This window comes from Euprymna scolopes, chromosome 40 (genome assembly GCF_053919585.1).
Source record: "Euprymna scolopes isolate OS-2025 chromosome 40, ASM5391958v1, whole genome shotgun sequence".
Lineage (NCBI taxonomy): Eukaryota > Metazoa > Mollusca > Cephalopoda > Sepiida > Sepiolidae > Euprymna > Euprymna scolopes.
In genome coordinates this window covers 44,919,895-45,042,394 of record NC_136521.1, presented here as the reverse complement: position 1 = coordinate 45,042,394, position 122,500 = coordinate 44,919,895, and the positions used below count along the sequence as shown (strand labels likewise).

At 34.9% G+C, this 122,500-nt stretch overlaps 3 protein-coding genes and 1 pseudogene across 10 annotated transcripts in view; 2 read left to right on the top strand and 2 right to left on the bottom strand.

Annotated features, from left to right (window-relative positions):
- Positions 1-5,508, top strand: part of LOC145265518 (solute carrier family 35 member D3-like) — a 70,704-nt gene extending 65,196 nt beyond the window's left edge. For all 4 annotated transcript variants that reach the window (XM_080121431.1, XM_080121429.1, XM_080121432.1 and 1 more), the window contains exon 4: positions 4,630-5,508. In XM_080121431.1, the coding sequence (XP_079977557.1) occupies positions 4,630-5,219 (590 nt within the window). In that variant the 3' untranslated portion in view covers positions 5,220-5,508. The remainder of the gene's footprint in view (positions 1-4,629) is intronic.
- A 35,180-nt stretch (positions 5,509-40,688) lies between these two features.
- On the bottom strand, positions 40,689-112,692 carry LOC145265516 (sodium/hydrogen exchanger 9B2-like). 2 transcript variants are annotated; one of them, XM_080121428.1, is made up of 11 exons: positions 112,591-112,692; positions 94,171-94,651; positions 91,723-91,810; positions 90,771-90,953; positions 77,861-78,036; positions 74,628-74,734; positions 70,403-70,567; positions 61,770-61,878; positions 60,336-60,472; positions 53,190-53,264; positions 40,689-46,072 (listed from the first exon to the last, which is right to left on the bottom strand). In XM_080121428.1, exons 2-11 carry the CDS (start codon positions 94,571-94,573, stop codon positions 45,884-45,886), a joined length of 1,632 nt encoding a protein of 543 aa, XP_079977554.1. In that variant the 5' UTR covers positions 94,574-94,651; positions 112,591-112,692; the 3' UTR covers positions 40,689-45,883. The 2 variants fall into 2 exon arrangements, with proteins under 2 accessions (XP_079977554.1, XP_079977553.1); XM_080121427.1 differs by lacking the exon at positions 112,591-112,692 and adding an exon at positions 111,340-111,606.
- Positions 56,849-56,982, top strand: LOC145265827 (U2 spliceosomal RNA; annotated as a pseudogene).
- Positions 112,693-118,741: 6,049 nt separating the features above from the next.
- The window catches only part of LOC145265515 (sodium/hydrogen exchanger 9B2-like), a 79,748-nt gene continuing 75,989 nt past the window's right edge, over positions 118,742-122,500 (bottom strand). For all 4 annotated transcript variants that reach the window (XM_080121426.1, XM_080121425.1, XM_080121423.1 and 1 more), the window contains one exon: positions 118,742-118,953. In XM_080121426.1, coding sequence (XP_079977552.1) covers positions 118,768-118,953 — 186 coding nt within the window. In that variant the 3' untranslated portion in view covers positions 118,742-118,767. The remainder of the gene's footprint in view (positions 118,954-122,500) is intronic.

Below are 122,500 nucleotides of genomic sequence, written 5' to 3'. Positions count from 1 at the left end.
ACACACACACACACTCTCTCTCGCGCATGGAATTTTACACACACACACTCTCTCTCGCGCGTGAAACTTTACACACACACACACTCTCTCTCGCGTGGAATTTTACACACACACACACACTCTCTCTCTCTCGCGCGTGGAATTTTACACACACACACACACACACACTCTCTCTCTCGTGCGTGGAATTTTACACACACACACACTCTCTCTCGCGCGTGGAATTTTACACACACACACACACACTCTCTCTCGCGCGTGGAATTTTACACACACACACTCTCTCTCGCGCGTGGAATTTTACACACACACACTGTCTCTCGCGCGTGGAATTTTACACACACACACACACACTCTCGCGCGCGCGCAATTTTACACACACACACACTCGCGCGCGCGCGCAATTTTACTGTCTCGCGCGCACAGTTTTACTCTCACGTGCACGCGCACGTAATTTTACTATCTCTCTCTTGCGCCCCGCAATTTTACTCTCTCTCTCGCGCATAATTTTTCTCTCTCTCTCTCTCGCTCGCGCACGTAATTTTTCTCTCTCGCGTGCAATTTTACTCTCTCTCTCTATTTTACTCTCTCCTTCCCTCTTTCTCTCACAATTTTACTCTCTCTCTCCCTCTTTCTGTTTTTCCCAGGTTGTTAAAACTTTGTTTTAAATAGCATCTGTGTTGGTCTGTTATGTTTTGTGCTTTTTTTTGCTTTACTCCCATATATTTAGTTTATTGGACATCATATCAATGCGATAACACTTTGCTCCCATATATTTAGTTTATTGGACATCATATCAATACGATAACACTTTATTCCCATATATTTAGTTTATTGGACATCATATCAATGCGATAACTCTTTACTCCCATATATTTAGTTTATTAGACATCATATCAATGTGATAACACTTTGCTCCCATATATTAAGTTTATTGGATATCATATCAATACGATAACACTTTACTCCCATATATTTAGTTTATTGGACATCATATCAATGTGATAACACTTTGCTCCCATATATTTAGTTTATTGGACATCATATCAATACGATAACACTTTACTCCCATATATTTAGTTTATTGGACATCATATCAATGCGATAACTCTTTACTCCCATATATTTAGTTTATTAGACATCATATCAATGTGATAACACTTTGCTCCCATATATTTAGTTTATTGGATATCATATCAATACGATAACACTTTACTCCCATATATTTAGTTTATTGGACATCATATCAATGCGATAACTCTTTGCTCCCATATATTTAGTTTATTAGACATCATATCAATGTGATAACACTTTGCTCCCATATATTTAGTTTATTGAACATCATATCAATACGATAACACTTTACTCCCATATATTTAGTTTATTGGACATCATATCAATGCGATAACTCTTTGCTCCCATATATTTAGTTTATGAGACATCATATCAATGTGATAACACTTTGCTCCCATATATTTAGTTTATTGGATATCATATCAATACGATAACACTTTACTCCCATATATTTAGTTTATTGGACATCATATCAATGTGATAACACTTTGCTCCCATATATTTAGTTTATTGGACATCATATCAATGCGATAACACTTTACTCCCATATATTTAGTTTATTGGACATTATATCAATGCGATAACACTTTACTCCCATATATTTAGTTTATTGGACATCATATCAATAGATAACACTTTGCTTCCATATATTTAGTTTATTGGACATCATATCAATACGATAACACTTTGCTTCCATATATTTAGTTTATTGGACATCATATCAATGCGATAACACTTTACTCCCATATATTTAGTTTATTGGATATCATATCAATGCGATAACACTTTGCTCCCATATATTTAGTTTATTGGACTTCATATTAATGCGATAACACTTTACTCCCATATATTTAGTTTATTGGACATCATTTCAATGCGATAACACTTTGCTCCCATGTATTTAGTTTATTGGACATCATATCAATGTGATAACACTTTGCTCCCATGTATTTAGTTTATTGGACATCATATCAATGTGATAACACTTTGCTCCCATATATTTAGTTTATTGGACATCATATCAATGCGATAACACTGTATTTCCATGTATTTAGTTTATTGGACATCATATCAATGCGATAACACTTTACTCCCATATATTTAGTTTATTGGATATCATATCAATGCGATAACACTTTACTCCCATATATTTAGTTTATTGGACATCATATCAATGCGATAACACTTTGCTCCCATGTATTTAGTTTATTGGACATCATATCAATACGATAACACTTTGCTCCCATGTATTTAGTTTATTGGACATCATATCAATACGATAACACTTTACTCCCATATATTTAGTTTATTGGACATCATATCAATACGATAATACTTTACTCCCATATATTTAGTTTATTGGATATCATGTCAATGCGATAACACTTTGCTTCCATATATTTAGTTTATTGGACATCATATCAATACGATAATACTTTACTTCCATATATTTAGTTTATTGGACATCATATCAATGCGATAACATTTTACTCCCATATATTTAGTTTATTGGATATCATATCAATGCGATAGCACTTTGCTCCCATATATTTAGTTTATTGGACATCATATTAATGCGATAACACTTTACTCCCATATATTTAGTTTATTGGACATCATATCAATGTGATAACACTTTGCTCCCATGTATTTAGTTTATTAGACATCATATCAATGGGATAACACTTTGCTCCCAGCCTAAAGGCCAAGTCAATTGTCTTTGTGTAACGTTGCAGTTACAAACAAAGGAAAGAAAGAAATAAAAATCCAGGTCAGCATTTTTTTTTTTTTCTTTTATAAAAAAAAGATTTTATTACAATTACTTTCCCGTCTCGACACCACCTAAGTCTCTTGCCATTGTCCATCTTGCCCAGTGTACACTTTTCTTTTTTTTCCAACCACAAGTTGGCTACAGCCGGTATATTCGACTTCACATTTTCTTTGACGCCGACTTTTTTTCTCTCAAGCACCTAGTGACCTTTTTCTCTTTTTCTTTTCATGCCAACTCGCCCACACTTCCTAATTTGCATATGTGCGTTTTTCTGCTGCTGCTGCTGCTGTTAATCTCCTCGCAGGCCAGCGATTCTTCACTGTTGCTAATATTTTCCCACACGTTGATACGCACTGTTACATTTGTTTGATTTGTGTATGTGTGTGTGTGTGTGTGTTGCCTCTATCCGGACAGGGTAAAGTTGTGACACAACCAAAGTCGTCTCAATTTCAGATTTTGTTTTTCCCCTCTTTTTCTCTCTCTCTCTCTGTTTTATTTTCTGTTTCTCTCAGTTTGTTAAAATTTATATTTTAAATAGCATCTTTGTTGACCTATATATATATATATATATATATATATATAAAATGAACTAATTTTTTCCCCTCTGATTTTGACCTTAATAGGATTGAAAATCAAGACATGTCATGCAAATGTAATATGCACAAACTGCAGCACATTATCTGAGGTGTGTTATAGGCCTATTACCTCTACACTTTTTCGATAATCGTGGATTCCTATATTTTTTCTGGTGAGAGTTCACAGGCAAAATCGGTTAGATTCAATGGAAGTTGTAAAATCTTTTCTCTCTATTAAATTCCTCCTACCCCCGCTACCACTTTTCAGATCCGTTCACAATGGACAGAGCGAATTAAAGGTTTATTGAATGGACTGGATGAAATGCACCATTGAATTTAAGGGAATCGAAGGTTTATTTATGCCTTTTTTTTTTTTTTTTTTTTTTTGCTTTTTGCTGTGTTTTTTGTTTTCGTTTTTCAGAACGCGTCCATTTTTTTCCCTGATTTATGCTTTCTGTTTTTCCGATTTCTTTTTTAATGAAGTTTTACGTTTGTTCGCTGTTTTATTTTTATTTTTATTTTTTTTTTTGTTATTTTTGTTTTGGTTTTGCCGATTTTTTTACAGAAGTTTAACATCGTTTTTATTTTTATTTTGATATTAAAACAGGGTTATTTCTTCGCTTATTCTTTACTTTACCCCCCACCCCCACACCTCCAAACAACCGGGCAACACTGGGTATCCCCGCTAGTGTTAAATAGTGTGTTAAATAAAAATCCAGGTCGTTCTTTTTACAAAAGTTTTTATTACCATTACTTTCCCATCTCGGCACCACTTAAGTTTCTCGCCATCGTCCATCTCGTCTGGTGTACACTTTTCTTTTTTTTTTTCGACCGCATGCTGGCCACATTTACTTTGTCGACTGTCTTTCTCTCCTGAGCACGTGGTGTCCTTTTTCTTGTCATGTTAACTCACGCACACTACCTAATTAGCATATGTGAATTTTTCGGCTGCTACTACTAACCTCTTTGCAATTCAGCAATTCTTTGCTGCTGCTGCTTTCCCACGCTCTCATATGCACTATATTACATTTGTTTGATTTTTTTTTTTTTTTTTTCTTTTTTTTTTTTGCGTGTTGCCTCTATCTGGACAGGGTAAAGTTGTGACACAACCAAAGTCGTCTCAATTTCAGATTTTGTTGTTGACTATTTTTATTCTTGATACTGTTAAAAATATGATCCCTGATTTTGTTTTTCTGTTTTCATCCGCAGGTTACGGGGATTTACGATTTAGTCTGCTTGGCTACCTGTGTGGCGGTTTAAGTAACATCACGCAAGCCCTTTATCTGCTGCTCGTCCAACGATACACAGAAGGAACAATAAATACATTCCGGACGTTACAGCTGAACTGTGTTAATTCTTTCCCGCTATTACTCGTGGCAGCCATTGTTACCGGAGAGTCGAAGCAAGCTGCAGCTTTTCCGCACTTCACACAAAAATCATTCCTTTTTATCTTCTTGACAGTCGTCCTTTGTGGCATCCTCCTCAACTATTCGCTGTTTTTGTGCACGAGTCTCACGTCTGCACTGACGACGTGTGTCGTGGGCGGCGTCAAGGCTCTCGTACAGACCATCATAGGAATTTTCAGTTTTGAAGGGGTCAGTTCGAACTGGTCAACGGAGGTGGGGATCACGTTAAATTTGATAGGAACAATTCTCTATGTCATCACGAAGTATATAGAAAAGCGGAAAGATAGTATTCGCGGACATCTCAAAAAAGTTGCTAGTTTGACATCGGTTGAGGACTTACAGACTATTGCAGAGGAGAGCGATAAGTCTACACAAATATCGTGTCGGCAATGATGCTTCCGTTGATTAAGATATTTAACATATTTAAGATGAATGCAATAGCTTTGCATTTTTAAAATTATTTTCACACCTTTTGTAAAACATTAGGTTTATTTCCCCCATTTTTTTTTTTTTTTTTTTTTTTTTTTTGTGACATTCTTCGATATTAATCAAACCGAGATGCCACAGAAAATATTTCAACATTCACACAGACACGCACGCACACGTCTATAGAGTGTCAGGATGTGCTGAAAAAAATCAATAAAGTGCTCGATCGCAAATGTGAGAGCTAAAATACAAATTATTTAAAATCGATTTGTTTTCATTTTGTGAGTAGCTGATGATTTGAATGGACTTTTAACAGCCTTTTAAATGGTAAAAGGTCAATCCACGTTGATGAAACCCTGGTAATTCGCTGAAATATGTAATGTAGTTTTAAATAATCTGTGTGTGTGTGTATATATGGTGGACCAAAAGTCACTGACCCATTTTAATTTTGAATAACTTTTTTATTTCAAGTTATATGCATGAAATTATAGTATCATAAAATAAAGGCGATAAACTTTATTTTACCTTAGTAAGATTGAGAAACTTGTATCGTAAAATGTGAAAAATAACTGCAAATGCCTTCCATTTTCTGCTTCACAAATTTGAGCTCTTTTAATTTCCTCTGCCATAACCTTTTCCAAAGTTTCTGGCCTTATTTCTCTTATTTCTCTACTGATGTTTTCCTTTAGTTCTATTAAATATTGGGGCTTGTTGACAAAAACCTTTTCCTTTAGATATTCCTACAATACGTGCATCTCCCACATTGAAATTTCTGCAATAGCCTGTTTGGGTTTGAATTATTCAGCTTTGATTTTGTTAGTAAAATTGTACAATTTTTGCACATTGGATGATACTGAATTTTTCCATAATTAATTTTCAGGATCCCTGAAAAAAAAAAAAAAAATTTAAGAAATTAAAAATACTTAGAAATAAGTTATTTAAAATTACAATGTGTCAGTGACTTTTGGCCCACACTTTGTGTGTGTGTGTATGTATATATATATATATATATATATATATATATATATATATACAGTTGGCCTCAAAATTATGCATACCCTCGTTGATTTTTGACATAATTCATTGTTGTGATGAAATGAAAGCATTTTGTTAAGTTTGTTTATGATTTATGTGCAACCAACAGGTGAAAGAATAACAGCAATAGGCAAATTAAAAAATATTCAGTTTCAGGGGTATTTTATTCACAGATCTTTAAAAAAAGTCATGTCCAAAATTATTCATACCCTAGGTTTACAGTGTCCATTTTCTTTCTTCAATAGTCAATAGCATAGCCTTTGTTCTTTATGACTGCTTCTAGTCGGTTCTTATAGGTGTCCACAAGCTTACTACACGTTTCCTGTGGGATTTTGGCCCATTCTTCCATTGCAAAAGACTCAAGCTGGGTCAGGTTAGTTGGTTTCCTGGCCATCACTCGGGTCTTTAAGTCCCACCATAAGTTCTCTATGGGATTGAGGTCAGGACTCTGACTAGGCCACTCCAGGACGCTGATATCATTATCCTTGAACCATTTCTGGACTACTTTAGCAGTATGCTTTGGGTCATTGTCTTGCTGGAACTTCCAGTTGTCGCCAAGTTTGAGCTTCTCTGCAGATTCCTTCAGGTTTTCATCAAGGATCTGGATGTAGTTCTCCTTTCTCATGATTCCCTGGATCCTGACGAGGTTCCCTGTACCGTGGGAAGAGAAGCATCCCCATAGCATGATGTTTCCACCACCGTGCTTGACGGTTGGCACTGTGTTCTTTGGATTGTATGCTTCTCCTGTCTTCCTCCATACGTATGCAGTATCTCTGTGGCCGAACAACTCCAACCTCGTCTCATCAGACCACAGGATGGTTGACCAGAAGCTGGAATCTTGCTGTATATGGCCTTTAGCAAAGGCCAGGCGAGCCTTCACATGATTCTTTTTGAGCAGCGGTGTCTTTCGAGGCCTGCATCCATGGAGACCCCCTCTGTGCAAAACTCTCTCGATAGTGGACCTTGAAACCATCGTCCCTGCCTGATGAAGTTCTTTTTGTAGGACCTTGGTTGTGGTTTGGGGATCTTTGTGTAAAAGTGAGAAATTACTGTAAGAAAAAAAATGTAGGGAAAAATTCAAGATGGCGCCCGACTCTCTCTTTAACACGGTAAGATATCCTCAACACGGCACAAGAAGCAACAGCCACACGATTCCCCAGCCAACTCAATCGTCACTCCCCACGTCTTTCCCCTCACCCGCTTTTATCGTCGTTCTAGGTCGGCTAAATTTGCATATTCCGAGAATTCGTGTGACTTTGCGAGACATCATACTTTACAAAAGACGGCGGTCGCCATCTTGGTCCCTCTTTTCTATTTTTGGTCGGTAACGCTGAGCTGGTCTCGAGGTAAGTCTTTTTCCCCTCATCCGTCTCTCCCACGTACCCACACAACACGCAAACACGCGGGCGCTTCTCTCCTGGATGCACGTTACACTTTGCTGACCTCTCGGCAGATCTTCCTTGCAAGTTTGGTTGAAACCTTACGCTTCCTGCCACGCCCACTGAGGTTTTTAACAGTGTTGAACCGCTTATACTTATTAATTATACTCTGGATGGTTGCCACAGGAACATTGTACTGCTTAGCAATAGCCTTGTAACCCTTTCTCTCACCGTGGGCTTGCACAATACGTTGACGTACGTCTTCGCTAAGTTCTTTTTTCTTCCCCATGATGATCAGAACCTGTGGACAAAGAAACTTTTTCAAACTATTTATATTGACATCGAAAAAGGTATTCATTCAATTGAAACATCTTGAAATAACTACAAGACAAAGATTACAAGAGGTAGCACATTATTAGGAAGTAAAAAGAATGGGGTTGATCATAAAAGTACATTTTTGTTTAGGTACTGGCAGGGGTATGATTGATCTGAACATGTGCAAAACATAACTTTGGTCCCTATCTATTATTATGAAAATAAGGTTTAGCCAACTCACATGTAGATTTATGTGCAATAACAAGTAGACAAAAGATACAAAGGAAGTACCATCATAATACCTTTCAGAAATGAATAATCAAAATCAAGAAATTTTTTTTGTATGGGGTATGAATAATTTTGAGGACAACTGTATATATATATATATACACATGAGCAAAAAAAAAAAATGGGCCAAGAGTGAAAGAAGGAAGAAATTGATTTTTCAATATTTTTCCATGAATTTTTGCTAATTTTAACTGAAAATTTCTATTTTGCAGATCATTATTATTACAGCATATATAATAAGTGGAAAAGTTAATCCTAAAAATGGTAAGACCGCATCTTGGCGAAGATATAAAAAACCAAATTGCAGGATTAAGGCAACCCAAAATGACTTACAAGCTATTTTTTTATATTTTAGAAAAGAAAATGTGAAAACATCTTTTTCTGCAGTGAAGCGAATTGGTCAAAGGTTTGAAGTCGAACGTTTGGTAAAAGGGAAATCTGGATCTGGTCGCCCAGAGCAACCATTTTGAAAGACGACCACAGGCTTAAATTAACTGTTTTGAAGGATCGAAAGAAAACTTATGTTGACCATAGTAAAGAATTCAAAACAGGGTCTGGAAATTCTCTTTCTATATATACAATATCTAGACGAATGAAAGAAATGGGATTTTCTTCTAAAAGGTGTGCAAAGAAGCCATTTTTATCTAAGAACATCAATGATAGAAAGAGATTTTTCTCATGTTATGGCAAGAAAGATACAGACTGGTACAGGAATGTTTTCTGGTCAGATGAATCAAGATTTTGACTTGTTAGTGAAGCTCCCGAACAGTGCAATCGAAGAACTGGAGAAAGATTTTTGTCAAGTTGCATAAAAACGACAGTTAAACACAGGAATGGAAGGATAATGGTATGGGGAACTTTTACTGCAGCAGGAGTTGGGGAACTTATTAGATGTGAAAAGTCAATCAATGCAAAGGAATACGTTCGAATATTAGAAACAGGACTGTTACTAAGTATTCAGAAGTTGGGAAAATCCCAGAACATTATTTTTCAACATGATAATGCCCCTGCACACACTGCTAAAGTCACAGAAAAATGGTTTTCTGATAATTAATGTGATATTTTGGCCAGGTCAAAGCCCCAATTTAAACCTAATCGAGATTATTTGGTTCATAATATCTTGTTCATTGGCCAGAAGAACTTTTTTGAACAATGACAAATTGTGGGAAGCTGTGCAAAGCAAATGGAATAGCATCTCCTCTTCACAGTGTTCCACTTTGGTTGAGACCATGTCTAAAAGGATTGATTTTTTTAAAGAAATCAAAATGGAATGCGATTCCATCCTAAGCATTTATTAAAGTAAATGTCTTTTTCTGTGTTATTAGTCTCGTTTAAGTTTCCTTGTTCAATTGTTCTTTGTTCAATAAAATGTATAAAATTTGTTTGGCCCATTTTTTTTTTTTGCTCACGAGTGTGTGTGTATATATATATATAGGCAGCATTTTTTCTCTTAAGCATATTTCATTAAATACAGTAGACATTTTTTGTCTATTCTGTGTTTGATCCTTTTTCCAACTTCTGAATAACTGTCTTTATTTCTGGCAGAAACTGGCTGATGTAATTGCCATATTTGTCATAAGTCTGAGTACTTTCCAATCCTTCTAGATTCATTATCAGGGATATTCTGAAGTGTTTGTAAAGTTATTAAAATAATTAACTAATGAAATAAATATACACATAATTACAAAATTAGTCCTCGCACGAAAGAGCAGGACTCAAATGTTTTAAATAATAATAGAATAACAATAATAACAAAGATTTTCGCTGGCGAGGACTACTATTGACCATAACCAGTTATACAATCCTTTTGAAATTTTCATCTCTATTTTTCTCGTTATGTACTGAATATTTGTTAATGAAACCTATATGAAATATGTTCCTTATTAAATTTTAAAGATTTTCTATTCTGAAAGAAGTTTAAAAAAAATTTAATCTAAAAAAGTTATTTTAAAGTTTTTGTTAAAAAAAAATTCAGTTTTTCTCATTATTCAGACCTGTATTACAAAGAGGGGGTTGCAAAAAATGAGTTGTGGTGTGAGGAGAAATACAAACTGAAATAAAGAGGAGAGTTTTAAAATATAATCTTAAAAAGATAAGATACAAGTTAGAAAAGCATTTCATCCAAGGCATGAAAATTGTTAAACAAAATGTTTTTACTATAACTTTAAAAATAAAGTTACAAGATTCAATTTGAAATTTATTTATCTTCAAAGTGCACTTTTATAAATTTTACAAAGTAAGGTATAAAAATTTAATTTAAATTGAATCAAAAAATTACCATGGATTTATTTTATGTAATGTACATTTTGGTGCACTTTAAAAACATTATCTTTCATCTAGCAATTAATGATATAGATATAAAATTTTCAATTATTTTTTTTTTTTTAAGTGCAACAGAATGTACATTATATAAAATAAATCCAAGGTAATTTTTTGATTCAATTTAAATTAAATTTTTATACATTACTTTTTAAAATTTATAAAAGTGCACTTTGAAGATAAATAAATTTCAAATTGAATCTTGTACCTTCACTTTTAGTCGCGTGCAAGCAACTCTATGTTAATCCGCCAGTCGGTCTGTCTGTAACACTTTTGTGCTTGGCCTTTTTGGTTAAGATCAAAGGTCTGTTAATAGATGCTGTTATTAGCTTTTTAAGCTTCTTTTGGCCAAGAACATGCTGTACTTATTGTGATATAAAGTGGGGGATCACTTTTCTGTATTAATTTAATGTAAAATGATCACCCACTTTACAACCAGTCAGTCTCAAACCTCTTCAAGTCATTCTCCAGATCATTCAAGTTGTTTTTGAAGGATTCCAGTTATTTTTTAAGCATTCAAGTCATTCTTAAGGTCATTCAATTCATCCTTAAGTTCATTAAAGTCATTCTAAGTCATTTACTTTTTATTTATTTAAGTCATTTCAGCCCATTTTTCTGTCAGTTTAGTTTATTTTTAAGAATTTCATGTCAATCCTACATTCACGCATTCATTCATTACACGAGAGCACGCGACTAATGGCTATCGGCCTTGTTCAAGCCTATAGTAAAAACATTTTGTTTAACAATTTTCATGCCTTGGATGAAATGCTTTTCTAACTTGTATATAAATTGTTCAAAGCCAGATGGATTGGAAAGTACTTGGACTTATGACAAATATGGTGATTACATTAGCCAATTTCTGCCAGAAGTGAAAAACGTTATTCAGAAGTTGGAAAAAGGATCAAAAGCAGAGTTAACAGACAAAAGACGTCTATTTTATTTAATGAAATATATATATATATTGATTTAAAGGTTATGAGGGTTTTTTGAAGCATGAAAAACGATGTTACTTTTTGTATTTAATATTTTTATTGTTATTTTTCATATTTCAAGCGGACCTCCGCTCTTGGTCACAAAAAAGTTTCGAAAAGAAAAAGAAAGCCATTGAAAAAACTGGAAATTTGTAGTGTGGACAGCGTTTATTCCTAGCAATCATGTTCGAAAAAGTTTGCATGGATTATTTTAGCCGTTTGTGGAAGAAGATTGTATTTTTTATTTATTTTTTTATTTTTAAATTTTTTAAAATGTTGCAACGTAATAGCGTTTGATTCAAACGGCAAAAATGAGACACAATTGATTTCAATATCTATATTGGAATTGAAAGGAGATTGTTAAACGGTAACAATAATGTAATTAATAGTTATGACAGTAAAGTATTAATACCAAAAGTAACATCGTTTTTCATGCTTCAAAAACCCTCATAACCTTTAAATCACTATCTTCGAAGCATATGTGGACTTTTAACATTTTATATATATATATATATATATATATATATATATATATACATGTTATCATAATATATATGATAATTAAGCTACACTGAATCTTCCATGTTTCATCCCTGTAGGTATTCTTCAGGTTAAAATGCATGAAATTCATGTTACAGGTGTTTTTTATATGTTTACTTTAGTTTAGCTAACCTATAAGATTCATTATTGTTCCTGTCCACTGGTTAATGTTTCCATTAGCCAATGGCGGGGCTTATCTCAGACAAAAGTGTGACTAACTCTTACTGCCTCCTCCTTTGTTTTATTTTGAAGAGGTGTGACTCCCCCCACCTTTTTTGTGGATGTGTCAGATTAATTGGTGACCTTGTTTTTAACACATGTATGCTAATGATAGAAACATTAACCAGTGGACAGAAATAAGAATGAATATGATTTTTTTTTTGTTGGTGAAAACTAAACACCACATGTATGTATAAAAACACCTGGAAACATGAATTCCATGTATTTTAGCCTGGTGAGTTCATAAGGGAATGAAACATGTAAGATTCTGCGTAGCTTAATTGCCATATATTTTATTAACTTACTACCTAGCTCTATTTGCGTTGTGTTAAATACTGAAAATTGATACATAAAATGTATTTTCTTAACATCTTATACATAAAATAATATGTATTTTATGAAAATTATGGAAATGATATTCCAACGTGATGGAGAAATAAAAAAAAATGAAAAATAAAAAAAATAAAAATTATTTATCTGTTAATCAATGTTTCATAATTATTTCAAGACTTCCTCAGTAGGATTGATTTGAAGAAATAAAATTCAATATTTGAAAATATATTGTGTTTGTAACATCTTCAGGCCAATTTTTTAAATGTTTTAATTTTATATTGGAATTTTTTTAATTGTAATTTTTTCTTTAAACGAAATAAATTAAATATAAAGATCAAAGTGTAGTATCTGTTCCAGCAGATACTGCAAGCAAAGACCGTATGTGGGGGCAACCCCACATATAAGACCTTGGTCAATGAAGGGGCAACCCTTCATACCAATTGTCACTATCCAGCTCCCCTACTCCCCAGGGAGTTGGTCCCCATTTCCCCTCCACTCCTCACTTTAAAAATCGGCCTTGTGCCTAATTTGCTCAGTGGGGGAGCAAATAAATACCTCAAAGTGTAGTATCTGTTCTTCAGATGCTGCACTTCAATTTTTTGTTCTCTGTCAGTGGAGGAGAAATCCTTCACGACTGAGACCATTTTTATTTTTGTTTCTTTTCTCCGCATTAAAAAACGACCCTGGTGTCTAACTCTGTCCCGTGGGGAGGCATTGTAAATAGGAACATAAATGAATGTTTTTGTTCTTTTTTCCAACAAAAAAAAAAAATTTAATTAATTGGAATTTATTATTGAGATGAGTATTACTTATTTATTTATTGCGGACTATTATCCTCATCTTTTTAGTTGTTTCATGACGTTTCGGCCAACTATTCCTCTGGCCTTCGTCAGGTGGTAACCGTGACGGGATAGGAACTCCGAGTCTCCTAACTGCATTCTCAGCAATTACTGCCTTCCATATTTGTTGTCATCTTATCACATTTTGGCTAACTAAGCCTCTGGCCGGCTTTGGGTAGGATTGAAACTGCTATCTTCAGACAATACTCACCACACCTTCAGAGCCCGTGGCGAAGTGGATAGAAACATTGAATCTCTATGGTTCCAGGTGAGCATTGTCTGAAGATAACGGTTTCAATCCTGTCAAAAGCTGGCCAGAGGCTTACTTGGCCAAAACGTGGTGAGACAAAAAACAACTATGAAAGGCAGTGATTACTGTGAATGCATATAGGGAGTTCCTATCCCGTTATGGTTACCACCTGACGAAGGCCAGATGAGTAGTTGGCCGAAACGTCTTGAAACAACGACTAAAAGATGAGGATAATTGTACGCAATAAATAAATATAAAAAAAAAATTATAGCCGTTAGCATTCAAAGTACGTATAGCGTTTATGGCATGAAATGAGTGAAATTTCTTTTTTTATTTACTTATTTGAAAAAAAAATTTACGACATTGCCATTAGAATTTAAAGTATATGATGCTGTAGTCGTTAATTTTTGGAATGAATATAATTATTAGAATTTAAAGCATATGACGCTGTAGTCGTTAATTTTTGGAATGAATATAATTATTAGAATTTAAAGCATATGACGCTGTAGTCATTAATTTTTGGAATGAATATAATTATTAGAATTTAAAGCATATGACGCTGTAGTCATTAATTTTTGGAATGAATATAATTATTAGAATTTAAAGCATATGACGCTGTAGTCATTAATTTTTGGAATGAATATAATTATTAGAATTTAAAGCATATGACGCTGTAGTCATTAATTTTTGGAATGAATATAATTATTAGAATTTAAAGCATATGACGCTGTAGTCATTAATTTTTGGAATGAATATAATTATTAGAATTTAAAGCATATGACGCTGTAGTCATTAATTTTTGGAATGAATATAATTATTAGAATTTAAAGCATATGACGCTGTAGTCATTAATTTTTGGAATGAATATAATTATTAGAATTTAAAGCATATGACGCTGTAGTCATTAATTTTTGGAATGAATATAATTATTAGAATTTAAAGCATATGACGCTGTAGTCATTAATTTTTGGAATGAATATAATTATTAGAATTTAAAGCATATGACGCTGTAGTCATTAATTTTTGGAATGAATATAATTATTAGAATTTAAAGCATATGACGCTGTAGTCATTAATTTTTGGAATGAATATAATTATTAGAATTTAAAATGTTGGATGAGGGTATAACAATAAATTTGTCACCTTAAAGAAAAGCTTTATTTTAAAACTTTTTTTTGAAACAAATCAATTCAGGTAACTTGATTATGTAGTAGAGCTGACATCCATTCAATGTAATTGCCTTCAGCCTCAATCATCTCGCTCGTTGAACATTGTGTCACTTTCAGACATGATAGAAGGCTCCTATCGCTTTTAGGATTTGTACACAACTGGCCAACTAGTAGATGGTCTGTAACAGAAAAAGAAAACTGGTTTTTATCAAACGGAAATGGAATCATGTCTTTTATAAGGCAGCAATTTTTATTGTTTCAACCTGTATATGAAATGAGTGTTTCTTTGTTTTTGATTAATTTTTTTTGTTTTATTCTTGATATTATTTTCTGTGATGAAATTAAATTAGCCTGTTTTTAAATTGTAAGTTTTTTTTTTCTTTTACTGATAAACTGAGAAGTTGTAAAAGCCGTTCCGTTGATTCAAGAAGTCTTCAGAAGTTTATTTAGGATGAATTTAATGAATTGAGCTTGTTTAAAGCATTCTTATAATTTTAAAGAAAAACGTAGAAGTTAATATTTATATATATATATGTGGTGTGTCTATGGCATGAAAGAAATTTTTTTTTTTTTAAATAAAACACAGATTAGAATTCACAATGTGTTTCTTGTTTTTTTTTTTTAATTTCATAAACGCACTACATATTTTGAAATCTAACGTCTGTTATATTTAAAAATAAACAAAAACTTTCTTTTCACATCTTAGACTTACCACATATTTTTAAGTATGGATTTCTATTTTCTTCAAATCGATCATCTTGAGAAAGTCTTAAAATAAAGAAAAAACTGTTGAATATATAAACAATTGTCTTTTTTTTTCATCTTCCATATATATATATATATATATATATATGTACTAGCATGAGTGCCCGGGTGTTTGGAGGTGTATGCTGAGCAAAAAAAAAAAACGGTCAATTTTTTTTAATTTGACCCCTATTATGACCCCCTTAACATTTATTGTTTTGGGCTCAAGTCAAGTTATTAAGTTAGATCCATGTCCAAGGAACCTATATCTAAAATTTCAAGTGTATAGACCCCAAATTGTCGGAGGAGTTTGGTAGAGTTCTCAAAGGTCAAATCGTTGAACTTTGACCCCTTAACAGCGAAATTTCTGGCCGAAACCCATCACATTGGATTTTCCCAAATCTCAGTAACCTGTATATCAAATTTCGAGTCTGTAGACTAAAAATTGACAGAGTTATTGTGTAGGGAAATGTATGCACACAGACAGACACGTTCACTTATATATATATACTAGCAGGGCTACCCGGCGTTGCTCGGGACCGTATAAACAATGAAAAAACAAAAGCAGATATTGAACATAGGTTTTATTCTTAGGGGAGAGGAATCTTTCATCTCAAGTTTTAGTGTTACAAATAAACATTTGTCTTTTATATATATAGATAATGACAGGTTTTTTGGGGGCCCCCCTCGAAGATAACTGATCAGTTGACCAACTTCTAGTGGTCCGTTTGACGTGAAATTTCGATATTTGTCATCCGGGTGATGGGGCTTCGATATGATACCAAATTTGTCAAGTTTGGTTCCGTCTTTCAAAAGTTTTAGCATTACAAACAAACATACATACACACAGACGTTTGGCTTTTATATATATAGATGAGAGAGACTAGCCTGAGTGTCCGGCATTGCCCGGGTGTTTGTAGGTGTGTGTTGGGCAAAAAAAAAAAAAAGTTGTAGTAGGTAGGCAGACTCAAACCTGTAACGCGAAGGCGGAAAAGAAATTGGAGGTGCGTGTAAAGGTGTTGATTGAGCAAAAAAAAAAAAAAGATAGGAGTAAAACAGGCTCAAATCCGTAACACGCCAGAGGAAAAGGAGGTGAAAAAAGGCAAACAGTTTTATCAATGCGCCCACCGCGATCGTGACGTCAACGGCAGTCAAAATAACATCTTTTATGCAACATCGCTGACGTGAGGTTTGCATGACTTGCAAAAATGTAAGTGAAAAAATCGACCCCTTCTTGTAGAAAAGTGCCCAGTTGAGGGTGAAGGAATTAATGTTTTTAGCCAATTTTTCGATATTTGTCCAAAGGGTCGAGCTTCAAAACGATACCAATCTTGTGAAAATCCATTGCCTCTGTCGAAAGTTTTAGGCAAGCATACAAACATACATACACACGTACATTTAAACAGACAGGTGAGATTTACATAATAGATAATATTCTGAATTTTTGTTTAAAACACTATTTTTATTTATAATATTTCTCTCTCTCTCTATCTATCTATCTATATATATACACACGGCCTTCTTATATATATATATATATATATATATATATATATATATATATATATATATAATGTGTGTGTGTATATTCTTTTCTTATATATTTTTATACGAAAAAAAAACAAAGATAAAAATGATAGATGAAATAAATAAAACAATATAAACATATAGTATATCAAAAACAATATGATATAAAAAAATATAGTAAACTAGCAGGGATCCCGATGTTGCCCAGGATTGAATGATGATCAACGAATATTTCACACTCCTATATTTTTATTGTCATCGAAATCTGTGAAATTACGCCGGGAGGAAGCTTCACATGCCTCCATGCAGTAACTTAATCGAAAATATATGTTAGTCTACATTGCACTCTAGAGAACCTACTGTTTTTTTTTTTGTTTTTTTTTTTTTAAATTATTCTATATAAAATTCTTTCCCATTAATGAAAGAAAAAAAAAACAGAAATTCATGTGTGGAGTTTGAACCTACAAATCACGTTATACAAAAACAAAAAAAAACAAAAAAGAAACACATAAATTTTCAAGTAGCAGATGCACCAGCCCAGATGTGACAACAAAACTCCATATATGGGCGAATAGTGACCTTGTAGAGGTACAGGATACTTTCAGGCGTAAGTAACTTTCTAGCATGGTAGAGAGAGCCCACCTTTCTCGCAGCGGCCCTGGCAATGCTCTCAATGTATCTGTTCCAACTCATGTTCCCTGTGAACGTTAAGCCGATGAGTTTGAAAGAAATACTTTCAGGTAATGTGTCTTTAGCTATAGCTATTGGTGGTTGAGAAGGTTTCTTGTAATTATTGAAGGAAACAAGCTTAGTCTTGGCAGTATTGAAAGTGACCATCCATTTTTGTCCCCATTCCACTACAGATTGGAGGTCTTCCTCTAGTGTTTCTGCCATTTCCTTAGATATGTGTTCATTTGTTTTCCCCTTGTGCCTGTTATAGAACATGGTGTCATAAGTATATATACCCATCCCAGAGACAATTTTATCGGTGATCATTTATGAATATCAGGAATAATAAAGGTCCAAGGATAGACCCCTGAGGTACACTTGCATTTATATCATATTGTTTAGATATATTGTTTAGATATATTGTTTAGATGTACGACCGATGAGAACAACCTTAGATATATCTAGGGATACCACTCTATACCTTCCCCTGCTTTGCCCAGTGTATGGTATAGGCCTAGGTTTTATTTTGCCACATACACTAACAAACTCATAAAAAAATTACACCACAAATAATATGTGGCAGGAGGCATTATCCTGCATGAAAATAGTTTTTTCACACTCAGAATTTCGAAGTATTGGGATGACATGATTTCTCAACAAGTTCTTGTATATTGTTCCATTAACTCTGGTATTTAAACGAATCAGGTCAGTCGTTCCTTCCCAAGAAATCATTCCAAACACTATTACGTTAACCCCACCAAACTTCACCATTTTCTTTCTTCCTTTTTTGTTAAATCTTTCGCCAGCAAACCTCCTTATAAATTTCTTCCTGTCAGATCCATATACATTAAACTTACTTTCATCAGAAATACATTTTGCCACTGATCATTTGTCCACAACACATGATCTTGAGCAAAGCTTAATCTGAATTTCTTCTTGTTTATCAACGGTTTCTTAGCTGGTGATCTCGCAGACCAATTTTGTCTTGTGGGGCTCAGAAGAAAGATCTGAGTTTCATGCTTGGAAGGGTACTTGGAGAGGGTGTTGCACAAAGTTTGTTTACAAGATGAGAAACTAAAAACACATTTATCTTTTAGTTGTAATGACGGCGACGAAGACATTTCTACAAATATATTTAACTAGCAGTTCTGCCCGGCTTTGCTCGGGCCCTATGTACTGTTCATAAGGTTATGTGCATATGTATATATTAAAAAGTGTGAATATGTAAAGTAATGCCTTTTTGTATAATAGTCTTCCTTAACTACCATAGAGAAAAGACAGACAGACATTTTCACTTTTATAGATATATAAATAGATAGATAGATTGTATGCAATATATAGTAATGATTTAAAAAGTATAAAAAAAAAAGACTCATAACGTGGAAGGCCGATGCACATGACAGCGTGACGTCATTATCAGATCCACTTGTAGAGATATGATCTAGGCTATCAGCAGCAGTTTCGTCTAGTTTTCAGTTTGCTGTCTGACATGGTGTATTTTTACGTTGTTACAAATTGCCGGGGAAATTATCCAAAAGGCCCCAAAGTACATATATTTTCTTATTCTAAACTTTCTCAAGTTGGATACGTGCCATTAGAAGGGAAAATTTTATTCCAACCAAATATAGTAAAGTAAGTGATGTTATTTGTTAATAATTAAACGTGTATTGAATTAGAACTGTATTCAAGTACTTTCATAACGTTTGATAACATTGTTAATATAAATTAAGGTACTTTCATAACGTTTGATAACATTGTTAATATAAATTAAAGAAACAATACTATTTATTGCTAATATAGCAAATACTATTTATTGCTAATACAGGAAACATGAGTTGGAACAATTACATTGAAAACATTGCCACAGCCGCTGCGAAGAAGGTAGGCTCTCTTTACCGTGCTAGAAAACTACTGACACCTGAAAGTATCCTGTACCTCTATAAGGCCACCATTCGCCCATGTATGGAGTATTGCTGTCACATTTGGGCTGGTCCATCTGCTGCTAGTCTCTCACTCCTAGACAAGGTTCAAAAGAGAGTCGCCAATCTGATAGGCCCTGAACTGGCATCTAAGCTTCAGCCTCTGTCCCATCGACGAAACGTTGCATACTTCTACAAGTATTTTAATGGTGAATGCTCTGACGAACTGCAAACAATTGTGCCCCCACGATGTAAATACCCCCGACAAACCCGACAAGCAGCTAAGTCCCATCCCTTCACAGTAGAGATCCCTAGATGCCTTTTACTCCAGTCATTTCTTTCCCAGAACTGCTAGACTCTGGAATTCCATTCCAGGTCCCTGCTTCCCCAACTGTACTGACATGCAGAAGTTCAAGTGTAACGTGAACCGATATCTTGCTGCCCAAATCCCTACATAGTGCCCCAGTAGTTGCTGCCCCTGATAGTAGCCCCCTACACCAAAGTGGCAATGTGCCTTGTTTGGGGTGAAAATGTAATAAAAAAAATATATTATGTTGATATTTTTAACTGTTTATTTTCTTTTAAGGCTAAAAAGTCTATCAGAAAGGTTGAAAATTTAATTTAATTTTGTTTTAGTTTTTAAAATTATAAACAAATAATTTTTACATGAGAATAATTGTCAAAATGTTTTTTTAATAATAAATAAAACCTTTCATTGAGTATTTCCAAATATTTTAAAGTTCTATATTTTTTTTTAAAGTCGGTTTGAAAATTATTCACCTCGTGGCTATTAATGGAATTAGCCGTGACTGAGCGTTATACATTAAAATTGATTGTTTCTTTTTAGAATTATAAACAAATAATTTTTACATGAGAATATTTGTCAAAAATTTTTTTTTTTAATTTATTTACTTGCCTCCCTACGAGGGCACAGTTAGACACAAGGTCAGTTTTTAATGTGGGAAAATTTAGCTCCCCAAAAAGGGGCACTCTGGATAGGAACAAAAGTAAAATAAAAATTGTCTCGGTCATGAAGGATTTCTTCTCCACTGACCGAGGACAGAACAAATGAAGTGTAGCATCAGAACAGATACTACACTGTGATTATTATTGTAAATGTTTGTTTACTATCTTTTCTTAGATTTTAGTAATAGTTTACATTATGGTATGAATGTTTTCTTTAATTATGTTTTTAGGTATGTGAACATCATTTTCAGCCTGAGGATGTAATAAAGAAGTCAAGATTCGATGATAAAACGTTGTGAAATAAATTAGTCCGAATAATCTCTAAAGTTCCAAAAAATAACATTCAACCCATGTGATTTTTCTCTAAATTAAATTAAAAAAATATTTCTGCACTAGTAACTTTTGTTTGTTTGTATTTAAATTATTTGTTTTATTTCAATTTTTTGTATTTTATTGTTTGTTTGCATTCTTAAAATTATTTATCGATGGTTTTCACTTTTAAAATTACTCATCGTTGGTGTTTAATATGTTTTTTAATTCTTTATTTTCTAACTTCATAATTCAGTTTTATCAGTATTAAATTGTATATTGCTTTAAAATTACTTAATTTTACATTTATGATATTTATATTTTATATTGAATAAAGTTCAGTTTCAGTATTAATCGAACTGTGTTCTTTTTTCTTTTTAAAAATGTTTTATTGCTCTTTTTCAAATGCCCCTCATTTAGTACTGACAGTCTGACAAATCTTACCTACATTGCCTGCAATGCATTTTTCAGTTACCAGGCCTTCTTCTTACTCCAGGTGGCCGTGCTCATATGCCACCACCGAGAATCAAAACCAAAACGTTCAGCTCACAATTTATTTTGCTTTTGCTGTCAATGACTGGGCTATGAAAACATTTTTACTGCAAGGCTAAAAATTAAAACATGAACTAATAGCTACTACGTTATGCATTCGTAATGCTGGCGTTCAACCATCACCTGGCAAATTTCATTTTTTTTTAATTTTCACACTTTTGCACCGATTTTCTTCCGGGCTAAAACCTAAGTATAAATTTTTGCATGGATTCAAATACCTTATATATGAAGTTTCCTGCCTGTAGACCAAAAACTCTAGAAGGTGTTTGGTAGGCAAAATTTGTTAAACAAAAATATATACGTATACATAAATATATATGGAAACAATTTTGTGTTTACTATAAACTTTTTACGCAAATATTATGCAAGTATAAATCATGTAGAATATCTACATATATATAATTACACGTAATAGTTAACTAAAGATGATTATCCCATTAAAAAAACTGAAGCAACTAATAGGGAATTAATTAAAATGAATGTTTAAAAGAATATGCAAATTAGCTAGATCTTTTGCTAGTGAATGCAATTCCACAACCCATATATAAGAAAATTGTCTTTTCTGTTTAAATAAATAGAAAAGAGGGTTTTTAATATGAATATCAATACACACAAAAGAAAAACGAATTTATAGGAGTATAGAAGATAGATAGATATAGATAGAGGAATATAGATGATCTTTTTATTCTACCAGCCCGTTGATTGATGAATCAGGAATTTTACGATTACAAATTGGTATCTTCCCCTCTTCACTTCAAGAGGGTTTCAATTAACTCGAATCGACCCTCTTTGAGTCTCTTCTAACTCTTCTCTGACTCTGACTGTCTCTCCAACTTCGAATGCTGTCTCAATATATTGGGGATTCTCTTTCTTTATGACATCAAAGGCGTGCTTCGACATGTGAAATTCATTCACGTGGATTTCACCTATGTATGTCCAAACACGCTTTTGGCAAATAAAGAAATTCCTAAATGAATTGTTTCATTTATAACCTATTTATTGAATCATTATTTCTAAACTGCACTGTTCATATCTAACTTTGGCATAAATAATATTTAGTTATCTTCAAGAACACTGACAGTCGTTCTACATTCCTAAGATTTCAATATGTATTCTTTTTAAACTTTTCTTACTGGGTTCAATTCTAACCGTTTCCAAATATCCTTTTCCAACTTATTTAGTTTGCTCTTTTAATTACTGGGGTCTGTCCCTTTTCATGTAACACCTGTAAGGGTTATAAAAAAGGAGGTGGATAGAGAAATATTCTGGGTTTATTTTTCCTCAGGAAAACCTTTGAGTTATTTTTGGGCAATAAACAAAAATATTGATCTGATAACGAAAAGAGAGCTTTGTTGGATTAACATCCCCGAGAATTTGTGAAATAAATATTGGCTGACATTTTGAAAAAAAAAAGATAATGATGCTTTATTCAGGCACGTTAAGCATTTTCCAATGTGTGTGATTTTGTCATGGCAGTAGGAGACGATTTGGCTATCTTTCAACCCCTGAGTGTGTTCGTCGACCCCGGCTCACAAGACCATAGATACAACTCAACAGAGCCATAGCATACACACGAGCAGGGAAATGTGCACTAACCCTGTCCCGGTGGCTACACTCTTAACTGTCTAGTGGTGGACCCCTCAAAATGTAACCAGATGCTTACTGGTTATTTGAAATTACCGCTCTGATATTCTAGGCATGCAAACCGCGCACGACTCTAAGTCTGTGTGGCAACATTTATATTTTCAACTGGCGATTCGTCGTCAAATGCTGCAGTTCAGTTCATCCTTGCTAGGTGCTCTGGTGAATGGCTGGCATGCTGCTTTCCTCAGCTACAATGTGGCATTGGGTTCAGGATAGATCTAAAATCAACTGGATTACTCTAAAACCAATGTGCAATCTATATATCTTTAAAAGTGAAAATTTTTTAAATTTCCCTACTAAACTACTCTGTCAATTTTCCTACTAAACTACTCTGTCAATTTTCAGTCTACAGACTCGAGATTTGACATAAGGGGTATTGAGATTTAGGAAAATCTTTTTAATCGATTTTCATCCAAAAGTTTATCTGTCAAGGAGTCAAAGTTCAACGATTTCCCCTTTGAATACTCTACCAAACTCCTCCGCCAATTTTTGGTCTAAACACTTGAAATTTTAGATGTAGGTTACTTGGACATGGATCAAACTTTTTAATTTGATTTGAGCCCAAAGCAATAAATGTTAAGGAGTCAAAATTGAGGTCAAAGTTTTTAAAAAATTTATCTCTGCGGTCTCTACCAAATTACTCAGCAAATATTTGGTCTAAACATTTGAAATTTTACATAAAGTATTCAGACATAAGGCAGGTTTTTTAATCTGTTTTTGGCTGAAAATGTGGCTTCCAAGAAGTCAAATTTCAAAAGATTTGACCTTTGCAGTCTCTAGCAAACTATTCAGCCAATTCTGGGTCTAAACATTTGAAATTTTACATAAAGAGTATTCAGACATGCAGCAAGCTTTTTAATCAGTTTTGGGCGAAAATTTGGCTGCCAAGAACCTAACGTTGAAAGAGTTGACCTTTGCAAACTCTACCAAACTCCTCCACCAATTTTAGATCAAAACACTTGAAATTTTAGATGTAGGTTACCTGGACATGAGTCAAACTTTTTAATATATATATATATATACATATGCACATAAAGTTATGAACAGTACATAGAGCACGCGCAAAGCCGAGCTAAACTGCTTGTAAATAATAACTCTGGAGATCATTTCTTATGAACAAAAATAATTATTGCATAAAATCATTGTGGTAAACTTTGTATAAGGAGGAGTTTGGTAGAGTCTGCAAAGGTCAATTGAATGAAAGTCATCTCCAGGATGACAAGAATGTTAGCAGTGCATGTCAGTCATTTGAACCATGTAAGTTGTTCTAAATAATGTGTTTTTTCCTATGTTTTTTTCAGGAATTTATTTGATGTGACAAAGATATTATCTTGTTAGTTGCAAACGAAACAATATTGTAATAATTTTCCTTTGGAAATGTAATAAACTACCAACTACTAAGGAGAATTGATTTTGAATGTTTTAAAGCTATTATATTGCACTATAGAAGAAGAATGGAACACGTACATCAAATCTGTTGCCAAGGACGCTGGGAAAATGGTAGGATCCTTCTACCGCTCCAGAAGATATCTCACTAATGATGCAATTCTTTATCTATATAAAAGCCAAGTACGTCCAAAGATGGAATACTGCTGCCACATCTGGGCGGGAGCTGCTAAAAACAGCCTATCCTGCCTTGACAGAGTACAAAATAGACTTTGTGGCTTAGTAAGGGATACCCTTTTCTCTACCCTGCAACCTCTTTCCCACAGAAGAGATGTAGCGAGCCTGTCGTTGTTCTATCGTTATTTCCATGGCAAGTGCTCGTCTGACCTCCAATCTCTGGTCCCCCCCCTCGCCAATCTTTTTCAAAAAACACCCGACTAGCTGAAACCACTGTCAATAATTTTCCCCACTCCTTATCTGTGCCTAAATCAAAACGTAGATTCCATAAACAAAGCTTCTTTCTTAGAACTGCATGCCTGTGGAACTCTGTTCCGCTTGCCTGTTTCCCTCCTGACTTCAACCTGGATGTCTTCAAGTCCAACACAAACAAATTCCTGATGAACCGCCCCCTTAAGTAATGACACCTTATCAATTTTCCAATACTATTGCTACACTATCACTTTGATTACTGTACACACAATAACCCTTATCCCCAAGTGGCCATTGGGTCTTGATAAGTGGTGAACTCCATGTAAAAAAAAAAAGAAGGGCTCCTTCAGTCTTTAACAGACTATGGATACCCACGAAGGGGTGCCTGCACGTGAAAGTTTTGTGGCAGGAAGTGCGCTATCTCCAACAACACCTCTCCTGAGCCGACATTGTTAAATACCAGTGACAAGTGAAGTGTCTGTACAGGACGACTGGAAACAATGGGGAAAGGAGTGGTTGGTTACTTTTAATGCATCTAAAACCAAGCTTCTCTCTTTACATCATCAACATTCTGATCCACATCCGGCATCAATTGAAATGAATGGCTCTCGTCTTCAGGAGGCCTCAAGTTTTGATAAGCTCACTGGAAAAATAGTGGGATCTTTCTATCGATCCAGTAGATATCTAATGCAATTCTCTATCTATATAAGAGCCAGGTATGTCCAAGGATGGAATACTGTTGCCACATCTGGGCAGGAGCTACTAGAAAGGACTTGTCTTGTCTTGATAGAGTTCAAAATAGACTTCGTAGCCTGCAACCTCTATCTCACAGAAGAGATGTTGTGAGTTTGTCTTTGATGTATCGTTATTTTCATGGAAAGTGTTCGACTGAGCTTCAGTCTATGGCCCCCTCTCCTTGCCAAACTTTCACAAGAAACACTCGTCTAGCTGAAAATACTATCAATAATTCCCCCCACTCTTTATCTGTGCCTAAACCTAAATGTAGATTCCATGAACAAAGCTTCTTTCTTAGAACTGCACGCCTGTGGAATTGTCTTCTGTTTTCCTGCTTTCCGGCTGACTGCAATATGGTTGCCTTTAAGTCTAATGTAAACAAGTTCTTGATGAGTCGTTCCATATAAGTTAACAAATTTACCGAATTGATTACTATATTGTCCAATTTCTGCTGTACACTCTTTAACCCTTATCCTCGAGTGGCCTCAGCCTTGATAATGTGGTGATGCCTGTGTAAAAAAAAAAAAAAAAAAAAAAAAAAAAAGAAAAAAAACAAATGCCGAGATAAGCGGAAAGCACATACAGCACCTAAAATTCCCAAATAGTCACCCATCTGGTACTAAGCAGGCTCAACGTTGCTTAACTTCAGTGATTTGACGAGAACCGGTGTGTCAACGTGATTATGTTGTATATATATTGCAATATATATGCTTTGTAAAGACATCTATTGAGCTTCATCAATTCTATATATACGTGGAATGTTGTCGAATTGGAAAAAAAAAAAAAAAAATTTAATGCAAAAATATTTTTATATATATAAAAAAATGGTAAAACTTGCGGAGAACGCTCTGTTTTACGGTTGTTTTAAAAATGGAAGAGAAATTTAAATTCCGTTCCGTTTTAATAATTTTTGTTTAATTGTGCATGCGCTGCAAAAAATCGAAAATAATCAAAAGAATAACATTCAACAATCGTACTTTTTATATATTAAAAAAAAAAAAAAAATTTAACAAAAACGAAATAATTAAAAAAAAAAAATCAACTTGGTATACCTATTTGGTATTTTTATTTTAATTTTTTACACAAGTGCGACTTACCGTTCACATTGGAAATGTCGCCTTTTAAAGGTTTTTGGGTATGCTTACAATGAATAAACGCTCCTCCCCCAACCTCCCCATATTAAGAATGACTTTCGGAATTTGGCACTTTGAACATATTGTTATTTGTACACGAGTTATCTCCCCTTGACTGGGATTACTCCCACCATCACCATTGCCTGCAACCTCCCACCACACAATCATGTGGTTATATCGTAGTAGCAAAAAAAAAAAAAAACTACTACTTTTTAGTGTTAATAAAGCTTCTGCTCCGTTCACACGTCTCTCTTCTCTCCATGTTATCGCTAACCATTTATTAATACAGGCCACTTACAGCACATATGACCATTCTGTGCAATAGTCTATATTCAATGAGAAACATTCAACTTATATCTTTTTGTTCCCAAAATTTTACTATTGCATAAAAATCCTTGGGTTTGTATTACTGTAGATTCGAAAAAGTTGTCAAAAAACAAATATATAACAAATAAATGTTATCAAAGGCAAGATGTTACTTTTCTACCAAACTGGATATATTTTTGTGTTTTTATTCAATGTAACATGTTCATTCAGCTCGAAAAACATGCAGTGTTTACCGATGTACTGGAAAATTAAAAATGGCGCCCGACTCTCTCTTTAACACGGTAAGTTTGGGAAAAGGTGTTATAAATAATAAACTAGACAAAATACTATTAAAAAACCACCGAATATATGTAAACTTATGTCACGGTAACATATATTGAGCGAATTTCTAACAGTATTTTGTCTAGTTTCTTATTTATAATACCTTTTCCCGAACTTACCGTGTTAAAGAGTGAGTTGAGCGCCATTTTGAATTTTCCAATACATCGGTAAACACTGTATGCTTTTCGAGCTGAATAAACATGTTATATTAAATAAAAACACGAAAATTATATCCAGTTTGGTAGAAAAGTAACTTATCTTGCCTTTGATAACATTTATTTGTTATATATTTGTTTTTTTGACAACTTTTTCGAATCTGTGTGTACAGTAATACAAACCCAAATCCTTATATTTGCAACTTGTACACATATCGATGGTCGTGCTATCCATTTTTTTTTTAAACTAAGTTTTTATTATTTTATCAATTACTAGCATGGGTGCCCGGCGTTGCCCGGGTGTTTGGAGGTGTATGCTGAGCAAAAAAAAGGGGTAATTTTTTAAACTTTGACCCCTATTATGACCCCTGAAAATTTATTTTTTTGGCCTCAAGATAAGTTACTTTTCTACCAAACTGGATATATTTTTCGTATTTTTATTCAATGTAACATGTTTATTCAGCTCGAAAACCATACAGTGTTTACCGATGTATTGGAAAATTCAAGATGGCGTCTTAGTCCCTCTTGAACACGGTAAGTTTGGGAAAAGGTGTTATAAATAAAAAACTGAATAAAATACTGTTAAAAACTCGCTCAATATGTTACCGTGACATAGGTTGACATATATTCGGCGGGTTTTTAATAGTATTTTTCTAGTTTTTTATTTATAACATCTTTTCCCAAACTTACCGTGTTAAAGAGGGAGTGAGGCGCCATCTTGAATTTTCCAATACATCGGTAAACACCGTATGGTTTTCGAGCTGAATAAACATGTTACATTGAATAAAAACACGAAAAATATATCCAGTTTGGTAGAAAAGTAACTTATCTTGCCTTTGATAACATGTATTTGTTATATATTTGGTTTTTGACAACTTTTTCGAATTTATGTGTACAGTAATACAAACCCGTTTTTCGAGCTGAATAAATATGCTACATTGAATAAAAACACGAAAAATATATCCAGTTTGGTGGAAAAGTAACTTATCTTGCCTTTGATAACATTTATTTGGGTAATCTCCAAAAATACCGTTAGGGCTTACAACATGGCCGCCAGAAGAGTCAACAAAAAACTGCGAATAAAATATATAAAACTCGTAATTTCTGTTTTTAAAGTGGGTTGTCAATTTTCTTTATGAAATATACTTCCAAAATAAACTATTACAGTCGTTTAAAACATAATAGAAGTATTATTTTTTATTTTTTAAAAACAATGTTTACAAAATGTCTACGAACGTGCGTAGACATTTTGTAAACATTGTTTGGTTGCCATAACAACGTGACGGTAGTGAACGTGTGTGTGTGCGTGTGTGCTTGCTAGTACTACTATTAAGTTTGTCGGAGCGTTTGATTTCGTGTAGTTTAGTTTCGTATTTTTTTAATTTGTGAATAACAAGTTATTAAAAAATTAAACCCTTCCAAGATGGACAATAAATAAAGCCATAATATTTTATGGTAAAGGTAAGAGCGTAGAAACCATTGTTTTTTAGGAGATGTGATTATTGGATTAACCAATCAGAAATCGTCTGTGGCACACACATCTCTGTTTTTATAGATATACTAGCATGGGTGCCCGGCGTTGCCCGGGTGTTTGGAGGTGTATGCTGAGCAAAAAAAAGGGGGTAATTTTTTAAACTTTGACCCCTATTATGACCCCTGAAAATTTATTGTTTTGGGCTCAAATCAAGTTATTAAGTTAGATTCATGTCCACGGAAGCTATATCTAAAATTTAAAGTGTGTAGACCCAAAATTGTCGGAGAAGTTTGGTAGAGTTCTCAAAGCTCAAATCGTTGAACTTTGACCCCTTAATCGCCAAATTTCTGGCTAAAAACCGATCACATAGATTTTTCCAAATCTCAGTACCCTGTATATCAAATTTCGAGTCTGTAGACTAAAAATTGACAGAGTTATTTCGTAGGGAAATGTACACAGACACACACACACACACACACACACTTTAACTTTTATAGATATATAGATTTAAAATTTGAGTCTGACAGAATGACAAAATTATATTGCAAACCGATATATTAAACAAACGAACTTCAAAGAGACAAATGAACACATAAGTAAAAACAATTTGTATTAGAAAACATTTATTATTCCACGTCTTTTTTTTACAGACCTGACGACTGAGGTTCGCTCTTAATAAAAATTGTTTTTTATAGTCTTAATTTTGACTTCCTTTTTCATAAAAAACTAAAAAAAAAAATCAAGAAAGAAAAGAAATTTAATTTTATTTTTTCATTAATTTCTTTCTGTGCAAAGCAATTCTTTCAAACTTACTCTGTTTCCAAAATGTTTTTATTTTATTCCCCTCCCCCTTCATTCATTTTCCTCCGCATCCTGGCAAGATTACTGTACACATAGATTCGAAAAAATAGTCAAAAACAAATATATAAATAAATGTTATCAAAGGCAAGATAAGTTACTTTTCTACCTAACTGGATATCTTTTTTGTGTTTTTATTCAATGTAATATATTTATTCAGCTCGAAAAACATACAGTGTTTACCGATGTGTTGGAAAATTCAAGATGGCGTCTCACACCCTCTTTAACACCGTAAGTTTGGGAAAAGGTGTTATAAATAAAAAACTATACAAAATACTATTAAAAACCCGCCGAATATATGTCAACCTATGTCACGGTAACATATATTGAGCGAGTTTTTAACAGTATTTAAACAGGGCACATCGTAAAAACTGACCCATTAATTTTCCTGAAGTAAAAACTATATAGTTTTTAAACTTTTAAAACTGTACATTATAAAAAGAAAACTGTTCGAGTGATTTTTTTTTTTTTTTTTTTACATGGGTGTCACCACTTATCAAGGCCCAGAGGCCACTCAAGGATAAGGGTTAATAGGTATACATTTAGTCATTGTGATTTTAGCATAGTAAACAGTGGGAATTTTGTAACTTGGATTACTTGAAAAAGAAAACTGTTCGAATGATTGAAAATGAAAACAAAATAACAATGTAAATATATTGATAAGAAAAAAACAAAAACAAACGAAGTTTCCGTTTCAGGAACCCGAGTTTAATTTTATGTCGTAATCATTCAACTCGTTAGCGGTTTTATTCAGCGATTAGGGATAACCATACGACATATCTAATTACCAAAGCGATTTATTTTTTATTTTTTTTTTTTTATTAAAACTAAACCTGTTTAGTTTTAATGAACCAATTTTTTTAAAGCCAACACTTTAGTTATTTTGAGAGCGTGCAACTGCACCCGAAAGGTTGATTAGGAAACTCCAAATCCTTTTATGACTCGGAAAAAAAAGGGCTTTTTATCGGCTTAAATGATAAACTAATGTTAAATATTAGTATTTGCCATCGATTCTGAAATAAAATGAAATCCTGACATTGTGATCATTTTTGCAGGTGTTATGTGCCAAATATTGAAATAAGAATGTTTAAATTCAATTATTGTAATTTAAGTCTTTAATTTTAAAGTCGATTTTATTTATAAAATATCTTTTTAGAAATCAATCTCAAAAACAATCTGAACAATAAATCTCTTTTGTTATGGCTAAGTTTTTGTCAAGGGTAGAAATTATAATAGACAAGTATTCATCCATGATGACATTTTACCGATTTCCTGGTTTACAGGTATTCTTGCTAAATTTCTTCGAAAGAATTGACATAAACAATACTTCAACTAAATACGTATATTTCATGCAATAATGACTTTTATTTCTTCTGACTTTTCCTAAACTAAACATAAAACATCGGTTAGGGTTAGTTTAACATTCTGTAAAAGTACCTTCCGTTTTTTTTTTTTGTTTGTTTTTTTTTGTACTTCTGCAGAGAAGGTAAAAAACCGATAAAAACTGGATATATTTTTCGTGTTTTTATTCAATTTAACATGTTTATTCAGATCGAAAAGAATACAGTGTTTACCGATGTGTTGGAAAATTCAAGATGGCGTCTCACACATTCTTTAACACCGTAAGTTTGGGAAAAGGTGTTATAAATAAAAAACTATACAAAATACTATTAAAAACCCGCCGAATATATGTCAACCTATGTCACGGTAACATATATTGAGCGAGTTTTTAACAGTATTTTAACCGGTTTTTTATTTATTACACCTTTTTCCAAACTTACCGTGTTAAAGAGAGAATCGGCCGCCATCTTGAATTTTCCAATACATCGGTAAACACTGTATGCTTTTCGAGCTGAATAAACATGTTAAATTGAATAAAAACACGAAAAATTTGCCTTTGATAACATTTATTTGTTATATATTTGTTTTTTGGCAACTTATTCGAATCTAATTTAAGACCACGAGTGAAATGAGAAAAAGAAGTCAGCGGGTTTGGTTGCCATAACAACGTGACGGTAGTGAACGTGTGTGTGTGCGTGTGTGCGCGTATTTCGTGTAGTTTAGTTTCGCATAATAGTTTCGTATTTTTTTAATTTGTAAATAACAAGTTATTAAAAAATCAAACCCTTCCAAGATGGACAATAAATAAAGCCATAATATTTTATGGTAAAGGTAAGAGCGTAGAAACGATTGTTTTTTAGGAGATGTGATTATTGGATTAACCAATCAGAAATCGTCTGTGGCACACACATCTCTGTTTTTATAGATATACTAGCAATCGGTGCCCGGCGTTGCCCAGGTGTTTTGAGGTTAATGCTGAGAAAAAAAAAAAACGGTCAATTTTTTAAAACTTTGACCCCTATTATGACCTCTTAACATTTATTGTTTAGGGATCAAGTAAAGTTAATAAGTTAGATCCATGTCCAAGGAATCTATATCTAAAATATCAAGTGTTTACTGTTTAGACCCAGAATTGTAGGAGGAGTTTGGTAGAGTTCTCAAAGGTGAAATCGTTGAATATTGACCACTTAATCGCCAAATTTCTGTCGAAAACTTATCACATCGATTTTCCCAAATCGCGAATTTGGCCCTTTTTTAAAGCAGTTTGGCCTTCAAAATTTCTGTTTGGCCTTTTTCTTCACCGATGTAATCTGGAGACGCAACGGGAATTTTCGGCAAAAAAATGTTGTTACTATGCACATCTATGTAATGAAATACAATTTGTGGCAAAATTTCAGGAAAAACTAATGGATGGTTATCTCGCAATAGTCCGGACAATTCGCTAAATTATCTCGTCAAAACCATAAATCTCGAATTTTTGTGCATTTTTTTTTGGGGGGGGGGGGCTAATTTGGCATAATAGTGTCCATTTAATAGTATTATCTTGTAAAAATAAAAAAATAAGGAAAATTACCAAAAAAAACAAACAAGAACAACAAAAGTGTGCCGTATTTTTAAAAGTTTTATTGCGTTGTTTTTATTTGCTTTTTTTATTTCATCGGTGAAGAAAATGGCCAAACAGAAATTTTGAAGGCCAAACTGCTTTAAAAAAAGGACAAATTCGCGAAATTTGGCCTTCAAAATTTCTGTTTGGCCATTTTCTTCACCGATGAAATAAAAAAAGCAAATAAAAATAACGCATTAAAACTTTTAAAAATACGGCACACTTTTGTTGTTCTTGTTTGTTTTTTTGGTAATTTTCCTTATTTTTTTATTTTTTCAAGATAATACTATTAAATGGACACTATTATGCTAAATTAGCCCCCCTCCCCCAAAAAAAATGCACAAAAAAACGAGTGAACGCGCGTATTTTTTTTTTTTAGTTTAGTTTCATAATGGCGGCCGTGGTGTCGGAGGTTCGATTGTTAGATTGTAAGTTAGTTTCGTATTTTTTTAAGTTGTAAATCGCAAGTTAGAAAAAAATTAAACCCTTCCAAGATGGACAATAAATAAAGCCATAATATTTTATGGTAAAATTAAGAGCCTACGAACCATAGTTTTTTAGGAGATGTGATTATTGGATTAACCAATCAGAAATCGTCTGTGGCACACACATCTCTGTTTTTATAGATATATAGAAGATATAGATAGATATAGATATAGAAGACTAGCAATCGGTGCCCGGCGTTGCCCAGGTGTTTTGAAGTGTATGCTGAGGAAAAAAAAAACGGTCAATTTTTTTAAACTTTGACCCCTTTTATGACCTATTAACATTTATTGTTTAGGGATCAAGTAAAGTTAATAAGTTAAATCCATGTCCAAGGAATCTATATATAAAATATCACGTGTTCAGACCTTAAATTTTAGGAGGAGTTTGGTAGAGTTCTCAAAGGTCTAATTGTTGAACATTGACCACTTAATCGCCAAATTTCTGTCGAAAACCTATCACATCGATGTTCCCAAATCTCAGTACCCTGTATATCAAATTTCGAATCTGTAGGCTTAAAATTGACAGAGTTTTAGCGTAGGGAAATGAACACAAACGCACAGACACACACAGACACTATCACTTATACATATATATATAAACATAAACATCATATATATATAAGGATAATAGTACGCCATATTATATAACAAAAGACCATTATTTACTGAAGTGTAAGGAAAACCCGGGGGAACTTTACCCAAAAATAAATCTATATTTTTTTGTGTGTATTGATAGTCTGGTACTTATACAGTTTAGTGACGACATTAATAAATGGAAATATTGAAAAAAAAATTTTATTGTACGTAACTGTTATAGACTGAAGTTCTCCGAAAAAAAATTTCACTTCATTTGATCAAGTATTTTTTTTTTTTTTACATCGAAAAAAATGATTTATCACGGCAACGTCAACGTGGCCATTTTGGAAATGTTATTGCAGGCCCAGGAATTCCCCAAGGGCAGGTAACTGCCGTACATAGCAGAATACCTCCATTTTAGGCCAATCTAGCCCTTTATTCCCGACCAGAATGAGATTTTTAATTTTTTTTGCGAAGACAGATGCCATTTTTGGGGTTTTTTTTTTTTATTTTTTTTATTTTTAATTTGTAACAGAAGTAAATAAACGAAGTTTCGAAGTTATCCATGCGTGTCCAACTGAGCATCTTTTGAAAATATTCTCGTATAAAAATTCTTCAATTCTTTGCATTCTTCAATTTCTTTGCATATTCAATAGTATTCTTATTTAAAAAAAAAAAAAAACGCAAAAAAATTGCAGATTTAAAAAAAAAAGAAAAAAAACGTAAAAAAATTGCAGATATGTTGTGCGCACTGCGCATCTCAATATGGCGAGAAAAAAAAGGCTAGATTGCGAAATTTGGCCTAAAATTTTTTTTCAATATTTCCATTTTTTAATGTCGTCACTAAACTGTATAAGTATGGATAGTCTTATCAACACCCCTTTTTTCTATTTATTTAAAAAGAAAATACAACTTTATACAAATTCCCTATTAGTTTTTTTTTTTCGGTTCTAACGATGATCATCTTTATTTAACTATTACGTGTAATTATATTCATACAGATATTCTATATGATTTATATTTGCGTAATATTTGCGTAGAAATGAAGAAAATCAAATTTACTGTGTATTTATCGTGTTGCCATAACAACGTGACGTAGCCAAGGACGGTAGTGGACGTGAGTGTGTGTGCGTGTGTTTTAATGCTGTATTGTTTCGTATCTTATCAACTTCTTCGAATCTATGTGTACAGTAATACAAACCCGTTTTTCGAGCTGAATAAATGTGTTACATTGAATAAAAACACGAAAAATATATCCAGTTTGGTAGAAAAGTAACTTATCTTGCCTTTGATAACATTTATTTGTTATATATTTGTTTTTTGACAACTTTTTCGAATCTATGTGTACAGTAATACAAACCCGAAATGAAAAGAACACGAGCGAACGCGCGTGTTACATAAAAATAAATATTTTTAAATTTTATCTTTATAGCTTTAAAAAAAAGTATAAAAATTTTATCAGACGGCATAATTTATTTTTAAATATTGAAAAATTTCAGGAAAATTAATTTTTGCTAGATTTTCAAAACATTGTTTTCGTGTTGTTTACGTGTCTGCGGCTAGCAGAATGGCGGCCGTGGATGTCGTAGGTTGGATTGTAAGATTGTGTAAGATTCGTATTTTTTTAATTTGTAAATAAACAAGTTAGAAAAAAATTAAACCCTTCCAAGATGGACAATAAATAAAGCCATAATATTTTATGGTAAAATTAAGAGCCTACGAACCATAGTTTTTTAGGAGATGTGATTATTGGATTAACCAATCAGAAATCGTCTGTGGCACACACATCTCTGTTTTTATAGATATATAGAAGATATAGATAGATAGATATAGATATAGAAGATAGATAGATAGATAGATAGATAGACTAGCAATCGGTGCCCGGCGTTGCCCAGGTGTTTTGAAGTGTATGCTGAGGAAAAAAAACGGTCAATTTTTTAAAACTTTGACCCCTATTATGACCTCTTAACATTTATTGTTCAGGGATCAAGTAAAGTTAATAAGTTAGATCCATGTCCAAGGAATCTATATATAAAATATCACGTGTTCAGACCTTAAATTGTAGGAGAAGTTTGGTAGAGTTCTCAAAGGTCTAATTGTTGAATATTGAGCACTTAATCGCCAAATTTCTGTCGAAAACCTATCACATTGATTTTCCCAAATCTCAGTACCCTGTATATCAAATTTCGAATCTGTAGGCTTAAAATTGACAGAGTTTTAGCGTAGAGAAATGCACACAGACGCACAGACACACACAGACACACACAGACACTATCACTTATACATATATATAAACATAAACATCATATATATATATAACAAAAGACCATTATTTACTGAAGTGAAAGGAAAACCCGGGGAACTTTACTCAAAAATAAATCTATATATTTTTGTGTGTAATGATAGTCTGGTACTTATGCAGTTTAGTGACGACATTAAGAAATGGAAATATTGAAAAAAAAATTTTATTGTACGTAACTGTTATAGACTGAAGTTCTCCGAAAAAAAATTTCACTTCATTTGATCAAGTAGTTTTTTTTTACAGCGAAAAACAATGATTTATCACGGCTACGTCAACGTGGCGATTTTGGAAATGTTATTGCAGACCCAGGAATTCCCCAAGGGCAGGTAACTGCCGTACATAGCAGAATACCTCCATTTTAGGCCAATCTAGCCCTTTTTTCCCCCACCAGAATGAGATTTTTTTTTTTTTTTTTTTTTGCGAAGACAGATGCCATTTTTGGGGTGTTTTTTTTTTTTTTAAGTTGTAACAGAAGTAAATAAACGAAGAGGATGGTAATTAATTTTTTGCGCCTTTTTTCCAAAAACGTATGGAGGCCTATAAGCAACATTATCTTCAGATACATAAGTGTCAACAGACGCTATTAAAATTAATTTTCTTGGCTGTGTAGTTCATTAATAAAATCTATTTGCTTTACAAAAGGTAAGTCTTATATTGTTATTATCCATTTTTTTTTATTGTAAATTTTATTTATTCATTGTAGCGCCAATGCTCTTCCATAGAAATTGACCTAGACTATAGTAAACACAGGAATTGATGACGTTGCTGTTAATGTGTACAATGATGACGTTTTACACAACGGTTTGGAGATACCTAATGTACTGTATTTTGTGACTAATTTTTAATGCTGTATCCCGGGGTTCTACTGTACATAATTTGTGAATTTTTTAAAAATAACTTTTTTGTATACCTGTTTGAATTTTTTATTTTTTTTATAAAAAAAAAAAAAAAAAATAAAATAACTGACTGAATTTGTGAGAAATTGAAACCTTTATTACCTGCCCTCTTAACTCTCCAATTCAAATCGGTAGAGTATCTCTAGATTTTACAAATGTCTTTTTTTATGAATAATTATTTTTCTACCTTTTCGTTTTTTGTAATTTTTGGATATGTTACTATTTGCGCCATGACAATTTCATAGGTACCATTTTTTTTTTTTTACTTGAAATTCAATGTTTTGTTTTTCATTATTATAGAAGCACCAAATTTTTTTTGTAACTTAACTTAAAATAAAATATTAGCATTTTAGGTTTTCAGCACATTTTTTTTATCTTCCTTTTTGAAGAGTTCCATTCTGGAAAGACAATCGAGAAAAAAAGCAAATCGCACAATTTTCTTATTTCAATTCAAACTTGAAAGCTGCTGAAACGGCTTGCGATATCAACGCAACGTTTGACCCAGAAACCACTACTGAATGCACAGCACAATGGTGGTTTAAGAAATTTTATGGCAGAGACGAGAGTCTTGAAGACGATGAGCATAGTGGTTGCCCATTGGATGTTGACAATGATCAATTAAAAACCTTAGTCGAAGCCAATCCACGCACAACTGTTTGAAAACTTGCTTTTGAATTAGACGAAATGTATATGACAATTTCCTACCACTTGAGAGAAATTGGAAAGACAAAAACTTGATAAATGGGTGCCTCACAAATTGAACGACAACCAAAAAAAACGCCATTATGAAGTGTCATTTTCCCTTCTTTTATGCAACAAGAATGACCCGTTTCTCAACCAAAGCTTTCATAGAATTTGATTGCCCAACATGTATATTTTCCTGACTTATCTCCCTTGGATTTTCACTCATTTTAAGCTGCATATGCCCCAAAGGTACTTGTACAGTTTAGTCAAGACATTAAAAAAAATGAAAATATCGAAAAAAAAGTTTAAATTGTGTGTATCCGTTACGGAACGAAGTTCTCCGAAAAAAAAATTTCACTTAATTTCATCAAGTAGTTTTTTTTTTAACAGTGGAAAAACAATTTGTTATGATACCGAGCAAAATGTTTGATTTTTAGGAAGAAAAGCTAGTATCAAAGATGGGGAGGGGTGTCAGCGCTTTAACTGGAGTTATCTCCCTTTGGCATTTCTAAAATTCAAACAAAATTTTTTTTAAATCCAAGATGGCTGCCTTCAACGCGCTCTCATGAAAACGTGTTTTTTCGCTGTAAAAAAAAAAAACAAACAAACAAAAAAAAACTACTTGATGAAATTAAGTGAAATTTTTTTCGGAAAACTTCATTCCATAACGGATACATACAAATTAATTTTTTTGATATTTTCATTTTTTAATGTCTTGACTAAACTGTACAAGTAACGACCAAAGTCCCTCAGATTAAAATTTTGTGGATTATAAAACCATTTAGATGGCTTTAAGTTAGCATCATAAGCAGAGCTTGAACAGGAGTTGAATTCATATTTCATATGAAACCTCAAGAATTTTACAAGCGAAGCATTGATGATCTTGTTAACAGATGGGATCAAGTGATAGTGATGAAAGATTGTTATTGTTATGAATAAAGAGTTTTAGAAACATTTCTTTTTCAAGATTAAATTTTAAATCGGCAAAAACTTTTGCACTGACCTGATAGGTGGTTTCGTCTGCTGACTATCGATTCACAATTTGATCAGGACGGAAAAAAAAAAACACAAAACGAATCTTTGATCATAAAAATTTATTTCACATTAAATAATTATTATTTTCTTTCATTTTTATTATTATCAGTTATTTTTAGGATTAAGCCTCCCCTTATTTGGCCATAAAAATAAATTTGCATACATAGTCATTCGTACAAGCCAGACACGCATATGTTTACTTTTATTATATATAGATTACTTTTTTCCGAGCCCTCCACCTGGGCAACACCGGTAAAATACAGCTAGGACATTTTATATATATGATATGGAATAAAAATTGACCAAAGTGCTCAATAACCGGGGTAAGAGTTTTACATCTATTAAATAAGGCATTTATACTACAGATGTTGTCATACCAATGGTTTCCTTGTCCCAAATTGCAACTTTGGTGGACTTAAAGAATCTTGCCCTGCCTCCTCTCTAATTTTTTTTTAAATTTTGATCTGGTTTTCAATTTTTACAGTGAATTATTATGGAATGGACACTAGTCTACCAGATTATAAAAAAAAAATTTAAAAAAAAAAAAAAAAAAAATTTAAATATTTGTAGGAGTGTTCAGTTTCTAATGCAACGTTCTAGTAAATCGATCACCCATTTTAGAACCACTCAACGTTTTTAGGCCAAATTTCGTGAATTTAACCTTTTAAGCAATTTAGTCTATTTTTCAGATTATTTTAAAAAGTGAAATTAAAAAAAAAAAAAAAAAAAAAAAAAAAAAAAGGCTAAACTACTTAGAGGTTAAATTCGCAAAATTTGGCTTAAAAACATCAAGTGGTTATATAATGGGTGCTCAATTTACTAGAACGTTGCATTAGAAACTGAGCACCCCACCTACTAATATTTAAATATTGACTTTAAAAAATTTTTTTTTTTGATAATCTGATAGACTAGTGTACATTCAATAATAATTTGCTGAAAAAATTGAAATAAAAGACAAATTTAAAAAAATGGGGGGAGGGAAAGTTTCTTCAGGTCCGTCACAATTTTTTAATATTTATTCAATTTACATTTGAATTATTGTTTTCTTACCACGTAATTCTCCAAACAATTCTCTAACTATTTTGTACATACAGACCTGATGATGAAATTAATCAGAGTATTTTTTTTGGGGGACTTTTAAGGTAAATTTTAAAGTAAATATTACAAATTTCAAGATGTTGAAAAATTTGCCACTAGTGCTTCTACACTATCAGAACGGAATTTCGGAAATCGTAAAACTGAATTTCACATGAAAACAATGGTATCTACGTATTCCTCGTATTTTTCAGATGATTATATCAAACAATTAAGAAAATAAAAAAAGTAGAAAATTATATATTAAAGAAAACAGAATTTGAAGAAAACGATTGTATTTGCTTATGTAAGACACAGGAGAGTTCAACAAGGTAATTTTCCGTTTTGATTTATTTTATAAAAACAAGATAGCGGCAATTTTTCATCTGCTAACACAATTAAAGTTTGTTCTTTTTTTAAATAATTCAGTAATATTCAGGTAATTTTGATTGCATAATTTGGAAGCTAACGTAATTTATTAGAATTGACAAAAAAAATTCAGTAGAAATCATTGTTTTTTTTTATCTGAAAACTCCATTTATCAACTACAAAATTTCGTTCTGATAGTGTAGAAGCGCCTTGCCATTGGTATGACAATTCAAAATATATATAAATAAATACATATCAAAATTGGATGTTTTCCTTATTTATAGTTTTATTTTATACATAAATAATTTAATGATAAAAAATATAAAATAAAAAGCTACTTTCAAACAGCAAAAAAAAAAAAGAAAAAAAATTGAGCCAAAATATTAAAATAATTTGAATAAAACTTGAAAGAAAAAACAAAAAACAAAAACAAAATAAAACAAACAACAAAAAAAATGAACTGCTGGTCAATTGGAAGCATTTCTTTGTTTTGTCTTCATAAATATTTGAAGAAATTTTTTTATTTTGGTTATCATCAAGGATTGAACCTGCAAACTGAACTTTTAAAATTTATTGCTTTGAATTGATTTGTTTTATAAAAAAATGTCTGTTCCGTTTAAATGCGAAAAAGTTTTGCTATTTCTAGACTCTGATTCAAGAGATGGGCCCCACTACCCAAACAACACTGCTTCCTTTGCAACAGAAAGGGAACAAATCCCAATGCCTCCCAAATATACATATTAGAGAATGTCAAGGTTGCTGAGGTAAATTTTTGTTTCTTCCAAATATGTGTTAAAGCACCTGGAGACACTGGAATTAAAATGACACTATGGTGTCATAGATTTTGCCCCCCTTACTATTTTCCCTTTTTAAGTATGTTACCTATGGCGATACATTTTCGATTAACAATTTAGTCAGGAGAGCAGAAACTGGATCTTGGCTTTATTTTCAGCAGCCTCGTAACTCTCACTTCCCTTATTTTATCCTTTAGTCCTCACATTCCATGAACGATGTTTCTTACAAACGGGGAAAGAATTGCCTTATTCTAGGTTGGGATCTATCCATCTAACACTTATTGGTGACTAGTTTTTTTTTTTTTTTTTAAAACTTTGAAATAGCATTGTTTTTTAAAGCTCCTTACATCAAGTTGCTTCATGCTTTGTCTGGAGCAATTTCCATGAAAAAAAAAACATAAATAAATAAATGGAACGGTGACCCTTTTTCTTCTTCTTCATCTAAAGCAGTAGTTCCCAACAATTTTTTTTTTTATCATCTGCACCCTTCAAGAAATTTTCCACCAACATTGCACCCGCTAAAACTTGGGTCCTAAAGTTTAGGATTTTCTGAACTTGTGGTTAAACACATAGATTAAATTATTAAACACATAGATTAAATTATTAAACACATAGATTAAATTATTAAACACATAGATTAAATTATTAAACACATAGTTCGATTAAATCCATTCAGCCATGTATTTGATGGCCTCTTAATAACAAGGCTTAAACCCAAAATGAAAGCAAGAAGCTATTACATACTATTTGGATTCATCGGACTACTGTTCTCATCCTGAGTGTCATTTTCACGTTTCGTTTGATGTAACAACCTCTGACATTCATAAACGTAAAAAGTACATTGAAAAAAAAAAAAAAAAAAAAAAATCAAAAGAGCAGCATTATAACCAATGCCCTATAATTTTCCTTAAACTATTCTTGCACTCCCTGTAATACTGTCTCGCACTCCAGGTTGGGAACCGTTCATCTAAAGCAAGATGGGTCAGATTAATATAGACGCTATACCAAAATGGCTACCTTCAATCTCTGACATGCAATAAAAGATGCTGATATTCTTCATATGAAGAGAGTAGAATGTGGATATTTAGTTTACTTTCGCATCCCTTATTTTGTCCTTTAGACCTCACATTCCATGAGCAGTGTTTCTGACAAACGAGGTAAAATTTAGAGCTGCTGTTTTCTGGATCAAAATTCATCTAACACCGATATAATTACAGAAGATTCCTTTTTTTTTTTTTTTTTTTTTTTTTTACACAGTGGTCACCACTTATCAAGGCCCGGAAGCCACTCAGGGATAAGGGTTATTGCAAATACATTACGTTAGTGTGGAGATTTGATGTAGTGTTTACTTAAGGGGGCGGTTCAAATTATGATTAAAATAAAGAAATAATTAAAATTTATTGAAATTTGTAATTAAATTTGTGATAACTTTTGGAAAATGTGTACTTACTTTACTCATCTGACCTGCATAAAATTTGTCGAAATTTTTGAAATGGAGACAGAATGGTAATTGTATTTAATTTAATATGCTTTAAAGAATGATTACTGCCTAATTACATTTATATATATATATATATATATGTGTGTGTGTGTGTGTGTGTGCTTGTTCAGAACTTCCTATTTTTTTTATCTATATATATATATATATATATATATATATATATATACATTGAACTATAGTATAGCCCCCCCCCCCCCGATTACCATAAAACCTCATGTAATATATACATATCTTTTCGCAAACATAAAAATAAAACTATAGATTTTAGTTTCACTGGAAGTTTAAAATCAATAAAAATTCAGTATTAAGAAATGCTAGTACTAATGATTTAGAAATTAAGTTTAGAAAAAAAAATAAAAAAATAAAAGAATCGTTTTTGACATCGGAAAAATAGACAATTTTTTTTTTTTCTGATTTGGAGACTCCAGAAATTTCTGATTTTTCCGATTCTGATTAATCATTCTAAGATTAGTGGAAACTAACAATTTAAGGGGGAGAGTTCAAAAAAAAAAAAAAAAAAAAAAAAAAAATGAAGCATAGTTCATTGTGGAGAGGAGATTCAGAAAACTTGTCAAGACATAAAAATAATAAACATATATCGCCTTAATTGGAGAATCTAAACATTGGACGGTCAGGTAAAGTGGAGTTACTTCCTTTAAACCAGAGTTACCACCCGAAGCTTGTATAAGCATTTTTTTTTTTTTTTTTAAACAATCATACCATGACACCATAAAAGTTCCATACCATTTTTTAAACTGTCTAATTTTTGACATGGGTACTCCAATAATCATCAAAATCTCCGCATTTCAATAACAAGCAATAATCCTCATATTCAGTTTTTTCTTAACATGTTGGCATGTATTGGACAACTTTTAGAAATTGATTTTTTAAATTAGTCCTGGTGCTATCAGATTAGGCTGTCTGAAGATATTGGTGTCCTGACCTAAAATGCGCCTAAATTGATGTTTTTTGTTTTTCTATTCTTTTTTGAAAAGCTTATGTTTTGCAAAATCAAAAACAAAAGCCCATCTTTTCCCTTTCCAAAACAACCAAACCAAACACAATGAATAAATATCTGAAGAAATAAACAACTTCAAATATAAAATTTTCCCAAATTTCTGGCTTTGACATTAAATAACCTGAAAAGGGTTGATATGCCGTAAAATGAAGCAACCAAACCAAACCATCATTGTTCAATATTTCTTAATAAGATATCCCACCCCTTATGTCTCAGTGTTTGCCAGGGAACTTTCTTTTTTTTTTTTTTTTACATGGGGGTCACCACTTATTAAGGCCCGAAGGCCACTCAGGGATAAGGGTTATTGCGTGTACAGTAATCAATGAGATAGTATTATAGTAATCATTAGTATTGGGGGTTTTGATAGAGTGTCTTACTTAAGGGGGCGGTTTGTCAGGAGTTTGTTTATGTTGGACTTGAAGATGTCCAAATTGTAGTCAGGTGGGAAACAGGCAAGCGGCAGAGAGTTCCATTGGCGTGCAGTTCTAAGAAAGAAGCTTTTTTTTTTTTAATCTCAATTTGTTGAACCTAATGGAATAAGAGTTGCATAACAATTTTTTTTCAGTAAATGCTCAAATGGACGCATTTGGACACAGTCTGCCAAATATTTTCTCTTATTAATTTTAATTAATAAAATTTATTTTACTTGTTTAATGGTGTCAGCTTTGTTATTCTCGTATGTGTTCATTGTTCAACTGGTGCTACCAGATATTTTTTTATATTAATTTATGTGATTAAATGAAATAGTAATATATATTTAAAAAACAATTTTTTTTACATGGAAGTCACCACTTATCAAGGCCCGGAAGCCACTCGGGGATAAGGGTTATTGCGTGTACAATAATCAATGAGATAGTATCATAGTAATCGTTAGTATTGGAGATTTGATAAACTGTCTTACTTAAGGGGGTGGTTCATCAGGAATTTGTCTTTGTTGGACTTGAAGGCATTAAAGTTGTAGTCAGGTAAACAAGTAAACGGAGGAGAGTTCCACAGCCGTGCACTTTTAAGAAAGAGGCTTTGTTCATGGAATCTACGTTTTGGTTTTGGCACAGATAAAGAGTGGGAAAAAATTTTTGACAGTGGTTTCAGCTAGATGGGTGTTTATCATGAAAGATTGGCGAGGGGGTACCAGAGATTGGAGCTCAGACGAGCACTTGCAATGGAAGTAACGAGATATATATATATATATATAAGGGGAAAATTTCTAACTATTATTAATTTCCTTGGTTTTTCTTATTTTATTTCCACATAAGGATTGATTTCTCATGTAATTTAAAATGTACTGAGATGAGGGTAAAGGATTTGCATATAAATATTAACGGACAGATAAATCGTATCTGGGAATCTAGTTATCTGTGTATCCCTCCTTTTTGTCATGATGAAGGAGCTAGAGATTTTCAATGATCCCTAGAACTATGCTGGCGGAAGCGAAAGCTCCTGGCAGGGCCACATTTGCCAGAAAGATCGACGGATAGAAACCAGACAAAGAGTGATCCCTGGTCCTCCAAGTTGTGGGTTGAGTATAGGGCTAACGACCCTTTCTTGTAGAACAAGTATGTTATGGAAACGGCAACAAAGAGAAGCCCTACTTCAGCGCGCGCGTGTGTGTGCGCATGCAGGGAGGGGGGCTTCTAAGTCAAGTGAAACTCGTATGAATGCTGATGGCCAAAACTGAACGGTGGAAAGGAAGAGGAAAGCTATGCAGCATTCTTGGGGTTCACTGGCTAGGCTGGCTCAGGATAGGCAGAAGTGGAGGGAATTTGTTGTTGCCCAACACACTGCTGGGTGTACTGGTTGATGATAATCTGTGTATCAAAGCCGAAAACTCTCATTCAGTGTTTCAACAACTGCCCCAGTCTACGATATCTCCTCCATTTTAACGAGGACTGAATAGATAAAGTGTAATATCAGAACAGATACTGCACTTTCCTCCTAGCCAAAAAAACTTGTCTACTATGCTATAACATTTAAACGAAATAAAAACTCCTTATCCAGAAATCGGAGGAGTTTACATAAATTATTGGAGTACTCACATCAAAAATGGACCTATTTTTATGCGCTTTTCTTTTCATGGTTTCATTGCAAAGTTATACAAAATATTTAAGTTCAATTTACAGGAAATTGTTTTGTTTTGTTTTTTAACGATCACATAGATGTGTTTATAGATTCTGTTGCTGTTTCAATTTCTTCTGCTGGAGGTTCGCACTGGGATATTTTCTCGTGGGTGGGAGAGTTGGGATCAGTTCTGTTTAATAATTTGGGACCTGTAAGCATCACGAGGGCTGCGCCTATTGGTGCTGTTATCAAAATAACCAACACTGCAACTTCAAGAATCTGAAAGAAATAATTAAAAGAAATTCAAAATTTAAAACAAATGATATTATTGATTATTCATATCATTTGGATTCTTCAGAGTACTGCTTTTATCTTGGGTGTTTTTTTTTTTTTTTTTTTTTTTTTTTTACAACATTTTGGCTGATCTAATCACTAATCTTCTCCGGGAGTATCTTGTCAAACTCGAGAATCTTTCTGTTGAACTCAAGAATCTTATTGTCGAATTTAGGAATATGTAAGGGATAAGAGCATGCTGCCCTTGCAGATTAAATAAAAGTTTTCGTTTAAAATTCCAAGCAGATTCCTGAATTCGACACAATAAACAGAAATGCTGTGGAAAAAAAAAAAAAAAAAAAAAAAAAAAAAACCCACTCAAGATGAGAATAGTCCAAAGAATCCAAATAACTAATAACCATTTCCAAAATTAAAAAACATAAAATATATGTACATGTATTGTATAACTATGCCAGCAACCCCTGAACATCCACCATGTCTTGACAGAGTTCAAAACCCGACTTCGTAGCCTAGTAGAGGTTGCCCTTTTCTCTTCCCTGCAACCTCTTTCCCACAGAACAGACATTGCTAGCCTAACTCTTGCTCGATCGTTATTTTCATGGCAAGTGCATGTCTGAGCTCCAATCTACCCCCTCCCAAACTTTCACAAAAAACACTCATCTAGCTGAAACCACTATCAATAATTTTCCCCACTCTTTATCTAAACCTTAATGTGGATTCCATGAACAAATCTTTCTTAGAACTACACAAACTGTTCTGTTCGCCTGCTTTCCAGCTGACTACAATATGGTCGTCTTCAAGTCTAATGTAAACTAATTCTTGATGAATCATCCTCTTAACTAATCAAATTTCCACTACTTACGATTACTATGATATTGTCACATTCACTACCGCACACTTATTAACCATTATTCTCGGGTGGCCTCCAAGCCTCGATAAGAGGTGACTCCCTTGTCAAAAAAATTCTTTATTTTCCTATTCAGGCTGCGTCAATTATAATATTGGTGGTTGCCGAGTATGAAGAAGGTTTTCAATTTGTACGGATTAAACAACAAATACAAACCGAGGCATTCTATACAAAAGATTTGTTGGACATAGGTGTGTGTGTATGTGTGTGATACCATGTAGTCCCCCGTTTGGTAACATCACCATCAACCCCAAAGCTGTTTCTATGATCTTCTTTGTCTTCTCTTCTTGCCATGTCATTGTCTCTCACATTGGTGACTGCTGAGTGGGCGCGCACAGGCTCACAAGTATACAAAAGAATAAAACAATTCAAAAGAAAACAGACTCCGACACTTTCTGTAAATATTAGTTGCACTTTGAGTGTGTGTGTGTGACACTATCAACCCTCTAAACGCTAACATCCACATCTTAGTTTTCTGTCAAAGTTATGTTTGTCACTATTCATCAATTCGTCTCATCTTTGCCTCCAATCTGATGTTGTATTGTTGAATGTATATATAATAATATAATTTTCTAGTTTGCACTTGATAAACAACTTCCTATCCATTGTCTTTCCACCAACCCTATTTCCTATACCTTTGTTCACCTGATAAACTTATTTTCTTCCATTTTTTGCTTATACCTTTTTTCTCCTTCCTCTCCCACTTCCAAATGTCGATAGTATCATGTGTGTGCCATTGAGGCTTTGTTGCTAATGTCTATATTTATAATTAAAAAAAAAAAAAAAAAAAAAAAAAAAAAAAAAAAGGATTCTTGTCAGTGTTCATACAACATTCTACACTCCGACCTGTTCAATTCGGTTCCAAGAACTCAACTGCCCTGCCCTTTTTGACTTTAAAATTTTTTATAGCGTCTTTTTGAGGGCAAAGACTCATTAATATACACATCAATGAATGCATATCAAACTAGATTCACTCCTGATCCTTAAAGATCATCTCATAGCCCCGTGCCAAGATCAGCAATCACATCAACTTCAAACACTGCTAGACATTACTAGCTTCTCAAACAGACAAAAAAAAAAAAAAAAAAAAAAAAGTCAGTCGAATCGTAGTTCTCCATTATATGATGACGATAAAAAAAATGTCTGACTCTAACCACATTTCAATCTTTCATTTCTTGAGTACATTTAAAATGTGCTGAGATAAGAGTAAAGATATGCATATAAATATTAACGTATCTCTCCTTCTCGGATTACCACCTTGTTGCGGTGAATTTTCAAAGTTTGACATGAATTATTTTAATCTTTATTTCTCAACGCTTTCAACTTTCAAAGTTCAGCGTAAATCGCTTAATACTTCCATTTCTCGACGGTTTCAATTTTCAAAATTCGATGCAAATCATTTAATCTTTCCCTATTTCGATGCTTTCAATTTTCATAAATCCCAGTTTTGTATCCGTCACATCGACTTTATATTTCATGCTGAAATAGCTTGTAATTTAAAAAAAAAAAAAAGAATTCTTGTTAGCGTTCGTATGATATTCCACACACCGACCTGTTCAATTCATTTTCAAAAACGTGACTGCACTGCCCTCTTAACTTTAAGTCTTTTTATATTGTCTTCTTGGGGGCAGAAGCCTCATTGATATGCAAATCAATGCGTCTCATTATTAGGTTGGTGCAAAAATGTTGGTTTTTGACGTTCAACTATATATATATATATATATATATATATATACACACTTCAGAATAAAATTATCGAACAAATCAGCTGGTATGGAAACCTGTGATTATAAGATTTACAAGATATTACTGGCAGTAATATTCTATAAGTATTATCCCACCTAAATAAGAATTGTTCGATATACAAGATAGAGCAAATAAATCAAATTTTAGTCATTCAATGAATTTAAAAATTACTCAAAATACAGCTTGGATCATTTTACCACAAAGACATTCACTTCGGATTTTACCATGCAATTTGGATGTTAACTTTTATATCCTTTTCTTTAACTTCCCTTACTCTATTATTTTTAATCACTCAATCAATTTTTAATTGTGATTTTCCATGTCTCACTAACTTTAGCAAATAAGGTGTAAACCATTATAACTATTTGCTAATATTTTCTCCTCTGAAGAGATGCTAGACATCGAAATCCTATAGGATAAGGAATTAAAATATTTCTAATGTATTCTTTGTCTTACATAGAATAATAAAAATCTTTTGATCTGAAACTCAAACATTTCACATCATAAATTTTTAAATTTATTGAATGACTAAAGTTTGATCATATATATATATATATATATATATATATATATAAACAAAATTATTTTTGAACCAACCTAATACAATATCCGAGTTAAATTTCTCATCTATCACATTCAGGGTCTCAGTTAAGACTAACTTTGTTATACGAGCCTTCTCGTCCAGGTTCTGTCTTCTGACTTTATTTTTATTTTTTTTTTAAATCATGTCAATTGAATAAAATTTTTAAAATATATAATAAACGTAAAAAAGAAAAATAATTCAGAAAGTCACATTTTAAGGTGAATTCCTACAGACATATCTTGTCTAGCCTTTTATTATATAAATGTACAACCCCAAAATTATGAAGGAATTCTAATATGTAGAAACCTTCAATTCAATCTATTTGGCAAAAAATAGAACGATGTTATGTTAGTGAAAGAGTAGTAAAAATTTACTAAGAAGAGGACCCGGTAGGAACACATATCTAAAGAAATGGCAGAAACACTAGAGGATGACCTCCAATCTGTAGTAGAATGGGGACAAAAATGGATGGTCACGTTCAATGCCGCCAAGACTAAACTGGTTTCATTCAATAATTACAAGAAACCTTCTCTACCACCTATAGCAATAGCCAACGACTATCTGAGAGTACATCTTTCAAACTCCTTGGCCTAACGTTCACAGGAAACATGAGTTGGAACAATTACATTGAAGGCATTGCCAGGGCCGCTGCAAGGAAGGTGGGCTCTCTCTACCGTGCTAGAAAACTACTAACACCCGAAAGTATCCTGTACCTCTACAAGACCACCATTCGCCCATGTATGGAGTATTGCTGTCATATTTGGGCTTGTGCATCTGCTACTAGTCTCTCGCTCCTTGATAAGGTTCAAAAGAGAGTCGCAAATCTGATAAGCCCTGAACTGGCATCTAAGCTTCAGCCTCTGTCCCATCGACGAAACGTTGCATCCCTCTGCTTGTTCTACAAGTATTTTAAATGGTGAATGCTCTGATGAACTGCAAGCACTTGTGCCCCCACGACGTGAACACCCTCGACAAACCCGACAGGCTGCTAAATCACACCCCCACACTGTAGAGATCCCTAGATGTAAAAGATATTTCTACTCCAGTAGTTTCTTCCCCAGAACCGCTAGACTTTGGAATTCCATTCCAGGTCCCTGCTTCCCCAACTGTACTGACGTGCAGAAGTTCAAGTGCAACGTGAACCGACATCTTGCTGCCCAAATCCCTACATAGTAGCCCAGTAGTTGTTGCCCCTGATCGTAGCCCCCTACACCAAAGTCGCAATGTGCCTTGTTTGGGGTAAAAATGTAATTAAAAAAAAAAAAAGTCGAGCACCTTTAAATTGTTGCATTGTTGCAGCATTTATCACTTCACTAAAATATATACGGCATAATCACATTGACACACCGGTTCTTGTTAGATCACTGAAGTTAAGCATCGTTGAGCTAGGACAGTACTAAAATGGGTGACCATTTGGCAATTCCAGTTCTAGGTGTTGTATGTGTTCCCCATTTATCTTGTTTCCAGTTGTCCTGGACTTCTTGCCACTGGACTCCAGCAGTGCCGATTCAGGAGAGGTGTGGGTCAGGTTGGTTGGTTTATTCAACTTTTGTTGGGTCATTTAATGCTGAAGATCGTTTTGATTTGTTTTATTTATTTTTTCAAAGTGTTATTTTTATTTATTTATTTTTTTAAATCATGTTAATTGAATAAAATTTGTTAAAAATTATAATAAACTAAAAAAAAAAAAAAAAAAAAAAAAGAAAGAAAGAAATTTAAAAAGTCACACCTTTTATTATATAGATGTACAACTTTAAAAATTATTAAGAAATTCTAATATATGGAACACATTCAACTCAATCTATTTGGCAAAAAATAAAACGATGTTATGTTAGGGAAAAAGTGGTGAAAATTTACAGAGAAGAGGACACAGTATTCGAGCACCTGTTTCAAATTTACCTTAAATTGTTGCGCTGTTTATTTGATGAAATATAAAACAATTGTGCTTTTTTTTTTATAGTCTTTTACTTTGCACACGACTTGGCATTTGCATTCTGTTACTCTTGCAGTCTTTAAATCAAATGCCAACAAATATTTGTCATAAACCATTCTCAGAATTTTGTTTATTCTGTTCATCATTTTTGTTTCTTCCATCATGATGAGGATGATGGTGGCTAAGTGGATAATAACATGGACTGAGAACCAACACTGGACCTTGTGTCTAACCTCTTGAAGAGGAGATAAACAAAATAATATTCTTCATTAGCGGGACCTGTGGAAATTCCACAGGGAACTCCTTCATATGTAATATATTGATGTTGGCATTCTGTAGATGTTCAGTGTAAATGGAGACGCTCTGATATTATTGTAGCTTTTTTTGTTAAAACTGCAAAAGTATTTATCTAAGCCAGCAGGGACGCCCGGCAAAGCATGCTTAAATATGGTATTTTGATTCTTGCAGATTTCGTATATATTATTATAGAGTTAACGTTCTGTTGATTTTTATATATTATAAAGTTGCGATTTCAAAAATAAAATAAAAAGATATCCATATGACTTTGGTGCATCAGCTTGAATCAAAACCGAAACCTAAACTTATGAAAAAAGTTTATATATATATATATATATATATATATATATATATAACTTGAGTTTCTTCAGCTATAATTGAAACTGAAACCAAAACTTATGAAGAATTCTTGATAAAATTATATAAAAAAAATAGATTACTGAAGTGCCATCAGCTATAATCGAAACTGAAATCAAAAAAATTCTTGGTAAAATTATTTATGACAAGAAATGGAAGTATATAACAATTAAACCACAGTTCCTATTTACAATGCCTCTCCACAGGACAGAGTTAGACACCAGGGTCGTTTTTTAACGTGGAGAAAAGGAACAAAAATTTTAAATTATCTCAGTCGTGAAGGACTTCTCCTCCACTGAGAGAGAACAAGAAATTGAAGTGCAGCATCTGAAGAACAGATACTACACTGTGATCTCGGCCCAAACCCCGGCCTAGTAGCAACAATTAAACCATAGCGTAGCACACAAAATAAATAACACACACGCTATCCTATTAATATATAGATAATATTAAACAAGACTATAATACTGATAAAATTTGTTATCATGCTAACAGAAATAATATTAAACAAGACTATAACACTAATAAAATTTTTTATACTAATAGACATAATATTAAAAACATTAATAAAATTTGTTATCATGCTAACAGACATAATATTAAACAAGACTATAATACTAATAAAATTTGGTCTGCTAATAGACATAATATTAAAAACATTAATAAAATTTGTTATCATGTTAATAGACATATTAAACAAGACTATAACACTAATAAAATTTGTTATGCTAATAGACATAATATTAAACAAGACTATAACACTAATAAAATTTGTTATCATGCTAACAGACATAATATTAAACAAGACTATAACACTAATAAAATTTGTTATCATGCTAATAGACATAATATTAAACAAGACTATAATACTAATAAAATTTGTTATCATGCTAATAGACATAATATTAAACAAGACTATAACACTAATAAAATTTGTTATCATGCTAATAGACAAGACTATAATACTAATAACATTTGTTATGATGCTAATAGACATAATATTAAACATGACTATAACATTAATAAAATTTATTATGCTAATAAACATAATATTAAACAAGATTATAATACTAATAAAATTTGTTATCATGCTAATAGACATAATATTAAACAAGACTATAATACTAATGTTATCCTATTACTATATAGATGATAATAAATGAATTATTTGTAAAAATTGTAAAAATCCAAAGAAACTGGAAAATGTGCTCAACAAGAGATGAAAAAAAGGAAAACTAGAGACATCAGATATGGAAAAAAAAACCCATTAAAGACTTACAATTTGTCCGTATTTTTCCATAACTGGTTTGTTTTTATCCCGTGCAGCTGACAAAGCCACAGATCCGATGGCAGCCTAGGAGAGAAAAAGAAATAACATTTAAAAACAAGTTTATTGCTAAAATATTCTGCTTGTGCCTTCCTTAATTAGTCTGTACGTTACACTTTCAGTAATTAGATATTTGAAAACGAGGCTGCATCAAGTAAAGAGCACTTGTAACATAGTGCACATGAATGCGTGGGAAAATAGCAGCAGCAAAGGATAGCTGACTTATGAAGAGATTAGCAGCAGCAGCAGTAGTTGAAAAACCGCACATATGCAAATTAGGAAGTGTGCGTGGGAAGAGAAAGGAAAAGAAAAAAAAAACACAAAGAGAAAAATGTGCCACATGCTCGGGGCAGGAGCAAAGTGTGCATCGAAGTAAATGGAGGCGTTGAGGAAGAGACTGGACCGGCTGAGACTAGCGTGCGGTTGGAGGAAGGAGAAACATGAACCAGGTAAAATAAACATGTGCCAACATTAAACTTTTTTAAAGTGGTGTTGAAAATAATGATAATAAATGCTTTTGTTAAAAAAAAAAAAAAAAAAAAAAAAAAGAGAAAAATACTGACCCGGATTTTTATTTGTTCTGTTTGTTTTTTTTCCTGCAACGTTACACGCTCTAATATTCTCATAGTATCGTCGTTGTCCGTTTTACATGTTAGCATGCGTTTCATATAAATAATTATTTAAAGGTGTTATTATCAGGTTGACAAAAAAGTTCTTGTGGTTTTTAACTTTTTTAAATTCAGATGAACATATCTCGGTTCAAACATAAATTTATTGATCAAAATAAGCACCATCAGAATTAACACAATTTTGCCAACGCAAAGCAAGTGTATTTATGCCAGTAACCTAAAGATCTTGTGTTCTGATGGCAAAGAAATCGCTTAAGGCGTTCTTGATATCGCTTAGGTTTTTGAAGCATTTCTCACACAGAAAGTTGTCAAGATGCTTGAAAAAGTGATAGTCAGTAGGTGAAAGGACTGAAGAGTATGGTGGATGATGCAGAGTTTTGTAGCCCAATTTGTTCAACTTCTGCAGGGTTGGTTTAGCAATGTACGATCGGACATTGTCATTGAGGAGAATCAAATCTTTTCTATTAACTAATGGTTTTGCCTGCATTCAAAAGAACTAATGGATGAGACCGGTCGCAGACCACCAAACACTCAGCATCACCATCTTTTGGTGCAACTCTGGCTTTCAGAAGTGCTATGGAGCTTCATTGGCGTTTAATCACCGAGTTGAGCGTCGCTGGTTGCCGTAAAGAACTCACTTTTCATCGCAAGTCACAATCTGGTCGAGAAACAGGTCGTTCTTGTTGCGTAAAAGAAGGGAAGATGATACTTCATAACGACGTTTCTTTTGGTTGTTGTTCAATTTGTAAGGCACCCATTTATCACGTTTTTTGTCTTCTGAATCTTTCTCAAGTAGTTGGAAATCTGCTGCGTCAATTAAGTAGTCATATATGTTACATCTAATTTAGAAGCAAGTTCTTAAACAGTTGTGCATAGATTGGCTTCGACTAAGGTTCTTAACTGATTGTTGTCAACATCCGCTGCTGACCACTATACTCAACTTCAAGACTCTCATTGCTACCATGAAATTTCTTAAATCACCATTATATTGCGTGTTCATTAATGCTTCCTGGGCCAAACGCTTTGTTCATATCGTGAGCTGTTTCAACAGCTTTTTGGCCTAGCTTGAATTGAAATAAGAAAATTGTGTGAATTTGCTTTATTTTCATCTTGTATTGAACATTCTAAAAAGACGTAATTGTTTTAAAACAATTGTAATTTAAACAATTAGATAGAGCGAAAAAAACGCTCTTTAAAATGATATATAAAGTAAACGTATTATAATGTAAACTGATTTTAAAGTACATCATTTGAAATCAAAATTAAAAATTTCGCAAGAACTTTCTTTTGAACCTAATACAATAGTGCGTTAATGGCAAGGGAGATTACTCTGTGTAACTTAGGATTTGCATAAGTAGATTAAATAGTGAAACTGGTTTACTTTCGTTGCATTTTTTTTTTTTTAATTATTTCAAAACTTTATAGATGATTATTTGGATTATTCAGACTACTTTTCTCAGGTTCTCACAACGTTTCAGCTGATGTAACTTCCAACTTGTAACTCAAGTGGGTCTTGTCAAACTCAGGAATCTATATGAAATTTCAAACTGACCTCCCCCACTTTAATTTATTTTTAAATTCATAGGGGAGGTGAGGGGTTACTTGTTCTTGTTCAAAGAACACAATTACAAATTACTTAAGACTGACCAAATGAGAGCAAGCTACTCATGTGGATTAAAGAAAACGTCCCGTACAAACTTCTATACAGATTCCAGAGTTTGACAAGATGTGTCGTAAAAAAGATTGGGAGTTACTCTGACCAAAGCATTGTAAGAATAACATCCAAGATGAAAACAGATAAAAATTATATTACGCTTATCGCTCCGTTAGGTGCGCCAGAAATTTCGTGAAAAATAGTGAATAATTCCACTCCGTCTTTCCAAGCTTATAACTCCTCGAAAAATGTCATTCAAGCCCTAATTGTTTTTTCAATTAAAGGAGCAAGGACCAAGGTTTCATTAAAAAAAAAAATAAATAAAATAAAAAATAAACAACATGGTTTTTTTTTTTTTAAAAGGTTTTAAACTTTGGACTTTACAGGTAAATTTCTAAAAAACACTACTTTGAATATATTATTTATTGACCTTTTCTCTTCAATTTGTGATATATAACACTTTGGTGAGTAAATTATTTACTTTTTAATAGACATTTCAAAATGGGAGGCGTGAATTATTCGACCCCCTGTCTTTCCAAGCCCTCAAAGCCCTACTCGAAAAAGGTAACTCAAGCCCTAATTTTTTTTTAATTAAAGGAGCAAGGACCAAGGTTTCATTAAAAAAACAAAAAAAAAAAAACAAAAACAAAAGAAAAAACAAAAAACGTGGTTTAAAAAGAAAAAGTTTTAAACTTCGAACTTTACAGGTAAATTTCTAAAAAACACAACTTTTTTTTGTTTTAAATTTGAATATATTATTTATTGACCTTTTCTCTCCAATTTGTGATATATAAAACTTTGGTGAGTAAATTAATTATTTACTTTTTAATAGACACTTGAAAATGGGCGGGGCGGGGGCGTGAATAAAAAAAAACAAAAAAAAACGTTTGTCTAAAATATTATATTCGGTTTATTGGAAAGAGCATAAAATTTCACATTGACCCTGAAAATATCGTAAAAATAGAATCAATAGAAAAATTTTGATAGATTTTTAAAGTTTAAAAATTGAAAAATATTGAGTTCGTAAAATTCATTACTGTTTCTTAAAAATAAAAAAAAATATTTCTATTACTTTTAAAACAACTTTAATAGTTTATTTTGGAAGTATAATCCATAAAAAAAATAAACAACCCACTTTTAAAAGAGAAATTACGAGTTTTTTTATATTTTATTCGCAGTTTCGTGTTAGGGGTGTCATCAAAAATTCCTACAAAAATTCTGATACACCTATCGCTCTGTCTGTTATCATGCTGTGCATCCCTAAAAAAAGAAAGTGGAATATAATATAAAAAATTGGTGTCGCTGTTGAGGCAAAGCTAATAAAAATGATTTTTCTTGGCCTTTTGGCTAAGATCAAAGTGTAGTATCTGTTCTCCAGGTGCTACATTTTAATTTCTTCTCTCTCAGTGGAAGAGAAATCCTTTAGGACTAAGACAATTTTTCTCCACGTTAAAAAACGACTCTGGTGTCTAAATCTGTCTCATGTGGAGACATTGTGAATAGGTATTATGTTTAATGTAACAAAGTTTTAATTTTAAAAAAGTAACTGGAAAAAGTTATTTCTGATTTAATTACAAAATGCCCTGGAAATGTCACTTCTGATTAATTATAAAATGTCCTGGAAAATATCCGTTCTGAACAAATTTTTTGTTTACTTGCCTCCTCACAAGGGCGGAATTGGCCATGAGGTCGGTTAAAAATTTAGGGGGAAACCAGCTCCCCAAAAGGGGCACTCTCGTTCCTTATGAATACAGTATGAAATCAAGGGAAATAATTTATTTTATTTGACATCAAGGGCAGATAATCCAGTTCTTCACTATTGTGGCAAAATTGGAAAATTGAAACTCAAGCGAAACCAATGGTATTTACTGAATTGGCATGTCACAGTAATGAACATATCCAAAAATTACGAAAAATGATAAGGTAGAAAATTAATTATTAATGAAAAAAGTTTCCAAAGACAATTGGTAAAAATTTAAAAACAGTTCTAATCGTATAAAAAGGGAGATTAATCTTTTCTGAAAACTGAAAATCTTCGACCAATTTAGCAAAACTTAATTTTCACTATTTTTTTTTTTTTTCTTAATTGCATTTTCACCCGTAACAAGGCACAGTGCCACTTTCATGTAGGGAGCTGCTTACTGGGACATAACCTGCAGGGATACTATGTGGGGAGTTGAGCAGCAAGATGCTTGTTTACTTTACACTTGAATTTTTGCATGTCAGTACAGTCAGAGAAGCAGGCACCCAGAAGGGAATGACTTCCCAAATCTAGAAGTCCCGGGGAAGAAACTATTAGAGTAAAAGGCTTTGTGGCATTTGGGAATTTGTAGGGATGGAATTTTGCTGCTTGTCGAGTTTGCAGGAGTATTTACGTTGAGGGAGTAAAAGGGTTTTTAGTTCGGAGTACCTCCCTTTAAAATACTTGTAAAACAAGCAGAGAGATGCAACATTTTATCGATGGTTGAAGTCTAGCTTACAGTGCGTGACCTATTAGGTTGGTGACTCCCTTTTGAACCTGGACTAGGAGTAAGAGACTAGTAGCAGATAAATACGACGACAATACTCCATACAAATGGTGGCTTTGTAACAGTACAGGATACTTTTAGGCAGAAGTAACTTTCTAGCACGATAGAGAGAGCCCACCTAATTGTCTTTGAAAACTGTTTTTATTAAGAATTAATTTTCTATCGCTTTTCAAAATTTTGGGATAATTTCACTACTGTGACCTGACAATTCAGTAGATAACATTGGTTTCACTTAAAATTCAAGATTTCATTTTTCGAATTTCTCTACAATAAGAACCGATAATTCAAACAAAAAGAAAAAGCGAAAATTGCGGTCACTTGATATAACAGTAACAATAAACAACCGTTGCGAATAAAGACATTTTGGTACTTCTCCAGAATTCCCTTCATATTTAAAAATATCTGTATGATGTACCTATCTGTGATAGAAAGAAAAACATTGTACCGGGTGGGGCAGAGCAACTTGCTTATTTGGAATATCAATTAAAACATAAGTAATGCGGGTATACAGAAACATTCATTTGGAATGCACCCCTTTCATTTCAAAGAACCTACTGTTGATTTTTATATATAGGTTGGTTGGTTGTTTTTGTTTTACGGCATATCAACCCTTTTCGGGTTATTTAATGCCGAATCCAAAGATTTTGAAGAAAATTTTTTGAATAGAATATATTTGTTGTTTTCAAGTCTGTTTCTATTTAACCTATAGTTGGAACCCTAACAGGTACTACCACTCCGGGTCAGAGTGGACCTGGGAGCAATGGTAATTAAAGGGTGGCTCCACACTCCCCAAAGCCCGCAAGCTGGGGCCTCACCACTTGATATAGTTTAAGGTCATATCCAGGACCCCCATTGAGGGACTTTTACCCTCTGCCGGAGGGCAGTCGGTGTATTCTAATGCCCCACCGACAGGGCCTTTTATATGTAGGGTCTTTCTGCTTGTGTGGTAATGAAACTTCTCAAATGCACTTGTGATGTCAGGCTTTATGTGTTTGACTGCCAGGAACACAACCACAGGGGTGAATATTGAAATGTCTACAGAATGCATGTTGCATTGTGATAATTGAGCGAACCCTTGAAGAGAGAAAAAAAAAAAATGCCTCAACAGCGAAAGCACGTTCCAACTTTCATCTACTTTATGATGCTCACTGGGGTTCCTTAACAATAAACAAAAAAATAAATAATCCACATTAAGAACCAAACTTTAAGCCTCGCCCTCTCAAATAAGTCCATTGCTACCATCCGTGGAGCAATCATCGCCTTAGGGCACCAAATTTAAATAAACAAGTTGCTCTGCCCCAGCCGGTCTTCCAAAAAATCACATAAATTGATCAAGTAGTTTTATTTTAATAAAGAAAATAATTTTAAGCGATTAATAGACATTACAACAAAAATCTCCAGAGTTTGAATTATGCTGAGTTATCTTCCTTGTTTTTGGAGACAGCTTTTAAAATGGTAATTGCTTAGCCATTAGATCTGATTTTCTTATGTATTAGTTTATGATTTTTGGAATATATTTTCTTTCCATCCTGGGTACGTGTATCATACAGATTTTTCTTTATTTTTAATATAGAGAAAATTCTGGACAAACACGGACAATTTTGATATTCAGTGTTAAATCTTTTTTTTTTTTTTCAAGTAAAAAATAATAAATAAAAATCATAAGTTTTACAATTTTGGCAAGACAATTGGATAATTTGTATATGACATGGCGCAAAAATTAATAAGCAGCAATTCAAACTTTAGGAACAAGGAATTTAAAAGAAATGGAAAATTAAAAGAAAAAAAGAATTAAAAATAAATAAGAAAAAAGGAGTCATAAAAGCAATTAAAAGGAAATAAAAAATAAAAAAGGAAATTTAAAAAAAGGAAATTAAAAAAAAAGGAAATTAAAAAAAAAGGAAATTAAAAAAAAGGAAATTAAAAAAAATTAAAAAAAGGAAATTAAAAAAAAAAGGAAATTAAAAAAAAAGGAAATTAAAAAAAAGGAAATTAAAAAAAAGGAAATTAAAAAAAAGGAAATTAAAAAAAAGGAAATTAAAAAAAGGAAATTAAAAAAAAGGAAATTAAAAAAAGGAAATTAAAAAAAAGGAAATTAAAAAAAAGGAAATAATAAAAAAGGAAATAAAAAAAAAAGGAAATAATAAAAAAGGAAATAAAAAAAAAAGGAAATAAAAAAAAAAGGAAATTTAAAATAAAAGGAAATAAAAGGGAAATAAAAAAGGAAATGAAAAAAATTTAATAAACAGAATGAGGGTGTGTATGTGTGTAGGGGGGGATTACTAACCTGCACAGTTGCTTTTGGTAACCAAGCAAGGCCAACAAAAAATTTCTCTTTGAGATTCAAATTAGTTCCAAAAACTGTAAAAAACGCCACCAACGTCCTAAAAGACAGACCAACAACGAGAGTTGCAATTCCATAACCTGAAGAGAAAAGGGAAGGATAAAAAAAATAAGATTCAATCAATTCGATTTTGAAAAAAAATGAAATGGATAAAAAGTTAGAACCCAACTTAGACAAGAAATTATTGAACAAGTTAAAAGCAATGATTAGAGGTAGATTTAAATAACAGAAATTAAAAAAATATCAGGAGAGGTTTAAAGGGAAGAGTACAGGGAAGGAAGGAAGGAAGGAAGAGTATAGGGAAGGAAGGAGGGAGGGAAGAGTATAGGGAAGGAAGGAGGGAGGGAAGAGTATAGGGAAGGAAGGAGGGAGGGAAGAGTACAGGGAAGGAAGGAGGGAGGGAAGAGTACAGGGAAGGAAGGAGGGAGGGAAGAGTACAGGGAAGGAAGGAAGGAGGGAAGAGTACAGGGAAGGAAGGAAGGAGGGAAGAGTACAGGGAAGGAAGGAAGGAGGGAAGAGTACAGGGAAGGAAGGAAGGAGGGAAGAGTACAGGGAAGGAAGGAAGGAGGGAAGAGTACAGGGAAGGAAGGAAGGAGGGAAGAGTATAGGGAAGGAAGGAAGGAGGGAAGAGTATAGGGAAGGAAGGAAGGAGGGAAGAGTACAGGGAAGGAAGGAAGGAGGGAAGAGTATAGGGAAGGAAGGAAGGAGGGAAGAGTATAGGGAAGGAAGGAGGGAGGGAAGAGTATAGGGAAGGAAGGAGGGAGGGAAGAGTATAGGGAAGGAAGGAAGGAGGGAAGAGTATAGGGAAGGAAGGAAGGAGGGAAGAGTATAGGGAAGGAAGGAGGGAGGGAAGAGTATAAGGAAGGAAGGAAGAGTATAGGGAAGGAAGGAGGGAGGGAAGAGTACAGGGAAGGAAGGAAGGAGGGAAGAGTACAGGGAAGGAAGGAAGGAGGGAAGAGTACAGGGAAGGAAGGAAGGAGGGAAGAGTATAGGGAAGGAAGGAAGGAGGGAAGAGTATAGGGAAGGAAGGAGGGAGGGAAGAGTACAGGGAAGGAAGGAAGAGAGAGGGAAGAGTACAGGGAAGGAAGGAAGGAAGAGAGAGGGAAGAGTACAGGGAAGGAAGGAAGGAAGGAAGGAAGGAGGGAAGAGAGAGGGAAGAGTACAAGGTGAATAAGAGATAAGTGGAAGGAAAGTAAAATGGCATGTCAAGAAAGAAGGTGGGGAGTACAGAGGAAGTAAGAGGAGGTGACAAGTAAGATAGAGGCAGCAAATGAAGGGGAGATAATAAATGGGAGGCATGGAGTAAAGGGGAGGTATAAAATAAAGGGGAGGCATAGAGTAAAAGGGGAGGCATAGATAATGTGAACGTAAACAAACCTATAGTTTTGCCGTTGAGTTTATCGACATCCACTTCAGTCCCAATCAGACCAAAGAGAAGTGGTTGAAAGATGAGCCACAAAACGGCTGTTGCGTTATTTATCGTCTCCTGAATGCAAAAGAAAAGACACAAAAATTCATGAAACAATTTAAAATTAAAAGAGTTATGCGTTTCTTTTGACCAATCTGCAGCTTTTTTTTTTATATTTTAATTTCCTGGAAACCTATTTAAAAAAAACTATCACAATCTGAATCGCTGATTAATTATCGGGTTGTTCAGAAAAATTGTGCTAAATATTAATACTGTGACGCGGCATAATCACATTGCCACACCGGTTCCCATCAGATCACCAAAGTTAAGCAACGTTGAGCCTGATCAGTATTAAATGGGTGACAATTTGAGAATTCTAGGTTCTGTGCTCTTCTCTTATCTTGGCATTGTTTCCAGTCAGTCTTGGGCCTCTTCTTGCCACTGGATCCAAGCAGTGCCGAATCAAGAGAGGTGTGATAAGGAATTGCACAACCCTTGCCTCACAATTACATGCACAGCTACCCTTACATGAGGTAGCCATTGTCTCTTGAGACTGAGCGGAGGCATCGGTAGCCAAATATCAAGTATTACTAAATGCTCAGGAATAGTGGATTTTGATACGTTAAACTTTTATGGTAGTTCTTGTATTAATCAATAAGGGTAATCTCAGTTAATGTCTCGATTTGATCATCATCTGTAGATGATGGTCTACCTGAATGTTTTTCATCAATAAGGTTAAAACTAAACTTTGCGAAGTATTTCGGTACAATTCTGTCCGCTAAATCATCTTCACCATACACACTGCCATATATTATTTTTTTGTTTGCGAGGCATTTTTGCTTTTATGGCAAAAAAAAAAAAAAAAAAAAAAAAAAAAAAAGCATCAAGTATCTAAAATAGGTCTTAGAATCTCCCATTTTCAAAACGGCTCCAAAATTCACACAAGTTAAATAATTGGATGGATGTTTTTGTCAGTATTTTAATTTTTTTTTTTTCAGAGTTTTGACAAGTTCTCAGGACTCCAAAAGAAAGAGGACATCATGGCATCATATTTGTTTTCTTTATAACTGAAGTGCTCAGCACTACTTGTGTTTCACATTTGAACCATTTTGATACAATTCTGTCCGCTAAAGCATCTTTACTGTACACGGCACATATATTTTTTGTTGTTTGCAAGAAATTTTTGCCTGTATGGAAATAAAAAAAACATTGAGTGCCTAAAATAGGTTTTCCATTTTTTTAACAGCTCCAAAATCAATATGTTAAATAATTCTTAACTCTAGTAATTGTCATTCCCCAGTTCAATACAAAACACCTGATGAAAGCCGGAGGGCAAAATGGCCAAAACGTTGTGACGATAACAACCAAGATGAGGATTGGTTGGTTGGTTGTTTTTGTTTTACGGCATATCAACCCTTTTCGGGTTATTTAATGCCGAATCCAAAGATTTTGAAGAAAATTTTTTTTAATAGAATATATTTGTTGTTTTCACATCTGTTTCTATTTAACCTATAGTTGGAACCCTAACAGGTACTACCACTCCGGGTCAGAGTGGACCTGGGAGCAATGGTAATTAAAGGATGGCTCCACACTCCCCAAAGCCCACAAGCTGGGGCCTCACCACTGGATATAGTTTAAGGTCATGTCCAGGACCCTCATTGAGGGATTTTTACCCTCTGCAGGGGGGCAGTCGGCGTATTCTAATGCCCCAACGACAGGGCCCCAAGATGAGGAAGTCAGTCCGACAATCTCAATTCTTAACTCTCTCAAGAGAAAGCCTGGAGTATTCTTTTACTAGAAATTTAAGCCTAGTTTGTTTATAATAAGGTTATTCCAATCTATATGGTATAATCATGTTTGGCACACCGGTTCCCGTTAGATCACCAAAGTTAAGCAACAATGAGCCTAGCCAATATCAGATGGGTGACCATTCAAGACTTTCAGGTGCTGTATGTATTTTCAGCTTATCTCGGCATTGTTTACAGTCGTTCTGGACTTCTCCTTGCCACTGGACTCAAGCAGTGCTGATTCAGGAGAGGTGAGGTTGGGATTGCGCAACTCTTGCCACATAATTACACGTTCAACTGCCCCTACAAGGGGTATCCTTTGTCTTTCAAGACTGAACAGAAGCATTGAATTCAAATCTATTTAGTGTTTGGTTTCTTTATTAATTTTGACTACGAATAAAATAGTTACGGAAACGAGAGTGATAGATACTAAAAATAACATTGTGAGGAGTGATGCCAAACAACATACGAGATAGGAGCGATATGGGGACCGAGCGATGCCGAGTGACCTTGCTAGTTGACACGAATTCAGAGGAATTCGCACGGCTGACTTATAACGATGATGATGGTTTGATGTTGTTTTAAACAGAAATGTCTATGGAATTTTGTCAGAAAGAGAAAAAACAAATAATTGTTTTTATCTCATTGTCGTTATATATCTTAACAATGAAAACCGGGGTGACTAATCACCCCTAATTTGATAAGTAGAAACACCTCGGTGCAAATGGGGGTTAAAAATTGGGTAGAGATAAGTTCGAGAGGAGGAGTAGAAATTTATAGGATAAAAAAAGAGAGGGAGAGGAAAAGAAAAAGAAAGAATAACTACAAAAAGGTGGCGGGAGGAATTATTGATTTGATAAAAACGAGACACTTGGCTAATCGGCATCTTCTTTTTGCTCTGGCAGCTGATCCCTTCCCGTGGACTGACGGTAGATGAAGAACGGAGAACTTGGTAAAGGAAAGAAAACTGCCAGGCCCCTAAGTTGCATGACTAGGTCAGTGTGTAACTATTATTTGTAAAGTCGAAGACAATAATCAATTCTATGTTAAGAAAAACCAATTAAGTTTTGACTTTCTTTTCTTTAATTGGAAACGCTGTTGTGAATGCAATATACTTCTCCGATAGCCCAGGTGACGTTTGGAAGCTGATTTGAAAGCGAAACCGGGGAGCGACTGACGAGTGATGTCAAACAACATACAAGACAGAAACGATAGAGACTTTGTGAGAAATAGCTTACAAATGAATTAATTGCAAATGACAATTAGAACATTTAAAATAGAAGTTTTATTCAAACATAACTTGATTCTAAAACAGAAGAGTGTCATTTCTGTGATGAATATAAAAAATGAAAAGATTATTTTAATTTACGTCTTCTGTAACGTTGTTGTTTGAGCAGAACCCCAGTGCCTCCTGGGTATGGTTGGCCCTGAAAGATTCAGTCCCCAAGCCAAGCTAATTGCCATAATAGCTACGAATTCTGATTACATAAGCAATATGTCAACTAGTATATATCATGACTGGTATATGCGTGTTTGACTGGATAATAAATGACACAATATCCATGCGAAAATGACAAATAATAACTGTTTGATTAAAGATATTTCCGGGCAGGAGAGGGTGGGTGTTGATTCACTTTGAGATTTTGATTGAAAGAATTATTTCTAAATTTGCCTTGGCACAAAAAGGGGAATATCATTTCGATTGTTGATAAAAAGAAAATGTCAACTCAAGAGATTTGAACATTTGACTCAGTTATGAGATCATATTTGACCTTGGAAAGCTGTTGGATCAGATGAGTAGGTATTGCCAATCAATCAATCCATTACTGCATGAGTCTATGTGGCACTCATTGGTTGGCCAATCGGGGAGGGGGGGGGGAGAGGAGGAGAGATCACACTCTTGCTTGACCACATTCTCAGGATAAATAGCAGTGCAAAGCTGTTTTTTTGGCAGTAAGTTAGCAGAGAGAGAGAGAGAGTTTGTTAGTCAATCTCCAATTAGCAGTTCCAGACTTCCTGCCAGTGTCCCGTAGCAGTTCCATCAGAATTCTGTCAAAGTTCGGCAGACTGAGAGTTCATCTGTGGGATCAGTTAAGAAATTGGCAGAAGCAGATTCAATTCCGCAAAAGATATTCAGTGTTTTGTGAATTAGTGACAGAGAGAAAAACTGAACGAAGGAAAGGCGTATGAACTTGAAATGACAAGTCATTCTCCCAACAGTGGGGGGGGGGGGGAAGAGAAAAGAAAATTTAGTTAGAGAAAAAAAATGAACTGTTTATTAACAGAAAAAAATAGAAATGCTTAAACTTTGTTGACGATAACGTTGGTACACACAATTTTTTTTTTTTTTTCCTTTGTTGACTATTTTTTTTTTTACTCTTATTTTTTCTTCGCTTGACTTATACACTGATCTGAATAATGGACATTGTTTTTAAATACATAAATTAAAAATTCAAACTACAGCTTATGTCCTTCATTACGATTGTGAAGGTGGCTGGTGTTATTTGCGTCTGATTGATGAAATATCAACCCGTTGAGTGAACCTATTGCATTTTCATGGTGAGGAGGTTCAGCAATCACTAGAACTTTTCTTTCTTTTCTTTTCACTTGTAATGTTGCGCAGCTGGCTATCCACTTGAGATCACAGCCCCGTCACTCGGAGTGGCAAACGAGGACTTGTCAGGCTGGTCATCCACAGCGTCGCATTATAGATTTCAATTGTGTAAATCATTTAGAGTTAAAAACGGTTTTGTTGTTTTTTTTTTCTTCTACAAAGACAGTCACTGTTCGCTTAATCAGCAGCAGCCCATCTTTTTTTTTTGTCTTCTTCAACAAAACTACACATGAACAAGGTGACTATTTCAATGCCAACACAATCATCTATCTGTACAAAAGTCAAATACACCCTAAGATGGAGTACTGCTGCCACATCTAGGGAGGAGCTCCTAAGAGTATCCTTTCCTGCCTTGACAGGGTACAAAACTGTCTACGGAATTTAGTGGTCGAGGGCCATTTCGCTTCCCTATTTCTCTTTGAGCTTTAGGTTACTCTCCCTTCTTATCATTCCAGCTATCAAAGAAACCCGATTGTTTATTTGCCTAAAGAGTAAATATCCAATCGGCTTTTATTAAGCTCTTTTTTTTTTTTTTTTTTTTACAAGGAAGTCATCACCAATTATCAAGGACCGGAGGCCACTCTGGAATAAGGGTTATTGCGTGTACAGTAATCAATGGGATAATATTGTAGCTTGTGTCATCTGTGAATTCTGGTCAATCACTTTTCAATAACTGACATGTTATTAACAGAATGACACATGATCCTTTCAAAATCAGTCTCTTCATTTCTTCTGCTTAAAGCATTCAACAGTAGTCGATGTATCCTAACATGTAGGGTTTCTCAGATTTTCCTCTGCTGTATGTCAACTTTACTGGAAAAAAAAAAAAACGTTGAGAATGTGTCTCTGTTCAATCATTATTCTTATGGCATGTGCTCGACCGAGCTCCAATCTACGGTCCCTCCCTGTAAAACTGATTGCAACAACTTCCCTCCCACCCTATCGGTGTGTAAAACTAAACAAAAATTCCATGAGCAGAGTTTTTTTCCCCCAAAACTGTCCATCTACAAAACAATACTGTGTCTGCTTCAAGACTGACTATATACAGGGTGGCACACTTAAAAGTAGCCCGATCTTTCTAATCTTTCTCTTCGTGACAAACTGACACCACAAGACAAAATGAATTCTTTTTCCAACAAGATGACGCTACATGCCACACATCTTACAGATCACTGACACGAGTTCATGACATGTTTACGGAAGAGAGAACAATAAGCAAAGGGTTATGGCCACCACGTTCCCCAGACTTGTCATCATGTGATTTTTATCTTTTAAAACAGAATGTTTATGCAAATAATCCTCACAATCTAGACCAACTAAAGGAGAACATTACCAATGCTATCTGAAGAATCGCCAGAAGATCTACAGGCAGTATTTGCAACTGTTGTTAAACGTGTCTAGAAATGCATAGATGTCGACAGGGGGCACTTCCAGCATCTTTTATAACATTACAGATAATTTAAACAATAAAAGAATGTTCCTCCTCTCGACTACATTTTTGGACTACTTTTAAGTAGGCCATCCTGTATAACATGGTCATGTTGAATAGTATTCTGAGCAATGCTGGAATTATTGCTGGGTGCACACACGCATATGGAGCTGGGTACACACACGCAAATATTGTTGACAAGTCTTCAAACCAAGAAACGTCATCAAAAATCATAACAATTGGAAGAAATGTACAGAAGCTTTGAAATCAACATTCTTCAACTGACAAGTTTTGAAAACAGTCATATTGAAACTTGGCCTTGGACGAATTTAATAAGGGCCAGTGGAATGTGGCATGGAAAAAATGAAATTCCTATTTGAAGTTTATTGTAAATAAAAACAAATGCCAGCCAAGAAGTCAGTCAGAGAGATTGACAGACACAGAGCCGATCGACTAGTCATTTTGTCGTCCCCCCCCCTCACTCCATAGCATATTTGTGGAAGTATTATTGCAAGAATAAAATTGTCACTTTTTTATATACCCAAAATTGACAGATACGCCTGAAGAAGGTCGAAGGTTAGATCAATTGAAACGTGAAAGTCACACTCAAGATGAGAACAGTAGTCCGATGAATCCAAATAATACGAATAACTAATCCTCATCTCAAAAATTCAGAAATGTCACAAACAAAAAAGGCATTAACTCTTTGCATAAGCAGCAGCAGCAGCAGCAGCTTCTGTTTTCAACAACAAAATCGCACACGAACAAGTTGACATCTAAAAACCAAAAGACATCTGTCAAGCAAAATATCTGTCTTTTATTCTACCACCTCAGATTCCCAATTGATTTGCGCAATTGCTGTTGTCTTGTGTCTAAAGAATTCAATGTTTGCATGCCATTGTTTCCTTACAGCAGGCACATGCTAACCGTGGCCACTTATCTTTATGTCTCTCTACACAGTTACCCCAAAAAGTCTTAGGGAAACAAATATTCATCATTTTGCAAATTTATATAATTATAAAACTTAAATGACCTTGTAACCAGTGTTGTAACCTAACATCCAGTTTACGACTTCCGGTTGCGCATGCGTACATAAACATAAATACATAACAGGCGAAACAAATAAACACAAATCGCTACTTTTGCAGAATTTGACCTGCACACTGAAATATTAACGTTATTATTTAGAAATTATTATTTAACATGGGAAGGGTGGGGATGTTTTATAACTATACTGTTGCAATTTTCTTACAAATAAATCAACTTTGACCCGTTGACAACCATAAGAATTTACAACGGCGATTTCTCCACTGCCTTCCTTTTAATTTTTTTAATTTATTCTCCATTTTTTAATACACCTTTCTTTACATTTATACATTTTCTTCTACACTACCAACATAAATAAATAACACCGAAAATATGTTCTTTTTAAATTGCGTTACAAATAATCAACGTGACAATAAAACGTATGTGCATTACAAATAAATAATCAATGTAGCAATAAAACATTGTTTTACTGTGTACGTTTTCAGCATCCCAATTTTATTTTTGCGTTTAAATTATCCAAAGAAACAACTGTTAATACTTTCTGCTTTTTTTTTTTTTTACATCGTTCATTTCCGTATTACGTTTAAGTTATTTGAACACAATTTTCTTACAAATAAATCTACTTTAACCCGTTGACAACCATAAGAGCATTTTACAACAGCGATTTACCCACCACCTTCCTTTTTTTATTAATTTATTCTCCATTTTTAATACACCTTTCTTACAAAACATTCATACATTTTCTTCTACACTACCAACATAAATAAATAACCACGATAATGTTTTTTTAAAATTGCGTTACAAATAATCAACGCGACAATAAAATGTATTGTTTTACTGTGTATGTTTTCAGCATCCCAATTGTTTTTTTTTTCGCGTTTAAATTAAAAGATATATCAAAATTTGAATTTAACTTTAAATATTATGCTATCTGTTCAGTGCACATTTACCTATAAGTATGGCAAACCACTTACAATTCAATGGCTCCAAGTTTTTTTTTTTTTTTCAAAAATAAACAATTATAAACAGAACGACTCATAGAAATCTATATTCTTTTTTCATTTTAATATACTTTCATAGAAATGTTTGTTATGTCACAAGTGTCAGGCTCATACATTAATTCCATAGCTAATATAACATACTGACCCAATGGGTCATGGATAGTCTAGTAACAAAGTAAAACTTTTGGTGTTCCAATATTTTCAAAGAATTTACAAAATGTGGTGCAAATTTACTGTAATGTATTGGAAAAAATGCATTTCAGAGAAAAACATTATCACATACTTATGTGTCATACCGAAATTAGTATAAATTCCAAAAATTATGAAAAATAGTCCAGTAGAAAAATAATTATAAGTAAAAACAAAATTTTTTGAAGTGGCGATTTTCACTGTAAATTTACTCTTTAGAAAATCAAAAACAGGGGGAGATAACTGCATGCGCAGAATCTGATGATGCTATCTTTCAGGTCGGCCATCTTGCTACTTCTCTATATGCTGCACACATATCAGCTTTAGCACATCTTCTACTGGACCATTTTTCCTTATTTTTGGAATTTGTACTAATTTTGACAGGACATATAATTATGTAATAATGTTTTCCCCTGAAATGATTGTATCAGGCGACACACTATAGTAAAATTGCACCCAAAATGTATATGCAATGTTTGAAAAATTTTGCTTGAAAAAAAAAAAAAAAAAAAAAAAAAAAAAAAAAAAAACATACAAGACTTTCGATCTCATTCTTTTTCCTCCATCCTACAGCAGCTACAAATGCTACAGTCAGACACAGAAGAGGTCCAGTGCCTGGAAGCTCCAACCGGGGACAGCCAAGGACTCCAATTAATCCGACAGCAAATAAAATGAAACCTTGAAGAAAGATTCGGTTCTTCTGCAAGAGAAACAGAATTTGTGTAGAACAGACAATTTTGAAGGGTTGAATGGAGATTTCTATTAACAAAAACGAAAATTATATATATATATTTACCAGTGGTGAAAAAACTGGACTAGAGTGTTCAATGTGTAGCCAGAGCAGTATATAAGAAATTTATTAATGTGAGTCCAGAACGAGTTTACATATTGTTTCAACTAGAGGAAGATCCTCAAAGAGAGGAAATATCCAACTAGCATTGTCAGAATTCATAGAGTATCTATGAATTCTGACGATGCTAGTTGGATATTTCCTCTCTTTGAGGATCTTCCTCTAGTTGAAACAATATGTAAACTCATTCTGGACTCACAGTAATAAATTCACATCTTATAAAATGCTGGAAGGTGATATTTATATAAGACAATCCTAGCCAAATAAAATTGCTCAAAATACTAGTTAGAGCAAATAAAATTAGAGTTTATTTGTTCAAATTTCATTTAAGAAGAATCACTTTTCAAAATAAAAATTTATTGTTTAAACTAAAGAATACAATGTTTAAATTAAAATCTTTAATCCATGGATTTCACATCAAAGGAAAAAATTCTAGCAAAATACTAATACTAGTAATTTTGAAGGACTATTAGTATTTTGCTACAATCTTTTCCTCTGAGATTTACTTACATTATAAATCCATGGATTAAGGAAATTAATTTAATATTGTATTCTTCGGTTCAAACAATAAATTTTTATTTTGGAAAGTGATTCTTTTTAAATTAAATTTGAATATATACTCTCTAATTATATATGTTTCAAATATAATTATCCACGGACACATGTTTCGTTGTATACGACTCAAAGTGGCTGAATTGTAGACGATGAAACATGTGTCAGTGGATAATTATATTTTAAACAGCATATATGCCACTTCCTATTTGGGGTTACCAAATTAGTAAAAGGGAAAATTATTCCCAACTTGCATTTAGGTAAAAATGCACTTTTGTATAAATAATTGAATTCATTCAAAACGTATCACAAAATAAAAATGAACACACAAACACACACACACATATATATATTATATATATATATATATATATATATATTAATATATATTATATACACTAGCATTTCAGCCTGTCATTGTCCGGGTATTTGGATGTGTATATTGAGCAAAAAAAAAAAAAAAAAGTGTAGTAGGAAGACAGAAAGGAGGAAAAGAATGGGAAAAAAAGTGACATCTTTGCTGTTATGACCACTGCCAAACCGGAAGTGACGTAGGTTTAAACTAAGGCTAGGAGAGGATGACTTTCAAAAATATTGGCGAAAAAAAGTGCCCCTCCCCTGTAGAAAAGTGCCCAGTTAAAGGTGAAGATATTAATGTTTTTAACCAATATTTTGATATTTGGCGTCTGAAAAGGCAAACTTCAAAACGATACTGATCTTGGTAAAATCCATCATCTCTATCAAAATTTTTAGGCAGACATGCAAACATACATACATTTATATATTGGTAACTAAAAATTTTTGACCCAAACCGATTAAAAAGCTTGCCCTATCTCTAAATACCCTTTATGTCAAATTTCAAATGTTTAGACCAGAAATTGTCTGAGTAATTTGGTAGAAACTGCAGAGGTCTAATTTTTAAAAACTTTGACCTCTATTATGACCCCTTAACGTTTATCGCTTTGGGCTCAAATCAAGTTATTAAGTTAAATCCATGTCCAAGGAACCTATATCTAAAATTTCAAGTGTTTAGACCCAGAATTGGTGGAGGAGTTTGGTAGAGTTCTCAAAGGTCAAATCGTTGAACTTTGACACCTTAACAGCCAAATTTCTGGCTGAAAACCGATCACAAAGATTTTCCCAAATCTCAATATCCTGTATATCAAATTTCGAGTCTGTAGACTGAAAATTGACAGAGTTATTGCATAGGGAAATGTAGACACACAGACACGTTCACTTTTATAGATATATAGATATATATATAACTGCGGAATACGATTGTTATCTTGAAAAAAATTATATAACTTTATTCTTGTTACATTTCTGATTTTTTGAGATGAGGATTAGTTATTCATACTATTTGGAATCTTTGGACGACTGTTCTCATATTAAATGTAATTTGCACAACGTTTCGGTCGATGTAACCTCCAACCATCTTCAGGTGTATCTTGTCCAACTTGGGAACCTAGACAGAATCCATTATTTACTTCATGGGATTAGCATGCTCTCATGACTGAGATAGAGATCCCAAGTAATTTGCAATAGTATTTTTTGGTCGCCCATATCTGAAGAAGATCAAAGGTTACATTGACTGAAACGATGCACAAATGACAGTCTAGTTTAGAACAGTAATCCGAAGATTCCAACTAATACAAACATTTTTGTTGTAAAATCAATTTTTATTGGTGAAGTCTTGTCAGCCATTTTCAGCCTTGGAAAGTGGACCTTGGGTTTACTTTTAACAACCTCATACTTCTGTTCCCTTAGTCTTCACATTCTACGAATGATGTTTCTGACAAAAGATGAATAATTGTTGTTCTCTGGAATTAGAATCTATGTATAAAACAGAGTTTTTGACCTTAAAATAACTGTGAGTCAAATGGTTTCATGTCTTATCTGGAACGATTTCCATATATATATATACTTCAGAATAGTTTTTATTTAACAATCAGTTGTTATGGAAACGTGAGATTGTAGGTTTACAAAATATTACTGGCAGTAATATTCTATAAGTTATCCCATCTAAACAAGAATTGCTCGATATGCAAGATAGAGCAAATAAATTAAATTGTAATTCAATGAATTTCAAAAACTCTCATTGAAATGAAATGAAGTGGTTGAGTTTCATATCAAAGAATTTTTATTATTCTAAGCAAGACAAAGACTGCTTTAGAAAGTTAATCTCCTTAACCTATACGGTTTTGATGTCTACCATCTCATCAGAGGAGAGAAAATATCAGCAAATACTTATAAAGGTATGCACCCTATTTGCTAAAGTTAGTGAGACATGGAAAGTCAAAGTCAAAATATATCACAATAAATACCAATCTTCAACATCCTAAACTATTAGTAGGGAATATAAATTTATTTTATTTTATTGTACAGAAAACAATTAAATTGCAGTAGATTTGTTAGAGGTTAAAATTAAGATTGATGTGTAACACCGGAAAAAACAAGATATTGAAACCTTTTTCCTGGGAGGGTTTAGAACGGAAATTAAACGTGAAATCCAACCAAATTACTTCAAGTTGAGAAACAAATAACAAAAATAAAAAATAATAATAATAAATTAAATTAAATTAATAAAGATCTCATTAATTCAGAAGCATGTCCGGTTTCAAGATAGTTCAAGGTTAACAATTTTCACCATAATTTAAAGAAGAAATATGAAAATAGCGGCCCCCCAAATTTCATAAACACCGGAAGAGGATTTATCAAAACACAAGGAGACAGATCACAGTGCGGAATACCGTTAATATCAGGAGGAAAACATGTTCGGATACATATTAATCTTGTATTTATTTCAATAAATCTGACAAGATGACAACCTCGAACATTTTTGAACAATATAAAGTTTAAAATTGTTTAATTGATGTCAAAACAATTGTAACATTCGAAAAAATACAAATATAATGAAATCTTTTTCCTTGTTTTGGTTTTTGCAAATACATATGAATGTTCGATTACAGAAATGTTTAATCATGTTGCTTAATATTTGAGTCAATTTACATTATTGATATATGTATATTTCCACCATCTAATAGATTTTAATATATTAAACCTTTGGGGAAAATTTTCTAACAATATATATATATATATATATATACACACACACACATCTAAAAAACAAAATTTTTAATCTTAAACAAAATTTTAAGTCTTAAAATACAAAATTTAAATCTAAAAAATGACAGATAAAAAATGCTAGATTATGAAACTTTAATTTATTAATTAGATTGTCTTTTTATTAACTATTTGAATAACACTCAAAATCAGATCAGTAGTCCGAAAAATACTAATAATTCAAATCAGCAATCCTTATCTAAAAAATTCTGAAACGTAATATAAAAATACTTACTTGCTTGGATGCAGGTATGTACCACAGTACAACCCCTAAAATAGCCCCAAGTGCCACACCCAACAATGCCTCCAAGGGTCCTTTGCAGATGGACCAAGCAATATTACCTGTGGAAACGGAAAAAATTTTGAAATATCAAACGACAGTGAAAGAAATCAGCAAAAAAGTGTTTGCATTGGAAATTGAATTAAAAAATGGAAAGAATAAAAATAGAAAAAAGAAAACTAGTAAAAGCAGAAGAGAAAAAACAGAAAAAAGAAAAATAAAGAGAAAAAAACAAAAGAAATAAAGAGAAAAAACAGAAAAAAGAGAAACAGAAAAAAGAAATAACGGAAAGAGAAAACAGAAGAGAAAAATAAAAAGTAAAAAAAAAACAAAGTAAAAAAAAAAAACAGAAGAAAGTTAAAAAAAAAAAGAAAATTAAAAAACAGAAGTAAAAACGAAAGAAAAATACAGAAAAGAAAAAAACAGAAAAAAGACAAAAAAAAGAAAAAAAAGAAAAAAAAGAAAAAAGACAAAAAAAAGAAAAAAGACAAAAAAAAGAAAAAAAGACAAAAAAAAGAAAAAAAGACAAAAAAACAGAAAAAAAGACAAAAAAAAAACAGAAAAAAAGACAAAAAAAAAACAGAAAAAAAGACAAAAAACAGAAAAAAAGACAAAAAACAGAAAAAAAGACAAAAAACAGAAAAAAAGACAAAAAACAGAAAAAAAGACAAAAAACAGAAAAAAAGACAAAACAAAAAAGGATGTAAAAAACAAAAAAGGATGTAAAAAACAAAAAAGGATGTAAAAAAACAGAAAAGAAAGTAAGAACTAAAAAGAAAGTGAACAAACAGAAAAGGGAAGAAAAACAGAAAAGGGAAGAAAAACAGAAAAGGGAAGAAAAACAGAAAAGGGAAGGGAAACAGAAAAGGGAAGGGAAACAGAAAAGGGAAGGGAAAGAGAAAAGGGAAGGGAAAGAGAAAAGGGAAGGGAAACAGAAAAGGGAAGGGAAACAGAAAAGGGAAGGGAAACAGAAAAGGGAAGGGAAACAGAAAAAGGAAGGGAAACAGAAAAAGGAAGGGAAACAGAAAAAGGAAGGGAAACAGAAAAAGGAAGGGAAACAGAAAAAGGAAGGGAAACAGAAAAAGGAAGGGAAACAACAAAAATCCAGAAAAAAAGAGGGAGGAAAAACTAGAAAAAGCAGTGAAAACACAGAAAAAGGGGAACAGAAAAGAGTTGGGAAAACAGAAAAAATGATCAAAAAGAAAAAAAATCGTTAGATATGTGATTTAAAAATCCAGCCAAAATCATCTTAAATTATACCAGTGGACAAATAGCAAAATGAATATAGACGTTGATAAAGGCTTATTGTCCCATATTGTTGACAAGAATCACATGTGGCATGTTTAAAACCACCTGGACGATGATTCAAATCAAATCACAGAGTTCATCATAGACAGGAGAATGTACTTTCAATGTAACTATACATATTTTATGGTTCACAGGTTTATTTTATTCATATTTTGTGCATCTCACAGTGCACTTCTTACAAAATGATGATCAGTGGTTGTAATGTTAGACCCCTACATTCCCCAAAAGCTCCTCTGCTTAGTTTGTGGAAAGGGAGTTGGGAGTAACTGAATTTTTGTAATACTTGATAGCATTGAGTATACAAGACCAAATGAAAAATTGTTTAACTTACAAAAATAATAGTTTTTAAAAATTAAAAAAGGGGCAAGCAAAAATAAAAATAAGACTCCCAGACAACATCGTCGGGTTAGTACAGTTTGTATTAAAATAAGATTAAAAACGTTTTATCACAGTCAAAAATTAAATATATGTTTTGGAATTTTTTTAGATGAGGATCAATAATTTGTATTATTCGGACTACTGTTCTCATCTTGGACGTTATTCTCACATTTTGGCTAATATAACCTCTGAACTTCTCCAGATTATCTTGCTGCATGCTACAATGATCTAACAAATAAAAACTTAACACCAATTAAACAAACTTGCTAGTCACTAAATTCACCTTGCCTTTGCTTAAATGAAAAACTATTCATCACAAAATTTAAAGATAGGGATAAACTCTTAAACAAAAAACAAGAAACCTCAATAAATTGTAGGCATTACAAATCGCATCTGCTCTCTCACTTGCTAATTACTCCCCCATAATCCCAATTAAATTCGACTCCAACACGACCCACATGCAATATCCAACAGATAAAGACCTACACATCGAAATCTCAAGTTCAACATTCACTAAATCCAAAACCACACCCTTCCTGGTAAAAACCATACACACACAAAAAAATGGAATTTGCAGAGAATTTTAAACGGAACCTTTTATTTGTCTTCTATTTTCCTGCTTTCCAACTGGCAGCAAATTTCCACTAATAACGATTACTGACATTTTCCCATTGACTACTCTACACTCATTAACCCTTATCCTTGAGTGACCTCCAGGCTTTGATAAGTGATAACTCCTTTGTAAAAAAAAAAAAAGAAAAAAAAAAAAAAAAAAAAAAGCTACCCCTGTTGATTAAATAAAAGGTTCCATTCAAAATTCTGACAGATTCCAGAATTCAACAAGATACACCTAAAGAAGGTTGACTGAAACATTACGAGAAATAAGCAGCAAAATGAAAACAGTAGTCTGAATAATCCAAATATGAACATTTACCTCAAAGGTTTTTTTTTTTTTTTTTTTTTTTTTTTTTCCAATTTTCACCCCAAACAAGGCATAGTGCCACTTTGAAGCAGGGGGCTACTATCAGGGACTTAATTAGCAGGGTCATTATGAAGGGAGATGAGTAGAAAGATGTTTGTTAACATTACACTTGAACTTCTGCATATCAGTACAGTTGGGAAAGCAGAATCCCGGAAGGGAGTTCCAAAGACCCGCAGTTCTGGGGAAGAAACTATTGGAGTAAAAGGCTTTCTTGCACCTAGGGATCTCTACTGTAAAGGGATGAGACTTAGTAGCTTGTCGGGTTTGTCGGGGTAGTTACGTCGGGGAGGTGTTTCAGTTCGTCAGAGCATTCACCATTAAAGTATTTGTAGAACAGGCAGAGAGATGCAACATCTCATCGATGGTGCAGAGACTTCAGCCTAGATGACAGTTCAGGACCTATCAGGTTGGCGACTCTCTATTCTTATAAATTAAAATATTTACATCTAAAACATTGACAAATTAAAAGAAAAAAAGATTAGTCCTATAAAATGAAACCAAAAAATTTGAATCGCCTCACCTTCTGCAAAAGCGATTCCAAGAACAACACCAAATCCTGTAATTGCAAGAACATCATCAATGCTGGCTGCTGCTATGACCAAAGTTGGAATGCCCTTATCAACACCATAACCAGATTCCTTGAGTTGTAAAAGACACGGCACAACAACGGCTGGAGAGACAGCAGCAATCACAAACCTAACGCGGAGCAAAATTAAAACAGAAAGTAAACTAAAGAAAAATGGGTGCAACTTTACTGTAGTGTGTCGTCCAATCCAATTGTGTATTTATGAACACAGCATTTCAGGGAAAAACATTACGTGTCATGTCGAAATTTGTATAAATTCCAAAATTTATGAAACATTGTCTAGTAGAAGACGTTTTAGAACTAATTTATGAAAAAAAAAAAAAACGTATTATCGAGCATAAACAAGATACCTGACTTGAAAGCAGTTATCTTTCCCTGATTTCAAAGTGAAATTGCAACTTTGAAAAATTCTGTTTTTACTTATATTTTTTTACTTAACCATTTTTCGTAACTATTGGAATTTATTCTAATTTAAGCATAATACGTAAGTACATAAGTGTTTTTCTCTGAAATGCATTTTTTCGAAGACACACTATAGTTGTAACGGGAACGATGTCCCGGGCCTGCGTCGTCTAGTGGTGGACCCCTCCAGCGTGACCAGACTCGCACTGGTCACTGGAAACCATACCTCCGCTGCTCAAGGCACGTTAAACGTGCATGACCCCAAGTCCGTGTGGCAACATTGTTCTCTTCGGCCGTCACTCTGGTTTTGTGTATGTGTCTTCGTCGTCTGGCGTCAGGGCATACCTGAAATAAACTGCATCTTCACTTATGCCGGCAATCGAAAAACAAAGAAAAAACTCTGAGGTCATTTTCGTTTAAACCAAATAAAATAATTATTTGCAATCATTCTACATTTGTTTAAAGTCGTGTTTTCGTTATCCGCACTTCGTGATGCAGGTTGTATACTTGAGATATCAGGTTAATTCTCTAGCTAAGAACAAGATCTTTTCAAGTTAGTCCTTATTGAGATTTCTGCCCCTGCCTCTCACCCCAGGCGGGGCGAGAGCCGATGTGTACGCTTCGCTCGCTAGCCAAAGACTGCCAAAACCCTTCTATATCTTTTTCGAGTAGGCGATCGTTGTTTATATCAAAAGCATCTTCCTTCCTTTTCTCCATTATCTTCTATTCCCCCCCTCTTTCTTCTCTTGTGAATTTCTTTTTCTATCCCTCTATTTTCTTATTCTTTTCCTTTTCTCTATTGTTTTGTGAACATATCTGTCAAACTAGCTTGGTGGTCTCTGAGTTAAAACACCGTGGGTCCCCGACTCCGAGCAGACATTTTGGAACCCAATTCTCGAGACTGTCCGAATCAATTACGTTAGTTAAAACTCATTCTCACCAGATCCAACTAGAAAAATAATCTCCTTTTTTTCCGCCATTAAAACAGATATCATGTCTCCCGAACATCTCATAAACGCCCGTCTTAATCTTTGACACAGTATCAGCACGCCCCCCCCCTCCCCGGCCATAAGCATTCTTATCTTCACCTAGCTGAACGGGACACCCGGCATCGTCCGGTGTCCCGTCACATAGTTAATTTACACCAAGAAATCTGTATCTGTGACAAAACTAAAATATCAATATCATATTCCTCAAAAATCACAAATTGATCAAGTAGTTTTATTTGGTGATCTTTTAAACCAACTCATTTCAGGTGAAAACACTATGTAAATTCCGAAAAATAATCCAGTAGAAAGATAATTACAATACAAGTAGAATTTATCAAATGATTGTTTTATCGTATGTTTTAATGTAGAAGAGTTGTATGAGAAACAAGGGAGATAACCGTTGAATTAAATTAAGAGTCCCTATTTACAATGCCTCCCCACGGGACAGAGTTAGACACCAGGGTCGTTTTTTTAACATGGAGAAAAGGAACAAAAATAAAAATTGTCTCAGTCGTGAAGGATTTCTCCTCCACTAACAGAGAACAAGAAATTGAAGTGCAGCATCTGAAGAACAGATACTACACTTTGAGGTATTTATTTGCTCCCTCACTGAACAAATTAGGCACAAGGCCGATTTTTAAAGTGAGGAGTAAAGGGGAAATGGGGACCAACTCCCCGGGGAATAGGGGAGCTGGATAGTGACAATTGGTATGAAGGGTTGCCCCTACATTGACCAAGGTCTTATATGTGAGGTCGCCCCCACATATGGTCTTTGCTTGAAGTATGTATTTATTTGCTTCCCCACTGAGCAAATTAGACACAAGGCCATTTTTTAATGTGGAGAGAGAAGGAAGGGGGAGGGAAAAGGGGACCAGCTCCCGATGGGTGGGAAATGGGAGCTGGATAGTGACAATTGGTATGAAGGGTTGCCCTTACATTGACCAAGGTCTGATATGTGAAGTTACCCCCACATATGGTCTTTGCTTGCAGTATCTGTCGGAACAGATGGTATTTATTTGCTCCCCCACTGAGCAAATTAGGCACAAGGCCGATTTTTAATGTGAGGCGTGAAGGGAGGGGGAAGGGAAAAAGGGGACCAGCTCCCGAGAGGTGGGAAATGGGAGCTGGTTAAAGGTCAGGCATGTGGGGTTGCCCCCACATCTGGTCTTTGCTAGTCATAGCTAGTCATAGCTTGCAGTATCTGTCGGAACAGATACTACACTTTGATCTTGTTTATATATTTTATTGAGAAAGAAAAAATTGAACATAAAAAAACGTACAAAAAATTCAATTCAACAAAATTAGGCACAAGGCCCTACAAGAAATTGGGAGGGGGAGGGTACAGGGTCTTTTTGACTATGTAACAGATGAGACTTTGAAGTCTTACTCTTGACTGGCAACATTTACCAAAATACCTCAATCACTCTGTGGATCCTAATCTAACTAATAACCCCAGCGTTCAATGTAAAATTTAACTATGTACAATTTGTATATTCATTTCTGTATGTTGTGTGTGCATTTTTTTTTTTTTTTTTTTTTGTGTGTGTGTGTATGTGTGAGAAAATAAAGTTCGATTTCATTAGAAAGAGTTCTTGAATTAATTGGCATAAAATGTTCGTGGAGTGGGAAAAAACTAATGAAAATGTTCATTTCAAAAATAAGGAAAAAACTACTAATGTGTTGTTAGTAAGACCCCCCTGTACTATTCTATGTGGCTAGACCCCCCACTGTTTTCCGGGGAACCGAAAACAAGCAGAGCATCCCTAATGGGGTTTGGGGAAGTCGCCTTAATGGAGGTGGGAGAAAATAAAGCAACGGATGGAGGGGGTAGGAAGGTGACCTCTGAGTAGGGGGATGACCGGGAGCATCAGAAAATAAAGATGAGGAGCAGGGGGGGTTGGGCAGACTCAGAGGTTCTCTAATACCAAAAAATAAAATCAGGAACAGGATCTCATTTGTACCACCAGTCAAGAGTTACTTTACTGAACTTATAATGCTAACCTAGGCGGGATGGGTTCCGTAGGACCCAGCACCGCCCATGCCATGCCTAAGGAGGGAACACGTATTGAAACTTGGCTCCTCGACGGATGCACAAACTAGTGCTGTGCACCCACCTCTTGTCAAATTCCACTCTAGGCAACCTCTTCCAATCGCATCTGATCTTTACTTTAAGCAAATGTTTAAAGTAAACGATCAGATCCCGATCAGGAACAGATGTCCCTTCGTGGACCAACTTGAGGCGCGCGATCCAAATGGTCATGCGCGCTACTGCTAGGATCGCCAGGAAAACCAAACTTTCCTCCCTGGGGAACGGCGGCTCCATGTTGTACACAAAAGTTCCTACGTCGAGATCGAGCAGACACTCGGCATCGATGCGAGCTGTTACCCCCTCGACGTACCTTAATAGGGGCTGTATCCGGCTGCAACTAAAAAATGCGTGCTCGATTGTTTCGGGCTCGCGTTCGTCACAGCACGGACAGAAGCGGCTGGTATGTTCTTTATACCGGAAAAGTACGTCGAAGAGGGGCAGCGCATTTCGGACCAGTCGCCAAGTCAGGGAGAATTCCGAGTTATTCAGAATCTCCCGTCCCGGCGCCCAACGCCATTGAGAACGGACAACCTCCATCGACCATCCCATCCGCCTACAAAGTGGATCCTTCGCGGTCCCCTCCACTAAATCCCGATACAGTTTCTTCCTTGGCTGATCGAGGACATTGGTCCCCGGCAAAGCTCTAAGAGCGGTTCGGCATTCGGAGAAGAACTTGGACTCCCCTTTCGGTCTACGACGACCTTCTACCGAAGGGTTGGGTTTGAGATTGGGAAACGAGTTCTCAACCACAGGGACCCAAGGAGCGTCTCCTTCAAGCGAACGACCCAGGAAAGCCAATCTCTCGGCGTTTCTATGACACAAGAGACTGGGCTGACCCAGGCCTCCCTCGCTCGGATTTTGAACACAGACCTCTCTGCAGACATAATGCTTACCCTCGTTCCACAAAAGTGAATCGAGGCGCCCTTGTAAGCGGGTTAGTCGTTCTGCAGGGAGAGGAAGTACAGACAAACGGTAAAGGATGAGCGGAAAGACGTATGTAGCACACGCCTCCGCCCGACCCTTCAAGGACAATTTCCTTCCAATCCAAGTCTTTACTGACGATTTGACCTTAGACTGTACTTCCGACCAATTCTTTTCCAGCTGAAGTCCCGGTCCAAACCAGACACCGAGAATGCGGACCGGTCCATCGGTCCAGCTGAAAATACCTGGAAGCGAGTTTACCCCGGTCCAGGCCCCCAACCGCAGGCCAACAGACTTGCTACGGTTGAAGATGGCCCCTGTTACTTCTTCGTATCGAGCGAGCGCCTCGACCACCGCTTGAACGTCCGTGAGGCAAGACACGAACACGGTGACGTCATCGGCGAACGCGGAAACCCTGGCTCGTGTGCCTCCAGGGAGAGCTATTCCGCGCAGGACTGGTGTAGCCGCCTCGTCCCTTAACTTGCGAAGGAGGGGTTCCAACGCCAGGACATACAACAGAGGCGACAGCGGACAACCCTGTCGCACCGACCGAGAGACAGCGAATGACTCCGACAGCTTACCGTTGATCTGCACCGCTACCGTCGGCCTGTCATACAGAACAAAGATCCACTTGCGGAAGTCCGGATTAAATCCGGCGGCCTCTAGCACAGATCCTAGGAACCGATGGTCGACCCTATCGAATGCCTTGGACTGATCCAAACTGATCAGCGCGGCTTCGGCGTCGTCTTCTGTCCCCTCTATGATCGAGCGTATCAAGTGCAAATTGTCTTGAATCGATCTCCCCTTCACAGCATAAGTCTGGTCCGGTTCGATCAAGTCAGTGATGACAACCTGCAAGCGATTCGCAAGAATCTTTGCCAAAATCTTTAACTCTGTGTTTAGCAGAGTCAAGGGCCTAAAATCATCAAAGTTTTCCCTCCCACCATGCCGTTGACCTTTCCTCAGCAATGTGATCACACCCTTGGTCACCTGTCCAGGGATGGAACCCTGGGCAAACCAATGGTTGAACATATCCTTCAGAATAGGGACCAACATGGGCGACAGCCTCAAGTAAAACTCGTAGGGTAAACCATCAAGCCCCGGGGATTTGTTATAGCCGACCTGCTTCAACGCAGTAATGACCTCATGTTCAGTAATAAGACCATCACAGCTAGCCGCCCGAGCCGCCGTGAGGCGGGGCGAGTCAGCCAAATAGCTGCCAAACTCATCAACCCTGAGTCCGGGTAGTTGGGTGAAGCGCACCGATAGATGCTCCCGAAACCCCTCGCAGATCTCCCGAGTCGATACTAAGGGGTGTCCTTCCAGGTTATGTACTTTACGAATGTACCCATCCGAACCGCGCCTTAAAGCAGCCTTACGCTCAACAGCGTCAACATTCACAGCCTCGTTAGAAACTTTGTTTAACCTAGCCCTAACTACTTGACCTTCATACCGCTCGCTAGCCAAGCGGTTGAGATCTTGTTTAGCTAGTGCCAACTCTAGGGGGTCCCCCCCCTCCACCGCCCGGGTCAGCTTATCCTCTAAACGCTTCTTTGCCTTAGCCTTATCTATCGCGAGGCGTTGGCTATACTGGACAGAGAAGCGCCTAATTTTGGCCTTGAGACTAACCCACCACTTACTCCCTGTAACCGCCCCCACTAAAGCCCGCTGAATTAGCTCAGTGACCTTCAACCGGTAGTCCTCCAGCTCCAACAAGGTGCTGTTGAACTTCCAGTATCCGGCCAGTTTAGGCCTAGCACTTAAGCTCAAACGGGCCATAACAAGTTTATGGTCCGAGTGTCCTAGCAAGTGGAACGTGGGGCAAGATAGGAAGTCTACATCGCCTCTTCTAACTAACATCCGATCCAAGTAAGTGCTTGGATGGGAAGGCACTACAGGATGCCACGTCCACATCTCCCGCCCCGGATGATCCAGACGAAATCTGTCGATGAGATCGCACGAGGCCATCAGGTCAGACAGACTGCTGTCACACCACGCCGACCCGCTAGTCCCCCCGACCTTATCTATTTTGGGATCAAGGATTGCATTCCAATCCCCCATTAAAACTAACCGTTCCGGATCCACTAAGAAGCCCTCCAACCGTCGAAAAAAGGTTGCCCTCTCTACAGCAGCATTGGGAGCATAAACAGCAACAATCCGAAAAACACTACAATTAACAGCAACATCAACAACAAGCGCCCGCCCGTCCTCGCCTGCGTGAACAACATTCACCGACGCTGACAGGGTGCGACTCACTAGCAAGGAGATTCCACGACTATAGGTATTGCCATATGCTGAGTAGACATCATAATCGTTTACCAGCACCTGACAATCCCCGTCACAAACAAAGTGGGTCTCCTGGATAGCGGCAATATCTACCTTGAGGGACACCAAGTCTCTCACAACGCGCGAGGCCTTGCTTCGACACCTGATGCCCCTCACATTCAATGTAGCCAAGTTCAAAGACATGATCACTTACCTCAAGCACTGTCACAGACGGGTCTGAAATCCTGGGCAGTGAGGACATGGCAGGCCTGGCCAAGGCTGCCGGTAAGTAAATCCGATGAAGGTGATCCATCCTTGGCCACGCCCCCCACGTCCAGGGGGAAGGTTAGTTTGAGTGCCCTGTATAGCGATGGATGTACATACATGGGGATTCTACCCTCACATTTAAAGAAAATGTTGGTCAGTGAAGGATGGTCCCTATCCACCAGCTGCTGGCCTGGGATCGCATTCTTCGCTGCCTTAATCATTGCCCACATTCCTCCAGTCCTACCGTCCTTGTTGACCCTAACGAAAGTGGTCAACAAGGGAGCGTCCTTGAATTTAGTGGGGTCTGTTACTAGGTCTCCACCGACTTTTTCAAAGTTTTTGAGTTTATTGTACCGGACCTTCTGTTGTCCTTTAAGGTCCGGAGCCGGTTGGAGAGGGTCTGTTTCACAAATCCTGCTTCCTGGCAGGAAGGGGAGCTTTTTGGTCCGTTCAGTGCGGACTTTGGGAGTGGAGGAGGGGACCTCTTTTGGTTGATGGGGAGGCTGAGCGCTTGGGGAGGGGGTAGCCTGCTCGTTTTCTTCTTTTTGGCTCCTGTCACGGGATGAGGGGCGGGAAGAGTTTCTTGGGGCCTTTATAGGAGAGGGGGAAGGTTGTTCGGGTTGCTGGGGTGTTGGGATCACAGGGGGCTCATCCTGTGTTGTTGTTGCGAGGGAGTCCTTCTCAGTCTCAGTGGGGGTAGGAGGGTTTGCGCGTGTCTTGCGGCTTTTCCTCCTCCTGGCCCTCCTGATCTCTGTTGCGCTCAGGGCCATAGAGACTGTTGTTGTCTCTTCCTCTGCCTCTGACGCGGCCTCCTCCTCAGATTCTGGTAGTTTCCTCTTGTTTGAGGAGGAGGGTGTCTGTGTGTCCATTTTCTCCGTCTCGCTCTTCGGTTGTTCTTGGTCTTGGGTGACTGTCTGCAAGGATGGCTGTTGGTTGATCTTGCCTTTCTTTACGACCGTCACCCAGCCTGTCGGTGCCTCTGGAGGATTTGCGGCCGGCGCGGGAGCAGCGGCTTGATTTGTTGTCACGCTTGTTCCCGCCGCTTTTGTGGGCTTCTTTCCTCCATTCCTCTTTGGACAGTCCTTCGCCATATGCCCTTGTTGTGTGCACAGCCAGCAATGAGGCCTCCTCCCTTCCACTATAAGGGAGAGTGTCCACTCTCCGAACTTGAGTGTGGCTGGGATGGCGTAGAATCCAGCCTTGTCCAGGACCATCTGTACTTTGTAGTCCCCGGTCATGATGTTTCTTAATCCGCGGACCGGGGTGACTTCCTCTACGTCCCCATACTGGCTTAGGATAGCCCCCAGTTGTTTGGCCTCCATATAGCAGGGGACGTTTAGAGCAGAAACATTTGCTCTCCTCTTGTTCATATAGATGGGTTGGAGCTTTATGTTCCTGCTCTGATGGCAGGTCCTGGACAGCCTGACTGCATCTTCGGAGGTGGGGAGCAGAACATCCCACTGTGCGTAACTCCTTCTACAGATGTAGTTGGCGGGAATGTTCTGCTCCAGCAACACGTTCATCATGGTGTCCTTGTTGACGCCCGTCAGACCCCTTGTCTTGGTGTCTGAAGTTATCAGAGAGAGCACTCTTTTCTCCAGAACTTCCACTTGACCCGGGAGGGGTTGGATGTTGTTCCCCTGGGTATACTCCTTGTAAGTGGAGTCGAAGAGTGCTCTGTAGTCTTCGGGCGTCAACTTCCCTTGCTGCTCTTTGGGGCCCCATGCCGGTCCTCCATCCTGGTGGGTGTCAGCTGGACTCGGGTTGGGGGGCGTAGCTGGTGTTGTGGGGCTCTCTCTTGTTATGGGCATTTTTGGTTTCGGAACTGGGCCGTTACCAGGCAAAGTAGGCCATTGTGTCTTTGGCGTTATTTCGTCCTGGCTTGGTTTGCTTTCCGGGCCGCTCCCCTTTCTTATTTTCTTCCTTTGCTGGGTGGCTATCCCCTTGGGGGATGGAGGTGTCTCCCCTTCTGGTGCCGTGTTTCCAGCTGGAGCCTTGGTGGGTACTGTCAAGGGTGTCTCTCCTTCCAGCTTGCTTTTGTTACCACTGGCCGGAGAGTCACCCCTTTTCCGTATTTGGTCCTCTTGGGGAGTGTTGGGGGGCCAATCACTGTCTTCCCCGCCGAATAGTGAGCAGATGGAGGCTATTACGTCTTCATCCAGCGCCTCGGTTTGGTCCGCGGTGCTGATTTCCTCCTTTTCTGTTGGGGAGTCGCCCTTTGGGGGAGCGGGGGATGGGTTCCCCGGTCTTCCTCCCTTGGTTCTGCCGTCCTGGGGTGCAGCTGGTTGGCTGGGTTCTGCACTTTCCCCAGCTAGTGACTTAACGGCAGCTTTTTCTGCTGGGTTGCCCTCGTGGGGAGCGGTTGCTTTTTGGGGGGTCGCCGCGGGCTGCGGCCCTACCCTCCCGCTTTCTTCCAAGGTCGCCGCGCGCCGGGGCCCTACCTTGTTTCCTGGCGCCGTCTCGCCGGGAGATGCATCAGCTCCCTCACATAGGGAGTCGTTCGCAGTTGAGATGCTGCGCATTTGGGGTGACGTACCCCTCCTGCCTGGCATCGTGGCGGTTGCACTGGCCGCTGGCGCGGACCAAAGTGTAGTGGGGGAAAAGAAAACCCAGGGGAATGGAGGGGGAGGAGGGGGAGGAGCGGACTTTGAAGAAATTAGAGTTTTTGACTTCCCCTCACGGGGATGTCGGGTTAGCAGCTCGGATCCCCCCGCGAGGGGGGAGAGCAGAGAAGAAAGACGCAGTGGGTGCTAGCGGGTCAGAGTGCCGCGTCGCAATTAAGAGAGAGAGGGGATAGGCATCCCTGCCCACAGAGGGGAGCAGAAACGAAGCACCCGCCCTACCCCACGTCACCCTACCCACTAACTTACCCCAACGGAAGCGAGAAAGAGAACCCTGTCTGCTCGATCCACTGGGAGAGCAGCGAAGATAGACAAAGTTTGGGCCTGGCAGGTCAGAGTGCTGCTCAGGCAATTAAGTGTTGAGAAATTAGACCATCCCAGTCTCGAGAAGTGAGACCGAAACGAAGAAAAAAAACAACATGCAAAAACAACAAATGAAAAAAGAAGGTCTCAACTACCAGCGATAGTGGTGTTGGTCCCGAGATTCCAGTCTCCCAAAAGAGGGGATCGGTTTCCGGGTCCAAGCTCCCACAAATGTGGAGTCGGTCCTCTAGGTCCTGACTCCCCAAAGGAGTGGGTCGGTCCTTGCTAACAAAAGTTAGTAAGAAAAAACACCTTAACCTAGCCCGAAAGCCCGGTGGTGGGTCAAGTTTAGTAACTGAGAGAACAGATACTACACTTTGATCTTGTCCCGAAGGCCAAGTTAAATTAAGAGTCTGCCATCTCTAAAGATGATACCTTGGAATGTAATTGTTGCTGATTTTTTTTTTTTTTTTTTTTTAAATTTAAAATACTTCTAGCACATCATCTACTGGATCAATTTCTTGTAATTTTTTACGCAAAGTACATAATGGAAAACATTATGTACTTTGCGTATCATGGTGACATAAGTATAAATTCAAAAAATTACTGAAATGTGTTGGTTTGAAAAAAATAAACAATGTATACAAGCACCTTTTATTTTTACAGAGAAAATCAATTTTAAAGAAATTCATAGGCATCACATTAAAAAATCTTGCAAGTTTTAATGACTGTTGAGTTATGCACATTTGTTTCTTGAGATTGATTCCAAAATGGTGGACAAAACAGTTGCTCCGCGGATACTCATAAAATTTGATTTTCTCATTAAAAGTAAAACTATTTGATCAATTTATGTGATATTTGGAATATGATATGTTTGTTTATCACAGATACATAAATCCTACAAATTTTTCTATATTTTTTATTTAATATCCGGTGAATTCTGGATAAGATCCAAGCTTCTTTTATCTTATCTATAAAGTAATCGCTCTTGAAATGGGAATCTGTATGTTTATAATTTACACATTTAAAAGTTCAAACTAAAATTTTAATTTCGTTATTAACAATTAAACTAAAAATTTATTTAATAACGCTTGGCGTACAATTCAAATTGTTCTCATCTATATAATATCCTGCTTGTTCTTTTCTTCATCTATAACTTACACTTTCATCTATTATATAAATCTCACCTGTCTGTATGTATGTATGTCTGCCTAAAACTTTCGACAGATGATGGATTTTCACAAGATCGGTATTGTTTTGAAACTTGACCCTTCGGATGACAAATATCAAAAAATTGGCTAAAAACATTACTTCCTTCACTGTCAACTGGGCACTTTTCTACAAGGAGGGGTCGTTTTTTTCACCAATATTTTCGATAGTCATCTTTTCTTTTCGATTGATTTAAACCTTTGTCACTTTCGGTTTGGCGATGGGCACAACAGCAAAGACATCACTTCTTTTTTTCATGTTCTTTTCTTCCTTCACAGTACGGGTTTGAGCCTGCCTGTCTACTACCACATTTGTTTTGCTCAACACACCCCTCCAAACACCCAGCCAACGTTGGGCACCCAGGCTACTTAATTAGATATTTGAAAACGAGGTTGGATTAAAGGGAGGTCACTCTCATATTCTGATCCAGGATTGTCAGATTAGTCTTCTTTTTTTTTTTCTCCAAATTTAGCTAATTTGGCGTTTTTTGAAGCAGTTTCACCTTCAAAAATAGTATTTTTTTTTCTTTCCAAAAAATTAATTTTTTGCACTATCCAAAAAAAAAAAAAAAAAAAAAATCAGCTTTTTGCAAAATATATTTGTTGATTAAATATATTTCTCATTCCCGTGAAATTTCCGTGGGTTCTGCTAGTCTCAATAATAATCTATTTTTAATAAAGCAAAAATGTTTAAACTGGCTGCTTTTTTGTAAGCTGCATCCATTTTTTTTTTTTTTACTGATATAAAGAGGAAGTAATAGTAGAAACTAGTGGTCATCACAAAAACATCTCCACCTGCGCTCAGCAAATCTAGGTTGCAGAAAAATAACTCAAGACTAGAACTGTAGTCTGAACAATCCAAGTATGAATTATCAATCCTGATCTCAAAAATAAGAATATCATATTTTAGAAAATATATGATATAATAGTAGGACCCATTAACTGGCATCACCCGGTGGTATTTTATTTATAAAGATTGCCTCTTGTATAGACGGAAGCCATGTTTGTAAATCTACGAAGCGTTTGTGGTGGAAGATTTAAATTCTGGAATGAACGAATAGTCAGTTCTCAACCAATGGGATTTGGTGGAATGTATGTAGGGAGAAATTATTTTTGGATTCGGGGAAATGGAAAGATTATGTTATGTATACAAGTATATATGATTTATTAGATAATAAGGGTGCAACCCCATATCTGTTCAAAATGAAGAATAGCCCCCAATGTTACTGGGAGCAGTAAGAGTACTTTTTATTTAGAGAGGAAAAAAGCAACTACTTCCACTATTGACGGCTGTGACTGTGATGATGTTGCTCCTAGGATGTAATGTAGGATTTTACTATAACGAATAAATGTGTGTAAGATGGCATTCAAAAGTTACATAATATAGTGGCTAATAGTCTAGACATGAATTTGTATGTGGCATCTGTTGGAGCAAACCTAGTGTACTTTGATCTAGAGAGAAATTTCGACAATCAAATTATTATATATGGAGATATATAATATGTTTCTGAATTTTTGAGATAAGGATTGAAAATTCCTATTTGAATTGTTTGGATTACTGTTATCTTGAGAATTTTCACATTTCGGCAGATATAACCTCCAACCTTCTGTAGGTGTATCTCATCTAACACTGAGAATTACATTGTTGAACTTGTACGGAATTTTGAACAGAACGCTTTTTACCAACACAGGCCGCTGAACAGTTTTAAGTATTTACTTAATGTTAAAAAATAAAGGTAAAAAACTCTTTCTATACAAGACAAAGACGGACATACATACCCAAGCATGATTCCCCAGATCCATGGGAGACCAAGTAAGAAATGAGAAACAATGGTAGCCACTAGCGTCTCAATAAGGCAAGGTGAAAAAGCTAATCGGATGACTGCGAAGGACAATTTCTTGAGGACCATTGGATCGAGTCCCAAACCAGCCCGAATGAGAATTACTGTTAGGGCAGTATTCCTGCAAAGAAAAAAAAAAAAAAAGATTAAAAAATTTTATTCATTATATTACATAGCGTATCGTCTGAAGATTACTTTTGTTTTGGCTCAGAAAAACTTTGGAGTTATCTCCCTTCATAATAGCCTACATTCTTCCATTTGGAAGTACAAAATAGTTAAAAGAGGGCATTTTTTTTTATATAGATAATAATAAGTGATATATCTCTAAATATTTAACTATAAACTTGCTATTTTTTTCTGATTACCGTAAAACACATGTTAAATGTGCACGTATTGTCTCAAATGTAAAAATACTTATAACTTCTTCCCTGTCATGGCTGATGGAATGAGAGTTTGATACCCGTGTGGATTAAATAAAAGGTTCCGTTCAATCTGCAAAGATTATAAGTCCTGGCTGATAAGAGCTGCTGATCTTCGCAAACTGGAGGCTTTTGATAATTCCTGTTCCTATTTACAATGCCTCCCCACGGGACAGAGTTAGACACCAGGGTCGTTTTTTAACATGGAGAAAAGGAACAAAAATAAAAATTGTCTCAGTCGTGAAGGATTTCTCCTCCCCTGACAGAACAAAAATTGAAGTGCAGCATCTGGAAGAACAGATACTACACTTTGATCTTGCCTGTTAGCATTACATCCTACTTGTGCTCTGGCAACACTTCCACATCTTCCTGCGATGGAAGCAAACTAATTACCAAAAGAGATGAAGCCATGTGTAGTTTAAAAAAATAAATAAATAAATAAAGCTAAAAAAATCTGTTTGTGCAACTTACCTGAGAATACCTGACCAGTTTGGATTAATATCGCGACCGACATTAACGTATGGAACATTCTTCAGAAGGATCCCAACAATAAGCATACCTACAAGAATTAAACATCAACCAAAATTACAGTTAGGGTTTCAGTTTTAGATTTTTTTTTTCTACTAACAGAAAATTACATAATTTGATAAAAAGTTCCACAGAAAGTCATGCATACAAATCCTTTCTATTTTTTTGTTTATGAAGGGATTACCATTTATCAAGGCCTAAAGGCTACTCAAGGATAAGAGTTAATGAGTATCAGGTGTCTGGTTAGACAACACTGTCATGATCAGTAATGGTAGAAATTGGTAGGATTTATTTAAAAGGACAACTCAAAAGGATTTGTTTACATCAAACTTGAATTTAAATAGTCATGCATTCTTAAAAAAAAAAAAAATCAGTGCCTTATGATGAGTCATTTTTATTATTTTTAGGGAAAAAAGGGAAAAAGGCAAAAGAGGAAAAGGGGGAAAGGAAAAGAGGGAGAAAAAAGGAACAAAGGAGGAAACGAGGAAAATGTAAAAGGGTAAAAAGAAAAGGAAAAAAGGAAAATAGGAAAAGAAAAAAGGAGTAAGAAAAAAGGGAAAAAGTAAAAAAGAAAAAAGGGAAAGAAACGAAAAGCAAAAAAAGGGGAAAAGGAAAAAGGGGAAAAGGAAAAAAACCAAAAGTGAACAAAAGTAACAAAATAGAAAAGAAAAAGGGAAAGAAAAAAAAAAAAAAAAAATGAAAACAAATGAAAAAAGATCACAAGCTGTGCATGCGTGGTCCCCCTCTGGTGTTGCATGCGAGATGCCGCCACAAAACATTTGGGCCAAGTTTCAAGAAAATCTAATGGATGGATCAAACACTATGAGGCAAAAAGTGTAATTTTTGACTAATTTGGAGTATTTTTTACCTCTTTTGAGCCCCTTGGGACATCGAATCCCAGAATGGATAATAGTGCAGGCCTTAACACATGTATATTTGAGTTGATCACCATGGAAAAACACTATATATTCAGATATATAAGGTTTTTGTTGAGAAATATGAAAAAAGAGTCACAAAAAGGGGCATTTTTAGCACTGAATGTCCATGGGGACACGAACCAGAATTTTGCCAGGATCGCCCATACTGGATTTATATTAAAAAGAATGGGCTCCATATTTTGACAAAGTTTCAGAAAAATCTAATGCATGGATCAAAAGTTATGGGGCAAAACGGATCATTTTTGGGCATTTTTGACCTCTTGAGCCCCTGGGAATGCAACGGGGAATTTTTGCAAAATAACTTTTTTTTACTGTGCACATCTATTTGATGAAATACAATCTGTGGCAAAATTTCAGGAAAAACTAATAGACGGTTATCTGGCAATTGTCCAGACTAACGGATGGACGCCACTGAAAACACAGGTCCCTCTCCGATAAATCGGGGAACCAACAAAAGTGAGAAAAAAAAAAAAAGAGAGGAAAACGAAATGAACCAAAAATGAACAAAAGTAACAAAATAAAAAAAAGAAAAAAGAAAATTGAAATGAAAGAAAGAAAAAAAAGGAAAAAGAAAAACGTAAAAGAAAAAAGGAAAAAGAAAAACGTAAAAGAAAAAAGGAAAAAGAAAAACGTAAAAGAAAAAAGGAAAAAGAAAAACGTAAAAGAAAAAAGGAAAAAGAAAAACGTCAAAGAAAAAAGGAAAAAGAAAAACGTAAAAGAAAAAAGGAAAAAGAAAAACAGAAAAGGAAAAAAGAAAAGGAAAAAAGAAAAGGAAAAAAGAAAAGGAAAACAGAAAAAAGGAAAAGGAAAAAGAAAGGAAAAAAGGAAAAAGAAAGGAAAAAAGGAAAAAGAAAGGAAAAAGAAAGGAAAAAGGAAAAAGAAAGGAAAAAGGAAAAAGAAAGGAAAAAGAAAAAAAAAGAAAAAAGAAAAAAAAAGAAAAAAGGAAAGAAAAGAAAAAAGGAAAGAAAAGAAAAAAGGAAAGAAAAGAAAAAAGGAAAGAAAAGAAAAAAGGAAAGAAAAGAAAAAAGGAAAGAAAAGAAAAAAGGAAAAAAAAAAGGAAAGAAAAAAAAGGAAAGAAAAAAAAGAAAAGAAAAAGGAAAGAAAAGAAAAAGGAAAGAAAAAGGAAAGAAAAGAAAAAGGAAAGAAAAAAGGAAAGAAAAGAAAAAAGAAAAGAAAAAGGAAAGAAAAGAGGGAAAGAAACAGAAAAAAGAAAAGAAAAAGGAAAGAAAAGAGGGAAAGAAACAGAAAAAAGGAAAGAAAAAGAAAAAAGGAAAGAAAAGGAAAGAAAAAGAAAAAAGGAAAGAAAAGGAAAGAAAAAGAAAAAAGGAAAGAAAAGGAAAGAAAAAAGGAAAGAAAAGGAAAGAAACAGAAAAAAGGAAAGAAAAGAAGGAAAGAAAAAGAAAGAAAAACAAAAGTAACAAAAGTGAAAAAAAAAAAAAAAGTTTTAACTTACCAAGAAGTGGTGGTAACCTAAAAAACTCAACAAAATAACCACCAATAACACAGCAAATGAATAGAACCCATAAACCAAAAATGTTCGAACGTGGAAGCGCCATTTCTCCAAGCAACGATAATAAAACGGCATAAAGAATAGCAAAAATTAAAAGAACTGTTACATAAGAGCCGATAATTCCATGTGGAGGACACAAAAAAGCGTATTTTATTCTCTGAGGGATCGTCGGATTTTCAGGCAATGGATTCTTTGATGTCGTGAGGCAGTCTAAACTGGTTAGGCATTTTTTGCAGGAAAACGATCCCCGGGCATTTTTGGCACCATCTTCTGTCTTGTAATCTTTCTTCACTTCAACAAATTGTTCGACATCTCCCAAAGTAGGAACACTTTCAGTGGCACTCATTGCGAAGCTGGTTATTTTCTTACTTCCACTGTCCTAGGGTCACTGTAGTGGTTGGTTATCAGGTTTTCAACCAAGAATCTGCGAATAAAAAGGAAATTTTTTATTATTTGGATTATTAAGACTACTGTTCTCATCTCGAGTGACTTATTTTCACAACGTTGCGGCCGATGTAACATCTAACACTTCCTCAAGTATATCTTGTTAAATTCTGGAATCTGTAGGGAATCTTGAACAGAACCCTCTAATTCACGGAGGTAGCATGTTCTCATTCCATCAGCGATGACTGGTTAGAAGTCTTAGGTAATTAAAAAGTGCATTCTTTGTATTGCCCATACTGAGCATTGAACCTACAACCTCGTGAATTCAAGTTATACAAATTCTCGATTCTCATCTCAAAATTTCAGAAACAAGAATGATAAAATTGGCGTCCTAGAAAAGACGACATGATTCCATCTCTGTTTGATGAAAACTGGTTTTCTTTCGTTGTTGCAGACCATCTTCAAGTCCGCCAGCGATAGGAGTCTTCCATCATGTCTGAAAGTGACACAATGTTTAACGAGCGAGATCGGAGATGCGCTGCTGTACAACTCATGCTCTCTACCAATCCAAGTTATGATAACAGGACCATTGCCAGCACCCTCAAAATACATCGCTGGATTGCCACAAATAACAGGGACGTACACAGAGTGATGAAAATGAAGTTTCCGGCAACGGTTATGGCCTTTGGTGTGGTTTCAAGTGAGGGCCACATCATATCACCTCACATCTTCGAAATTCAACATACAAGACCTGTCATCAATTGTCACTCGTTACGTTTCACTACCATATATCATTACACTGCGTACACGTTCTAGATAGACTCTTTCTTTAGTCGACAGTCATAATGCTCTGCAATGCATGCCATCAACTGTCACTGATTTGCTATCCAAACAGACTTTCTCCACGTCCGAGTTCTCATCCATTCTTTCGACCTTGCCATAACATCAAAATTTCCTGTTACTAACCACAACATCTGTACGTCAGATTCAACAAAAACAGATTTGATTATGAGAAGGGGGTGTGTAATCTCTAATATAAATGTATGTATGTTTGTATATCTGCCTAAAACTTTTGACAGAGGCGATGGATTTTCACAAGATCAGTATCGTTTTGAAGCTCGGCTCCTCAGATGACAAATATCGAAAAATTGGCCAAAAACATTAATCCCTTCACCATCAAATGGCCACTTTTCTACAAAGAGGGGTCGCTTTTTCACTGATATTTTCGACAGTCATCCCCTCTTTTCGATTGACTAGCCTTAATTTAAACCTTCACCACTTCTGATTTGGCGATGGACACAATGGCAAAGACGTCACGTTTTTTTTTTTTTTTTCACATTCTTTTACTTCTTCGCGGTACGGGTTTGAGCCTGCCTGCCTACTACCACTTTTTTTTTTTTTTTTTTTTTTTTTTGCTCAACACACACCTCCAAACACCCGGACTAGTTCTTCAACCAAGAAAAAAGACAAAGTTCTTATTTTAAAAGAAGATTACCCATATTGCATCAGTAATTAAGTCAGAGAGCCAACGAATACGAAAACAAGAATTCAGTTTAAACTGTTAACCAACCATTTCCTCTCCCCTGACCGTCTATCTCTTACAGGACAACAAGTTAATCAATCCCACAGTTGCTTTTGACACATAATACACAATTAAACTAGAAGAGTTTCTATTTGTTTATTTTTTATTTATTTTTATTTATCTTTTTTTACTTATGACCTTAAAACAGTGCGTTTAAAGCCAAAGAAGAAAACATATCAAGGTGCTGTATAGAAGATTACCCATAATGCATCAGCAATTAAGTCAGGGATCCAGCGAAAACGTTTGTATTGTGTGCCAACAAGAATTCAGTTTACACAATCAACCAACCATCTCTTCTTCACTGACCGTCTGTCTCTTACAGGACAACAAGTAAACCAATCTAATATTTGCTTTGACAAATATTACACAAACTAAAGAGTTTCTATTTGTTTATTTTTTTTACTTATGACCTTAAAAAAGTGAGTTTAAAGCCAAAGAAGAAAACAAATCAAGGTGCTGTATTGAGTGGCGGAGTGGAAGAACTTCCACCAACAGGAGCAGTAAGGCGCCTCTTTCCATCTGCTATCCAGTGGAATACCCTTGGACAAGGTTGAGTACCTACAGACCCTCCCACCCTCCATGAGTAGGGTACATGAAGTCACAGGAAGCAGGCGATGGATGAGTAGTCTGATGGTTTCTTCTTGTATGAGTATACTATAGATAGTAATTGCAACCTGCTATAGGTACTCTAGAGCAGGGGTCACCAAACTACAGCCCACAGGCCAGATCTGGCCTGCCAAAATTTTTAATCTAGCCCATGGAGCTCTTATGGGAAACATAAAAATATTTAGGAAAAAAAATAAATGGAAACGTGTGAAAATAGTGTTTTTTTTTTCTTTTTGTTTAGAAAATAATTTTTAAAGAATGAGGTTGTGGTGTCGTATTTCTGATATTTTTATTAAATACTAGCGGGGTACCCGGCGTTGCCCGAGTGTTTGTTTCCGGGACGGGGGGGGGGGGGGGTTAAAAAATTATGGTAGGTAAGTAGGAAGGATCAAACCCGGAGTCATGAGTAAAAGTAGGAAAATAAAGTATGAAAAAAAAAAAAAACAAAAAAAAAAAACCATCTGCAAACTTAACAGTTCGGCCACCAAGAAAAGTCCATTCCAGTTGTTTAGGAAAAAAAAAAAAAAAAACGACTACGGTAGGTCGGCGCGAACGTGAAAATATAATGTGAATTGTCCAGCACGCTAACCACTACGCCACAGAGCACTGCAGCTTAGTTTAGTGATTTTAAATAACTTCACATGAAAGAACTACGAAGCCAAACCGGTGTTCTCTTCTCAACTGTTCCTTGTGAACGATCCCCAAACGGTGTTAAATGGTGGCAGGGGGAGGAGGAATTTATTAGAGAGAAAATATTTTACCACTTCCATTGATCTTAACCGATTTTGGCCGTGACTTCTCAGCAGAAAAAGTATAGAAATCTAAGATTATCGAGGAATTTGAGAAATAATAAGCTTATAAAACACCTCAGATATTGTTCTGCCGTTTGTGCATATTATATTTGCATGAAATATCTTGATTTTTAATCCTATTAATGTCAAAATCATACGGGGAAAAAATGAGTTCATTTTATTTATATAGAGATAAACTAAAAATAAAATGTATCTATATATAAATGATAACAAACTTTAAAGAATAGAAAAAATAAAATAAAATGAATAATTAACCTTTTTTCTGATGGGTCTAAAACTTTTGGTTATTTGGAGCCGCCATAAAAAAAGAAATAAAAGAACTGCCATCTGTTAGCATCGCTAGAAAGCAATCGTTTGTTTTGGAAATTAGAAGAGCAGAAGGAACTGGTGAGCCATGATCATCGATATGTGAATTATCTGAACTCAAAAACACTCAGCTTTTTTTCTTCTAAAGTATGCATTACTTCTAGCTAAAGTTAATACATAACCCTAAAGGTATTACTTCTTAACCAGCTTTTTAAACGAGTTAAAAATAACCAGACTTTTTCAATTTGATAAAAGTTCCATTATAGCATATTTATTATGGGGTGGAGCTGGAACGGTTTAATATCCCAGCTCGACCTAGATAAAGGCAAAAAGTATCCATGCATTAACATGGGAGGGGAGACTATCTTTAAGTACAACCCTAAGCCTATGGGGCAATGGACTTATACTAAGTAAATATTAATAAGTCCTTCTCACCTTTTTTTTTTTTTATTTTATTTTTTTTTTTTATTTTATTTTTTTTTTTTCCCCCCAACGGAGAGTAGATAATACAGTGGCTGTGTTATCGGCAGCTCCAGTAACTCTCCCTTCTCCTTTTTTGTCCTTCAGTCCTCATTTCCAATGAATGATTTTTCTGACAAAGGGTGAAGAAAAAGCTGCTTTCCAGGTCGGTAGTACTTTGTAAACAGTAACCTGAGATGTCAGAAAATTTCTGTTTCTATGTCTATCCTTGTGGTCATGTCACTAGTAAGGGTGCTGGAGGTAAACGTTTCATCTGGGCTGATGTTACCCGCCTGATAGTCAGGGACCCGAACCTTGGATTAACCACTAAGGAGGCTGTCCTATCAGCAGGCGCAAAGTACTGGGGCTGCTGTATTGCCATTTGGGGAATAGATTCTGGACCATACAGTAGTTTCTGGTAGGGCCTCTCGATGCCATACTAGTGGGTAATTGTTACGGCTTTACCTTATGTGCCACAAAAAAAAAAAAAAATTATTGTCTTTTTCTCTCTTATTTTCCCTCTCTGTCCTGCTCCAATCAAGTCTACCGACCTGCGTCACAAACCCCAAAACCAACAATCATGACAAATCTCCAAAAAAGGAACACAAATAAACCTAGAACCCCATCCTTCAACGTAGACCCCTACTACCAGGTCTTCTTCTCCAACATCAGGGGTCTACGTTCCAACCTTACAGAGGTTGAAACAATTACAGGAGACGAAACCGGACATATTCTTTCTAAGTGAAACTGGTATAGGGCCAACCACTTCTCTAGACGAATTCATAATTAAAGGATACTCCAACTTAACATCTAAATCTGATCCCCAAGATCGCCATGGGCATGGAATATGTGTCTACATCAAAGATGGCTTTCCCATGTGGTAGGGATATCTCCAGAGAAGACCCTAATTTACCTTATATGTGCTTCCGGGTTGCACTAGCTTACACCACTGCATTTATATTTGCCCTCTATCACCCCCACAACAGTGGGGTTACTATCTTTAAGAGCATATCTGAGAAAATTGACCACATCCTGTTTGCTCATCCTTCGGCTAACATTCACATTTGCGGTGACTTCAATGTCCATAATGTGGAATGGCTGACCCACTCAAATAAAACTGATGATGAGGGAAGGTTTTGTCATGATTTTGCCATTGCCTATGACCTCACTCAGATTGTGCCCGATACACCCGGTCAATATGCAAGCCTTCTAGACCTTTTCCTCACAACTTGCCCTGAGCTGTGTTCATGTTCCGTTCTATCTCCTCTGGGATCCTCTAACCACTCCGTTGTATCAGTTAAGATAAAAATGAAATGTAATAAGTCTTCAGACGTACCTCTCCACCATACTGTACATCGATACTCTATGGCTGACTGGGATAGTCTCCGTACATTCATATTTGACCTACCTCTGCATTCTATGTTTAAAAAGGATGTGTCCTCTATAGTATCAGACCTGACCGAATGTTTAATTGTAGGCATAGACTGTTTCATACCATCGAAAAAATTCCAGCAAGAACCTAACAGCCAGCCATGGTTCTCCCCTGAATGTGCTGCTACCATCACACACAGAAATCACTTTTTCCATAGCTACCAACGTAATAGATGTACTGAGACTAAAGTTGTTTTCAGGACTGCCAGCAACCACTGTAAAAGAGTAATAAAAAATGCAAGAGAGCTATATGCTCAGTCTGTTAAATCTAAAGTAGCTGAGAAGCGGCTTGGTTCCCACCAGTTCTGGCAAATAGCAAACAGAATCTTGAACAGAAGCGTGCGTTCTATCCCAACTACCATCAATGGACCTGAGGTCATCTCGTCAGCATCAGACAAGGCCAGACTATTTGCCAAGAACTTTGCAGCTAATTCTACCCTATGCGACAATGACCATTAACTCCCTGTATTTCCTCCTATAACAGACAACACGCTATGCAACATACAAATATCTGTGCGTGAGGTCACCAAGCTAATCAAGAACCTTGATTCCAGTAAAGCAACTGGCCCTGACGGCATTCTAGTTATAGTGCTGAAAAAGCTTCAACCAGAACTTGCCCCCATACTTACAAAACTGTTTAAGCATTGCCTTAAGGAGAAGTGCTTTCCAACACCCTGGAAAACCTCATCAGTATTCCCTGTATTTAAGAATTCAGGTGAAAAGTCATCTCCCTCTCAGTGCAGACCAATAAGTCTCCTGTGTGTCATGAGTAAGTTATTGGAATCCATATGAAATAAAGAAGTAGTCAACGACCTCAACAGAAACAACCTTCTTAGTGACATACAATATGGTTTCGGCTCTGCAAGATCTACAGCAGATGTGCTAACAATTATATAACATAGGATTAGTGAATCTCTTGACAAAGGTTTCCTTTCCAGGGCAATTGCTCTTGACATATCGAAGGCCTTCGATAAGGTATGGCATAAGGGCCTACTTCACAAGATTTCCAGCTATGGTATCACTGGAAATGTTTTCTCAATCATTAAATCATTTTTCTCTGATAGGTTCATAAGAGTAGTGGTGGATGGGCAGAAATCAGAGGCCCACAGTATTAATGCTGGAGTCCCCCAGGGGTCCATCCTGGGCCCAACTCTCTTCCTGATCTACATCAATGATCTCCCAAAACATACTTAAATCATTCGTTGACATCTATGCTGATGACATGACCATCTATGGCAACACATCAAAGGCTGTAAATGACAAAGTTCTCTCTAATTCTCTCTCCTCTGATTTTGAGCACAATGGGGGAAGAGGTGGCTGGTCACTTTTAATGCATTCAAAACCAAGCTTCTATCTTTACATCATCAACGCTCTGATCCCCATCTGGCATCAATTGAAATGGATGGCTCTCGTCTTGAGGAGGCTCCATGTTTTGATAAGCTTCTGGGTTTGACCTTTACTCCTGATCTGAAATGGAACACATACATCAAATCTGTTGCCAGGGCTGCTGGGAAAATGGTGGGATCCTTCTACTGCTCCAGAAGATATCTCACTACTGATGCAATTCTCTATCTGTGTAAAAGCCAAGTACGTCCAAGGATGGAGTACTGCTGCCACATCTGGGCAGGAGCTGCTAAAAACAGCCTATCCTGCCTTGACAGAATACAAAATAGACTTCGTAGTTTAGTGGGGGATGCCCTTTTCTCTTCCCTGCAACCTCTCTCCCACAGAAGAGACGTTGCGAGCCTGTCTTTATTTTATCGTTATTTCCATGGCAGGTGCTCGTCTGAGCTCCAATCCCTCGCCCCCCCCCCCCTCGCCAATCTTTCACGAGAAACACCCGTCTGGCTGAAACCATTGTCAATAATTTTCCCCACTCTCTATCTGTGCCTAAATCCAAACAGATTCCATGAGCAAAGCTTCTTTCTTAGAACTGCACGCCAGTGGAACTCTCTGCCGCTTGCCTGTTTCCCACCTAACTACAACTTGGACGTCTTCAAGTCCAACATAAACAAACTCCTGACAAACCGCCCCCCTTAAGTATCTATCAAAACCCCCAATACTAATGATTACTACAATACTATCTCATTGATTACTGTACACGCAATAACCCTTATCCCTGAGTGGCCTTCGGGCCTTGATAAGTGGTGACCCCCATGTAAAAAAAAAAAAAAAAATATCTGAGCAGATTTGATACTTGAAAAAGAATAGCAAAAACTGAGTGGATTTGGCATTAGATCAACAAAAAAAAAAAAAAAAAGCGGGTGTGTGTGTGTGTGATATGCTATAAAACAAAAACAGCATTTCATAATTACACTGTTTTGTTAACTTTTTATGGAGAGGACCTGAGATCTCTTTTTTTTTTTTTTTTAATTTAATTTAAATTGGTGTCCATTGACAAAACTTCATCCTCAACACCCCATCCTAATCTTCCTTTTCCCCAAACAGATCATATTATTTACGTATTGTGTTTGACATTTTAAAAGGTCAGAGTTGGTAACAGCCTCATGTTGTTTTCTCTAATGGCCACAATTTTCTCTTCCATACCGTCTCTCATTCCTCCTCTCTCCTTAATAACACTCACTCTCTTTGCTCACCCCTCTCCTTTTTTCTCTCATTATCACCAAATATCCTGTGTTTAGTTTTATCATTTCCTATTTCTTTGAAAAAGCTGTAAAACGACTAAATAGATCCAAAACATTTGAAAACATTTCCTATTTAATACATGAAGTAGAAAAAAAAAAAAACGATTTCTTATATAAGCAGGACTTTCTGTTTGCTTGTCTGTATTTTGAATTTTTTTTTTTACAAGGGAGATAATTACATGAATTAAAATGTCATGATCTACCAGTTAAACAAGTTGATAAATTCAAATGTCTGGGCTACTGGATCACATCTGATGGAAGGTGTACTACTGAAGTACAAAATCGCATAGCCGCAGCCAAAGTCGCCTTCAAGAGATTGTCATCAATCATGACAACAGAAATGGTACTTGTACAGTTTAATAAAGACATTAAAAAATGAAAATATTGAAAAAACATTTAAATTGTACATATCCGTTATAGAATGAAATTCTCCGAAAAAAAAAAAAAAAAATTTCACTTAATTTCATAAAGTAGTTTTTGTTTTACAGCAAAAAAACAATTTATGATACCGAGCAAAATGTTCGATTTTGAGGAAAAAAATCTAATATTAAAGATGGGGAGGGAGTGTCGGCGCTTTAAATTGAGTTATCTCCCTGTGGCGTTTCTAAACTCTAAACAAAAATATTAAAAAATCCAAAATGTCTGTCTTCAACATGTTGTCATAAAAACGTGTTTTTCTGCTGTAAAAAAATAAAAAATAAATAAATAAAAAAAATAAAATACTCGATCAAATGAAGTGAAATTTTTTTTCCGAAAATCTTCGGTTCAAAATGGATACGTACAATATAACCTTTTTTTTTTTTTTTTCTTCGATATTTTCATTTTTTAATGTCTTGATTAAACTGTACAAGTGCCACAGAAACATTAAAAACAAATTCAGAATACTCCAGACGTATGTATGGTCTGTCCTTTTGTACGGTTGTGAGTGTTGGACAATCACCAACAGTACAAGGAAAAGACTAGAGGCAACTAAAGCTGTTTCTGAGGAAAATTTTAAAGATATCCTGGACAGAAAAGAAAACAAACCAAGAGGTATTAGAAATGGTAAACACAGAAAGATCTCTAGTAAGAGCAGTACGAAAAAGACAAATCAGATGCATGGACCATGTCTACAGAAAAAGCGGAATTGAAGAGATTAGTTTGACAGGAAAGATCGTAGATAGAAGAAACAGAGGACGATAGTGAGAAACATAGGTTGATGGTCTGAATACCTGGGCAACATCAAAAATGATGAGCAACAATGAATTCATAAATGCCTTGAAAGAGAGAGAGAGATGGATGTTGAGCAACAGCCATCAAAGTCTGTACCAGGTATGACATCACTCGATGATGATAACGGTGAATTACGTGAAAACACTCGGCTAGCTGAAACCACTATCAAATAATTTTCCCCCACTCTTTATCTGTGCCTAAACCTAAATGTAGATTCCATGAACAAAGCTTCTTTCTTAGAACTGCATGCCTGTGGAACTCTTCTGTTTGCCTGCTTTCCAGCTGACTACAATATGGTCGTCTTCAAGTCCAACGTAAACAAGTTCTTGATGAGTCGCCCCCTTAAGTAATCCAATTTACCAAATTCCTAATACTAACGATTACTACGATATCGTCCCATTGACTACCGTACACTCATTAACCCTTATCCTCGAGTGGCTTCTGAGCCTTGATAAGTGGTGACTCCTATGAAAAAAAAAAAAAAAAAAAAAAAAAAATCAAAGTCAAATGGCACTAATGTTATGAAGAACAGATACTACACAGAAAAAAAAAAACAAAAAATAACGGTGTTTATGCATTGTTCAACACACGATTTCCACAAAGTTTCTCCGGTTCGTCTGACAACTGATGTCAATAATTGGAAAAGGTCGATCGCAACGTTAGGAAAAAAAAAATTAAAAAAAAAAAAATCAAAAAAAAATCGCACTATCGGTTTTTAGCTAATAAGAATTTAAGTAGACGACTTTTTCATAAATTGGAAGAAATAAACATTTAATTTTAATCGCATGAGCTAGGATTTAAGATCAGATAAATGTTGGCTATTTTTTTTTTTTTTTTTTTTTTTTGTAGTAATTTAAAAATTGACGAAGAATGCACGCTCTGCCTTTTCCGGTTATTTCCATCTGCTGCCAAGCGAGTCTGAGCCAATTTCAGAGAAATCGCGGGTCATATAATGCATAAGTACCAAAAAATCTATTTATTTCAATAAATTATACAACACTAGAAATAAATTAGGAACATAGCCATTCAAAAGTGTGAGAAGCGGGGAGGGTCATCCTTATCACTTTACCTAAGATTTATCTATGCTGTTCCTGGCTAGAATTCTCATTCACCATAATACCGCATTTACTCCTACTTAAAATTTCCAAATCATTTTTTTTTACTACACTTTGAAAAACTTATTTATTGATGTAATGGAATAACCTAACATCCCGTCATAGATGAAATGAACTATGGATATATTGACCCTCTCACGTGACTGAGGTAGAAAGAAAAAAGACAGGAAGAAAATAAGAAAATATGTCGAGTAACTCTTATGTCACATGTATTCCCTTGTAAATAAATCCCTTTGTCTTTCACCCATAACCCCGTGTTTCTTGCTGTATTCTTATTTAAAGTAAGAATATAACATTTATTTACAAAAAATTTACAAAAATCAAAAATAAATTAAGCACAAGGCCATTTAAAAGTGTGCAGAGGCGGGGAGGGAGCAATGGTCATTCTTGTCACTTTACTTTATGACTGTCTAAGCTTTTCTTTGCTAGAATCTTTAATCACCATAATACCGCATTCATTCCAGGGTTCCAGCCATTGCACCTCAACCAGTATAATTTGCCTAACACACCAAAGAGTTGTCCAATTCCGAAAGAAACCATCACGCTGCTCATCCGGCCCTCTTGCCCTTTAAGGAAACAAAAGTGCAAGGAAGAAAATGGGACATAAGTCGTATTACACCGGTTGAAAGAATGCGATTTGATTGGGTAGTGAAATATTGACGCCATTTTATAAATAAAAAGGAATATTGCAATTAACAATATTAGAAAACAAATTTCTTTTTTTAAATGATTCTTTAAAAGTTAAAAGTAAAATAGTTCATTATAAAAAAGGCGATCGAATTGTGTTACTTAAATAGGACTTAAACTGTTTAAAAATTCATTTACAATAATTATTTTTTATACTATTATTAAATACTAATTAAATTCTTTTACTATTATTAAATACTAATTAAATTCTTTTACAATAATTATTTTTTATACTATTATTAAATACTAATTAATTCTTTTACAATAATTATTTATTATACTATTATTAAATACGGAAAATCTTTGTAATCGGTTTTCAGCCAGAAATTTGGCTGTTAAGGGGGTCAAAGTTCAACGATTTGACCTTTGAGAACTCTACAAAACTCCTCCACCAATTTTCGGTCTAAACACTTGAAATTTTAGGTATACATTCCTTGGGAATTTAGGAAAACTCGTCCCCTTTCGCTAGGTAGGAAAACTGGTCCCTTATTGAATAAATGTCGATTGAAAACACATTTTATGATCGTTCTTGAAGGAGATATTGTTTTTTAAAATAGACTATAGCCCCCAAAATATTTTTACTTGTTTAATGTTTTTTTTTTTTTGTAAAAGAATTTGTTATATAGAGTATTCAGACAAGCGCAAAACTTTTTAATTAGTCCAGGAAAAAAAGGGTGCTAAGGAGTCAAAATTGAAAAATTTGTACGTGGTAGGAGAAGGGAGGTCATCGAATTTTTATTTGTTTGTTGTTTCACGAATGCGCATGCATGAATTTTTCACATGACAGTTTCTTTAAGAATAAGTAGGTTTGAAAACACTTTTAAAGATTGTCAAACTAGTCTAATGGTTATTGTATTTGACTCGCTGTCTTAAGGTTTTGGGTTCAATCTCAGCTCGAGTATTTTTTATTTTACTTACAAGAAGTGAACTGTTTAGAAAAAACATACTACTCGCATGCACATGTTTCAATTATTTTTTTATTTATTTATCTATTTTTTTAATTTTCTTCCTTTGAAGATTGTAACATTGGGTATGGGGCAGTCAAACCAGCTGCCAACATTGCCCTGCTTTTTATTGAAACCAACCGAGAACTCTCTTTAGTATCCTCGTTGTTCCCTTAAGTGCAATTGTCTGGATCTCTTTTGCACTTGGTTCACCAGGAATATTAGTTAGGTAGGACTTCAGGTTCTTCTTCATAAGCCCTGTGGCACCTATAATAACTAGTATGATTGATATCTCCCTAAGATTCCAGTTTCTTTTCATATCATACATGAGACCTTGATATTTGGTCTGTTTCTCTCTTTCAGCTCTGTTCAGACCTCCATCATAAGGGACACTCACTTCAACCAAGGTTGCAACTCTCTCTGACTTATTCCATATAACTGTCAGGTTTGACGGCAGCATTTTCACTTTCTGGCCAGCGTGTGGTTGAGGAGAGAAGAAAAGTGCGAGCTGGGTGAGATGGACATGTGACTACTTGGTGGTTGTGAGAGACTTTTAAGCTGGTGTAGAGACGGTGGGGTTTTGTTAATCTCATGAGAGACGGAATGAACAGTAAAATAAAAAATCAAGAAGTAAACATTGTTTGGAAAGTAACGGTAATAAATGCCTTTTGCCAAAACAGAAATAAAAAAGCTAAGTCTGATTTATTTATTTTTTTTTTTTTTACTTTGCTACGATACCGGATGGCATGGAGGGGTCTGAAAGAGGTTTGAACTGTAAGGAACACGGTTCGAGCGTAACGGCCGCATTACAATCATATCTGGTTTAACATGTTTTAAATACTGCCAGGTGTTGAATGGCTTTTAGAAATTGATTTTCAAAATAATCTCTAGCCAAGTCTTTATCCATCTTTCAAATCCATTTCACTGTTACAGAATCTGTGTTTTTCTCTCAGCTTTTTTTTTAAAGAAGAATGACTACAATGAGGATCATCTGCTATTTTCATAAAAGTTGGAAATATTTTCACCAGCTATGGACAAATAACTCCACTGCCTTGTAGATGCCTTGGGAAAGACAAACGCTAAAGGAATAAACCCTGACAAAAAATCCAGTTTGGAGTCCTGATAGGCGAATGATGAAGCACTGCAACACTTTTCTGACAACTCCTGCAGTTGTGCTACCTCTGACCATACTGGCTTGCCTTTCCATCGGACTTTGTCTGCAACGCTGCAAAGGGGAATCTGGTGATTAGGCAAACTTAGGTGTCCTTGTCACCTGCCCAGGCCTGCATCCAGAGAGGCAACTCCAGCTTTGACTTTATAGCCAAAGCAGACACCGAGGTGCACCAGACTAGATGCAGAACAACATGGTCTCATGATGTAACATGGTCGTTGTATCAAAGAAACAGAGGAAATGAGGAAACTCCTTTTTCAGTTTTAAAACAAAAGCCTTTATATCTAGTTTTTACAACAACGCAGTTTTTTTTTGTTTTTTTTTTCTAAATATTTTTTTTAAAAACCCTCGACAATCAGGGTACGTGAAGTCAGTAGGCAGGTGATGAATGAGCAGCCCTCTTGCACTTTAAGGAAACAAAAGTACGAGGAAGAAAATGGGACATAAGTCGTATTACACCGGTTGAAAGAATGCTATTTGATTGGATAGTGGAATATTGACGTCATTACTATAAAATATTGATAGAATTTAAAAATTCAAATTATTGTAAAATGATTTAATAACTAAGTATTTAATATTTAATAGTATAAAAAATAGTATTGTAAAATAATTCTTTTTAAATTTTTTAAGTTAAGATAAAATTTAAAAATTGAAGTTATTGTAAAAGAATTTAATTAGTATTTAATAATAGTATAAAAAATTATTGTAAAAGAATTTAATTAGTATTTAATAATAGTATAAAAAATTATTGTAAAAGAATTTAATTAGTATTTAATAATAGTATAAAAAATTATTGTAAAAGAATTTAATTAGTATTTAATAATAGTATAAAAAATTATTGTAAAAGAATTTAATTAGTATTTAATAATAGTATAAAAAATTATTGTAAAAGAATTTAATTAGTATTTAATAATAGTATAAAAAATAATTATAAAAGAATTTAATTAGTATTTAATAATAGTATAAAAAATTATTGTAAAAGAATTTAATTAGTATTTAATAATAGTATAAAAAATAATTATAAAAGAATTTAATTAGTATTTAATAATAGTATAAAAAATAATGATTGTAAAAGAATTTAATTAGTATTTAATAATAGTATAAAAATAATTGATGTAAAAGAATTTAATATTTAATAATAGTATAAAAAATAATTATTGTAAAAGAATTTAATTAGTATTTAAGGTAAATTTTTAGATTAGGTCCACCTCCACAATTTTCTTTTAAATGACGACTTTTAAAGGTTTTCGACTATGCTGAATACGGAAATCGCATTGAAATTTTGCAGAAATAAGTAGTTAACGAGATATAAAAAGTTGTATAATGCATTGTATTCTCTGGCGGCCATCTTTTTTACGGGCCTGCATGCGCGTTATAAACAAATTTACGCACGTAACAAAGATATCCGCCAAAGAATACAATGCATAAAACAACTATTTATATCTCGATAACTACTTCTGCAAACTTTCAATGCGATTTCCGTATTCAGCATAGTCGGAAACCTATATAAGTCGTAATTTAAAAGAAAATTGTAGAGGGTGGCAGGTGGAACTAATCTAAAAAAAAAAAAAAAATACCGACTTTTCAAACATAACGTTTAAATTTAACACGAAAAACTATTCAAAACTAGCAAAAATGCATAAACATCTTTTATTTTTTTTGTTTACAAAAAAATTTGAATTATTTCATTTTACTCCACAGCGGACACGTGAACTATTAAGGAGAGTTGTAGTTGTGCTGATTGACCACAAAATGGGGTATCAATTTATTAGAACGTTATAATTTAAAAGTGATCCCCCACGTTGAAAATCATTTAACTTAAACAAAAAATTTTTCCTGCTAATATGAAAGTTTGTTATCGACGATGATCCGCAGAAAAAGAAAAAATGAAAAAGGAATTCTACGGCAGGGGGAAGCTCGTTCAGGTCCGCCTTTTGTTGCCTTTATTGGTAAACGGATATGTAGTTGGTTAAGACAAGGATTAGCACTTAATGGTGGCTGTTTCGAATTCATACTGGTAATTTCGCCATCAATACATGGTTTCTCTTCTACCAAACATTCATAATAAATCATTAATTATTATATAAAAAAAAATTACATGAATTTTTTTTCAGGTAAAATGCAATTTTTATTTCATATTCAATATGAAATCTTTTAAGCGATTATCGAGACTCCCCGGCCTAGATGACAGTTTCATGTCAGCCATTTTTTTTTGTTTTAACTTAAGACTCGGCATTACTTGTGTTTTAAGGTAAATAAACGCTTTAAAATAAGTTAAAACGCAAAAATCTTATCAAAGTAGAGTGACTTGTCTTACCTTGGGCGATATATTTGTTTTTTGACAACATTTTCGAATCTATGTGTACAGTAATACAAACCCAAACTTGGAAATACGATTAAAAAAAATAGCGCGGATCAGTAAGTGCATTAGCACAAAAAAAAAAAAAAAAAAAAAAAGATATCGTGAAGCTTGGGTAGCTTGAATTGAACCTGAGAAACTATTTAAAAATAGCGCGGTTACAAAGTGCACAAGCACCGGGGAGGGGGGGGGGCGCACGCTCCGTATTTTGTATAGCGATTTGAAACGTTGCTTATTATCGTTTGGGATACTTCGTTTAGTGACATATGTTCTTATCTGTTTGCCTCCCCACGAGGGACAGTTGTAATACAAGTTCGGTTTTTAATGTGCAGGATATTCAGTTCCCCCAAAAGAGGCACAATAGATGCGACAAAACTTTTTAAAATGTCTTCGTCTAGGAGGATTTCTATTCTGTTGACATCTTGATCCACGCCGGAATCTCAAGGTCGAGATGTTACTTGTGGATTTACCTGCCTTACCACGGAGATTGGATACGACACAATGTCGGACTTAGTGTGGAGTGTGGCCATAAAATGTCTTGATCATTCATATATATATATATATTAAATAAATTCAACCATAAGAGTAATACATCCTCCCGAAAGATTTTAGGGTTTGTATTACTGTACACATAGATTCGAAAAAGTTGTCAAAAAACAAATATAGAACAAATAAATGTTATCAAAGGCAAGATAAGTTACTTTTCTACCTAACTGGATATATTTTTTGTGTTTTTATTCAGTGTAACATGTTTATTCAGCTCGAAAAACATGCAATGTTTACCGATGTATTGGAAAATTCAAAATGGCAGCCGACTGTCTCTCGGAGAGGGTACGTTTGGGAAAAGGTATTATAAATAATAAACTAGACAAAATACTGTTAGAAAACAACCGAATACATGTCAACTTATGTCACGGTAACATATATTGAGCGAATTTCTAACAGTATTTTGTCTAGTTTATTATTTATAATACCTTTTCCCAAACGTACCCTCTCCGAGAGACAGTCGGCTGCCATTTTGAATTTTCCAATACATCGGTAAACATTGCATGTTTTTCGAGCTGAATAAACATGTTACACTGAATAAAAACACGTGAATTATATCCAGTTAGGTAGAAAAGTAACTTATCTTGCCTTTGATAACATTTATTTGTTCTATATTTGTTTTTTGACAACTTTTTCGAATCTATGTGTACAGTAATACAAACCCAGATTTTAATTAAAGTTAGTCTTTCCACGTCCCAAAGAAGAATATAAAATATATATATATATATATATATATATATATATATATATATATAAACACGTAATTTCTTTAAAAAAAAAATAAAATGTAATTTAAAACGAAAGAAATATGAATACACAAAACCTTAAAAAAATACAAATTTAAATAAAGTACCGTTTCGGAAGAAAGAGAAGGTATTTCCTGTAAAGTCTCCATGAACATGTGTGTGGAATTCAGTTCTTTCATTTAATGATTAAAAATGAACATGTGTTCGCGCCAAATGACGTGATCAAAATGTGTGCAGAAACGTGGCCTACTATTTACGAAGGCCATGTTAGAACTGCAGAAAACGTCATTACGTCGTAATACGCTGTTGCCATGGTTATGAAAACAGAATTCTACCGGACAACAACGTTGAAGTTATTTTAACGGTTTTTCGTTATTATTTTTATTTATTTTGTTTTACCAACCACTTGTTTTAACATTCTTTTATGGACTAATTTTTTTGTACTCTTGCAGAATTGATCTGTATCCTCAGGATTTTCTCGACTGGCAATCACTGAATTAAGTTGAGCAAAAGAATTTCAAAACAAACAAACTCCGTGAAAAAAATAAAAAATAATAAATAAATAAATAAATAATAACCACAATCTGTTGTAAATTTACTGAATATTTTTTTTTCAAGAAAAAGTGCATTTTGTATTGTTTATTTACTTGTATTATTTCTTTCTTTCTGTTTTTTTTTTTTTTGCAATTTTTTATCAACAAAAGTAGTTTACCCCCCCCTAGAAAAGATTACTTTTTTTTTTTTTACCGTAAAAGTGAAAATACAGTTTTTTTTTGTTTTTTTTTCAAGAAAAGTTACATTTATTTTGGTGTTTATTTTCAAGAAAATTGGCAATAAACGTTTGTTTTTTATTTTTGTAAACAGAAATTTTATAAGAAAATTTTATGAAAATCGTAAATTATTAAGCGAAAGTACAGAAAAGTTGGGGTTTTTTTTCAAGACATTTTTGTTAACAAATGTTTAAAAAATAAACAGAAAAAATACCCCCCATCACCCTAAAAATAATTAAAAACTTACATTCTTTTTATACAAAAAAATATAAATTAATTAAATTAAATGTCCATTTAGCATTTCTACATTTGAACAACGTTTGACTTAATCCGGTGATTGCCGGTGGAGCCTGAGCCATAATTGACGGAAAATCCAGAGGATCCGGGTCCAATTCTGCGAGAGTACCGATTTTTTTTTTTGTTACCCAATAATTTAGATTTATAAGTGGGGGATCACTTTCCTATATAAATTTAGCATAAGATGATCCTTCACTTTTTATACGTCAACAACTTTCAAACTTGAGCAAATTTCGGACAGAATAGCATGCAGTTGGTAGCATTAGTCTACTAGAAAGATCTACGAGGTACCTTCAATAAGTTTCCAGACTTTCTTCATATGGGCACTGCTATTGATAGTACATGCATTAAACTATTCCACTGTGGCGCCGTGGCGGTGCGCTTACATCGTGGTTTATATTTTGCTACGCCGGCCATTTTTCATTTGGGAACAATCTTATATACACCGCCTGGCGGCAAATAACCATTTTCGGAAATCGAACTGAGTTGAAGTAAATCTAATTTCAACTTTTTCTCCATGAAAATAGATAGCAGAGACTTTGATTCCGAGCTGAATCGAACATAAACACAATCAATTTACACTTGGAATTCTTTTGGTTGTTTAGGGAGTTCAGCTAGTGCTTTTCGGGAACTCCCTAATAAAATAAATTATTCAACACAAGCTACTGAATAAACGAACAAACAACTTCGTAAAACTTAACAAGGAAAAGGTTTATTGAAGCGAGTCAGGGTAAGATGCCAAAAGATATAACTCGGATAAAACTTGTCTGCCTTTGCCCGGTAGTTATTCCCAAGTGGGAATCGTAGATACCGGTGTAGGCAGAGAGGGAGAGGGAGGAAACAGGTCCACTCTCTTTGGCATCTCGCTGGAAAAGGAGTTTTTCTCGTTTGGAACGGAAGCAGTTAGAGTTCCTTATGTTACATATCGGGGTTTAATTGAAAGAGTCTTAGTGAGAAAGTAAGAGTCTTATTATAAGTGATGCTTTTTCTTGTGAGAGAGAGAGGCTTTGAAAGAGTCTTATTACAGTGAGGGATGTTGTAAGACTCAGAGAGAGAGAGAGAAGTTGTAAGAGACTTAGATGAGATTGTTCGTTTATAAGAGATTCTTATATATTAAATGTTCATTCCTTAATTGTGTTGAATGGAAGAAGAGAAAGCTCTTAGAGTGAAGGGATAGTGTTCAGACAGTTCGGACATGATGATGTTGAGACGTGTATGTAAAGACATATAACACAAATATATAATACAATTCCACTTTACCTTTCTGTAGGAATCATAAGACACAAGACGAGCTTTACAAAAAACATAATGGTTTATTTCGTCACGACCGGCCGTTCCATCACCAAGAATTCTAAGTCTCGCATTTTTCTTTGAAGTGACGTCTCGCTTCCTAGATGAGTGACTAGACGACTGAATCTCCCCGAGTTTTCTCACTGACTGTTTTCTAACTAAAGTTTTTCTCTATTCCTAGAACTTTCTATTTTCCGTGACGTCATACACATGTTAAAACATGTGCCTTCTTTCACGTGTTTTGGACATACGTGTCCAAAACTTTTCCTACTTCTCAGTAACCTATTTATCCAATATGTTAAAAACATTATCTTATAAGCTGCATTCTTTCAATTTAAAATTTCATAACAAACTTGATAGTTAACATTCTTTCCTTGAAATATTTATCTATATTCTAAACAAATGTTTGTTTTACATTTTTAAATTCTCACACGTAATCTATTTCTAAACTAGATTACGAGGTTCGAATTTCGCCTATGCTCTTTCATTTTCATTTTAAACTATTCTCCATTTTTATACTTACATGAAAAGGGGACAGCCCTTATCATATAACATCCCTCCCTTCCATATTTCACAAAAAAAAAAAAATGTATGCATTTTTAAATTTAGTACATTTTTTTATTTTTACATCTACACAACCAAACGGCTAGAAAGATCAGGCTAAAAAAACACAAAAAAAATTTCTTTCAGTCAATCCTTCACGGCCGACTTCACAATTATTTATTTTTTTATAAGATCAGAACCTTTCTGATCTTCATGGCATTTACTTTTTGAGTGTAGGGTCTTTACCTTTGATTCACATCAGCTATTTTCCAGCCACCCATAACGAACAAACAACTTCATAAAACTTAACAAGGAAAAGGCTTATTGAAGCGAGTCAGGGTAAGATGCCAAAAAGATATAACTCGGATAAAACTTGTCTGCCTTTGCTCGGTAGTTATTTCCAAGTGGGAATCGTCGATACCAGTGTAGGCAGAGACGGAGAGTGAGGAAACAGGTCCGCTCTCTTTGGCGTCTCGCTGGAAAAGAAGGAGTTTTTCTCATTTGGAACAGAAGCAGTTAGAGTTCCTTAGGGGGTAAGGAAGGTCCCTGCGCTATGCCTCTGATAGGTCAGTATGTGCCATATCGCACAGTCAGGGGAGGCACTGATGCACAAGAAAAGAGTTCTATTTGTTTCTGCTACAGTTGTATTTGATCGAACGGAGAATTAATGCAACGTTGACGTTCCCAGTCAGGTCGAGCCCAGCAGCCGAAGAGTTTCCAGCAGCCCTGTCAGGGCTAGCCCTTTTCAGGGCTACCTTTTTCTACACTAATATGCGATTCTCAAACCATTCTTATGTGAACCACAAGCTACTACCATGTGACTACTACTGCCTGTCTGCTTCCTGAGACCTCCCTTCTTCAACCAATGGCCTCCAGCTCACTCCTACAGCCTTCCAGCCCTTGGTGCCTCCTATAGTCCAAGTCCTTGATATCTCCAGCTCCATCCTGCACTCTTCCAGTGCCTGCCGCATCATCCTGCACTCTTCCAGTGCCTGCCGCATCATCCTACACTCTTCCAGTGTCTGTCGCATCCTCCTACAGCCTTCCAGCATCACTTGCAGCACTCAACAGGTTACCATTCTTACTTACTTCCTTTTTGTAAATAAAAAGCGATTTGGCATATTTGAACTGACTCCAGCCTTTTTGTCGTTCTTCCTTTTGCTTTGCTGTTTCTTTTCTTTTTGCCTCTGTGCCTAATATTTGATTGTACAGTCAACCGGTTATTATAACTAGTTGTCAAACCCTCTGCAACACTCCTTTGAAGTAATCTCCTCTGGCTGCAATGCACTTGTTGTACTGTTCCATCAACTTTAGTGACATGGTTACAAGGATAGAAATAGAATCAGAAACAGATAGAGATGCAGAAAATCAGAAGGCACATTCCAACAAAATATGAAAATGAACCAAGTTTAACTGTCTAAAGGTTAATAGAAGACTGCCAGAAGACAGAAATCATTAAAAAAAAAAAAAAACCCTCTAAAGATATCAAATCTAGCATATAAAAAAGTAGCCAAACAATCTGAAAGCACGTAACAAAATGAACTCATGATAGGAGGAATTATTATGCATATCTCCACACATCTAGAAAAAACTTTTTAAAAAGAAAATTTAATTCTCCCTGTAACCGATATGGAGGTCTACATTGGGTCAAAGATTATTCATATCTGTCTAAAAAATGTTTGGTATGTAAAGAAATGGGACACAAATGTTCCCATTGCAGGAATAAAAACAGGATTAAAAGTCGGGTGTGCCTAACGAAAACTGTTGAAAACCATGAAGAAAGTTTACGTAAATATGTAACAGCAAAAGTTCTTGGCAAAGAAATTAAATTTCAATTAGATTCAGGCTCAGACCTATCGCTATTAAATTTAAATACATGTAAAAAATTTGAATAGATCCACAATGTTAAGATCTCACAAAAAAGCGAAGGTTGTTAATGGCACACAAATCAACTTTGTTAACGGTACACAAATCAACTTTGTTAATGGTACACAAATCAACTTTGTTAATTGCACACAAATCAACTTTGTTAACGGCACACAAATCAACTTTTTTAACAGCACACAAATCAACTTTTTTAACGGCACACAAATCAACTTTGTTAACGGCACACAAATTAACGTTACACTGACTGCTGAGCAAAACGAAAAAATTTAAAATTTATGCACTAAAGAATACCACAAATTTATTCAGGTCAGACTGGATGCCTGAATTTAACTTATGTTTACATAACCTACAGCTATGGGATTCACCAATATCCATGTTCTGCAGAAAAGCAGAATCATTTCCATCAGAAACAGAGAATTTGATCCCAGACGTAAAAAATCAAAAAAAAAATCACAGAAGTGTTTGAACCTGGTCTGGGAAATGTATTAAAATATATCAAACTAAGGTTAAACCAAAATATTCACTGAAATAAAAAAAAAGACAGCTCAGTGAATGGAAAAGATATCTAAAAAAAATCAGAAAAACGAAATAACTCTGTCGTATATATCAATTTATTTTTATTTCGGACTATTATTCTCATCTTTATTAGTTGTTGTTTTCATCTTGATTGGTTGTTGTTTTTCACAACGTTTTGGCCAACTATTCCTCTGGCCTTCATCAGGTAGTAACCGCGACGGATAGGAACTTCGAATCTCCTAACTGCATTCTCAGCAATCACTGTCATCCGTAGTTGTTGTCGTTTCACCATGTTTTGGCCAAGTAAACCTCTGGCACGCTTTGGGTAGGATTCAAACCTCTATCTTCAGACAATGTCCATCTGGAACCATAGAGATTCAACGTCTCTATCAACTGCGCCATGGGCCCCGAAGGGCGATCAAGGTTGGATTCTTTGGTCTTATAAATCCACGTTTATTTATTATCTGATCTTCCATAGTCGGGTCCGTACCGATTGGTATATATATTATTCAAAAATGAATTCCAATTAAGGAGGACTTGATAACAGCTGACCGATTTTTATGAAATTTCACACGAAGATATTTTATGTTTCTGGCAGTGTTCTTAGATATGTTTCATATTGGAGTGTCTTTAATAAGTATCGATAATCAATAATCAAATTAATTCGATGAAAAAACAAACAGGCAATTTTGACCAGTTTACACAGCCTAACATCACAAGTGCATTTGAGAAGTTTAATTACCGCACAAGCCGAAAAGCCTGATAAATAAAATCAACAGTAGGTTCTTTGATATGACAGGAGAACGTTTGGAATTAATGTTTCTGTTTAAAGCACAATTGAACCATGATACTTGACTTTTGCATTTAAAACTTTAATTCAAGCCTTTATATACAGGGTGACCCTAAAAAACGGGTCCCAACTCTAATTAGGCCCCGTTTCTTAGTGTTTTGTCCGAATGAAATGAAACTTTGGTCATAACTAGTTTATTATATTCAAAACAGCTCATCAAAACACTAGGGTCTTTGGCCTTTTTTTCTCCGTTCTACAGCATATGTTCTAGATTAGCCTCCATTTAGCTTTTGTTTTTTTTTGGTCACCCTGTATAAAAAAAATTTTATAAAATAAACAGTAGGTTCTCTACAGTGCAATATATACTACAATGTATTGTGAACTAAGTCACTGTGGGGACGCATATGAAACTTCCTCCTGGTGCACTGCGATAGGTCCTGAACTAGAGTAGGCAATTAATTGATTTGATTGTAAAAATCGCTGATTTCAATGATTTTTATGACAATAGAAATATGGGAGTGTGAAACATTTGTTGATCATCATACAATCCCGTGCAACGTCAGGTCTCCCTGCTAGTTATTGAATAAGTTTACAGTACTGGCTTTCACAAGGGACGAGGGATCAGAACTCTTCACGATACATAGATTTTGGTTGGTTGTTTTTATTTTACGGCATATCAACCCTTTTCGGGTTATTTAATGCCGAATCCAAAGATTTTGAAGAAAAAATTTTTTTAATAGAATATATTTGTTGTTTTCACGTCGGTTTCTATTCAACCCATAGTTGGGACCCTAACAGGTACTATAACTCCGGGTCAGAGTTGACCTGGGAGCAATGGTAATTAACACATTCTCCACACTCCCCAAAGCCCACAAGAGTGGACCTGGGAGCAATGGTAATTAACACATTCTCCACACTCCCCAAAGCCCACAAGCTGGGGCCTCACCACTGGATATAGTTTAAGGTCATATCCAGGACCCTCACGATACATAGAAGAGTTTGAAAACATTTTAACATCGAATAATGTATAATTCTTTTTGTGTTTTTTGAGTCTTCAGTTGTAAGCTTCCAGAAATATAATACAAATAATGTATATTTTTTTGTTTTTCAAAACCGACTAGATTTTTGTTCTTTGCTTTACTCTATTGATAAACTAGCAGGCCACTCGGCGTTGCCCGGTCACAAAATATGCATAAATATTATATCTGAATTAATGCAGACTTCTTATCTATAATATACACTTGTTTCGTAAATCGTAGATATAATCTAGGTAGCATATAAAAGGTTTTAAGAAAGAGTAATCGCCCCGACCCCCCCCTCCTCCAAAAGCCTTTGCCGCACATACACAAAAAATGCACACACACACACACACATTTTGCTTTTTATATATATAGAAGATTATGACTGTAATTGTGTTTAAGTATCTTTATTCATGCAAGGAATTATATAATAGCGCTTAAATGCTTTTGTTCACCATATACTTTTCTTTTTCCAGTTGCGCTTTCTGGCGTTTCCGTTGGCAAAGTTTCCGGGTCTGCCTTTGTCAATAATCGTGGACCCATGAAAATGATGAGCGCAGCACCCAAAGGAGCCGAAATAAGGATAGACAATACAGCCACATCAAGAATCTGAAATTTGAAAAAAAAAAAAAAAGAAAAAAAAATATATATTTAATAATAAAATGAAGTTTGCTTGAAGCATTGTGTGAGTTATGTAATAAATAAAAATAAAAGAAAGTCCGCACTTGTAATTTTTTTCAAAAACTGCAAATTTAAGCTAAATTTAATGTAACTGCTTAAACAACCTATACCTCATTTGATTCGCCTTTTATTCCTCTATAATTTTACCTATTCATATTTGACTTTTAATTGAAATATTCTAGTGTTCACGTCAATTTAAAAAAATAACTTCAAATTGAGGAGGCAAAAAGAAAGTCCGCAGCAACAAATTTGCTTAAAACCAGCTTAAATTATCGCCCCTAAATCAGTTTAAAATATCCACCAACAGGCAATAAAGCAACTCTAATCGTAATTGGTGTTGTTCCAGGTTATATAACATAACATTTAGTCCATATGCCACGACTTTCTCTTAGTGATCGTCAGGAGCTCATTAATCTCCACCTTTCTGGTTTATCCAATTGAGAAATCGTCTGTAGATTGAAATTTGATGAGAAAACAGTAGGAAAGACTGTGCAAAAACACCAGAACACCGGCAGTGTTTGTGATGCCCTTAAATCTGGTCGTACTAGAGTTACTTCTAACAGGGAAAACAATGCTATTAAGATCTGCAGCCTAAGAAACAGATTTGAAACAGCTCCCCAAATCCAACAACAGTGCAATCTTGTTAAAAAGTGCAGTCAAGAACAGATTAAAGGAATTTAATTTGCGAGGATATGTTGCAAGACGCAAACCAATGATTTCTGTAAAGAACAGAAAGCGCCGTCTGTACTTCGTCAGATGCAATGAAGATCATCGCTCTTTATATTGGTCAAAAGTGTTTTTTAGCGATGAAAGCAAGTTCAATATGCTAGGCAGTGATGGTAGGCAGTACGTCCATCAGGGGAAAGACGAAGAATTTAATCCTAGGTGCTCAGTTTCAATGCTGCAAGGTGGTAGAGGTTTAGTCTTGATGTGGGGCATTATTAGTACCAATGGTCCAGGGCCTATAGTTCGCTTGCAGCATTATGAATTTTTATTTTTAAATTCAATTTATAACATTATGAAATCAATTCTTAATACTGTAATATTTTAAGTTATAAATTTATTGTATTTTTTACTAGAATATATTGTCCTTTTCTTTTCCAGTTTTAACAACTAGTCCTTTACTTTTCCATGTTTAAGCATAACCATATTACTTTTTATGCTCGCATTTTTCTATTGTAATATATTTATTTGATTATTATTTTTTTCTTTTTTGTCAATAGTGAGACTTACTTAAAAAGTCAAACGTCTTTGCAGTGATATACTTTGTATGACAGTGTTCCACAATATTTTTCGAAGAAAAATACTCTTTCTCAAATGGCGGATATTTTAAATCTTTATATCGCAAGTATAGACCGGGATGCAGAAAATATCTCAGCAGTAAATAGAAATGTATATTCACAGTTGATGATGCAGAGAAAACACAGCATCATAGTAAAGCCTCCTTTTTTTTTTTTTACTTAAAAAGTTGAACAGCTACAAAGACGGGAGTAGTACCATTAAAACCATTGGCTTTTTTTTTTTTTTTTTTGCTACAGAATTTATTTTTCTACATAGTCACCACCATTTTAAATACACGATGGCTGTGCATGGGCGTCCGGAGTGTGCTTTGTCATACAGGGGGTTGTTCCAAAAGAAAAGCCTCAATTCAATGCCGCATCTCTGCTTCTGATGCACGCTCAATCATGACTAGGGCTATGACAACAGAATATTCTTTTCATTATTTTGACTCTCGTGGATATATGCGACACAGTTACGTTGCGAGCCTATCCTTGTTTTATCGTTATTTCCATGGCAGGTGCTCATCTGAACTCCAATCTCTGGTCCCCCCCCCCCCCTCGCCAATCTTTCACGAAAAACACCCGTCTAGCTGAATCCACTGTGAAAAATTTCCCCCACTCTTTATCTGTGCCTAAATCAAAACGTGGATTCCATGAACAAAGCTTCTTTCTTAGAACTGCACGCCTGTGGAACTCTGTTCCGTCTGCCTGCTTCCCACCTGACTACAACTTGGATGTGTTCAAGTCCAACGTTAACAAATTCCTAATGAACCGCCCCCTTAAATAAACACTTCATCAAATCTCCACACTAACGTAATGTACTTGCAATAGCCCTTATCCCTGAGTGGCTTCCGGGCCTTGATAAGTGGTGACCACTGTGTAAAAAAAAAAAAGAAAAAAAGTTAGACACAATTAATCAACTGAGAACCACATCACTCTATATAAAAGCATATAAGATATCAACGGATACACACTCGAGAGTAAAAAACAATGAAAAGAATATGTTGTTGTCATAGCCCTAGTAATTACTGACGTTTGAAGAACAACTGGAAATCTAGAGAGACTTGTTGTCACTCAGACTCCAGGGAACACCACAAGTTATTCTCAATGAAAGCCTCCTATTTTTTTGTTTTAACTAATAGGTTGGTGCAAAAATAATAACATTTTTTGATATATATATATATATATATATATATAGGTATTCACGTGTAATCACCTTTTTCTTCACCATATTCCCTCTGCTTCACTTTTTTGTTATCAAGTAAGATCTTTGACTTACTTGTTGTTTCATCAAATACTTTTGTATGCAAAATCCGATCTCGCATTTTGCTAATTCCTACCTTCTGATGAGAAGGAAAGTATTTCTTCGAAACTCCGCAGATTAAGGACTATCCACTTATCAAGTGTTTCCTTTTCAGATTAAATATGTTTTTAACACTTTTTCAAAGTGTTTTTTAACATGTTTTATTAATTGTTTGCTCATATATATATATATATATATATATATATATATATATATATATATATTAATGAAAACAAAGGGATGTAGTGTTTACCTGATATACGCAATGGTAAACTTCAAACTAATATAAATAACAGTATTTATATAGTGAAAATTTAATCCCAACCGAATTAAAAAAGCTCAATATGCAATAGATTATTATAAGAGAAAGAAAATTAAAACTGTAAGTTGAACTTTACAATCAAAATATATTGTTCGACTGAATACTCCAAAAAACAATTTACAAAGTCCTTATTCCACGGAGTTTCAAAGAATGCTATTCTTATTATGTCCCCCTGATGAGAATAATAATAAGAATCGCATTCTTTGAAACTCAGCGGAATAAGGACTTTGTAAATTGATTTTTGGAGTATTCAGTCGAACAATAAATTTTGATTGTAAAGTTCAACTTATAGTTTTAATTTTCTATCTCTTATATATATACATATATATATATATATGTGTGTGTGTGTTAAAAAAAAAACGATATTATTTTCGCACCAACCTAATAATAAGGTTGAGGAGCTACTAAAATGGAAAAGATACCATTAAAAAAAGGCGACCTTTAGTGCTCCAATATAATTTTTTTTTCTACATAGTCAGCACCATTCTCAAAGCAAAATTGCGAATGGTGCTGATGAGATTTGAAATGAACGATGGTTGTGCATGGACGCCTGGAGTTTGTTTTGTCAAA

Bases quoted from the DNA above. Each gene is read 5' to 3' on its own strand.
- LOC145265516 (XM_080121428.1), bottom strand. From the start codon at position 94,573: ATGAGTGCCACTGAAAGTGTTCCTACTTTGGGAGATGTCGAACAATTT. The intron at 90,954-91,722 runs GTAAGTTGCACA...TTTTCTTTGCAG, and splicing joins AACTGGTCAGGTATTCTCAG to GAATACTGCCCTAACAGTAA. The intron at 60,473-61,769 runs GTTTGTTTACGT...TTTTCTCTTCAG, and splicing joins ACTCAACGGCAAAACTATAG to GTTATGGAATTGCAACTCTC.